Genomic DNA, 121,896 nt, shown 5'->3' with positions numbered 1-121,896 from the left:
TTCATTGAGGCAACAGACAACAGACACACTCCCGCCCCGTTCCACATTTGCATACAGTCAGAGTCAGGGAAGGGTGGAGGTAGATTTGCCCTGTGGCGACCTTTTGCTGGGAGTATTCTCACCTTTTAGCAAACTATTAATTATGTCTCCATTAGATGGACACAATACTATAGTTGGAAATGTCGCAAAAGTTTTGCTGTTCGAGCAGTTTGTTGCCCGCCCATAAATCTGCATAAAGGGAATCCCCTAGCTCAGGCCGGGGATTGTTTGTTTCGGGCTTAATTAACATGAAGTGTGTGGCTATAATTCACCGTAGCATGTTGCATGTTTTATCTGTGTACATTTCGGGCAGGGGGCATTCCCATCTTTAAGCTGCGTCCTTCCGAAATGCACTCGTGTAAGCCGATTAATGTCAGCGCCAATGCGATTAGCTTCGAGCGTCGACTTTTAGCACTTAAAGTGCATTTGCCATCAACTTGCACTGACCGCTCCTTCACCTCCTTACACTCCCCTTTGTCTGTCTCTCTGGTCAGCCGGCTTAGTCTGTGCTGCTGTATCTGCTGTATGTGTCGCAGTATTTTATAGTTAAACTTCGCCCCACCGACAGGCCACGCCCTGTCGTAGCTCCTTTTGACATTCTCGTGCATCGTTCATTTTGTTTTCCCTGCAATTTTCTTCGTTGTTCTACACAATTAACAGCCATTGCAGTCACCCGTACCCGCACAATCATCCGTACTGTGGCGTCTACCAGCTTTCCCCTTTGGCCTGTTTGTTTGTTTGTTTGTTTGTTTGTGGGCTGTGCCGAACTCTCGCTCTACCGTTGGCGCTCGGTTGTTAGCCTTGTTAGTTGCTTGCGGGCGTGGCTCAATGTAATATGCGTTTTAGATTGTAGACTTGTGTAGGTTTGCTCTTGTGTTGTCCCTGTGCCTGTGCCTGTCGCTGTCGCTGTCGCTCTCGCTGTCCTTGTCCCTGTGCTTGGGCCTGGTCCTTGTGCTGCCTCATCGCTGTGTATTCCCTTGAATCCTGTGACTGACTTGCATAATGAGTAACATGTTTGTTGAAGGCCATAGAGGCTTGGCTTGTGGCAGGCTTCAACCGCAACGTTGTTCCCCAGAAGTGAGCAATGAAGGGAGAATGGGGATGATTCATGTCTAATATCAACAATTGAAAGCGTTTCGAGCAGGCAAAAAGGCAGTAAACAAAGCAAGAAGGAGGAACTTTAAAATATATACCAAGAGAATTTGGAGAGCAGCCTTCAAAGAGATATTTTATGACAATTTATCAAGTACAATTTGCACTCTCTAGCTGCTGCCTGGCTGATGCTCTGTTCAAACCAATCATGATTCAATTGAATAATGACTAGAACCGGATATAAAACAAAACAGGGGCTGGCTATCAACAGCAGTTTGTGTTTTTTGGGTGGGAGCAGCAACAAATGATTTAGAAAATGATTTATGGCACATTCATCTAATTACCAGGCACCCGCAGAGTGGGCACAGGACACAGCAGCAGCCGGAGCAGCAGCAAGAGCAGCCAACAAAAAACCTAAAGCCCGAATGCTGATGACAATTGTGTCCCATTTGTAGCTGTTGTTGTGGGTGTGGCCGGATGTGTGGCATGTGTGTATCATGTGTGTGCTTGTCAGCAACATCATTGCTGACATTAATGACGCACGCCATCAGTCAGAGCAGAGCAGCAGCCCGGGCAACCCAGCCATAAGGAGCCCTGCCTCATGGGTGGGTGTTCTGCCTAAGCCTTTTCCGCGACTGCAGCGCATCAATCGTCATCAGATTGGGAATGTTTGTGGCTGTAAAATGGCTTTCGTATTAATATCGCATCAATTATAATTTCCAGTTGACAAGCGAAATGCGTTTTAGCTTCCCGATTTGTTGCAGTGTTTTTGTTTTTTGTTTTCTCCTCACTTCCCGCCGCCTGTTGCCGTATGCCACTTCCATCCGTTTATTGTGCATACGCCTGGGTGTCTGCTGCAGGAGACAGGACAGTCCTTGTCTCTGATTGACGTTGTATCCTGCTGTGGTGTGTGTCTGTAACCATTTTCCATCGACATTGTAGTCCTCGATTCGAATTTAATTTACGTTTGCCTGCACGTGGGCAAAAGCCAACCAGAAATCTACGCTACAATGTAGCATTTGTTTTTGTACTTCTTTATTGATTTATCATTATGCTCGTGTATTGGAAATTGGATATTGGCTTGTCGATGCCAGCACACAGGGTGTGGTCAGCGCACAGCTTGGACTAATGATTGTTTCGGCATAAAAGGCAAGTGATTAAAGGGGCAGGGGGCTGCTCTTATGTGCCGCAGTTTATCTTTAAATCTGATACAAATCAATTAGCTGTTGGTGGCAAACGGTAATGATTCGACAAATTAAAGAAATCTCATAACAGCAGCTTTAAATATCGCTTCGCAGACGGAAACAAATCAAAAACTAATTCCGACTCGCACACACAAAAAAAGAGACATCCTTGAACAAACCAAAAACAAAATTTCAAAAAGCTTTCCCCCCCTCCCCCCAGACGATTGTCGGAAAAATAAACAAAACTGCAAATTTTATCGTCGTGAACGTTTATGCACAAATTGCTTCCAGGTTTTAGCGCTGTGTCGCGTCTGTCGCCTTATCGAATTTCAGTACAAGGACCACCGCAGACTCCAGGAGCGACTCCGACTCCGACTCCGACTCCGATTGGTGTAGAGATGTCGCTGACAATGGCGCAGATTTTGCGTGAAGTGCTACGCGGCAGAGTAAAGTTTTCATGCTCAAGGCGTGAAATGAAATCGACAGTAATTTGTGTTTATCTGCCATTCTCCAGGATGGAAACTCCCAACTCCACTCCCAGCACCACCCACCCCCTGTGTATGTCTGTGAAATAACAATTGTAACAACTTTGCCACGAGTAGGACGAGTATGTGGCAACAAAAGTTGCACAACAGGAAATTACTTTAATTCGAAAAGTTGACTTTATCAAACTATAACATCTAAACGACCCACCAGTCGACTACTGGTGTTAATGTCGGCGACAAATATTGTATCTGCAACTTAGAACCAATAAGCCAGCTCTCCATCATATTGTCATATCGCCGGGCGAGGGAAAGCGGCTGTGGCAGCCATCCCTAAGTCACTTTGATGGCGCATAAGTAAGTGCCAATGAATAATTCATGTGCTATTTATACAAAATCGAAATGATAATCGTTCACTTTAGCATTTAAATCAGTTCATGGCCCTGTCCCTGTCCCAGCCAGAGTCGAAGGAGCACATAAATTTACATTTCATGGAGTGAGGCCCAAAAATCGTAGGTTTCTACAGGAGATTTCCGCAGCACCTTTTAGAGGCAATCGTGTGCCATAGAAGAAGATTTTCTAACCCAAAGATGAAACATTTCAATGCCGCTTTTTCCAAATCAAATTGCTCAAATGGTTCCCCTTCCAGCTGGTTTTTATTGCCACCTCAATGGGTATTTCTTTAAGTGGATAAGGACGGACAATCTGCTCATCGTTTAAGTGAAGCGATATCCATCCATAATTATGACACCAGATGTGTGCCGTGCTCGGGTTGAAGGGGCTCTTCCGTTTGCCATACCAATTGACATTTATGGCTTGTGCAGGCATGCAAATGCAGCGATAGCACGGCCCCCACCACACCACACGCCAAAGTGTGGACAAAGAGGGGCCTAGAAGGCAGTGGCAGTGTGGCCACTGTGTGGGTGTTGCTGCCACTTATGCGGCAAAACCTGAAAGCGTTCAAAGTGCAAAGAGGAAGCATCAAGCTCCTATCTGTATTTATTCATAACTGCAATTGCGTTGCTCTCCATTCCCGTTTCCATTCGAGTTCCTTCCGAGCGTGAGCCGCACACGCATTGGCAAGCTGTCGAGCATGAATTTTTCTGTTAAATTGTCTTGTTGAAAGAAAATCGCACACACTTAATGCCTTGACAGTAAGAAAACCCGATTTGCATGTCACTTCCACTGTCAGGGACTGCCTGGGGCATTGTTGAAATGCATTTTCACTGACAGTTGATAAACGATGTGCACTCACAGTACGAGTACTTAGAGTGTCGAGCTCGCTTAGCACATGTAGAAATGCGGCACACGGATGCCGTAGTGTAAGACACTCGACGTATTATTTCAATTCGCGATGTGTCTCAAGCTCTGCTCGGTGAGTGATGATTGTCAGACAAGACCCATGCCTCAAGTTCCAGCTCTAACTCCGACTCCAACTCCAACTCGTTGTTCACTTTACAGCCTGCCCCTGTTCCTGGGGCTTATCGCACACTTGTTGCCGGGCTTTGCATAATTTATGATCTTTGCTGTAATTGCTCTATTTTATGTCCGCACCCAACAAAGATTTAAGGCGCTTGGCGCTGCCGTCGCAGGCATCTTCTTATCGTGCGGCAGTGGGCCACTGATTCGGGGACTTCGGCACTTAAGCCCCTCTAAAATTTATGTCAAATGCATTTGTAAAATATGCCAAACGTACGAGCACTAAAACCGATTTCTGTACCATGCACAGTGGGTGCCAAAAGTTGGGTTGACATTAAAATAGTTCCCTAAAATGATGAGGTCTCAAAGCTGTCATAATTTTATGTAAAGTAAATTTAAATGTAATTTTTTATAAATATAAAATTATTACCTTTATTTCTCAGCATTATGTGGCTTTGTGGCCCACTGTGCCTTGTCGATGCTGAAAAGAAACCGGTGCAAATAGTCTACCAACGCCTGCACGCCATTCCATTCCATTCCTGTTCGAGGAAAAACAGAACGTTGTAAGAAAAAAATCTTGTCGCATTTTCGTGCAGTCGTTTGTGGGGGACTATTCGTGCAAGGAAAATGTAATTTCAGCGCACGTTGGTCTTGGTGTTGGTGTTGGTGTAGGTCCTCGCCTTTGGTTTGTTCGTTTTCTTCTGCTGTTCGACCACATATGCATATAAGTTGCAAATGCTACAAAATGGCGATAGCGGCCACGTTCCCTCGTTGCCCTTACTCCCTCCCGTTCCCTTTTCCAGTATGTGTTGTCTTTATCAGCATCGCCATCGCCATCGTCGCTCGTTCGCCCTCTCGCTGTGGGGGGGTCGGCGTCGGTTGGTGTGTTTTTGCTTGGCTTTTATAGGAAATACATTTCGGACATTTTTGCTGCTAAGAACTGAGAGCGAAGCCGCTTGCTTGAGCTGGGTGCTGGCTGTGTTCCCTCATCTTTTTATCATATGCAAATAATGCAGGCCGCATGCGAAAACTCCCAACGAGTGTCAGTTAAGCCTCGCTCCCCCCACACACATCTTGTTTGGCAGGTGTGTGCACTATTTACATGCGAGATAGTGCAGCCCGAAATTTGGTCACGAAATGCTGCAAAATATTTGCCAGCATTAAGCAAAGTGGGCAAACGAAGGCACGAAGGCAAGACACAGGCCAAAACGAACATTTTAAATTCACATTTCTGTATGCCTGAATCAAAGTGAGTGGAAAAAACATTTCCCAATGCTGCTGCATATGCTACAAATCAATACGCACTTCCACTTTTGTGCAAATATGCTCCACACTCTTCCCTTCCCTGCCCTGTCCATACACACACACACACAGACACACACACACACACACACGTTCATGTGTTCTGCAAATAAAATGGCGCCAACGAGCACGCAGCATATTGTATTTATGTAAATTTATTTCCGTTACATTTCCGCCGCTCAATTGAAAATCGTCATGTGATTTTTCCACAATATTCTTTCCTTCTTCCTTCTCTTAAACGAATATTTGTTCTGCCAGAAAATACAAAACAAAAACAACAAAAAGAAACTGCATGGGCTTTCGAAGACTTTGAGGTTTTTCTTGCTGGCGTTTTAAATGTTGCTGAATAACAGATTTATATTTTGCAACAAGAAAGTCAATCGGGCAGGCCAGTTATTGAATGTTTTTCCATAATTCTTTGAAATAGAATTTCACGCTAAACACTTCTACTGCTCCAATTTGAAGTGCTATAGGCAGACTATAAATAAAAGTGTAATAATTATGCCCCAACACATATGATGATAGTTTAATTGAATTCCGACCAGCCTTCTTCTTGGCCAGATAAATTGTGTAAGCTGAAGCAGCCAATTTAATTTCCTTTTGGCTTTATTGTCCTATCTAAATTGTTTGGCTCTTTCGGCTTTTGTTGCTGCTAAAAGCCAAACAATGGCCGTCTATTGTTTTGTTGAATAAACGCAGACAAAGCTCAGGGCAGGGCAGGGCTGGGCAGAGTTCTGTGCCCAACTCTGGATGCAGACACATGTTTCAGATGAATAGGAAATTAATAGGAAAACTCTCACTGCACACTGCAATGATCCAATGAATTCACACCAAAGCTCATTATGATTGGGTTTCCCCCGTCGAGCCCTGATCCTTCGTTCGTTTGCACAATGGAAAATTCATATCGAAATGCATCGTGTGAGTGACGTGGAGCTGCTGCCTCATGCAGCATGGATTTAATTTCCTGCAGGCCACAAACTATTTGCGGCTTAATGTGTGCCGCCTGACAAACTCATTTAACATTTAGCACCGCTCTACACTACAACAAACTCTTCGACTCTGCCGCACACGGAGCTGTTGCCAGTTTCGACTGTATGGCCGCATGTTGCACCAAATGCTGTCTAAAAATTGAAAATGGTCACAAAACTTGAGTGCCGCAAAACTTTTGCCTGGCCAAGAACTTTGGCAGAGTGTAGCCGGCACAGGCCCCGAGGATGTGGCAACAGCCCCAGTCACACCCCGAGATCCCGAGAACCCAGGAAACATTGGCACATTCATCATTTTCGTAGCTGCTGTGGCACAGTCCAAAAGGAGGAGGCAGCAGCAGCAGCAGCAGCAGCTGTTGCAGCAATGCTGCCGCGGCAACTTCTTGTCACATGTCACGTCGCCTGCACCATTGTAGCGGCGAGGCAGGCACCGAGTCAAAGAATGTGAAGCAGGCCTGACGTTTCCTTCTCCTTCTGTTCCTTCTTCCGTTTTTGGCAGTTGTTCGGGAACGTCTTTAAAGAAATTTTTGGGTAACGTTGCGCCTTAAGTGGTTCGGGGAACTTTAGTTAAATATTTATAGTTTATTCTTCGTCATAATTGGCATGTTATTTAATGGAAATTCCAAAGTCCAGATGGTGTCGGAGTGTGTGTGCTTAACCGCGGTTGGTCTTGCCGGAGCGCCTCTTCACGGAGCGGCGACGAGCACCGGCACGAGCACCACGACGACCACCGCGCCTGCGTCCAACGCGTTTGCCAGAGCGACGTCCGGCACGCCTGCGTCCACCACGACGACGACCTCCGCGACGACCACCGCCCCTGCGACCACCGCGACGTCCGCGACGAGTAGTGCGGCGGGCACGGGCATCATCCTTGTTGGGGCGCACAATGGTGTCCTTTTCCTGGTCGGTCTCCAGCTTGTTCTCAGCTTGGGCGACATCGTCCTCGCTGCGGCCAGCCAGCTCGCTGCCCTCCTCCTCCTCTGGCTGCTGCTGCTCCTGCACCTCCTGCTGCTGTGCAGCCACCTCGGTTTCCTCCTTGTCGGACTGCCGCTCGACCAGCTCGGAGCCGCGACGAGTGCTGAGCACGCGGCTGCGTTGTGCCGCCGCCTCTGTGGTGGCCACGAGGCAGCAGAGTGCCGCAAGGGCAAAGATCAGGGCGTACTTGGCTGCCATGCTGAGAGTCTACAAATTACAGTTGCTTGTGGAACTCCGGAAGTGGTTGTGATGCTTTCGTTGGGCCACCCGTTGGGTTTTATACTCACTCTCTCGCCCTCCCCCCATCGTCATCGGTGAAATGCAGAACATTTCCTATGCATCTGTTCAAATGTTTGCTCATTTCAAGACGCTTGGAGCCAACACCTTTCCCTTTGCCCCCTCATTAGCCTCACCACTCAACCCACTCCAACCCACTCCTCCCCCTGGCTGCAGCTGTGTTTGCGATGTCTCGATGCTGTGATGCCATTAATTTGATCTTTTGTTTGCCGCTACGGCTTTGCCTTTCAGCTGCAGCGTATTTTTTCTGCATTTGCCCTCTGCTTACGCTTCATTTCCTTACAAATTGCTTGCCCTGCGGCTGTCCTGCTCCTGCTGCTCATGTTCCGGTTTTATCCTCCAATAATTGGTTTCTCCTGCCAACCCGTTGGCCAGACGGAGAGAGGAAATATCATTTAAAAGGAATAAACGTAAATAATCGAATTGTGCACAAAAGCGTTTTAGTTGCGCTTTCGTTTGATTTACTCGAACAATGTCCGAGTGCCGTGGCCGTGGCTTCAACCCGCTGGCTGTGTGGATAATTCTGCTAGAATCCGGATACCATCCATGGAGCTTTACGAACAGAATCACTGAGCAAAAAAATGCATTGGTAAATAAATTGGAACCATTCTTTCTTAGAGAATTTTGTTCAATGATTTCCAAAAGAATTAATTTGCTCTTGAAGTGGATTCTTCTTCGATAGATCCAGTTTATCTCTTCTCAGTCATACTTTTAGCTCAGTGTATTGTACGTACAATCAGCGACTATTAAAAATTGCAGAGCAAACAGCTCGCAGCGATTTAGTTGCGAGCTTTTAAATGAATTACAAATTCTCTCGCTCGCTCGCTGGCTGCCAGGATTCGCAGAAGGCTCTTTAAGGCAACGTTCTCTGCAAATGTATTTATCATTTTATACATCGTTTGGGCAACTTGCCAGCCAGCAATCAAACATATTTATTGCGCTTAAACGCTTTGCCAATAATTTCTGCTTCGGCAGATGTTGCCGTCCTCCAGTAGGCGGAGAAAGTGCAGCACGTGCGGGCGGAAATCACGTGGCCAGCATTTGTTGAAATGATTTGCAAGGGCACACAGCTGCTCGTCTCCAACTGAAAAAGCAGCAAAGCAAATGCTTTAAATTAAAGCCTTCGAGATTCGAGATTTTCTAGTGTTCAGGCCGAGCAATGTTCCGGAATTTATTGGTAGATCCTTGCCTCTGATTTTGCAGCACTCCGACTGACTGTACTTGGGAAAACTAATTAAAAAGCGCTTAGTGTGTGTGTAAAAAAAAGACTTGCCAGCAGGAGACTCGCATATCCCACTGGTTGGCATTGGCTTAGACATGCTCTCCTCTTCCCCAGAGGAGCTCCATTGTCCTCAGCCACCTCATCCAGACAATTCGCTTGCAGTTTCATGGTCACCGTAGGTTTTCTTCTATTCTGTTCCAATTTACAGAGAACATGAGGAATGTGCAGTGAGGGGCAAGCAGCTGGCTTTGGTTTGACAACAGAGAATCTAGTTTAATTTTGCTTTAAATTGCATTCAACATCACAAAACCCGAGCGAACATTTCTGTGTCCATGATCGAGCGGGGAATCCACGTCCATCTGCTGATAGCCAACATAAAGCCGTAATGATTTCTGAATAAAGTAAGTGAGTAAAGGCCAGTACGGGTTCCACTCTCAGTCCCATTCCCAGATGTCAGCTTGCAACGTGGGATGACACTTGCCTGGGGCCATGCTCTCCGACAGTTGGCCCGACCGGGACCGCCACACTGCTTGGGCCTTTTGCACATTTGCTTAAGTTATTTGACTTTCTCCCGGTGCCTTTCTCAAATGCCCCAAGCAGCAAAAGGGCAAACGAGGACTTGCCAAGAGAGAAAGGGGGAATGGAGACATGCTCCTTTTTTGTGTGTTGTCTTGTTGCCAAAACAATGGATTCTGGCTGGGCGGGCCATTGTCTTACACGGTGATTTCTCGTTTTATAAGCAGCCGTGTGGTGCAGCTGTGAGGGAGGAGAGTGGGGTAGACGGCTGTTCTGAGAGCGTGTCAGGGTTTGCATTAGAGCCTGACATGCCTGCAGGGACAATGGCGCAGGCAAACAGGACGACAGGAGGAGCACTCGGGTATGTAAAGGCCATTGATGTGTGCTGTTCTGTGCTGGCTGTTGTCTCGACTTGATTGAGTTTTATGCACAGTTTACCCGCTCTCTCAATCTTAAACCCACTCGACGCCCCTGCCTCAGTCTCGCTCTCTCGTTTTCTCTCTGGAGTGTCGCTTAATAGCCAGCGGGCTCAGCACACGTGCCATACATCCTTAATTTTAGCTCCTTCTGCCTCTCTGCATGTCTCTGTGTTTTCTTATATTTTTAGCCAGTTTTAAAGCAAACAATTCTCGGCTCTCGTCTCTCGTCTGCAGCTTAAACTTGGCCAAGGGCTCGGAAATGGAGTTCCTGGCACTGGGAGGTCTCCACTTATGCGTGTACTTCTGCATCATCATTGCTCATTGTTGTCTGTTTGCCGTTCTCCGTTCACCTTTTGCTTTATTTGCTTTGCGATTTATTTTGAATGTATTCAAAAGCACAACAATTTTCCAAACCTTCTATTTGGGATTCGCATTCGTACTGGCAATGTGTGTTTATTTATTTATCTGGCTTTTAGCTAAACTTCAGGTCTAGCCTTTTGTGCCAAGTTCTATTTCAATGGCCCCCCAGATTCAGTCGCTCTTTCGGGCCATTCATGCACTGTCTGGCATAATTCGTTTCCCTGCACTTCCCTGCTTGGTCTTTCACTCTTGACTTGTTTTTCTGCTGCGGGACTGGCGACTGCAAGTCATTGCTTCCATTTGACGTCATTCTAATTCGGTAAATAAACACATAACGGCATTCACGTACATACTCATGGAATATCTAATTGGGAAAGCATTTTTGTAGCTTAAGTCTCGCAGAGTAATGCCAAATTTGATTGAAAACATGGCCGAAAGAAAGGAGAAAAGAAATGCATATTTTATTCAGGCAAAGGCTTATCGCTAGTCAGAAAATCGATATTTTAGCCTCTGCCCCTGCTCTGGCTTAGGCAACACTTTCAAGTCAGCTTCAATTACATAGCCTTGACAGTCTCCCTTTGCTTTTGCTTTTGCTTCTACTTCTAGGCCACGTTGCCTGCATCTCCCACTGCCACTTCAGCATTTGCTGCTAAAACGAAAAAGTGCTTTTCTATTTGCCCTCTTCTTTTGTGCAAATTTTCAGCGCTTATGCAAAAGAAGACGTCGCCCATTATGCAAGGTAATCGAAGCGCAAAGACCCTGCTTCAGACTCAGCCTTAGCCTCAGTCTCATCCTTGGTGCCAGTTACCCTCCTCTGCATCTGCTGTCAGTGTCGAGTCTATCGATTCGAATAGACATTCGCGTAATTCTTGGGCCAAGGCCAGATATCAACTGGAGCCGTCCGTTTCCCCATTTAATGCATTTGTGAATAAAGAGCGACGTTAACTAAATTATGCATCACATTTCGCCAGTCACTCATTTGCCCTCCCGGAATTAGCCTACAAGAATTATGATTATGATGTGTTCATTGTTTTTGTGCGGCCCGCTTTTCGGCTGTCGGCAATTTCCCCACTCCCCTCTCCCAAGTACAACAATAAATACTTACATACACTCACAAAAGTATACACACACACACCCCTCGTACGCACGTGTTTTTGGTTGCTTGGGGAAGTACTTACAAATCGTCTTTTTGCTTTTATTCTTAGCATCCGCCACTTGTGAAACATGTAGGGTATAACTGATGATTGTGTGGAGTGTGTTGAGACATAATAATATGTAGAAATATAATAAAAGAGAAGCCAATTTTATAAATTATATAAACTGAGATGGATGTTATCTCAGCTTGGCGGCGCTTACGACAAAGAAGTAGTCAACGGAGGTGAATGCATTATCGAATGCACTGTCTCGGCTGTGACAGAGCGGGGGTGGAAACAAGACTTAAAATCCGAGCTTCACTTTCGTCTAGCTTTAAAGCTTAGGCAGCGCTCACGAGACGATACGATCGTGACAGAAAGCGCGAGCCCACTCTCAGAGCGCTGTCGGAGAGCGCCAACGGCACTTTAGACAGGAGCGCTTCAGACTGTTAGCGGGAAGCGGAAGCATGCTGTTAAACTGAACTGTTTACAGAGCTGCCGTCCCGCCAGCGCTGCTTATCTGTACAATGGAATGTAAAAATCACTGCCATTTAAATATAAAATATTCGTTTAAAATCTTTGAAGAATTTTCTTGAGTATAACGAAATTTCTCCCAATAACCTATTCACGGAAAATCATTTGTATAATGAAGTGGTATCAATCGAGTCGATTTCCCCCCTACGTCTGTAAGTCCTGCCATGCTATTGCCTCACTTGTTGTTTTTGTCTTTTGGCACAAGACTTTTGCTTACATTTGGGGCTGCTAATCACATGCAAATCCCTTTAAGTCGCAATGACTTTGTGACTTGAGCGTATAATAAGCTCATTTGTAATGGAAATAAGTACGCACACAGACGCACAGATACACAAGGACATTCAGCTGTGTGCGTGTGCTCTTTGTATTTGTGTTTGTCATAGCTGCAGGTTATTTGGCATAACCTTTTTTTTTCCAAGCGTCTCTGGCGTTGGCATTCTCCGAGAGAGAATGGAGTGAAGTGGAGTTTCAGTGTGGAATTCCTTGCTTTTATTTATGTTCTCTTATGCGAGTGCGAATGAGTGTGTTTGTGTGTGTGTGTGTGTGTGAGTGTGTCGCGCCACATATTAAAATATGAATCTAATGTTCATTTTATACGCGTAATTTACGCTGCGAGCCATTTGCGGGTGAAGCTTTCTCCATGCCGGATGCGATGCTGAGGAGCACACAAATGATGCTCTCCCCTTGTCTGTGGGTAAGTGTGTCTGTGTGTCTATACTGTGCTCTGTTGTGTTCTTTTTTATGTGATGGTTACCCTCCTAATTGCTTGCAAAATACTTGAATTTCAACATATTCTCAGAGTAATTTAAAGGGAAAGCATCTGCCAGCAACAGCTGGCTCTGTGCTTTAATCAGAACTGAGGAGTGTTAATGGATGGATACTAGTCAATTAACTGTTGAGGCTTAAAACGGAGTAAAATATTTACTTGATTATTTAAGACACATTTGAGGTGGAAACCAAACTAAAATGGTTGCCATCAAAGCCGCAATCGGTTACAATTATTAAATATTTCAATTTATCAAGAACATCTTCCTTTATGAGTATTTTATCAAATAAATCTTCGATGCCATGGCAGGCTTCTCCTAATTCCTGTGGCTACTAGAACATTTAATTAAAATTGAATTCCCACCTACAGCTACTTGGGTTTTGCGGTGCAGCACATTTAATGAATGTCAAAAGCAATGCCACATTATTTGTGAGATATATGATTTATTTGGCATCCTTTGAGACACCCCACATATGCTCTGCCAATGCCAATTTGCGCTGCGCTTCAAATGGGAGCTAATTTATTAGCGAGCTCCACCCTGCACCTGCCAGGCAGCACCTTAAAAATGCTGTAATAAATGTCACACATGCCACTGCAGAAAGTTATGGCCACGCATTTGTCACACGCTACGCGTTTCGCAGCGGCAAACAAACCAACAAAAAAGCAATCTGACAGAGGGAGAATCGAGGTGGAAAAATACAAATAAATACGATAAATAAAAGTATTTTTAATTAAAATTTCAAATGAAGAAAACGCACGCTTGAATACAGAAAAAGGAATGACTGAAATATGATTATCATTCTGGAAAACAGAAAATCAGGAAATTCCATTCATTTTCGCCCAAGAAAAGTCAATCGAAGGGTCACGTAATTTAGTTTAAATAAAGAATCAATCAGAGTAGTCAAAAATAATAGTCTTTCGTTGAAATTCTCAAGTAAACATTTTCAAATTTGGGAACTTGGTAAAACGTAGTTTTATTTTTAAAAGAGAAATCAAAATGAAATGAATCCTCCGGCAGGAGGAATGCCGGAATGATGCTGCCAATTATCCGAAGAAGAATTGTACTGTTGGAATTATTTATTTCCTTTTTGTTGGAAAATTGAAGTGAGCAGAAAAAAGTCCCGTACAGTTGGGATAAAAAGCAAACAAATGGCAGGGCGTTTTTCTTGGATTCTGATTGCGATTGGGGATTGTTGCAGCAGCTGTTGCATGCATTTGAGGCGCTGATTATATAGTTTTCGTTCCACGGCACGCTTCGATCTCGGACCGTTGTAGTCGTAAAAGTCAATCTCATTTCGACATGACTTGACCCTTTTTTCTGTCGGTTTTTGTTGCTGCTTTGCCAGCTTTGCTCTGATTCTTTCTCACATATGTGCCGGCCGCTAGGCTATGGGTACGAATACAACTTAATCGCAGCACTTTCATAAAATTTTATTGAATTTAAAAGCAAAGCCCGCCCTGCTACTTGGGCAAATATCATTTATTTTATTGTTCAATTCCGGCGCAAAAGTATTCCACTGCTACCACATGTCTTGCAGGACGCCGGTGTGTGTGTGTGTGGCCTGCTTTGATTTCCTGGCTGTCTTCTTGCCAGTGGCAGCTGTGCCATAAAAACTAAGGCCAGCCCAGCAACTTCTAGTATTCCGGGGGGTCGCCGCTTGTCCGTATCCTTCTCTGTTTGTGGCACTTTGGACCATTCGTAATGAATGTTTATTGCACCGGACATGTACATATTTTTGCTCTTTGTCTGGCACAGTCTCCCATCTTCCATCTCACCCAATAGAATCCCCAATTCATCCTGGTTCGGCTGCTTCTCTGTTTTTCTAGTCAACAAGACTGTGTAATTGCTTTTGGTTTCTCCGGCATGCTCTGGCATTGTTGCCTTAACGATGCTTCACTGTAAACAGCTTTCGGCAGTTTCGGCAGAGAATATCTTCTTGGCGTTTATGTTTCTGCCTGGAGCGTTGTTCCGCTCCAGCTCAAGAATATATTTAACAGACGTGTTGAAAACTAAAGGCACCACCTAACTGTGGTTATAATTGTGAATTTTGTGACCCATAAATCAGTAGGTCCCTATGCTGGCTATCAGCAGCCGGACGTAGATTCCCCGCTCGATCAGCAGCTTCTTGCAGTGTGGCATTGTGTGGCGATAGACGAGAGCTGGCGGTCCCAGCAACTGGTTGGGGGAGAACTCGAAGCGTTCGCAAAGGTTCGGCAAAAAGAGCACCTCGGAGTGAGTGCCGTGAACCAGAGTGTAGGAAGTCACCAGCTTGGAATTCCAATTCTCCTGCGGATCGAGTTTCAGGCGGAGATGGAGCGAGCCCATGGGCTGCGGATTGGCATCGTTGTCGGCGGGAGTCTGCCAGTTGAGGAGCAGAGACCATCGCTGGAAGTGTGATCGGAACTTGCACACTTCGACGAATTCGTTGTGTGGAAACTGGCGAATGGCTCCCTGGGGCAGGACATGCAGGAGGCGCACGGACAGGTTGGGCAGCTGCAGCATATCCCGGATCTGCTCGAGGAGACGTGTCCTCGCCTCCCGTTCGGCTTGTAGGGGGCTGAGGAACTCCACCAGCTCTGCGCCCGTCTTGTTTGGCCACTCACATGATTCATCGTGGCCAGTGGTCTCGGAGGCTGGACCGTACCAGGGGCATCCAATAAGTCTGTACTTGCAGTACACCAAGCGCTCCGGACACTCGGCACGAAAGTGCGATCGCAGGAGGGAACGCAGCATCTTGGTGCCGCAGTGCTCGCAGGTCACTTTCATCTCGGATAGGATGCGCTCAGCGGCGATGTTCCGGTTGGGCTGGTGACGGTACATCCGGACACTGCACTGGGGACAGGTGCCGAGCGCCTCGCACAGCATCTTGTCCAGCACCTGCACCTGGTAGCAGCCCTCGCAGATGAGGTGCCCATTCTGGCACTGAAAGATCCGTTCCACGGGGATCGTGGCACAGCGAATGCAGTGGAATTCCTTTGGAAGTCCTGTCGGCTTGGCACCGGGGAGGGGCACATTTGCTAGGTCGTCGTCGCTGCCATTGTCAAAGAGGCGACAGAAGCAGCAACGTTCATCCTTGCATTCGCAGGGATTGTCCCAATGATCTCCAGATAGTGATGTGGATGACGATGATGATGATGATCCTGCTGGTGTAACCGCATCAGAATCGCCAGAAAACATGCCGAGTATACAAATAAATGCGACTGTGAACGAGAGGCTACAGAATATGACTGATACTCGAATACTGATAGACGAGGCTTACTTTTCACTATTTTTCGATGCTGAAAATCAATTCAAACTGACAAAAATATAGCTCTGCAAAGGAGGAGACCCGGCCAGAGCATATGTAACATTTTAATAATCATAAAAGCAAACAGCGACACCCACAGCACAAGCTCTAGTTAAATAATAAAAATGAGCGCAGGCAGGGCAGGCAGGAGCAGGACCTCGGTTGCCTGCCTTGGAAGAGTAAGTCATTGTTATGCATGACGCCAACTGCCAGAGCGCCAAAGCCGAGCTGAGGGTTCTGATTTCCATAAACAGCAACAACAAGTGCCAGCGGGGGGTGGCAGAGATGGCAAAAATATTAAAGATTCTGAAAACCATAATCTTATTGACGTGATAGGATTACACTTTGCTAAGTGAATTAATAAAGTATGCGAGTTTGTGTGGCCAGAAGTGTGGCCAACTACTTAGGGCTTCGGTCGGACCCACTCAATATGATATGCACACAATATTATGGTCGAAAAGTGGTTCAAACAAGTGAGGCAGAGTGGAAGTCTCCGGGACGTGGCCTGATTCTTGACAAGGGATGAGCCGTGAGCCCGCGCTTGCTGTATAAAAGTTTTGTAGCTTTCAACTTTCAGGCAAGTTGCCTACTCAACATTATTAACATAATTTATCACGACAGCGACACCGACTCCGACAGCGCAGTCCAGAGCAGTCCTCAATAAGGTAACACTTCTGTTCTGGCTGGTTCGCTCCTCAAAGTTTGTCGCTGCAAACTTTTTTGGCCAGCATATTCGTTACACAATCATTATGGATGGCTGTGAGAAAATTTCTTTTCTGTCAACGATTTAATTGGGACCAGTCCAGTGGCTGCTTCAACTTGATTGCTGGCGAAATAATGATCAATCATTGTTCGATTTGCTGGCCAAAACTTGATTCGAGTTTCCTCCAAACAAAAAAATAGAGCAAAAATAATAAATTGGCATTTATTGTGATGACTTGCCACAGGGAGCCCCAGGGGAGCATTCAATGGCTGTTTCTTTTTGGCTGATTGTTGATGGATACTTTTGAGCCTTAGATTTACATTAACTGGAATGTAGTCTTCAAATGCAATTGGCTTTACTTATGGCAATCTCTAAGCGCCATTTAAAGTGCTGGCTAACCCTTTACATCGTGCCAAGATTGAAAAGTTTTCCGATTAAGAGCGCTGTGCCCAAGCAATTGATGTCATCCAGCTTGTCCAGTGCAATGCCCATAAAAAAGTGCTTAGCCATTCATTCATAATTCGAAAAGTTTTTCGGCCTGGCTAACTCTGGAACCCGAACGGGGAACGTCTTGTGCAAGTTCCTCGAGCCGTTGGCCATTAAAAAGTTGTGCGCTCTCATTTCAATTGCTCTGGTCCTGGACCAGACCCTGCCCCAAGTTGCTAAGCAAATTATAAACTATGTGCAAATTTGCACTTGCACAAGACGAACGACATTCCATGCAACATGGAAAGTGTTGCAAGTGTTGCACAAACATTTCAGCAAAGTCTTTGCGGACAGCAAAGTTTTGCCCTTATTTTATTTTGCATTCTTTTTCCTTTTGGGTCTTGCCAATAAATGCAAATTGCTGGCCAATTAAATGGCTGGCAATAAACTGTGCTCCTAGAGAGTTTCGGATGGATTATTAATTGGCCGAGAATGCGGCTTAAAGCCGTTTGACATTTGACAGAAAAACCCCAAAAATAAATCAAAGTAACTCAAATAATTCGTTCGTCATTTATTGTTGTGCTGTCGCGAGCTCGCGAGCTCGTAATTAATGCAAATTAGATATGGACCTCCGACGAAATGAGTTTTTCATCAGGTCTAACAACTTAATTAGCTCATAAAAATGACGCCCCAAAAAGCTGTTAGCCCCACACCTAGCCCAGACTTTTCATGTTGCTGCGTGTTGCGGCCACTTAAGCGCGGCACAGATTGCCAATGGCCCCGCTCTCCCTGCTTGCCACAGGATGCGGCACTGTAGCCGGAAATGCCAACCGCTCGCTGGGGCAGGTCGTAGGTCACGGCGTAGGCGCAAAGCTAATTAGTATTAAGTGCTCTTGCGCCACTTGAGGCCTTCCCCTCGTCAACTGGTGCGTTCCTGTTCCAGCCATCCCAGCCATCCTTGTGGGTTTTTGTTGTCGCCTCGGGTGTGGCAAAAATATTTTTGTGTGTGCGGTCAGTTGTTAAATTCCAGCAAAACGTTCGCCACACCACAAACAAAAAACCTGAGCAAGATCTAAGCGAATATTTAATACTCTAGGAGAATGTTTCGCAGCTTTGCCATATGGCAAGTGCCATCACATTGCTGACTACACCCAAATGCCATGAGGGAAATGCTTCGAATGCTTCACAAAGGCCATTGCCATTGGCATACTCGTACCAGCGATTTAGTGTCGCTTGAGCGGACAATAAAGCCAGTCGCCAAGTCACAGCAGAATTTTGGATTTTCTGCCTAATTTGTGTGTGGCTCTGGGGGGGGCCCAGCCACAAATGGCTGCGATGATGATGGGGCGCTGGAGATGGTGATGGCAAGTGCCTGAGGTTAGCCGGGTCAGCAGGTCACTTCAAAAAATATAAAAACATTTGCTGGAATCTTCACCTGAAAGCTCAAATTATTGTTCAATTTTTGATGGTCAATCCCCACCGACCTTTACCAGCAGCTTTAAATTCATCAATTTGTAAACAAGCCAATTATCTTATTAAAATCCTCAACTGAGTGTCACGTAGACTCTTTCCCGTTAGTTCAACTCATTTCCGGCGCTCACATGACTTTATGCAATAACATCCAAATAAAATTAGCTTATCAGCAACTGAAGCATCCTGCGTGTCCTGCCTGAGTGCGTGTGTGTGTGTGTGTGTGTGTGTGTATGTGAGAGTGGGCTAATTTTATTGCATACAACTTGTGCTTATTGCTAGCCTTCCCTTGCCCCATGTGCCACAGAAAAATTGCACGTTCCGGTCATACAGTGCGAACGTGACCGCTTGGCCAGAGATCGGACCAAACTCCTGAACACACGTCCTGTTCTGTCCTGTCCCGGCCTGGTCCGGCTCTCTCCCTGTGACGATGTCCAGTGACATGTCCCATTTCCATGTAATGACCATGGCTTAGGTCCAGGCATTCCAGTCGCAGTCGCAAGTGGAATTACAGTAATTCATGGTAATTTTTTTTTTGTTGTATCTTTTTTGCGGGTGGCACGGAGCACGCAGCACGGACGACAATTTGCTTGTTGCTCTAGGAAATGGCAACGTTATGTCTGTACAACCAGTTGACACAAAGATAAAAGAGCCATTCCCGTACATTGTATTATTTCCAGCAAAGAAATTAAACCCAAGTTCATGTATTACAACATATGTAGAAGAAATCGAAACAAAGCATGGACAATGTTCAGGCAGAAATTTTGTAGTTAAAGCAAACAAAATAAATAAATAATTAATAAATAAAAATATAATAACTCAGAGTGTAATTTATTATACTCTATAATATTTTGTGTACTTAGTAGTCCCATCTAACAGATCCTCATGCCTCCTTTTCATACCCTCAAAGATCCAGCGCTGAAATGTTTTTCCAGTTACTTTATTGATTATTTTTAAAGCAAACAAAATAAATAAATAATTAATCAATAAAAATATAATAACTCAGAGTGTAATTTATTATACTCTATAATATTTTGTGTACTTAGTAGTCCCATCTAACAGATCCTCATGCCTCCTTTTCATACCCTCAAAGATCCAGCGCTGAAATGTTTTTCCAGTTACTTTATTGATTATTTTTAATTGGATTACTTTACATTTTATTTGCAACAACTAGAGCAAGAAAAGGTGAATTGAAATACTCAACTACGAGACTTTCGACAAGCCAAAAACAGTTGTCAAGCGCATACTTGGGTGGACAATCCGTGTAGCCCTGGCTCTGGCTCTAGCAACTTGAGGCGAATGTGGCACGTACGATTTCTGCTACGTTGAGAAATATATGTAAATGCGTGTATAAATATGTATTTGCGTACATGCTGTGGTGAGCATTTGTAGCTCGTTATGTAATATGATGATGCTACGGTTATTAGGTGAGTGTGTGGGTGTTTATCTGCGCTCAGCAAAGCGGAAGTGTTGATTTTCATTAAATATTCGTTAGTTCAATTGGAAAAATATTGTTGTTGTTGTTGTTGTTGTTGTTGAAAAGGCGAGAATATTTTGTGCTGTCTCTGGTTAACTTATTAAATTAGGCTGCTTCAGTGGCTATATGGAAATCCAGTCAAATGAAAATTGTTGATAAATTTCTCACTCATGGGTGGAATGGTTAGGAATTATTATTGATATTTCTTTGTGGTCTCATAAACGAAACTCAGATATTTTTTGGCTGTTGTGAAGGTGATGAAAATTAATTGGTAGCCCGATAAGACACAAATGTTGATTTATGCGACACAGCGTCAACTTGTGCAATATATTTATGACATTCTGCACAGTCCTGAAATATTTACCAAAGTTCAAATAACTTTCTTATATTTTGTGTTGGGCCATTTCGTTCCGACTCTGACAGCTGCATTTGGCGATAAGCAGTCGGCAGTAGTACTCGATGTACACAGCTAAAATTGCAATTCAAAGAAGACAGAATTTGACAGAAATAAGAGGAGGAGAGTTAGAGTTAGAGAGAGAGATCTAGAGCCAGTTGTCACACAAGTGCAAAATGAATGCAGACAATAGGAAGATGCCAGTGCAAAGAAAAACATGAAATTTAATATACAAAACGGAAGCACAGAAGCCATATGAAATTTAAAACCGAATTTCCAGTCACCCCATTGCCTGCCACTGCCACAGCGGCCTGCCCCTTTCTATCTACATATTTATATAAAGGCTACACATACACGATAGTAGTTGATATAATGTAAATATTTTGACATGGCAATATGTTGTCACAATCATGCCTGTTGGTGTGTGCAGTGTGTCCAGTGTTTGCTCGGAATCTGCTGTGCTAAAGATGGAGAGTTTATTTGTTTGACCATGTCTCTGCATTTGCAGTTAATTTGTTAAGGTTTCACTCTATAAATAAAATTGTACTTGGCACTCGTTTCTGGGCTGTTGTGCCATAAGTTTTCCAATTTGCATACTTCCGCAGCAGTTACAACTGCACCGTAAATATGCAAAAGCAACTCAAGAAACTCTCCCCCAAACTTTAGTTATGGAAATGAATGGATAGCCCTTCTGTTTACTGTTTGTTTTTGCAGGGCAGGGAAAATGTAAACAGATCTTTAGCTCAAAGTAAATCGAAGTTCAAGTCAAACGACTTGACTCATTCGCAAAGCAACCCTTTGGAGAGTTTGTTGTTCTCTTTTTAAAAAACGCACAACAAAATATTAGTGTTGACTTTTTGGGTAACGTAAAAATTACAGTTTGGAAACCTCGATGAATTATTTATTTTTTGTACCTCATATTCTTCAAGTCGACTAACAAAAATACTCAAATATGGGCTTTGATATTAACTACATTATCGGCAATGTCGACGAGGAGCTCATCTGTCCGATTTGTACGGATGTGCTGGAGGAGCCTTTGCAGTCGCTGCACTGTGAGCACGCCTTCTGCAAGGACTGCATTGAGCAGTGGATGAAGCAGAAGACGCTGTGCCCCGTGGACCGTTCGGAGCTGTTGCCGAGCCACCTGGCGCCGGCTTCGCGCCTCATGCGGAACATGCTAGGGCGCCTGAAGATCAAGTGCCCCTACTCGGTGCACGAATGTCCGTCGGAGATGTCGCTGGCCGAGTATCGCGCCCACGTGGACACCTGCCAGTACAATCCCAAGGTCATAGTCGAGTGCAAGAGCTGCTTGATGAAGGTGCCCAAGGACGAGCTGGCCGATCACAGCTGCATCCAAGAGCTGCGGAATCTGGTGCAGAGCCAGGCGAAGGAGCTAGCCGTGCTCAAGGACACCCAGTTGAGTCACGAGCAGCGCATCGGAGCCCAGTGCCGCGAGCTGGAGCTGCTGCAGTTCTACATAGCAGCAATGCGCTCCACCAGTCCCGTGATGGGCAGCGTCGGGGACCAACTCGACCACTATGCGCTGTCCCACTGGAGCGCCAGACTGCCGCAGGCGCGGGTAAGCAACTGGGGCAGTGTCGTCTCCACGCCAGACAACCACATGCACCTGATGGTCAGGGACAGTCTGCGGGCCAGCGGCTGTCCCATGCACTTGCTCAATGTGATGGTGGAGCAGTGCCACGAGCAGCGCTGGCCCGCCGCCATGGCCACCTTGGAGAGTCGCAACGGCAATCATAATCAAATGTCACAATTTGTGATCAGACTGATCAAGCCCCTAGCCACGGGAAGGCCCTGCCTGTGCATCTTCGGCGTCGACAACTACCACATGCCGGACAACCTGCGCCCCATGCTGGCCATTACCATGATATTCGTTGAAAGCGTGGAGGAGACCTCAGAGGATATGTTCTCTCCGTTTGAAGTGCTGCTCAATTGACACTCGTTCTTCCCGACAATTACGCGGCAATTAGACGAGCACTCACTGAACACTGAACACTCTGGCGTATGCGTAATGTTCAAGCGAAATTAAATAAACGCATAAGCCTGGATTGAGGTCGCATTGGCGGGTGGGTATCCGTGTTACGCTGTGGCTGTCTGTGCCTGGCACCATGGTGCACCATCGAATCAAGCAAAACTTGTAATGGAAATTCTAAAAGTTTTCGGTTTGGCTCTCGCGCTCAGTTCGCGGCAGTTGGCGACACCATTTGGGGGAAAGTTTTACAAATTGTACAAAATTTAATTTGCCAACTGAGATAAATTTTAGTGGCAGTGCAATTTCAGGATACAATTGAAAAAGATATCAGATCAGATGGGAATTTATGGCTACTTTTAGTTGGCTTCAGCTGCCATTCAACAGCTCCACAGAATATACAGCAATTTAGTGTCAAATCGAGTTGGAGTCGGAGTTCTTTGTGAGCTAATTAAGTGCCCAGGGTGAGCCACAGGAGCATGTGCTGCCAAGTTGATTAGGCAAAGACATCGAAACAAAGGACGCCGAGTGTTCGACTAACTAACCAACTAATTCTGCAGCTAATACAATGATAAATGCAGGCACCTGGGAGCCAGCAGCCCAGGAGCCAGGTGCTGGCCAGGGCCATGTGCTGGCCGCAAGGTTTGCTGCAAAAACCAAAGTCGCATGCAACAAAAGCCAAAACTTAATTAATATTTACATGAGCCAGCCCAGGTCCAAGCTGCTGGCACTGCTGTTTGTTGGTCTTATCTTCTTGGGCTGTCATGTTTGCATATGTGCAGGCGCCGGTCTCTTCCTGCAGGAGCAGAATCAGGAGCAGGGAGCATGGAGCAGGGAGCAGGAGTGGGGTTGACTGGCTGACTGGTTGGCGCCTCGCTTGCATGGCTGCTAGAAATCAATTCGCATTGTTAACCCCTGATTGGATATTATTGATTCAATTTGCTGCCAACCGACCAAAACATGTTTTATGCATGCCCACGCCCACTCCCCCCTGCCATGCCATGTCCTGCCTCCCCGGTGCATGTGTGCTGATAATGTCTTTGGGTATCGATAATGGAGCACATGCACGCTCGCACACCCGCACACCCTCACACCCAGATACGCACTCCCCACTCCCACTGCCGTGCTGGAGCCAAACTTGACTCTCAACATTGTAGTTTAATTTATGCATTTGTTGCACTTGAACGTACAGACGAGCTGCCTACAGTGGGCTCAAATGATTAGCTATGGGAGTAATTTATGGTTTTTAGTTTATAATTTATAATTTTAATGCAGCATCTACACAATGTTCCTACTGAAAGGGTTTTGCATTGTGCATACACAACTCTGTGGCTGTTCCACTGTATCTGTACGGCCTCGAGTAAACAATGGCCCTGATCATGGAAGGACTTGCAGCACAGACATTGCCGTTGCCTCACAAAATGTTGGCGTGCCTACAAAGTTTTGATATTATTTGTAGTGGCAGTTCTGCAACTGTTATTGTTGCTGTTGTTGCTATTATCATTGACAATGGCAGTGATAACACAGTACTCAACACAGCACACAGAGCCACTCAATATCGCATGTGCATGTGGCATGTTGCATCCGCCTTGGAGTAGACTGGTTTTTGCCGTCGGCCAAGTGTTTGGCATTTCCTGTTATGCCTCTCGTATGCAGTACGAGTATTTGCTACAGATTATCATCTGAGATGTGGGAGCGTAGTGGATATCTGAGCCGATAACCCAACACTAATCAAGCGCTACGTAAATCACGGGCAGCCGCCAGAGCGGAGGTCAGCGCAATGGAAAATGCTCCAAGAATCCTGCTGCGGCATGGCAACAAAAAAGTGCAAAGGATAGCCGCAAAAGGAATCTAAAACCATGGCAAAAAAAAAAAAACAAAGCGGCAGTAAATTGGTAGCGATAAAATTGAAACACACTGGAGGCTGTGCCAGCATCGAAATGGCTCCCAGATCCCACGGTGGTGGGCGGATGTCGGCGCGTTGAGTTGTGAAAACCAAACGGAAATGGCGGCCATAACTCGACCAGACTGGACCAGTGTCTGGTCATGGCAAAGCCATTGAGTCTGTTTGCCTATTAGGTAGTTGTTTTCCTGCAGTTGCGAATTGAGTGGACGTTGAGCTTTGATTAGCAGAGGGTGTCAGGGCATAGTTTTTGAAGTTATTTCAATTAAAATTATAAACAACCGATGGCAGCTCTGAAGCTCTACTCCAACGATGAATCTCCTACTTGCCAGTTTTACTCAGAAACAATTTATTCGACTTGGGTGTCGAACAAATTAGGCGAGACCGAATCGTTTATCCACTCGTTGGACCACCAGCTGACTCGTATATCACTCGAACTGAACTCTCTGAAAGCGCCTAAACGATTTAACCAATTTATGTACCTGCGCCTGTGGCACAGCAATTCCAATTTCGATTCTGGTTTTGCGGTTGAGAATGTAATAAAAATTTAATGGCATTTATTAAGTACACATTAATTTGATTAACGTTCACACACGAGGAATTTATTCGAGTTGGACAGTTCTGCTGCAAAAGAACATCAATTCGGGAGAACAAATATTTCTTTTGGCCCTGCATTGGTCTATGGTAGCTAAAGCCACTTAAAGGGGGGAAATCTGCTTAATTGGGCCGTAAGAAATGAACAAAGGGCTAAGGGTAAGGACTACAACCGATGGGTAAAGCAATGGGAATGGGCGACCAGGCACTATTGTTCTGATTGGGCTTCCACTGGCTTTCTGGCAATGCATCGACTTTGAATGCAGTACGAAATGCATGTTGGCCATGTAGAGCCACTGGCCGTAAAGAGCCACAGAGCATTCGGGATAAATACGGTAATGGGTCTCAGGGATTCCTTGGAGTTGGGGATTTCACTTTGGCAGAAATATGAGAGCATTGTTCGTGGCCACACAGAATGATGATTTTGCCCTAACAAACGCCAACAACAATCTCTGAATTCGTTTTTGTCTTTTGTGCATATATTTGCAGAACACTTCAATTTTTGGCAGCAATTTAGGCAGCTCTCTTCCAGCTATCCTCTACACTCTCCACACTCTCTGCTCTCAGTGCAATCAGTTTTGCTGTTGTTTTTGTGTGTGTGTTGCCTCCGGCTGCTTGTTGCTAATGCGATTTAAGTAGGGGCATATGCCACGCCCAAGCCGTTGCCCGGAGGAATCAATTGCCACTGAGATGGTCTGGTCCCAAAAAGGCAGTCACTGAGCCAGTGATGCTTTTTTCGTCTGCTTTTTATGCTCTTGCAATTTACACCAATTGCAACGGGTGGAAAGAATGGAAAATGGAGAAAACTTTCATTTAATGCCCGCACTTCTGGGTGTCGTTTCCAGCATGACATCAGCAGAGAGCAGCAGCAGCAAGTGCTCTTCGGATTTCGACTAAATGCTGATCCCCAAGGAGGTGTCAATGGCTGTAGGAGGAGCAGCAGCACCAGGCAAAAGGATTGCAATCCAAAGCGATTTGCTTACACTCGGAGCTAAGTCTCGAGCTGTCCAAAGCAAGCTTAATATTTTGCCTTAGTATTTGCTCATTACAGATTAAAGATAAAGCATTCAACTTGGGATTATTTCAAAGATTATTAAAGCTCCCAAAATGTTACCGAACTGATTTGCATTCTCTGAATTATTTCTTTATTTTTACAATGAATCTTTATTCCTTTTTTTCCACGTTTTTCTCTGTTGGCTGCTGTCCAAAAGAGGCTCACAGCTCAAAGAGTTTGTTTGCATTTAAGGAATGCTCGAACATGGAGATAAACTTATGAATGACCCACTTTGAGTTAAAAGTTTTTAAATTCGCTTTAATGCGCTTTGAAAAGGATCTGAAAGAGACACACACACACTCACATATGTAAACGGAACACACACAGGAGTATATGTCGTTCCGGAAACAGTTGGCGATGCCGTTGAGTGATGCGCCGTTTGTCAACTTTGCAGGTCAGCACAGTCCTCGTCCTCGTCCACGTCCTCGTGCTCGGCCACCCTTTTTTTTTGTTTGCCATCATATTCCCCACACGACCCACTTCAGTCTTGGTCCCTGTTCTGGTGAATAATGATGCCGGGCAGCGAGCAGCCCCGAATTGTTGCCAGTTTCAGATTAAACTGTTGGTCAAGCTTCAGCAGCAGCCAGCGAGGAGCTGGCTTTAACTCAATTCCCGCCCAACCACTTGAAGATTTTGCACAGCTCGTGAACAATGCCATATTAGTTTATTTTATTTTGTTTGCCTTATTCTTTTTTGCTGTTGTTGGCGAAAACTGCTTGCCTGGGACTCTTTGTGTTGCTGCTGCTGCCGCTGCTGCTGTGTGGTTCGGTGTGGTTCGGTTTCTCTGGTCAGACGGTCCGATGGCTTGGTTATAAGTTTCCGAGTTATATTTATCTAAATGATGCCAGCAGGCAACGGCAAACGGCAACGGCAACGGCAACTCTGCGTATGTGGAATATTTTTATATTTTTATTTTTATTGTGGTAAGCAGTCGGTTGTTGCCAGTTTTCAGTTGCTGGTTAGCTGCTTTTGACATTCGCTTAGAGCAGGGGCAGGAGCAGCAGGGGCACACAGCTTTACTGTCTGTGTTTAGCAGATAAGCCAATTTATGCAGTTGTTCTTTTTGGAATATGCGTGTTAATTTGCTTGTGGACTGCTCATTCACACAGCTAAGAGTTGAGTAGAAGTATAGTTTGGGTTTGTGGGACCATGGATGTTGGACTGGTGTTCCACTGCTCGGTAGTTGTTGTGGCTGTTTCTTGTGTGGAAAATTGTGCCAAATTTATTGTTTCTTGATTTCCCATATTTTTAATTACTCATTTACCATATCCGAAATTATAATATTGGCAAATTCAAAGCTACATCTCAACCAAGTACTTGCTAGTTCAATTCTTTTGATTTTCCTCACAGAACATCAAAGCATAAACTCCACAAAGAGAGACGCACAGCAGAGTGAACCTTTCCCCTGCTGGCCTTCCAGTGGGTGGCCTGGAATTCATTCTCTCTGCCAGCGAACGAAAAGGTTTCGAATTTCGAAAAACCGAATGCCAAAACGAGCGTCGAAACGAAGGGAAGGAGCCGCTCGGGCCGTGTGAAATACTTTTCCACCAATGAAGTCGGCCGCCAGTTCACTCGTGCATCGGGTTTCCAAGTGAACGGACGCACTACGAGAGCCGGAATAACGCGGAACAAAACTATTTGCCGTGCTATTTGCGTTTTAGCGACTTGCGATCCGCGCGAATTTCACCCACGCTTACTCCCTCCCACACGAAATGTGGTTCGGTGCGCTGCCACTGCCGGTGCCGCTGTCGTTCTCGTCCTTGTCGTTGTCGTTTGTCGTCCTACCCGTCGCTGTCATTTGCCGGCTTCTGGCAGCCAAAGTTCTGAGCGAGTGAAAGTTTTCTGTGTGCATCTGTCGTGTGGCAACTTCGGTTCCGCCGTTACTTTTGCATTTGCGTGCTTAATTTGATGTAATTACCAAATTGCTTGTTATGTTGCAACACACAATCTCACCCTGGCTGCAAACATTTAGTTCACCTCTCTCTGACCGCATACATATGTGACATTTGTTGGTGCTTTGTTGAGGAGTTCGCCGTGATTTAAAGTTGGCTTGGGAAACAGTTTTAGCAGAAGAAGATCGCCAAAGAGGGTCGGTATGTCTTGTAATCGTGAAACATATTTAGTTGGCGCATTTTTCATTGTCTACTGAATAGATGTGGGCATGCCTAAAGGGTTTCCACATTCAGCAAGTGCAAAGGGTAGTCCCCCAAGTAGGTCTCTTAAACTTTCCAATTTTTACGATCACTTCAATTAAGCGGATAAATATTTTGTGATATCCCAAGTTCGAATGTGCCATTAAGTCTGCAATGCATTTTTATGAGAGAGATCTTGATACAGAAGAGATATTTCCAAGGCATATTAATTCGAATTTGAATATAGGATGAATAAAATAAATCTTTGAGAAGGGTATAGAATAGCCTGGAAAATTAAGCGGACATTTTGAGGGTCACTAAATCCTTGCAAAAAATATATTCCCCACATTGAAATATCCCTGAATAATTGAAGATAAGATAATACGATATTTAGATACAAAGTTTGTACTTCAAAATGTAACATTTTCAAACGAATTATTAAATCAAAATTGTTTGCTAAACTGAAAAGACTTGAACTGCAATTGCAGTTGCTGAAGTTCTGAAACTGTAATGATCCTCAGACAATAAAAACTACACATTTTGTTTTGGCATTTGAAAATTCGCTGCACTTGCCACAACAAAGCAATTCGACCATAATTTATAGGTTTTTACGCTTGAAATAAATTGTATACAGCTGTAATACCCTAATTTGTCTGCAATTGTGCAAAAAAACCGCAAAAATCTCAACACCAAATCCTTTCACTGGAATAAAACAAACTAAATGGCCATAAAAACCGCTTTCGAGCAGCAGCAACAGCAGGAGCAGGATCAAAGGGGGGAGCAGAGCAGGGCAACGGCAGGGAATGCTGAGACACAAACGAAGTGCCCTGGCTCTGTGGCTCTCTGGCCGCGGTGTAACCAGCAAAATAATTTGTTGCAATAAATATTTGAAAATCCAGTTAAGCGAAACATTTTCGTCACGAAGAGGCCAACTGGCCACAGAGTCTAAGAACTGCACAAAAAATGCACTACCGTCGAGGTCGGGTCTAGGGCAGGATAAATGGCAGGGTAGATGGGCTTGGGGTAGAGACGCTCAGGTCCTGGCCGCGAGGTGCTCGGTTGGTTGATTTGCCTTCTATAGAAATCTGGCCACTGTATAGAGGGTATCGTTGGTTGCTTGGTTTGCTCGGGAACTCACGCCCTTTGGTGCAATAAATATGACACCAACCATATTAAAATAATTGCCAAATTGGTTATCAATTTAATTGGTTTAACATTTAATAGCTTCAAATGGCCTTGAGTTGGTCTGGCATAACATTTTCAATTCATTCTTTATGAAAACAAATGCATTATTTAATAAGAGTTTTTAGTTTTATTAAATTTAAAAACCAATTTATTGTTTTCATTTTCGCTCTCCAAATTATTTGTTTGTACGTATATTTCAGTCGCTAAAATTTGCTTTAAATTATGTCAGTACAGGGTATAGGCAAGTCCTCTTTTGGCATATTTCAGACTTCATTCTTCGTTCCTTAGCACTTTTTTGAGTGTGGCATTTTCATGCAGTCGCCTCTTTTTTGCATTCCCCGCATGCCAACGGCAATGTTATGCCTTGCTGTTGCTCGAGCTGCTGCTGGTGGTGCTGGTGCCGATGTTTTTGTTGCACGCCTTGTTGCATATTGCTGGTTTGCCGTTAGGGGCTCTACCAGTGCCAGTGCCAGTACCAGCCTTTTATGTCTCTATACCGGACGCTTTAATATTAAAAGCGTTTAAAATTTTTGTACGTTTCGTCGCCATTGTTCCACCTAGCCCACAGGCAGGTCCGCCCACTCTGTGGATATCCACAGATATCCCTTTTGGGCAAGGGTTTGGGGTACAAGTTTGGAGGCACCGCTGTTGCTGCTCTTGCTGCGCGCTATGGGGTGCAACACTAACAAGCTTTGTTATGTTTCGATGCCATCCTGTCGTCCTGCTGTTGCTTTTGCTTTTGAGTTTGCTCAACGTTTTGCCAACTGTGCGAGAAAGTCGCCCGCAGCGTCGGAAGCGGAAACGGAAGTGTTGCCATTGCCATTTTGCTGGCATCGCCATTGCATTTTTGGTGCGCCCTGCGCCCTGCGCCGCTCGGGGTTCGTCTGTTTTGTTTGTCTTACCAGCAGTACTCGCAGTTGTTGTTCTTGCTGCTGTCAATAATATTCCTTTCTGGCTTTCCGCTTGTAAAATGCTGTCATGTTCTGTGCACTGTCCGTCAGTCCCCCCCAGCTTTCAACGCTGGGTGATGGGAGAACATGGCAAGGGATGGGTTGGCGGTGAGTTTGCCTTTTGCACAAAACTTTCTGACAGGTGGTTTGTGTGTTACCTGTTTGCTGTTTACTTTGTGTAATCATTTCATTTGTCAGACTTGATTTGCCGGCAAGCACAGCGTTGACAGCTCGACATTGCAAATTGAGGCCGAAACGAGAATCAAGCTTTGCCTCAAGGCAGTCACCAAAATGGCATGGGATGGAGAGACCCTGAAAATAGTTGTAGAAGTTTGTAAAATATTTGCACAAATGTTCGTTGAGTTTTTTTAATTCAAATTTAAGGCAATAAAACTAAATTTCTATCTCTTCTAACTCATTATTTAATTTCAAAGAATTTCCTGTTCCGGAAGTAAAATTTCAACTATTCCTTTTTCTTGTGTCATTTGAACTCTTAGTTTTAATTGAAATCCCACAGAATATCCCTTCAACTACAAACCCAAATGGTCCAAAACTTTGCCAATCTCCCCCAACCATCGGACAGAACAACTTAAAGGCTTTTGTTAAATTAATGTTAAGATTTTAGTCCTCACTTCCGTCGACAAATCAAATTACCGTCTGATGGCTGTCTGACAACATTCCATCTGACGTTCCCCACTCAACAAATTTGAGTCTCAAACGCTTCAAATTAAGGCCCTCAAAAATTAACTTCCACGCGCGTGTCGGTGCGGGGGGGGCGGCCCACGAGCCAAGCGGAAAAATTCACAGCATCGTGCAAACAAATGCCGGCATAGAGTTAGAAAATCAGAAGTCAAAAGTCAGAAGAGCTAAAGTCAATGCCAAACTATGAACGAGAAGAGTGAGGCTCCTCTAAACAGGAAGTACAACAACAACAAATGGAACAGCAAAAACAACAACTTTGAGTCTTGCCACGCATCCGCATCCGGATTGGGGCTCTGCTCCTGGGGCCGAGGGGTTAGACTGCCATGTTAAGTGCTGGCAAACCCGCACGTCATCATCGTAGCCAACCCCTGGCATCAGCCTTACACTTATCCTCATCATCATCATCGTTACTGTAGCGTAATTCCCTGCTGTACGAAAGTACTCCAATTGATACCCTAGCACGATATTCTCTCTTAGCCGATACTCGTTCACAATAGTTCGATGCGATAAGTGCTGCTATCGATATTGTAGTGCGATAACCACATGTGGTTAGCGATCAGGCGGTGATCGTAAACAAAAAAAAAAGAGGGACAACATTTATGGAAAAACCCAAGGACTGCTCCACATTACACTTATACACCATCCTCGTCCTAGTCATGACGCTCCATTTCAAACCTGTCGACGATGTCGGTGTTGATTGCAACCTGTTTGGTTTTTGTTGCTGCCATTGCCGTTGTTGTTGTTGTTGTTGATGTTGATTACGCGCCGTTTAAGTGATTAAAGGTGAAAATGTTACCAGCCAGTGTGCGCCGTGCCGTTGCCTGCCCCTTGCCGCCTAATCCACACCCACACTTCCACCCGAGTGGTGCGGTGGCGGTGCTCGTACATTTTGGCAACTCAACGTGAGTGTTGAACATTTTTGCCCTTGCCCATTGCAGAAGGAAAACCAAGGTAAAGGATATCGAGAGCCAAGCCATGCCAGAGCCACACAGGCCACCACGCCCCCGCAAACGCCTCCGCCAATGCCTACGCCCACAGGTCAGTGCCGATGCCAGTGCCAGTGCCAGTGCCGGAGTCCGTGTCCGGCACCTGGCCACCCTGCTGATTATAAATGCCGCTGTTACCATGCTGATGACAGCCACGCCCACTCTCGCCGAGATTCCCTCAAAGGGTAAGTGCTTTGATAATTTAATGAGCCGCTTTTAATGGGCTTCCCAATTGATTGATTGATTTGTGGTTTGGGCGGTGCAAAGTATTATGTCAAACGAAATCCTTTCTTTTGTGGGGGAAAACCAACAAAGGCACAAAAGTCGCAAAGTTATTTGGTATAATTTAGCCTTTAAATTTAATCGAATTAGTATTGTTTTGAGATTTATTTTTGAAAAACTAATGAGAAGTAAAACCAAAATGTGTGCCTGTAATTGTTCAAGAAACTATCAAAGCAGTTCAAATATTTTCTTGTTTTTATTAGCACTCAAATTCGTACAACTTGCACCTCAATAATTTATAGGCAGAATTTTGTAGGAAACGAATATTTAAATGCCTCAATTTCTCTATTTCCTGACACGTGGAGTGCACTTAAGACTTTGAAATCTATTTCCATTATTTCTCGTATACGCCAACCAATTTCATTCAATAAATATCAAGATATATTCCTGCTCCATTCCGAAAAATGTGTGTTTACTTTTGCCATTAAAAGCAATTTCGAACGAGAAAATGATTGACTTTGTTGTTTCCTGAGCCTATTTCTGTGCCGTACGTTCATGGCCCACTTCCACGAGTACTTTCGACATTGAGCAGGAATTGAGGGGAATTTGTGCATATTAGAAAAATTTATGAAAAACAATTTCCCATTTTGCTGTGTATACAAGACAGAAAAGAAAGGTGGTGCAAGGAAGGGCTTGTCCTATTTGCATATTTGTTAAATTTATCTTTGGCTAAGCAAACACAGAGAAGGAGCAGAGCAGAGCAGACAAGAGCGTAGTACCCTTGAGGATATTTTGTGACATAATCAAATATGCTTTAAGCAAAAGCCAACAACTCAACCCTTTTGAAGTCGCTGCCAACAAAAATGAATGCACTGCAGATAAAAGATGGTTGGCCCCTGCCTTGTCATGGTTGTTCAGTTATTTCTTATGTTTATATATATCTTACAGTAAATTTGCCTTGCTCTCTCTCTCTCGTGCTGCTCGCCAGAAGCACAATTTTCTTATTTCTTTCGTCTATTTTATGGGCAAGGAAATGCAATGCTTACAAGACGTTTAACATGTCACCTGCGGGCAAAAGATGCTCTCTCTGCAAAATGCTCTCCACACTTATCTGACAGTTGTGCATCTCTGGCCCCGGCCCGGCCCGGCCCCACGCTCCTTTCCCCGGCATATGTATAAAATATACATTTGTTTGCCTTACCATGTTTGTCACTTATCGTTTGGTCCAATGTTTTGCGGCTGAGTGCCATTCCCACAGCGACTGCCATGCGCTTTCCCCTTGAATCAGGGCTGCCGCTGATGCTGAGGCTATGTGTTGCTGTAGATAAATGTTTTTGTATGTCTGCTTGGATATATTATGATTTTATGCATGGTATGGCAAGAAATTACTACTGCAAATATGAAAACTGTATATAGTTTGCGTTTTGCCATATAATGTTTTATGGTTGGACCATTCCTATGTGCAAGCATCAATACCCTTGACTGCATTGAACAAACAAACATACAACTCAATGCTAAATGTATGTCAAAGGTTTTAGTAACAAATACAATTATGTGAGAAAATGTGTTTAATATTTATTGAATTTAATTACTATACTCTTGTTTCTCTGCCATTTCTGAACAAAAAACTTTGGCATTGCATATGCGTATCTTTCATTCCTTCATTCCTTTAGTGGGTTTCCGCGTACAGTCCCAAAAGCAGTAAAACATATTTTATGGCATACTATTTTCCTCTTATTTCCGTTTGTCGCTTTCCACTATTTGCACCATTTTATGGCAAGGCTTCCGTCGCAGATTTTTTGCTGTTGCGGAATTTTCTTCATTTTCTAGCGGTTTTTAAAGTGTTATAATTTGGTTTAAAGTGTCCTTGACTGCTCTAGGAAAAAGGAGTCCGCAGTCCTCTCGCCAGTCCCACTTCCTTCCTGCCCGGAATTCTTATTATTATGAGCTCGCGTGTGCGCCACATGCATTTTTCCATATTAGCTCCTCAGACTGCTGGCCGAAAACTTATTAAAATAGTTGAACGTCGCTGCTGTTGCAACACTGGCATGCCCAAGGGCTGGGCTCGTGCATTGCGATTTATGTTTCAAGTTTGAAATTGCCGAAATACTTTCGCGTGCTGCAAATTGTTAACGAAACTAATCAGCATAAAAATGTGCAGCCCAAGTGAAAGTGTTCTTCTGCGTTAGACTCGTTTAAAGCGACTATTTATGGTGGAAGGGAAATTCCGCGCGTGACTCGGTGAAAGTTCTTTTCAACCAGAAGGCAAATGAGGAAGAGGCTGATGTGAATTCTATGCTGAATGCTGGCTGACTGAAGCTTTGCCTCAGATGTCTTAATGGAAGATTAAAATATAATTATTGTATTGTTTTATTGTTAGCTCAAAATTGTGTATGTAAAAAAGGCAAAAAAAAAATGTTTGTTAAATTGTATTGTGGTTTATCTCGTAGTAACTGTGTGAGCGGTTCCTGCAACTGTTCCCGTAGCCATAGCCAAGGCCAGGCGGATCTGCGCCTCCCTCCCCGAACAGAACAGCTGAAGGCACTCAGCGACAACATCTTCGATGTGCTGGTGATTGGCGGTGGTGCCACGGGTTGTGGCTGTGCCCTGGATGCCGCCTCGCGTGGCCTGAAGACCGCCCTCTTGGAGGTCTCGGACTTTGGCAGCGGCTCCAGCTCAAAGTCCAGCAAGCTCCTCCACGGCGGCCTCCGCAGCCTGCAGTCGGCACTCAGAGCTCGCGACACCAAGCAGCTGCTCCGCATGTACGACGACTTCCAGGAGAGGGCGCTGTTCCTGAAAACAGCTCCGCATCTGGTGAAGCCAGTGGCGATGGTAATGCCAATCGAGGAATATGGGGACCTGCCCAGGCACTGGCTCCTGCTGAAGCTTTACGATCTTCTCGCTGGTGGCTCAAAGCTAAAGGCCTCGCACTTTCTCAGCGCCAAGCAAACACATTTCGCCTGTCCCATGCTCAGGATGGACAATCTGAAGGGTTCGCTGGTCAGCTACGAGCTGCAGATGGACGATGCCAGACTCTGCCTCGCGCTGGCACTGACAGCAGCTCGACAGGGTGCCAGTGTGGCCAACTATGTCCAGGTGCAGCAGCTCTCACCTCCGGATCTGACTGGCATTCGGCTGGTCATCGCCAAGGATTTACTCAGCCAACAGCAGCTGGCCGTAAGGGCGACTTGTGTGATCAATGCAGCGGGGGCCTTCGCGGATTATGTGCGGCTGATGGACTCGAAGCAGTCCGTGGCGATAGCTCGGCCAACAGCTGGGACACACATTGTGCTGCCCGGCTACTTTGCCCGGAATTGCGCCGTGCACGGACTTCGGCCGGGGGAGGTGTTCGCCATGCCCTGGCAGGGTCACACGTTGGTGGGCAGCAGCGATGGTGCCTTGGGACTGGAGCCCATGCAAACGGAAGTGGATGAGCTGCTGGACAAGTTCAGGCAGAAGATCAGGCAGGATGTGCTGCTGAGCAAGAAACATGTTCTGAGTGCATGGAAGGGCTTGTGGCCCAGTGTGGCAGGACCAGGGTCCAGGCGTCCGTTGCTGCTGGGCAGCGAGCGGAGATTGCTCACCATTGCCAGCGGGGATTGGACCAATTACCGTGCCATGGCCGAAGACACACTCGATGGGGCCATCAAGATGCTGCGACTCCATCCGCAGTCCGAATGCTGCACCCACAGGCTGCCCCTTGAGGGTGCACGCCACTGGACCAAGGAGCTGCCCCTCGAGCTCATGCGAAGCTTCGACCTGCCCGCCAATGTGGCCCACCATCTGTCCGAATCCTACGGCACCAATGCCTTCACCCTGCTCAGCGCCTTTGACGGCTGCCACGGGCGATTGCACGATCAACTGCCCCACATCGAGGCCGAAGTGCATTATGCGGTGCTCTTCGAGTACGCCCTGACCGCGGTCGATGTGCTGGCGCGCAGGATGCGTGTGGCCTTTGTGGATGTGGCCGCAGCCATGCAGATGCTGCCACGAGTGGTGCAGATCATGGGCTGGCGTCTAAACTGGACGACAGCTGTGCAGGAAGACCAAATGCTGCGCACGGTCAGGTTCCTGCAGGCAGAGATGGGCATGGGAACAGTCGCGCTCAGCGATTCCATGACTATTGCGCAGTCGGAAATGGACAAGAGAATCGTGACTAAAAAATACCCAGAAATTTATTAGAAATCTACACAAAATTCAGCTTTAATTTGAAAGTCATTTATCGAACACACTTTAAAAATTCGATGACATAAAAAGCTCATTTGCGCTGCTAACGAGCGGCCGTTAGCCAGAATATGGCGCACACATTGCCCACACTCTCGATAAGAAATCGAAGGCAGCAGCCCACCCCCAATCAGCCAATAAATAAAGTAATGTATGAACGATAAGCATATTCAAAACAGAGGCACAGCAAACGAGAAATGATTCTGCACAGCTGCCATAACAATAATTCAAAATATGGGCCGGCATCTCCCTCCTCATTTATTAAGAACAAAACGGCTGAGGCTGGAGGCCATAAATTGTCAAAGTAACGCCAGCAAAAAACAAGCGAAAAATCGAACACAGAAAAATTCCCCACGCTTCAATTGCAAACCCAAAGTGTTTGTATTTTACAATTTGTTTAAGCAAATTACATGGCTGGAGCTATAATGGAATGGGATTGCGCTTGCTCTGATTTTTGTGTGTCATAAGTGCAGCTGCAGAAATATTTATGTGAGTGTAAGAACTACAATTGATTGTTCTGTGTGAATGTTGAGTGCTGCCGGTCCCTCTGCTTAATAATGATAGCCACGTGGTTGGTGGGCACGATATTGGCCACGGAACTGGCTGCGAGAGCGATCGCGGAAACGGGATTCAAAATTGTTGCGGTTGTGAGAACGGGAACGGGAACGTTGGCGTATGCCACTTTGGACGGGGGAGTATCGGCGGCGCCAGGCGGCACGCACCTTGTTCGGGCGAAAGGCGGACACGACGATTCTTCTGCTATCGATCTGGCCCCCGTCCATGTTCTTGATGGCACGTGCACAGTCCTGGGGATTGGCATACTCCACGAAGGCAAATCCGCGACCCGTGCCGTCATTCGCTTCGAGCTCAACGGGAAAGTCGACTGCTGTCAGCGGGCCAAAGCTGCCAAAGATCTCGGTCACATGCTCCTTGGTCACCTGGCGGCTCAGCCCCTTGATGTGCAGCCTCACGTGGGAGATGGGCGGAGCCCCTGTCCGGAAGTTGCCCATTGCACGGTCGATTGCCGAATTCGGGGATGTCACACGTCGGCGATTGTTCCTGGGACTGCGAGACTTGGAGCGCGAACGGGAGCGTAAACGGGAATGGGAATGGGAACGCGAACGAGAACGGGAGCCAGAACGGGAGCGTGAACGGGAACGGGTACGAGAGCGGGAGCTGGAGCGAGATCGAGTGCGAATGCTGCGCTGCATTATCTCAGATTTAGGTGGCAGCTGACTGGCGCCTGCGTTGGCAGTGACTTTGTCATTGGAATTAGCCGCTGGAAGCTTCGGAATAGCTGGCGGCGCAGCTGGAATCGTATGAGTCTTGGAGCCAGAAGTATCGGCGAGCTTGGCAGTTGAACTGGATACAACAATCGGCTGCTTCGGAATGTGGCCAGAGTCGTTTGGCTTGGAGTACTTCGTTTCTTCTTCGACAGTCTTGGTGGAGTCCCTCTTGAGCTTCACCGGATCGATTGGCTTTGAGCTCACAGAAAAAACAATTGATTTTACATTGGAGCTGGAGCTCTTTGCCTTTGAGTTGGCACTGGAACCACCAGTGGAACCAGTCGGGTCTTGCTTGTGTTCAACTTTGGAACTGGAACCAGAAGCTTCTATATTGGAAGCATGACTTGCTGTCTTAACAGTGGCACCTGAACCGGAACCGGAGCTGGAGCTGGTACCTGCGGTGGTTGGCTTCGATGTCTTCTTCAGCGGACTCGTTTGGCAGGCCACATCCTTGAACTCCTTGCGATTGCCGCGCTTCTTGCGGCGTGGTTTGTCTTCAGAGTCAGACTTATCAAAGTTCTCAATTTCTGTTTCCGGAGGCGGCACGGGCTGTGGGTGACGACGCTTGCTGTATGTGGAATGTTCTGAGCGGCGTCGATGATGGCTCGACGGCTTCCCGTAGCGTGCACGACGATGCAAGCGGCGATGGCAGCAGCGATGGTCAAACGATTTTTCGTTGCTTCTCGACGAGTCGCCGGAGTCGGAGCTGCTCGAGAGATCAGACTCGTTGTAGCCCATGCTTATCGAGGACATCGAAGACTCTGACTGCGAGCGCAATGGCGACGATGTTTTGAACTTTTTTGCCTTGCTGCTCGACTTGTGACCATCCCGTGACTTGTGCAACTTGCCCGACTTGTCCCGCTTGCTCGGCTTCAATGAGTCATCCTTCATGTCACTCTCGTTGGAGGCTTTCGAGGGCACGGAGGGCGCCTTACCAGTGATGGGCACATTGCCACCGCTATTGGTTGTGGCTTCCATTTGCTCGACCATTTCCCTTTTTCAATAAATCACAAAATTTTAATGAAGAACAACTTTTTTCGGTTTTGGAAAATAATTAAATTTGATTAGAGCTCCGAAAATTGTTTCTTACACTTCGACTTTTGCGATGGAATGAAGTGAAAGTGTTTCGGTGAAAATCAAGCTGTCAAACACGCAAAGTCAAGGGCTGCTACGTGAAAGTACAGGAAATACCAATAAAAGAGTGTTGGTTAAGATTTTTTCGCAAGAATTTAAATGCTCGATAGAAAATGAATTGTAAATATATTTTTTAATTGATTTATAACAAATGGGATTAGACTAGCGGCACATATTCCTTCTGTAACCGTGGCAAGAAGGGATCTTTGATCATTATTTTATGCAGCCTTTATTGAAACCTTTTGGTTTGGTTAGTGCTATTTGGTTAGTGCTTGTAGTCCACACGTGGATTCCACACGAATTGGCATTCTACTCTGCAAAGAAAGTATTTTCAGGCCAAAGTTTATACAAAAACTCATATAACAAGTCAGAAGAGCATGTCGAGAGTTGCTTTCTTAGGCTTTTCCCTAGGAAAAGGTATTAATATGCCTCGCATTCTTATTAGAAATAATAGAACAAACCAGTTGAATATCTTTGAGCTGCATCTGTTTAATTCACTGCAAAATAATCACTAAAGGCACGTAAGCATTTTTCCCGATAGCGATATGAACGACCTTTAGAACTGGGGGATATGTCATCTCTTGATGGAGAGTGGGCCTGCTCAGCACATAAATTTATTGCGCCACACAGAAGAGGCCAAATCGCGTTTGCCCATGGTCCAGGTCATAGGCAGCAGTCCCGCTTTGGGCTTGGCTCTAGAGTTGGCTGCTCCTGTGGTAATGCCGCTTGTCACGGGCAGCGGCAGGAACCCAAACGATGGCTCTGAAATCGGAACTTTGATCGTGGCAGTGCTCTGCTTCTTGGCCAGTGACTTGCACTTGTAGTTGAAGTTCACTGCGAACTGATACTTTTCCGATTTGTTTGGCTTTGGACCCTGATAAAACACCATTTTGGGAGCAAGTCCCTTGCAGAGAACTGTACTCTCAAGCTTCGGCTGTTGTCCATCACAGTCGGTGCTCGCTGAATCCCTTGTCTTGGTGTTTGTGTTCGTCTTTTGCTTGGACCGCACAACCGATCCCAGACCCATCTGACGCACCAGAAAGTGCTGTGCCCTCACCAGTTGCTTCCTTTGTTCCTTCTTCTCCCATTTGTGGTGCTCGGACATGATGGCCAGGATGCGTGGCAGCATCTGGAGCGCAGCCAGCGCATCAACAAAGGCCACGCGCAGCCGTCTCGATATGATGTCCACCAGGGTGCAGGCGTACTCGTGCTTCGCTGCATAATGGACCTCCGCCTCGATGTAGGGAAAGTGGCAGTGCAGGCGCCGCTTGGACTCCCGCGTGGCCTCCGAGAGGAGAGTACGGCCATTGGAGCCATAGGAGTCGGAAATGTGCTGTGCCACGTCCATGGGCACATTGTAGGCCTGACAAAAGTTGAGGGGCAACATGCTGCACCAGTCCTCGGCTCCATCCAGCAGCAGATCCTTGGTGCTGCTGGGCGGCAGTTCGCGGTTCAGATCGCACACCTCGATGGCGGTGTCCACCGCTTCCTCGGCCATCACGCGGTACGTGCTCCAACGTCCCCCGCCCAAGGTGATCAGACGGCACTCGCTGACCTCCAGCAGATAGTTGCGTACCAGCGGCCTTGCCTCTGTAGGGCAGACCACAGCTGGCCGCATGCCTGTCCAGGCGCTGAGCACATGTCCCGGTCCCAGCTGAACGCATTCATCCATGTGATCGCGAGCCGTGTCCAGCAGCAGCTCCACATCGTACTCCTGCGGCATGGGACTCTCCTTGATGTCATCGACAATGCCATCCGAAGTGCCCAGCAATACGTGGTTCTCGAAGGGCACCATCACCAGCGTGGGATCATGCTTCGAGGCCGCGGGACTGAGCAGGCCGTACTGCAGCGAACCAAAGTAGCTGGGCAGGGCCACCGTCGTGCCGAGTGTGGGCACGGAAATGGGCATTGTTTGGCTATCATCCAGCTGGCGAATTGTGTCCGTTTGGGCGCCTGTGGCATTGATCACTGCTTTCGCTTCAATGTAGAACTTCTCGTCGGTGAGCACATCGCGAACGCCGGCGCATCGGCAGCAGCCATCCTTGCGTATCAGCTCGACCAGCTCCATGTGATTGGCCACATTCGCGCCCAGATTGACGGCTGACAGGACGAGGGCGAGACACATGCGGGCATCGTCCACCTGGCCATCGTAGTACACAATTCCACCACGCAGACCCTTGGCCCGCAGCAGGGGGAACTCATCGAGGGTTTCCTCCTTCGAGAGAAAGTGAGAGCTGCGCACATTCGATGCTCCAGCCAGCCAGTCATATGCCTAAGGGTAGTCGAAACAATTATAGATTATGACTTAAATACGTTTCCATCTCTTACCTTGAAGCCCAACCAATAGAAGGGCAAGCGCAGGACACTGTAGATGGGCATCAGCATCGGCTGCACACGGTTAAGATGCGGCGCAATCTTCAGCATGGTGGCACGTTCGCTCAGCACCTGCTTCATGATGTGCAGCTGCTCAAAGTTCTTGTCCCGCATGGCATCATTGATATACGAGCCGCTGCCGTCAATTAGTTTGCTCGACTTTGAGCTGGCTCCACTGGCAAAGTCATCGGCGTCTATCAGCGCTGTCTTGAGGCCGCGAGAAGCGGCATCCAGCGCACAGCCACAACCGACAGAGCCGCCGCCAATCACCAGCACATCATACTCCTCCCGCTTCATGGCACACAGGTGCTCCTGCCGCGTGGGCGTTTTCTTCTGAGTGCATGCCTGCCGCGACTTTGGCAGCGTCACGCCACAACAGCTCGACTTTCGCAGCAGCGTCGTCGAGGAGACGCTCCTCACCAGGCTCGTACACAGTTCGGAGAGCATAATGAAGTTCCAGCTAAAACACTTAAAAATTTCGAATTTCTACGCGTTTCGAGTGCAACAGGAACACAACCAAGCAGTAGAAAAATTATTGCCAAAAACATGGCACTTCAAGTGCCAAAAACCAAAACTGATGTGAGTTTCCATCGGAGTTAGACAGCTGCTGGGAAGACTACTCTGTCGGGAAATTATTAAAGCAATTATCCTTTTGGTACACTCTCTAGTTCATAGTTCAACAACTGCCCATCGATGCTCACTGTTTGAAATTCAATAAAAAACTTGAATAATTTATGGGGACTCACTCGCTGGCTCGCTCGCTTAATGAACACCTCTGTTCTCGCCCACACCCAAAGCCAATTAAAATTAATGAAAATTATAGATATGCGGGCTGCGTGGGTCCCACCTTTCGACCCTGCCCCACGCGGAAAGGTGTCTACCTGTCACAGTTTCTGACAATTTAAACTCGTGACTGGCAGGCAGACTGCCAAACAGACAGACGGAGGGACACCCCCCGTGGCGGCGCTGTGTGGGAATGTGAAACTAAATTACTATGCTTAGCACATTAGGGTTGGGAAATTTAATTACATGCAAACCGAGACGAGTGGGCCAAATACTCCCAACCATTCAATGGACTATTTCCTGGGAGGGCAGGGGCGTTGTCCAGTGGGTAAGCACAAAAATTATTATCCACCACTGTTTATATCTGCTGGAATATGAATGCTTGTCCGCAGATCCCCCATGGGGGCATCACTCCGATGACATGGAGAAGGAGCTGGAACAATTGGTGTCAACAGTGTCTAGCGACTGCCGCAGGACTACAATATGACCGACAGGCCTTTGACTTTCACACGCTAATGAGTTTGTTTAAGTAATTTCAATTCATTTGTTCATTTTCAACTATTGTCTCCTCTCTATTGACTTTATTAATGTGCCCGTCTGTCATTCTGTCAGTCTGGTCTGGCTTTTGGTGTCTGTTTATTTGTTTGCTTGCTTACCTGTCCATTGGGATTGTGCCCCGTTTTACTTTGACTTTGCGTGCCCCTTGTCCTTTTGCCCTGGCTCTGGGTCTGGTCATTAATATCGCCTCTCCGCATAGATAAATATTAAATGTTGCTGATTGTTGGCATTATTGTTAGTTAATGTGAGCCAATGAATGGGTAATAACTCCGATTAAAAGTCATCGATCAAATATACTTTTGTTGCTCAGCACTCAAAGCATACAGAGGGAAATAATGTACAGCCTGAAGGAAGAGTCTCCTTTAAACTTTGACTTCAAACCAACTTTCAAGACCTTTTCTAATAGTAAATAAAATCTTTAAAAAGATAGCAACAGCTTCAGGTTTAACCCGCTTTAATAACTAACTTTAATGACATTAAATATAATCAAAAATGTTTGTGTTGTTCGTTGTACAATCGTCTGAGCTTGTGCAAAACAAAAAAGAACGAAAAGAAAAGAGCAGCAAGAACAATATCAGCGGCCTTCTAAACACAAATTTCCGGTATAGTCCACATAACAAACCTAACCCGATGCGATAGTCATAGTCCTTACCGACACCACAACTTTCCTCTCCACTCCCTCACCCTCACCCGCCACGCCCCGGCACTTTGTTACATTTCGTTACCTCGCCAAAGTGCCTCAACACATTTGGCGCGGTATGGCGTGGCCTTGTTGCTTCCTGGCTGCTTCCTCCTGCCACATAGCTACATAGCTACATAGCTACTTGCCCCCTGTCGCTCTTGGCTGCAACTGGCTTTGTTTTGTGTGCTGATGTTGTTGGCGTGTGGCTCACCTTTTTCGCCCCAATCCCCCGCCGCTAGCTGGTGGGGTCCACCGGTCCTCTTTGGGCATTATTGCAGCTATAAAGTCAGTGCCTTGAACTTTTTGCCGTTGCTGCTGCTGTTTTTGTTTCTGCCCCGACGTTCCTTTGGTCCGGCGATTTTTTTGGTTTTTTGTTTTTTTGTTTTTGCTCTTTTCTGGTCTCTTTTTGTCGCCTTATTGCTATTGAAGTTTGTTTTTTATGGCCTGGCCGAGCTTGACAATAAGCACGGCGGCGGCGAAACTTTTCCACTTCTCATTTATTATTACGTATACGCGCCGTTGCTTTTTCTGTTGCTGTTGTTGTTGTTGTTGTTGTTGTTGTCCTGACAACCGAGCGACACAAATTGTCGTCTGTCGCTCGGGAAAAAGGAAGGAAAAAAGTAATTTATACATACAGAAAATAAAACAAATCACAGCTGGAGCAAATGCAAACAAGCGCACGAAATTTGTCTAATATTTTTGTTCAAAGGCCAGAAGCAAAAGAACAAAACAAAAAAAACAAAAAATGCTTAAATTAAAATAATTCAAAATAAACGATTTGCTGCGCTTCGACTGGCAGCCAGCGAGGTGTTAAGTGGCACAAATTGTGTGGCAACGGATAAGGGAGGCAGACCCCACGAATAGCTACAACAATTTGTTGCAGCTTTCAATTTTGTTTATTGGCAAAAGTTTTGATTTATGTGGACAAGCCGCAAATCTATAATTTTCGAAGCAGCTGCAGCAAGTATTCTGCAATGAAAGAAATGATTCATTGGATTCATTAGAGTCAAAAGAATTAAATTAAATTATATTAAATATGCACAGCAGAAAGGCTTAAATTTATATTTAATATTTTATTCCCCAGCTTAAACCTCATTCGACTGTCATTTGGCGACCAGCTGATGATTCATTGTAGTCAGCGGGCAGTACATTTGGTATATTGCCGCAGGGCTTACCGAATTGTCAACGATTGAGCCAAATTTAGCCGCCATATTAATGTGGATTGTGGCATAATTGAGTTGTACACGCAAAGGGATGGGACGCAAAGGGATGGAGGACTGCTGTCCAAGTGCCCAGCTGGGGACTTGGCAGATCCATGCGCAGTTGGCCCGGGCATAAAGGCGTTAATTTGTAGCAATTAGTTTGGCACTCGGCCATGGCAGTGGCCGAGTGGCCAAGTTGTATGTAGAATTGCGAATGGCGAATGGGTTCGGTTCATGCACACAGGACACACGGCATGTCGCATCGTGGACAAAAAGGAAGGACATTTGATAACAATTAAATAAACGCTGGCGGGTCAGCCACGCGTTTGAAGCGACTGAACTTGCCACATTTTTTTTTTTTACGACCTGACATCAATTAAATTTTTACCTCTGCAACACACGCTGCCCCGCCCCCGCAAAACACTCGACCAGCGACAGAAACACACAGACAATCGTGTAGCTGCCCATGGACAGAACAATTTTATTTTTTAAAACTTTTGCCACTCCAGCTACTCAGCGTATGGATGAGGGCATGCTCGGACTCTTAGAGGACACGCACCACTATTTTTTCTGATAGATTTGTTTGATAAATTATGTATTATCTTACATGTGGTTGTAATGAACTTTGCCATTCTAAAAAGCTTACAAATGCATCTATAAAGTGCACCCAAACACTTTGTGTTTTTAGCTTACCGTCTGGGAAATATTAAGCTTTCAAATGCAAAATTGATGAATTGTTTGCGATATTTTTAGCAATATTTTGACTTTAAAAGCTCAGGAAAAGTCTCAAAAAATATATATCCAGGGTTCCTTATTTGTTTGTGTGTTTAGGTGCATTAATTCAGCGTCGTTTAGGGTAATGCTTAGGTACATTTTGAAGCATTTTCTGTATTAATCCATAGGGTATCCCGCAGGTTGAAACATTGTTTCCACATTGCATTCACACTAGCCTGTAACTTGTCCCTGTCTAGGCTGGTGTAGCTGTTGTAGTTGTTGTCGTTGTCGTTGTCGTTTATCGTTGTTGTAGGCAACACTATTTGTGTCATGCAACAATGTAATTGCCACTGTCGTTGTCATTTCCGCTGGACACACGTTGCCCAGCGGCAGAAGCGGGGGGGAAAAGAGTAAAAACAGCAACGACAAACAGAAAAACCTTAAAGATATTACAAGGCAGGGTAAGGACAGTTGAATAGTGGAAGGAAAGTGGCAACAAAGTGTAGGAATGTGAGGGGGGAATGACAAGACGGGGCGTGGCCCCATACAGCGGAAGGAAGTGAGTTGTAGGTCGGCCATTGTGCAGCTTTTGCGGTGAGCAAGTCGCATTGTGTCGCCCTCTCTGGGTGTGGGTTGGGTTGGGTGATTGGCAGCGGGACAGCGGGACAGCGGGATAGCGGGGCGGGGGGGCAAATGTCCTGGGCAATTGTCAGAGGCGCGCGCCATGTTAAGTTGAAAATAATAGACGTGGACATGGCTGTCAGGCTGTCAGAAGGCAGAGACGATGTGCGCCGGACACTAATCGATGGGGACAAATTGCAAAGGTTGCAAGGTGGTTGCTCCCCCCCCCAGTCCATTGCCACCCATGGCACTTGTCAGTGGCATATCTTACCTTTGGCTTTCCTGAAAATTAATGACTCAATGAGGCAGCGCATTAGCTGCTGCCGTGTTTACCCAACAGGGCTTTTTAATTGCTGCCTCGATGGCCATTCTGTGGCCTGGCCATTTATTTGTGCCACAGCTACCCAGCAGCTCAGCTTGTGGTTGTCCCCCCTGCTCGTTGGTGTTTGCCAGCTTAATCGATACCCCCCAGTCCACCCCGATTGCCCATTTGCTCTTTGGCTATGCCAGAGTAAACTTGCGGTTACCCACAGCACTGCATTCGCATTCTCCACCTGCTCCTCCCTGCTGCCTTATCCGCACTCTTCATCCGCATCCACATGCATGCTAAGTAGCCCCGGGTTGGAGTTTATTTAAATACGTAAGCACTGAATGAAATCAAGCGTTGTACCATAAAGGATTGAGTTGAGTTGAGTTGAGTGCAGTTGGAGCTGTAGTTGGAGTTTATTGTTGTCTGTGGATTGCCAGTGGGAAAGAGTGGAAACAGCTGGGATATAAAACCACAGGCACAGGCATGACTTGACTAAACTTTGACTAAACCCAATTCTATTCACTGTCTACTTTCAGGTAAGTCACAGAGAAGCAATTTTGGCTGCCCGTCAGTAAGTTTTTCAATATTTCCACTAACCAAAAGTTTAACTTCTTGGCCTTTTGCTGGAGTTCCTACTTTTATTTTCATGCTTTAACAACAATCCGAACAGGGTCAGCTCTTCAGACTTTTCTATTTCTATTTCACTTTCTTCTTGCTGAAATCCTTAAAGGCACTTAATGCAGTGTGGATTCAACAGCTGGCCAACACACCAAGCAGCCAAGCTGCAGCTCAGTGCTCTCCTCTCTCGCTTCTCTCCGTTTGCTGGCCAGGACAAGCCACATTCGACACTTTATCACCTGGTTGGACTTTGGCAGCCGGCATTTGCTCATGTTTTTCCACACGACCATAACATTTAATGGCGCTCCGCTTAACGCTTGTAAACACGTTGGGGGCAATCAGAGTGCGGACCACGCCCCCGCAATATATAAACAGCCGGATGTTAGTTGGCACGAGCATTCATTCGACTCTGTGTCCCTGTTGCACCTGAGCACTTTTGGGCACTTTTCTTGGGCGCAAATTATGCCCATCGGGCATGCTAATTTCACTTTGCCGTTTGCTTCTGCTTAAAAGTCTACAATTACGGCTAATAGCCAGCTGGAATGAATGCCAAAATCCAATGCCACAACCCATTCATTATCGTTAATTGCGGCAACCAGTTGGTGTCCGTATTATTACAAATTAACAAATCACTTAGTCTCTCGACGAAAGGAGGCGGGCACGCATCCAGCCCCAAGCTCGATTCCCTCTAAACGGCAAAATTAATTAACTAACTTTATAAAGTTTTACAATTTGAGAAAAGAATCTGGAGCGCACTTAATTTGAATTTATGCCTGAACATTGTTAAGGCGAGTGGAAAAAGGGTGTTGGGTGGTGGGTCGACGAGGTGATTCCCACTAATCGCTGGGCACTTGCCGGCACAATATTATTCAATATAATTCATTCATTAAACGGATTATATCATTTGTTATTATATTTAAAATAGAATAACAGTTCTGTTGATATTTTATTATCATCTCTTATGTGCTTCCATTATCGTAAATATTTATTAAAAATATTTATTGCCAGCAAGCTCAACCACGCAATAATCATAGCAACCTTTTTCGGCCTTGGTTAGCTGGTTGTAAAAATTCGCCAAAAATTGCCATTAGGCCTTAACGCTTCGCTTAACTCGTTATTGGAGCTGAAGTTGATTTCGACGAAAAGTTTTTAGCCTGGCGGCGGTTCTCTCTCGTTCCGAAAGCAATTATCCTCAAGGAAGTGTATTCGACTTAATTGATTTTCCAGCCGGCAGTCGTTACAGTTTTAAAAGGATTTTAATAAGCGCATTCAGGCTGTGTCCTGTGTGTGTGTGTGTGTGTGTGTGTGTGTGGGTGTATATCCTTTTGTCCAAAGGCTCTGTCGGTTCGCCTTTTGTGTTCCATTCTCTATCCTTTCGCTTGAAAAGTTCAACGCGCATTTAGATAACAGAATTTCGTCGGCTTTTTCACACTTTGCCTCTCTGCCTTTAGGGCTAAGTAAATTTCGCAAGTCGGACGTGCCAAGGCAAGGCCCTAGGGCACTAGGTTCCCAGGCCGGGTTGAAGGTTGCCAATTTCATAGGTTGAAGTTCAAGTGGGTGTCTGTGGGTGTCTGTGTGTGTATTTGACCGGAAGTTAAGCGTCCTTTTTCTGGACGAATCGCTCTCTAAGCAGATCAGTCCAAGGGAGGCTGTGTGTGTGTTTCGGGCTGTACTTTAAATACAATTTGAAAATTGTGTTTATTTAATTGCCCGGAAAGCATTCAGTTACAGCTTTTCCCATGGTAAACACTTTAATTTTCCCACCTGATTGGTTTTCACTGCACAGCGCCACAAAAGTTTGATATTAAAATTTAAATGTTTGTTCCTAATTCGGTTATAAAATATAATTGTATGCCATATGAGGCATGGAAAACACTTAAAAGTACTTAGAGCTGCAAAATAATTAAAATGCCTCTTGAATTGTGCATAAACAATTTATTTCCTCTCCATTTCATGCACTCCCACAGAGACTTCCTTCAGGCTTAAGTCTGCAAAACCCAGAACTGGGTAGAAATTGTGGCCCTTCGTTTCATAATTTCTCCTAGAGCCGAAAACCGAAAACCGAAAACCGAGAACTTCTAATTTCTTGTTCCTCTTTTGCTGCACTCCTCGAATGAGCGGAGCGGAGGGAAGTGCAGTGCAATGGAGTTGAGTCCATGAATCCCTGGCAACGGGCAACTTCATCAGCATTTCGAGTAGCATTTCCATTCATATGCTCGAGCTGGAGCCGCCTACAAGGCACAAATTGTTCTGCCACGTCTCTGCCTTTCTCTCCCTCTCTCACTCTGTGTCTCTTTGTAGCTCTCTATCTCTGTCTCTCTTTTGCACTCTCCATCTATGTTAATTTTACAGAGATCTCTGGCCTGGGCGCTCCTCATGTTTTTTGATGATGAAGAGGTTTTTGGCAGCCAGCCAAAAACAACGCCAAAAAAAGAAGAAAAACCGAAATTACGAGGGTTTTTTCTTTGGACTCCAAATAGACGCATGCTGCAGCGCCAGGACCCTGCAGGGTGTGCTGGCAATGAAGATGGCCAAAAAGCAATAACAATAGCGCGCACATGTACACATCCACACACAAACAAACACACACACAGGAACAGCTCCCCGCCTTGGCTTTAGTTCCGTTTTTGCCGCTTGGTTTGATGAACTTCCTCCCATGGCGGTTGCCTCCGCTGCCTGCCTGCCTGCCTGCCTGCCTGATTCTGATTGTTTTTATAGATGCTGCGCTGCTTGTTGATTTCGATGATGATGATGATGATGAAGCTGGCAATGGGCTGGGGGCTGATTATAATGATGAGTAGAAGGATGCTCATGATGTGGATGATATTGATGATGGTTGTCGGCATGCATTGCTTTATTTTTGACGGGGGGAATTGTGTTTGCTTTTCCCCATTCTGTTGTTGTCGTCAACGCTTCGACCGCATTTGCCACAGTTGATTTCGTTAATAGAAAATTTAATTGCTTTTATTGATACTTGGATGGAGCCAGAGAGTTTGGCAGGGCTTTTGGCAGTGATTGTAAATGGGATTACACGAGTGCATCCCATCATTGATGGCTGCTAAATGGAGGAAAAACGAAAAGCAAACGCTCAATTCTCGTACTCTTAAATGTTGTGGAATTTCGTATAAAGTTTCAGCTTTATGACTGCCAGTCAGCTCTGTGACCCCGGCCATTAAAGCCAATTGAAGTTGATGAGTCTCAAAGGCAGACACACCTCTGGTCTGGGCTGGTAGGCGACAACGACTCCCGGTCAGGCGGTTAACCACAGCAGCCATGAATCCCACACACGTAGACAGTCGGCCACACTGACTGCAATTTGCATACGGCCACAAGGAGAGCCAATGAAGCGGGCTTTTCCTTTTTCTTGTGCATGTCAATCAGTTCATCGAGTGCCAGACGGTCCGCTTCCATGGCATTTTGATTGACTAGACACACCACCACCGAGTGTGGCACGGGAATGGAAATTGTAGACCAAATCGAAGCTAAAGTTAAAGCGACAGCAGGACACAACAAAAGGAAAACGCTTTAGCTTATTGTAGGGGCGGACTTTGTTGGACTAATTACGTTAATATATTTGAAAACAAAAGTCAAATCGAAGCTCATCAATAATTACCAAAGGCAACCGAGGGAAAATCCACTTTTAGAAAGTTGAAAATGAAAACGAACTCTGACTTCAGGTGCCCTCCAGCCAGACAGGCACAGACACAGACACAACAGAGAGACACACACAGACAGAAAGCAGACACGAATGTCAGTCAGGAAGGAAGGAAGCCCAACACATTCACTGCCAAATCCGAGCACATAAACACATCAATCTTAATTAGAGTTTCACGTCTCCGACGCTGAAGTGCCTCCAGCCCACAAGTCTGTTGGTGTCCGCCTGTGGGTATCCCCTCCTAATGCCAGCATCCTAGGCTGGCTTTGATGCCAGTCAATCGGTGGCAAATGTTGCCACAAAAGAACTTTGTTATTCTCAGCTTCGATTGCCCAACTAATTGCAGTTGATGTTTTATTTTGTTCCAGACTAAGTCTGGCCTCAGGCAAGGAGCCATTAGACAATTATAGAATCGAATATATAAAAGAAAACTTGTTGCGTCAGCTGTGTATCTATCTCTGTTAATTTGATTAAATTAGTTTAAATATAAACCAAAGACAAACAGGGACAGAGAGTGAGAGCAGCTGCCACTCACAGAAAATTAAGTGCAACCACAATTCACAGACACAGAGACAGAGACAGAGACAGATGCAGACACCGACACGGACATGGACTCAGATGCAGGCAATACCCGAATGCATCTGGTTTCTAGCAGCACAGAGAGAGAGAGAGAGTTGCATCAGCACGGGCTAGAACCTGGCCAGATGGCAAGACTTTTAGCACTACAGGGATAAAGTTTCATTAAGAGCAGCCTAACATGGAGCTCCCAAGTAAAATAAAGCCACAGACTGAAACAGAGACAGACAGACTGCACACCCCCGAACTATCATGCTTCAGATGTATGAGGCACTTCACTTCAAATTGCACTTGAGGCTTATGACACACCCAGCCTAACCCACGCCCAGCGCCCTATGCCCATTCCCTGCCTAGTCGAGAACTCCACTTCAAGTGCATGTGAGACCGCAGTTGAAAGGCATTTATTGTACTTGTCATTGTTGCTGGAGTCGCTCGCCATCGGAGTGGGAGTTGTAGTTGTAGTTGGAGCTGCAGCTCAGACTGTGGTTAGACAGGGCATAGAAAAAGGCCTGGCTCGGCTCTCATGAATGCCAATGCAGCCAAGGACTCATAAAAAAGGATGTAGGGACAAGCGCGTGAAGTGAGTAATCAGGCCTGTGGGCTAAGCTCTGGCTGGCTGCTCGTGATAGTCACGACAGCAAGTTCCCATCTCCAGCTCGCCAGTGCTGAATGCTGCGTCTTTTTGTGTGTCCCTGTGTGTGTTCTAGGCATTTGCTAAACGACCCTAGTTAACCTCCGGGCCAAATAATTTGCATCAAGCACTTGCACCAGCACCAGCGCCATTGCAGAAACTTTTGCCAAAGAAAGCCATGCTCGGAATCTGGTTGTGCCCTTTGGGATAATATGTTTTGCCTGCTTCCCTTTGCTTTACCTTCCCCTTCCTTGCCACCACACTCGTGTCTGTCTTGCTTATTTTAGTTATGGCATTTGAAGCATTTTTGCCAAGTTTACAAGATTATGCGCTTAGTGGCTGCTCGAGCATGTACGGATCGAGCAGCCACACTGAAACTTCCATCGTGGGTGTTGAAAACTTTTCAAAGAGAGAGGTTTGCTAGGTGCAAACTGAATATGGATTCGTGCCCTCTGCCCGGAGTGTAATTAAATTGCAGCCAAGCCAAGCCAAGCCAAGCCACCTTTTGAACGGAAAGGCGGGTGTGTGTGGAGTGTGTTTGTGCCAAAAATTAAAGCTAAACTTGTCTGCGAATTAGGAGTTTTTAATTGGTGAACATTTGTGAATCGGAACTGCCAATTGCTGGGATTAAAAGCTTAAAGAAGAGCCAACCAAACTGTGCTGCAGCGACATCATTTGCTTTGTTGCTCTCTTATGTCTGGCAAATGCATACAGAGTGCTCCTCTCCTCAAAAGTCAAACGCTGGCCGACATCTAAACAGTCAACAATGTCAGTCAACAGTCAACACACACAGATACTCGTACATCACTTGAAGCTAAACATAAACAATTTACGGAATTTATTAAATTGGCCAAGAGGCGGCCATTGTGCTAGCTACAAAGGCCCTTGGGCGCCGGCCAAACAACCAAAGGAAACAGAAGGGGCACAACAAACAACAAGCAGGGAAACATTTTACACACAGCCAAGAGAATGTTTGCCATTTTATACACACAGCACAAGAAGTACCCTTGAGCCTGCAGAAGGTATTCTGATTTTTGTACAAATTTCTGTAATCATTTTTAAACATTATCAAAGCAACTTTAGCTCACTCTACCCCTGGCAGGGTATTTATCGCTTCGATCCCGGAAGCCTTGGACTTGCTTTATTTTTTCTTATTTTTTTTGATAGGCCACAGAGCAAACACTTGGCGAAATTTATGACAATGAGCCAACAACTGTGAGTGGTCATAATATAAATAACAAGTGGGGCAGTGGGCATTTGGCCCGCTGGGCCGCTGGGCGTTCCCTTTGTACAAGAGGGAAGAACGGGGGCGTGGCGTGGCCAATGCGTAAACGTAACTGACCGTGCCAAAGTGTTGTTTCATGTGTCTGTGTGTTTGTGGCAGGAGTGTGCTTAAGAGATTCAACGGCTCATTGTGCTTGATTGAAGAGGGAATGGCTGCGAGGGGATTGCGTATTCTGTGGATCTGTAGATCTCTCTCTCTCTCTCTCTCTCTTTGTGTGTTTGTGCCACATGTGCCTGCAATTGGGAAATTATGCCCAGCGGACACAGGGCAGAGTAAAGTGAAAAGCTGGATGCTTGGCTTTTTGGCCTTTGGCTTGATACTCCCCCATCCTTTTAGTACCAGTATCGATGCTTGAGGGGGCCAGAAATGGGATTTCATCCACTTCCCTTCACAGATTGAAGGCAACTTTGGCCACACACATTTTTATGCCCGCTGTTGCTGTTGCTGTAGCTGCTGCTTCGCACCTCCTCGGCGACAGCCTGTTCAAATTTACGACAATTTAAGTTAAACGTTTTGCCAAGAACCTTTCTTGGACATGCCAGACTCTGCCTTACTTTGAGTTAATTTAATTTCCCCACGTTGCCTTTGATTGAACAAAATAATTGAATGAAACTTGAAGAATTTTAGCATTTACCACTTGATACTTTTGGTTGATCCCTCACTTAGCTTTGGATGTTGCGTATTAAATTTAATTTCTGTTTTCATATTTTAGTTTTGGCTTTGGGGAATTTCTGTTAGATACTTCAATTACCTTTTGGTCTTTGTGCAATGTTAATTTTGTTGTTGGGTGTTTGCTTAATGCTTTCATTTACATAAATGTATATCAATAAATATATGTATATATGTTGTACACAAAGCACCTGAATGAATGAAAGTATCTGGGCAATATTAATAAATGCTTTCTATGAGTATGCATAGAAAAATATCAAATATTAAACTGACCATAAAACAAACAATACAAAATTTGAAAGCAATATAAAATCCCGACACTAAAACTGCTTTTTGCATCATTCCCTCCAAAGAGGTTTTTTCATGTATTAAAATGTTTTCAATTATGTGAAGCGAGTTCTTCAATGTTTTATTTACACAAATATGAAAATACTATTCAGAGAAATTATTAAGATTTTAAAATACCTATTAATCTCTGCTGCTGGGAAAATCAGAGGCGGCAGGGTAGATCTCAGTAAATAACTTGACTTGAAAAGCATGAAAAGAAATCATTCTCCCCCCTACTGTGGGTGCTGGCGCTTGCTGTTGATTTTTAATTACTGAAACTCCACCTTCAGCAGCCCGCAAAATACACTGAAACAGATGTCCGGCGAGCGGGGGGGGGACGAAATAAAAATTTACATTTGCCTTCAACAAAAGCAACTGGCCGCAAAATAAAAAGCCAAAGAGTTGCTGGCCAGAAAGTTGCTGAATAATTCAACGAATGTCCTGCCAACATTTTAATTTAAGTTTGCGCTTCGTCGGCCGCCAAGATAAGAAATTGTTCAAGACACCGAACGGTGGAGTTGGTTGTATTTATTTACACTTTGCTGCCCGCCAAATGACAGCCACAAAAATTAATAGAAAACTTTCCCTAAAGACACTCGGCAAATAGAAAAGGAGGCGCCAAGGAGAAGGCGAAGGCGAAGGCGAAGCCGAAGGGGGAATATCGTAGGCGGAAAGGACAAATTATGCAGCAATTTCATTTTGATATTTTTGTCAACAGAGGATGAAAGGATGTTAATGTAAATGACCGCCCCCAAAAAGTAGCCAGCAAAAAAAGGGAAAAGAAAGGAGAAACTTTTAATAATGTCTCGAAAGATACATTCTTTTTTTTCTGCTCTCTTTCGAGGGGCCTTTGTTTCAGGGTGGCCCCGGAGAAGCCACAAACTCTGGTTCACACTTCATTTGCAATTCTAAGGAGTCCGTTCTGGGTCCTTTTGTTGTGGCCAAGGACGTGGGCTTGCCATTCGCCCGAGCCTAATTATTATTTTCTGCGAATTTAAGTCCTGGCTGGCTGCTCCTCAATGTAAATTATGTTTACGATTGCATACTCGGTACTTGCCGTCCTTGAATCGTCGACCACAATGCAATGCCATTACTTTTTATGTTTTGCCTCGCAGTTACATTTGGCCTACGACCCTGGGCCAGCTCTTCTTGCTTATGGTCTGGCTTTATGGTGCTGTAAAGACAAAAGTTTCGGCACGCTGATGTACCTCTGACACAGAGCCCTCAAGAGTGGGTTAGCCAGAGAGAGTTAGCTTTTGGCATGCCAAAAATGTGCAAATGATCAGTGGGAAAATATTTGTAAATACAAATAGTTTGCGGGCAAACAAACTCTTCTTATTTGCTGATTTGTGTAGAGCCACTAAGCGCTGTCATACGTAATTCTGGTTTGAATGCTAAACCAAACGAACCCTTTACGTGATCTAAATAAATATGAATATTTCCACAACATTTAATAAGCCCAATTCACACCTATTTCCAACACAATTCGCGCTACGCCCTAATGGCCGCCCGAAACCGTCTGCTTGTCCGTAAACGATTTCCCCGCATGGAATCCCTGGCATACGTACATATGTTAAATGTCTGTACGTGCCAAGCTGAAAACAAGGAAAAGCGACGCCACGCGACGGGCCCCACTGTCTACTCTCAGTCCCAGTGCCCATTCCGCATTTGGCTATCCGCTTTCCCGGCACTCTCTGTCTGCCTCTCTGTCTGTCTGTCTGTCTGTCTGTCGACATATCTTAATTCCCATAACCAGGCAAAAGTCTGCATGAATTTCAAATTCAATTTGGCGCATTTTACATAATTTATTAAACAAAAGGCTCAACATCAGCGGCAACAACTGGAACGGGAGCAGGGGAAACGGAACGTTTTATTGCATGAGCGACGGCTAACAAGTCACTTGTGTGTGTGTGTGTGTGTGTGTGTGTGTGTGTGTGTGAGCCAAGCTCGACTCTTGGCTTTTTACATAAATAATTTAGGTGTGAAGATTAAATCGTTGCGATATGACTGAAATTTGTTGACAACTTAATTTGTAAAGTGGTTTCTGTGGCCGGATGTGGCGCCCGGAAATGCACTCGCGCGCTGCGCCTAGGACTATGGATTGTGATTTATATTACGAATCGAAAATGGTCCAACAAAGGACGCCATCGCTTAAGTCACGCAATGCAAACAGGAAGACAACACCACGCATACTTAATCTGCCGCGCAGTCCAGCGAGAGAGAGCTCCTTCCAACGGCAATTGAATTATTGAACAATTAACCAGCTCGACGGGTGCTGAAGTGGGTTGTGGGGGGAAACATGAAATGCATTTCTCGGCGCGTGAGTGTGTGAAATATTGCATGAATAATGCAGCACACTCACGAGCACTCCACTTCACTCCGCTCCACTCCGCCGGCTGTCGATGGCAGCACTTGACACAGCTCAACGAATTTCTGCAGTGCCCCTTTCCCTTCGCTGTCTGCAGTTTAATTGCCTTCATCTGTTTGTTAATTGCTACATAATTGTTTGAAATAAATTTACTTACGATTCGTTTCGTTCCGTGTCGTTCAGCAACAGCCCCAGACCCCGCCTTCAGCCTGCCTTTGTCCTGCATTTCGTTTCTTGGCAAGGTGTTGCTGTATGGCGCCGTATAAGTAATGTGCTGCAGAGTGTCAGGCACTTTTGATTGTCATGCATGCAGTTCCATCGACAGGTTGACGAGCTGAGGATGGTCCGAGTACATTGAATTGTGAGCGAGTGGCATTTTGGGAGCTGTTCTTTCTGGATTTGTCAGCTCCTGCTGCTGCTCGAGCGATTTATCCGCAATTAAATGTGCACACTCTCAGTTTTGTGTTCTTCACATAATTTTTGCATCATTTATTTTAAGCGTTGAGCACAGCTTCTAAGTGTGGCCATCCTGTCATCCAGTCGGAGCTACCGCTAAGCTGGATCTGACGAGCAGGCAACAGGCCGCCTCCTCCTCCTCCATCCTCATTCATTCTTGCCATATTTTATGCTTTCGCTCACTTTCTGGCACATTTTCTTCCATATTTCCCTTTGTTTGTTTTTATTTGCTGCTGCACGCGCTGGCTTTGAGCTCTTGCAGCTGCCACTGCCAGTGGAGCTCCTGCAGCTGGACGCAGATTTTCAGTTTCTGTGCTTTCCGTGTCGTTATGAATAATGAGTTCTCTTGGTGCGATGCAATTTTCGCCTTAACCCTCGCCCGCTCATTGCCGGGACTCGATTTAATTAAACTCCGTAATGAGTTTTCTGTATCGCAGCTCAATCAATCGGGGCTGTAGCAAAATTGAACCATTTAAATGGCACGCCGGCATTGGCATTGTCTTGCAACCGATTACACATTGTCTACAACAAAGAACTTGTTACACCCACAGAGATTTTAGCCAAAAGACAAAAGTACAAGCATCTTCCAGCATCTTACATGTTCCAGTTCAGTTCAGTTGCGAGTTCATTTGCCTGCCCTGCCAAGTTGCCTGCGAAATGCATTTTTGCCGCATCCGCAATTCGTTTTGCGGTCTCCACACTTCCATGGAGTCTGCCAGTGCCCGCTCTGAAGACTATATAGAGGAGTAAATATATATGCATATATATATTCTCTCTATTTGTTTGGCATTCCTAGACACTCTCTCCATGGATGCCTCACTCTGGCTTGTGTGGACTCACGAGAGTGCTGCACGCTGTGAACAGAGTTGGAGTCCCTGTCTGCTCTATGCCAAAAAGTAAACAATTTGCACAAAGCATTTCACATGTTGGCAGACTCTTTTTTGTTTGAAAGTTTGATTAACAGTTTCTCCCAGCTGTCCGCCGCCTGCTGGCGATGACTTTCTCTTTGCTAGAATTATGAGCAAAGGTAAACTTGCTTAAAGTTTGAATCGACGCTTTAATGTAAATAAACGCTGTCTGACACGCACACACACATGCAGGCGAAGGCGAGGAGCACAGAGTCTGTTGCCATTTAATTGCATAATGACCGAGAGCTGGCATTTAATCAGCTCGTTTGTCAACAAAGTGCATATATCAGCAGAGACGGAGAGCAGAGAGCAGAGAGCGGGAGTTGGTGGAGTTTCCTCCGCCGTACGATGATTTGCTCGCCTTGTCAAACGCTAAACTAATTACGTATACGCAATGTGATTATGAGCTTGCAGCTGATTAGGCTACTGTTGTAGCAGATGGGTGACTGGGTGGCTGGGTGGCGGGGTGATGGTAATGCGCCGTAAGCTGTGGTGCAAGACCCAACCAGCCCATTTAACAGCTGTCGTAAGCCACCGTAATGACCCAAGCGAACCGCCTCGAGGGCGGGCAGTAAAAACGAGCCAAGTGCCCGTGAACGTTGTTCAAATATTTGTTGACATATTGCGGATTTAAAATGATTTGTGGCTGCCAATCCCCGGGAATTAAACAAATACATTTGAATAATGTCTGGCAATCAGCAAACAAAACGCAAGACTGATTGCCGGCAATAAAAATGGACCATAAAAAGCGATAACATCATATTTATAAGCGGCTCTCTTGGCGCCCAGCTCAGCGCGGTCCAAAATCAAGACATCCCTTCCTGTTCCCATCCCTCGTCAGCAGCCGCTACCCAAGAAGCTCCCAAGGCGGCGGAAAGCGTTGAAAGCGATTATATGCGTAAATATAAAAATGGCAAGAAGACAAATAAACGACAATAAACGGGGCAGCCGAAGTATTCCCAGCCCACCCACCAGTCTCCATTCCACCCATCAAAAATAAAACGCAAAAAATGGCCAACAAAAAAGATGGGGCCCATAAAAACGAAAACAGAAGAAAAGGCCAGCGCCAGCCTGGTCCAAATCATCTTACAGTGGAAGCGAAACGAATTTTGTTCACAAATATGTTGCTGATTTTGATGCTTGTTAAAATTGAAGATAAAATAAATTAATGATCAATTTCTTGCAATTTTAAAAGAAGTTATGTCTAAAATGTAGTGGCTGCTATCTAAATACTCCTTAGAACTATTTAAACACAAATATTGCCAAAGAGCAGTAGTAAAAGTTGATTTTTAACTATTGTTTTGCCTAAACAGCCCCACAGTGCGTACAGTTTATTTGCGGACAATGCCGAGCATCGAGTAGGCAGCACGTCTGGCCAAAAAGTTTTCTTTTGTGTGTGTCCGCTTTGTTTATGACAACCATTTGGTTTGTGGAGGAGACTGCCGAGATTAGGCTGGGGAAAATGGCAAGGTAAAAGCTGCTCTCGGCCAGGCCCCACCCTTCTGAGGCTCTCTCCTTCTCCATCTCTCTGGGGCATTCAGGACTCGTTGCTAATGCGGCCAAAGACGTGGCAAGTGTACGGCTCCAGATATTTTTGCATTTGCACTTTGAATGCGCTACATTGGCGGGCCTTTAAATGTTAAGCTGCAACCATAAAGCCTTAAAGGACCATCTGAGCAGCCAAAAGGTATACCAAAAACCTTCTCGTGGAGCAGCTCACACGCACGGCCAAAAAAAGTGACTGTCAAATTTGCTTTACGATGTGTTTTTTGATGTTGGTTTTGTGTCGTTATATTTGTCTTTTTTTGTGTCGTGAGTTTTAGAGGGTATTCTGAGTCGTACAAGAATTATTGAGGCTGCAGTCTGGGTAGTATATTTGATATGCAAATTGGAAGGTTTAAGCTCAGAATGAACTAGCAGATATTATGGCACATCCTTTGTCAAAGTTTTCATATCTTTATTACGTTTTCTTCAATGCGAGGTATCGAAAAGTTTAACCTCCGGCCACAGTTCCCCAGTGCTCGCTGCACGTCCCATAGAAAGTGGCTGCCACTTTTCAGTGCCGGCATTTCGCTGCCGCGTTTTGTTTGCACAAAGCGCAAAGCCAAAAGGCGGTTTAGGACTGCCAATGCTGGACGGTGGGTGGAGGGATGTAGGGGTGGGCGAAGTGGACGTGCCGCCGTCGAGCCTGATAAATTGAATGGTCAGCTGCGTTTGCATAAAGAGCAGGGCAGCAGCAGCAGCAGCAGCAGCAGCAGCAGCAGGTGAGCACCGGCCAGAGCCCTTTGCTTAGGCTGGCCAAACAGAATTTTCAACAGCACATCCTGAATGGAACTCTGACTGATTGCCAGGTGCCGAGCGAGTCCCAGTCAAAAGTCATGTGAGCCATGTTGACACAAGCGGCAGGCAAAAACGAATCTCGAAAAAAAGACACTCGACAGCAATATCAATAGAAAAATGGAAGAACAGTGTTAAATTGACCATATTTTATTGGGGGGCAGGAGGGATAAGTTGACAGGCCAGCTGGTGTGATCACAGAACAAATCTCAGCGAGGATGGAAAGCTGCTCATTAAATTGCAGAACATAAAAAGAATACAAACATTTAAATGGCAAAAAGCTGCAGAATGCAACCTGTCCGGCAAAATTGAAAAAGACCAAAGAACCCGCCCTGAAAAATGGTGAAAATGGAGAAAAAAGAACGTACAGACTAAACGAGACGAAAAACGTGCTAAAACGTAAATCAACAGCGAAAATCGTGTTGAGCATTTTTCGTAGCTGAAAAGGCATAAACAGCAGCTGCTACAGGACAGGGACAAGGATCAGGGTAGGGGAAAGTGAAGTGAAGTGAAGTAAAGTAGAAAACTGGCAGCAGAGAAGCATACAACAGAAGGAGGAAGAGCAGAGAGAATGGGAGCTGTGGCAAGCAACTTTTCCAGTTGTCCAGCTGCAAAAGGAAGAGCCACTGAGGGAATGCGAGCGGAGAGCGTAATTCAATATGCGGCGCCGTGTTAAAAGCTGTAAAAATGCTTAAGCGTTTTCCAATTTACCAGTTTTATTTTACGGACAGCGTTTCGAAGCGCTCTGCGAAAGCGAATGCGATTTGCTGCTAACTCAAATTTCTTAAATGCTTGTGGAACACTCATTTGTAAAGTGTCTGTCTGTCCTGCAGCTAGAGGATTTGTCTGCAACTAACGAATATTGGCACGGACTGTCTGTCCGACAAAGTCAAAGAGCAAAGTGACAGGGAGCAAAATTAACTTTCAGGGTAACAATTTTAATGCATTAGGAACGAGTTTACAATTATTTGATGGCTGAAAATACTCGAACCGAGCCACCATCGAGGCACCACTTAGGTGTCCGGAAAACTTTTTTATTGAAAATATTCGCACAGCGAGTATTTCTGCTGCCACTCCTCGCTGAGCAGCAGCGTTCACCTTTTCCGAATGCAACTTTTGTGCCAGGAAAAACAGGAAAAGTTTGGCGCTGCAGCTAGAGGGAAAAGTGCCAACGCAGCCGAAAAACAATTAAACTTGAACTTTTGTCATAAAATGAATGGAATAAATGCAACTAAAAACAACACACAAAAACCAAAACTGAAAGCACAGCGGGAATTTTGTGCAGTATCAGCAAAACATGACGACAACCAGCAGCCTGCAGACAGTCGGACAGTCGGACAGCCGGGCTGCTGGGATGCTACCAGGACCATGAACAGACATTCCTTGTGCCCGTCCAAGTTTCTGGCTTGGCTAATTAATTTTTATTTATTACCCATATGAAACTGGCGCCCCAAAAGTGTTGCTCCAATTAAATTATTTTGCCGGACAACTGCCGGCAGTGAAATTAAATTAATTAAATGCTCTAACTCGGTTCTTCCTTTCCTTTCCGTTTCTTTCCTTTCATTTCCATTGCAGGCAAACACACGCGCCTGGATACCCAGCAGACGGCACAGGAAGGTAATTAATATGGTGACTCGTTTCGTTTCCCCTCTGTCGCCGCTTCATTGGGGTCGTCGCACATGGGAAATGGGACACGGGACACGGGACGTATGCGCAATGTGCCGCAGTGCAGTGCAGTGCAATGCCTTGAGGCAGGGGAAGGGAGGGAAAGGAAAAGGAAAAGGGTTCTCAAGCGGAACCCAGTGAATGTCAAAGCATAAGCTGGCAAATATGTGTGCACTTTTTTCTTTGCCATTCGCCCTCGGGCTCAGTCCTCAGTAGCAGGAAACTTTTAAGCAAATTAAATGAATCCTGCATCGCTGCGCTTGTATCATCTCTGTGAGTGAATCTGAGTATCTTTTTGTATTGTTTTGCAGACGCGGACTTTCCGCGTTTCGCGGAGCCCATTGCCAATGTCACCGTCTCCATTGGCCGCGACGCCCTGCTGGCCTGTGTCGTGGAGAACCTCAAGGGCTACAAGGTGGCCTGGGTGCGTGTGGACACCCAGACGATCCTGTCCATACACCACAATGTCATATCGCAGAATAGTCGCATCAGCCTCACCTACAACGACCATCGATCGGTGAGTTTGGGCACCAATTACCCACCATTTTCCATCTCACCTCTCAAGCTGCTCCTTCCCTCAGTGGTATCTGCACATCAAGGAGGTGGAGGAGTCGGATCGTGGCTGGTACATGTGCCAGGTCAACACGGTAAGCAGCTCCAGATAAATTAATAAATTAAACAAGCTTACAAAATTCTCCTTTCGCCTTTCGCCTTTCGCCCGGCAGGATCCCATGCGTTCCAGAAAGGGCTACCTCCAGGTGGTTGGTGAGTATTGAACTACACATTCGACCCAGGGGTCAATGGCAAATGACCGATTGGCTGCCCTTTCTCTCCCCACAGTTCCCCCAATGATTGTCGAGGGCATGACCAGCAACGATATGGTCGTGCGCGAGGGTCAGAATGTCTCGCTGATGTGCAAGGCACGCGGCTATCCGGAGCCCTATGTCATGTGGCGCCGCGAGGATGGCGAGGAGATGCTAATTGGCGGGGAGCACGGTAAGCGCACGCATCCTGCCGCTTTCCACTCGGTCATGGCTTAATGCGGTTTCCTTTTTCCACCCCACCACCAACCCCACAGTGAACGTGGTCGATGGCGAGCTGCTGCACATCACCAAGGTGAGCCGCCTACACATGGCCGCGTATCTGTGCGTTGCATCAAACGGAGTGCCGCCCTCGATTAGCAAGCGAGTCCATCTGCGTGTGCAATGTGAGTAAATGTCCGTAGCCCTAGTAACTAGTAAACCAAGCGAGAGCTAGACACTTAAAGATCCACACAAGGGAGTGTCTAGAAACCAAGAAACATTTGATACATAAGTGGCCATAAAATATAATAAATTTACATGCAAAATTGTACAAGTTGTGGCATTATTTTGGATATTTTTATTCCTTATCTGATTGGGATTTCTAGTTGAAAATAAATACATTTGGAAGTGCAGGCTCAGCCGCTTTGGGCTACGATTCATTTGTTAACTCTGTGTTCTCCCTTTAATTTATCCCTCTATGATGAACAGCCTCTGGGGCTTTGCAATATTTAATGCCTCAGCATATGGTGACAATATGATAGCTCTTAACGAAACCAATTTAACACTTTGAACCAGTTCCATGCATCAACATTTCCATTGTTTCTGGTGTTGCTGGGGCAACGTTGGCAAACTCCGGAAACGCCAAAAATAACGAAAAATCCATTTTGGGCTCAACTCTTATGCAATATTTATGGTCCGTGCAGCAGGCGAGGGAGCGAGGAAGTAAGGGACCTGCTGGACGATGAGCTAAAAGGAAACATTCACCAACGTGGCTTGGGGATGGGGCAGTGAACGCTCTGTTTAATGCGTAAAATACACAAAACAAGGCTGAGGCTGGCAGTTCCTCTCTCTGTGTTGTGCCCCATTGCATGTTGCCACTGCAGTTTTTGGGGCAATAACCGCAGTTGTGTGTGTGTGTGTGGTGTGGATATGCTCTTGGTCGAAAATCGACCAAAAGCTTCTGTCACGTTAAATTAATTTACCTGTGAGCCTGTTTGGTCGTGCGTGCTAAAGATGGACAAGGGACGGGAGTCCATCAAGGCTTTCTTCAGGCGTCGCTAAGCTAATTGGAGGATAGCATTGGACCACTCATTACTCAAGGCCCGAAACGTATCCATAAATGTAACCCTTTATAAATTCAATAATCGTGAGTCACGCTCACGTTCCCCATCCCTAGCCACCTCCCAGCATCCCCTACTGCTGATGCTCTGTGCTCATTTCCGAGCTGTTTGCAGGCGTTTTGTTTGTCTGTTTGTCAGCCAGGTGTTATTTTGTGCCCTCGTGATGTGTGCGTGGCCAAAATGCGTTCACCATTCACGTAGCAGCTTTTGTTGTTACTACCACACACACACCCACACCCTCGCAGCCACGTAGCCACGTAGCCACGTAGCAACAAAAGCTATTTACGCACCCACACCCTTAGCCCACACCCACACGGGAGACTCTGTGTCCGAGCCGAGGCACAATCACTCGCTCTCAGGCGCGCTTTTAATGACTGAGTGCATTTTAATCCAAAAACAGTTTGTAAACTCACGTAAAATGCAATGCAAAATTTATCAGCAAAACCCAGAGAGGGGTAGGGCAGGGGAACGGGGAACGGGGAACGGAGAGTGGCTGAAGAGTTGATGAAAAGTCAGTGATGTGTGCTCTGGTTGCTGGGTGTGCTGCTAATGGCGATGCGAGTGATTCTGGATGGATATGTGTTTGGGCATGGTTTTGGTAAGGGCTTTGGGCTGTAACTGTGTGTGTGTGGATGTGGATGAAAAGAAAACAATATGGGTGTGGAGGACAACCGATAAAGGCACCCACGTGACAGGATATTGGATGCGAGGGATATTACAAGCCGCTTTCACAGTGAAAAATGTACCAAAAAATATTCCATTATAGATATTAAAGCATAAATTATTTTTGTATGCAAAATGTAACTGGATATTGCATTTCTTTTCACAGTTCCCCCCATGCTGTCGATTCCCAATCAGCTTGAGGGCGCCTATGTGGGCCAGGATGTGATACTCGAGTGCCACACGGAGGCCTATCCGGCATCGATCAACTACTGGACAACGGAGCGCGGCGACATGATCATATCGGGTGAGTTAAAGCCTCGACATATGCGAGCACACACGAGTAGAAGCATCAAGTGGAATGTGACGTGACAGATGGGGCTGTAATAAAATGCAATAAAGAAGTTGAACATGGAACTCCTGGCGGGGGGTCGACTGCCAGCCGTTTATTATCTGAAAAGCGTTTGTAAATGAGCTTACAATGTAATCAACATGCAGACCGACGCCTCTGAAACCCACTGGTCCCAGCTTGCCAAGCAGAAAATTGTCATGCGAAAACAGCAACAACAAAAAACCAACAAAATTAAAAGTCCCATCAGAAGGGGAATGTAAAAAACCAGAGTTGAGCTCCTGCAGTTGCTGCAGTTGCAGTTGCGTAGGAGTCCGCGGCTCGATGTTGGGAATGTTGACGTGGCATCCCCTCTTTTTTTATTGTTTTACACTCGAATTTTCTGTCATTTTTGCACTGTCTCTCGCTGCCGCTGCCGCTGCCGCTGCCAGCGGTTGTTCGCCGTTAAATGCGCTGTGTGACGACAGGCTTAAAGCGCACATTTATACTCATCCAGAGACATTGCGGAATTGTGCATCCTTTTGAGTGTTTCGCTCTTTTATTGTGTGAGGTTTTAACAGCTTTCGCTCATGTCGGTCGGTCACTTCATAAGGTTGAAAGCAATCCGAAAAGCTGACTCAAGTCAGGGAATGTCAATGTCATTGTCATTGTCAACGAGTAACCAGAGATCAAAATTTCACTGGGGATTGCCATCTGAAAATGATTTAAATTAAGAATTTGTTAATGCAATTTTTGATTGGTTTAATTTTAATGTTCACTCGATCCGTTCCAAGCTGGTTGCAATTACATTTCTATAGTTTTTCACTTTACAAATGCCAAACGTTTGCTCTTTTCTGGATGTTGTGTTTATGAAACCAAGAACTCTGTTGCGCTGAATTCGAATAATTTGGATTTGATTGAATTAGTAGATGCTGCAGGCATGCAGAAACAAATGGTTTTAATTAACCTCAGAGCTCAGAGAACACAGAACGGGCAGAGCGAAATGCAAAATTAAATATTATCAACGTTGAAATAATCAAAACTAATAAACAACATTTTTGCGCTGATGCGCAGCATTGACAAAGCGAAAATGAAATAAACAAAAATGAATTCACCCACAAACGGAGCCCGAGGACCAGCAGCAAATCGAATAAAACGGAATGGAATGGAGCGAAATGTCAGAAAATATTATTTTGTAGCGGAAATTATTTTAGCATAATCATCCAGACACACAGAGAGAGAGAGAGTGGACAGCGGTAATGGCACAGGCGGGGGGAAATGTGCGTACACGCGTAAAGCGCCTAAAAGCATGCAACACCATGCATTCGCTGCCGCAGCTCATAATTCCCATGCAACGCAGTCAAATTGAAATGGAAAATAATTACCATTGTGCGGGTTCACCTCCTCACCCCGCCCTTTAGCTCTGTGATTGTGTAAATTGTCAGCATTGTATTGGCTCTGAGCTACCCCCAACACACTTTTTGTGTCCCAGACACATTTACAAATCACTCTTTAATCCCAGTCCTCGAATAGATTGATATTTGCGGGTGGCACTCCATCCCCAAACAACTGGGGGAATACATTCTCCACTCCCCTACTCGCACTTGAAACTTGCCGCTGTAATAAGCCCCAAAATCCAATCCAATCCCCAATATAAGCCCACCTGAATGACTCATCGAAAGCAGCTCATACGATGTGTGCATAAAAATTGTGCTAAATATAGATGCGCCTTTGATGGACTGCCATTCGGTTCCCCCTTTTATGCTTAAATGTCACTTTGTTTGTTCGATAAGAGAGCGGAGAGAGGAGACAGGAGACAAGAGACAGGAGGCTTTGGCACATACACAACTCAAATGCCAAATTATGACCAGGCCTTGGATTTCATACCTGGGAAAAACCGAGCCAAGAATATGACATTTCTCATATGCACGCACGCACAGGGCAAAGGCGACAGGACCAAGGCGAGGCGCAGCGAAACGAGTCGAACTGCGCGCTGAGATATGAGAGCTCCGTGGCGGCCATGATGTATGGCTAACAGACACCAAAAGTTTGGGTAATAAATTGTAAGCGCTTTCGCATGGAGTTCTATACGACTAGAAGAGGAGCAGAATAGAGTCAGAGAGCAGCTACAGAAGTAGAGCAACGTCTAGAGATTGCCAAAGACAAAAGGATGCATGAGACTGGAAAATGTTTGCTTCTTCTCTTCCGAATGTGTACTACAGAATCCACAGCTTATACATGAAACATTCATTAATTTTATTGCTTAATGCAAGTTGCAGTCAGGACATGTTTTTCCCAAATAATTGTTGGCATTCTTCCGTTTCTAACTTGACAAACTTCCCTCGCCGGCTGGTTGTCTCCAGCACATGCCATGCATCACTGGTATATGTGTCAGTCGGCAGGACAGCAATTGTACAAGCTGTTCAAGAAACCAAAACTTTCCTTTAATGCGGCTAGGTATTAAAAGTATACAGTTTTTTTGGAAGACAGAACAGGCAGAGCAGAGCAGCGCAGCACAGGAAGAAAGAATTGCTGCCGCCGATGATTATGAGTAAAATTATATATTTGCGTGTCGGATGGACTTCCTTCTACGAAGTATGGTATGCCATGTGGGTCTGGCCTAGGGTAGGGCGTGGAAAAAGTATCACAAAAGGTGACTGGGGCTATAAAAAGAAGTCGCGAGTGCGGTTCACATGCATGTGGAACGCTATATCGAAAATTGTTTTCCCCTTATTGTTTAAGGCTCCGAAAAAGAATGCCAACAGGGAAAAAGAAAGCATGAAAAACTAAAGACATTTGTCACAACACACACACACATGCGACACAGACAAAGGACAACATGACGTATGAGTAACATGCGATATCGCCTTACAATGCGCCAAACAATCAAAGTGAAATTAAGTTTATATATTTAATGCTACTTACAGGCAGCCATTTGATATCATAGTCGTAGTCATAGTCGTAGTCGTAGTCACAGTCCCAGAAAGCAGGCAACACAATACGGAATGAAACGAAACGAAACGAAATTAAAGCCGCAGCCGACAGAGAACAAAAGTTTTCTTTTAGATTTTCACTGATTAATGAGAAAAGTTTTAGTTGGCGATGGCGATGGCAATGGAAATGCTTGAAGAACTGCGCCAGTTTTAATTACACATACACCCAGTTCCCAGAACCCAATGCCCTGTAAAGGGAGGTGGAACACACAGTGGGAAGAAGGCGTAATTAGTTGGGAGTCTCTATTGAGAAGGCGACTTGCTTCACTGCACATAAGCAACCCCAGTCCATGTAGATGACATTAATTAATTGATTTTTTTCTTGCCAAAGAGATTTTTGCAGCTCCTCCAAAGAATACTGAAAAATGTTCACTTTAATTTGTGGCCCGAAGCTAGCTTGAATTTTTCTGCATTTTCCATATTTTCCAGACACATCGCGCGCTGGCGATAAATATGAGACCACATCCACAGTCAGTGGTTACACGAAATATATGAAGTTAAAAATCCGCGCCGTGGGACCCAATGATTTTGGCACCTATCGCTGTGTGGCGAAAAACTCCCTGGGCGAGACCGATGGAAACATCAAGCTGGATGGTGAGAACTATTTTCAACCATTTTACACACATGTACAATGGCAAACTACACTTTGAAATTATATTTTGTCTCTAATTAAGCGACAGAATAATAAGAAATTGTTTTATTGTTTATACAGAGATGCCAACACCAACAACGGCCATTATATCCGAGATGGCAATGCTCAATCGCAGCTATGGTGAGTTGTTCAATAAACATTTAGTTGAATCAACATATTTGGAGTTATTTTCAACTCTCATGCACCAACATATCATGTCGCCTATGACCAGTTCAGAACCGTTTTCTCAACTCCACTTCGTAATTGATTGAATATATCAGCCATAAACATTTACTGCTTGGTCATGAATACATATTTATGATTATAATGCATATTCTCGTAATGAGTTTTTAATTTTATGCACCGCAAAGCACCAACATCATAGTCAGCACTGGTATAATATTCCACACAAGCATAGAGCATTCATATCGATCATTTGACACGAGGTACCCGAGAGACTTCGCTTCTGATTCCTGAATTTAATTCGAGTTTTCACTTAAGAAATGTTTTGAGTACTTTGAAAGCGATAGCAGGCCCATTTGGCACAATGACTGTAATCAACACAAACAGCCGAAAAATGGATGAGAACACCCTCGAACCGCACACAAACAGGACCACACTCCACACACCTCATCCTTGTTATCCACTCCATCAAGTCAAAGTTGCATGCAATTTCTGTGTCCATTTTTTTCCTAGCTTTTGTTGGTTCCGTTTGTTGTGACCCCCCTTTGGGTTTTTGTTGTTGCCTCTTCAGTGTGCTATTAAATGCAAATAAATGCAAAAATTAAATAAAAATACCTTGGCATACAATTACCTTTTGCATCTGTGTGTGTTTACGTATATATAAATTCATTTTTATATGGTTTCTCTTTCTCGGTTCTTTATTTCTGAAAACTTCCCTCCATTTGAATATTTCTTTCATGTTATGCACTACTCCAAACAACCAACAAACCAGCAACCAAACAACCAACAACAACAGTCATTATTCATGTACCGTGTTATCCCAAACTCTCCCTGAACTCTCTCTCTCTCTCTCTTTCTCTCTTTCTCTGTCTCTCCCTGTCTGTCTGTATCTCTCGGTCTCTGTATATCCCTCCTTGACTGACGCTTGCTGCATAAAATTAAAAATATATACAAAATATAAAGATGGCAAGAGACGTCATAGAAATAAATTTGACTCGGCTAACGCTTTGCCTGATTATGGGGTTGAGGAGTGGCGTGACGGTGCACAAGGTAAGTACAAGCTCTAGCTAACTCCTTACCCCTCCACAACCCAAAACATCATCATCTTCCTTCCCCCACCCGTAGCTATCCATCCCAGTCTTAGTGGCATTTATGGTCCGTGCTGCACTTTTTTCTGTTTTTCCTCCCCCACAATTTGCACATTGCCAGGGCCAGGGCAAAGTTTGAGTCCGCTTTGAGTCAGCGTGTTGTACTGTTATCCTTTCATGGATTTCATACTTCAAGTACGTCGCCGTGTGATCTCATAATTTCAATGTTCCTTGGCACCCTTCCCGCCATCACAGTGGCCAAAAAAACTTTTACGGCGAGAATTATATTTCCGCTTCCCTGTTTTGGCCAAGTGTTTAGCCCCAAACGTTGGGAATTAATTAAAAATTTCAGCATTCAGTTTCATTTCGCGCCAAATACCAAATACAAAACGCATTTCATAGCAGGATTCGCTGGACTTATGAAGTGCCATTAGCACGAACGGAAAAGGCAATAAATGCGAATTATAGCAAAAGAACTTTACTTTGGTTAAGCAATAACACAACGTTTGCAAACGGATAAACGGTTATCAATGATATTCTTATAGACTTATAAACTTATCACTCTTGGATCCCATTCTTTTTCCACTAAATAAATTCCCCTACTATAGTGCGCCTTGCACATGCCACAACACATTCTGTGAGTCGTTTAAAATAATTTTTCAACTAGAAATAAATTTAATAAATCCAACATGGCAAATTCCTAAAAGCCACAACAAATTCCGCCAACCACACGGTCGGAGCAAAGCAAAAGAGTAGAGAGAATAAAAAGCGAAACAACATTGGTAAAAACATACAAATAAGGAAAAAGGAAATTTATTTGTATTTTATTCCATTTCCAATTCGAAATGGATGTTAGACATTTTGGGGCATTGCATTTGTCATGTTCTGTGGCTGTTCCCGGTCTGTGTGTTGATCTGTTGATCCCTTTTGTTGGCAGTCTGATAAATATTGCAGCAATAAAAATGCCATCGGGTGGCAAGTGCTCCACGGCAGGAGCAGCACCAGCACCAGCAACAGCAACAATATCAACTCGAGTACAGCAATAGCAACTAGCGACAATGTTGACTGACACTGACATTCTGTCGATGTCAATGACCAACTCGGTCCATGTCCATGTGGCAGCATTTGGGTGGGACACGTGTCCTGTTGCATGCACTTTATGGTTTGTCAAATGTGGCGGCTAAACTCTCTGTCCGGATACGGATACGTCCCCATATTAGTCGGTGGCAAATCCCGGCCACAGGCACCAAATTAACCATGAACATTGGCTTTTCAAATTTTCAGCTGCATGCTCTTGGGGCTGAATTAATCCTCATTGAATCGGCAACCAGAAATATTTTGGTTTCCTTTTTGCTGGCTATGGCTCTGATTCTGGTTCTGGGTTTGTTTTTGTCTGTGTTTATTGCATTTAAAATGCAATTATTTAAGGCACGCGTCCGTAAAATGCCGTTCAACCGACTGCACTAATGAACTGAAGCCAAAATGCTCCAGCGGGGGCGGACTGATGGCTGGGCTTTCGCCAGTCTCCACTGCTCTCCTCTGCTGGCCGGAGCCAGAGCTGGTGCTCTGTCCCTGGCACTGCCTCTGGAGGCATTCGTGCATTGCAAGTGCCCGAAAAAAGGAGAAAAAAAAACAAGGAAGAATGCGGAAAAAACAGATAAAATGCCTGCTCATGGGGGGAGAAGCTAGTAGGGGAGTGAATATGGGTGGAAGTGGAATATGGAACAGTGTGGCAGTGTGGGGGGTCGAGTGGAAAAGGCTTTTCTTATAGTTGTGGGCCGTTGACTTTATTGATTCAACATTGGAGTTTGGTGCCCCAAGCTTCCATGTTTGCCTCTAGGGAAGACGGGGCAGTTTAATGAAGAGACTTGGGCGGAGATGCAGAAGTAGAAGAGAATGCAATTAGGGGATGGAAAATGCTGTTCATTAAGGTTCTGGTTGAAGTGGTTTTCCGTCTAACGGTTAGAGGATGTCACGGCTTCAAAAAGATACTTAAATAATGTTCAATCTGCAAATGATGACCACAAAATGTTAGGAAAATATTTAAGAATAAAAGCAAATGAAGGGGAAACTTCAAACTCTTTCAGTTCCACTCTGGGTCTGTTTACCCATTTCAATTCCGCCAACCAGAATGTGGAAATATTCACACAATAAATATTGATTTCAGCGAGTCGCCGGCTTTTGGGACTAAAAAGGGAACGAGAGCAAATCAAACAGCTTTTGGCATTCAATATTTTATATGAACGCATTCAAAACAAAGGCCCTGCAAAATGTACCCACAAAATCCCCGATGGGAAATGCTTTTTTGATTGATTGTCGATTGGCAGCTCTGACGTTGATTTCTCAACGAATCGTCGCGGCTGATAAATAAAATATCAAAAAGGTACGAAAGACAAAAATAAAAGGAGGGGAGGAATGCCCAAAAGGGAAATATTTATTGCTTGACATCAAATGAAATATGCCATCAAAATTGTCTGTCTGTCTGTGCTCTGACACCTCTTGCAATGTGTCCTCAATCAAGCGTAAATGCGGGCATTGACTTTGGTCTCTGCCTCTCACCTCTAACCGAATCTATCTGTCTTTGTTTTTCCGTTGACAATCAATTGCGTACAGGGTATAGGCATGGGGGAAGCTTTGATAAAACAATCAGAGGGAGCGCTTGATCACACACATGTGGGTCGAAGCTTTGGGGACCTCCGATGGCCCCGGGACATCTGAAGTGTTTAACTTTAGATACTTAATATAATGATTATAGAACAGGCAGTTTCAACTTACCTCTCGCTACGTTCATCCTTGAACAACTACCATTTACGAACTACCATCCTCATTTATGAACAATTCAATTTCAATTTTGGCCCACAGCCAGCAATGGCTCCTCCCCAGCTGACCCACAATGTGCGCATCTATCACTTTATATTTATGACTCTGACTGTTGTGTGAAAAGAACAACAGCAACAACAACAACAGCCAGAGTCAACCGCCCCATAACCGCTACACAACAATCGATTCAGGAGTACCCACGGAATGTGGCTCTTAAAGACCACTTTGTTGTTATTTATGGGGCCAGCTGATGAAAAGCCAAATGCCAAAAGATTAAAAGCAGATAAAATACTACGAGTATATACATATAATAGCTGCTGCACACCCCGCCACAAACCCGTCACAGTGGGACGCCCTCGGGATTCAACTGTGGCAAAAGGGTGAAAAATGGGAACTAGAAACGCAAAAGGATAATGATGGATGGTTGCAATTAGGGAATGATTTTTTAATTTGTAGTTATTATTGCATTCAATATTGTCACCCCCATTCGGGGCCCACTGTAACTCATTCATCAGGCATTGACATGCGGTCAACAAAGTGCGTTCAATGACGTGCATAAAAACCAGCAGAGCCACAGCACTCAATCAGTCGGACAAAGTGGGGTAATGGGAACGGGGACTGGGACCTGAAGATGTCAAAATACGGGCGGTGAAATATTGTCTAGTAATCGCTGTCCAAATGCCCCGAGCAATGCCTTGACGCTATAAAGACGCACAATGACGCTGTAAAACGTAGCAAATATACACAAGGAAAACTCGCTGGGAAGGAGAGAACTGAGGGATGTCAGCACGCAGGATGAAGTCGTCTACTCAGACAAGGGCAGCAGGCGCTAAGTGAAGTCCATAAATATAGCCGTGAAGGATTGAGAATGGCGCTACATGGCTGTACGGTGTGTCCCGCCAGTCGTTGCACCTGTCAAGTGATTGTAAAAGTGAAATATTAAAGTTTCAGACGTGGAGTGTGAGCAAAGAGGGAATAAACAGAGCACAAGGGAACCTATCTTCAGAGAAACACAAAGTAAAATATGGAGAATTGAGTCCTTCTATATACTTCTAGATTTATTCTCCCTCTCATTAAGTTAACCCAACAGACATCTGAAATCGAATGAATCTTTTTAATCCGGGTCATTTCTCTCCTTCTAATCATCAAATGTCAATGGACCAAGTGCCCAAAAGCATATTCAATAAATTAACCAGCAAAGTAACCCCAAAACCAAAGCAAACCAAAGCACACACGATGAACTATCAAGTGCACAGCATACTTTCCGACAGTCAAGAGCAATTTTCTTTAATGCCAGTTACCGTAACCCCAACCAACACCCCAACAACCCATAGCAATCCCCATCTGACCCCAGTCCCCTCGATGATAATGTATCCAATGGCAGTTTGGTGTTCGCCAAACGCACAAAATAAATGAAAATATAAACCCGACTAACCTAAAAACTGATTACTACATGGTCCTGCTTCTGCTTGTGCTTTCGCTTCTCTTTCTCTTTCTGTTTCTGTTTCTCCTCGACAGGCAACCATGCTGGGAACAATGGCGATAACAATCAAACGCCCGTGCGTAATCCGCCTGGAGCATTTCACAATTCTGCAGGCTCACTGGCGCAGCATAATCTACTTGGTAAAATAATGCGCGGCATTAAAACGCAATCATTGGGGATTTTCAAACGTTTATCGAGTTCCATGCCAGCGGCGCTCTGGCTGTCGACGTTATCGCCATCATCGCCGAGTCGCTGGCGTATGAGTAATATGAAAAAAAACCAGCCGCCCACCACACAGGAGACTGTTGTCAACGTTGTCGAGCCAGCTGGATGCTGGGAGATCAGCAAAAGCAACACGACTAAGGGCAGCCGTAGCAGTAGCAGCAGGAGTAGGAGCAGGACAACCACCACCATCAACAGCCTACCATTTTGGGCGTGGCAATTGCGCATATTTCACATTGCTCATACGCCGTGTGTAGCGTCAACAACGCAACATTCGAAATGCCAACGGCAATGGCAGTGGCAGTGGCAATGGCCAATGCTCATTTGCATAGTTATATTGGCTGGCAGCTTTGTTGTGCTCCGCCCGATGCTGCTGCATTTTATCGGCCGCCACATCGGCACATTTTCTATTAGCACGACGCATAGGCAACATTTAATGCTTACATTTGGGGCACTCGCTGGTAATAAGGTTGTCGCCATATACACCGCAGCGACAAGAGCAGCAGCAGCAACAACAATTCCAACAACAGCCACATCCGCAGCCAGGCCAAATACATTTGCACTGCCCTGCCTTCGAAAGTTTTCAAGATGAAATCAAATAATTGCAAAAGCAAAAAGAAACTCATTTGGGGGACAAGAGCAGCTTGAAAAATAAAATCAAACCAGCAGAACGTGGACGTCCCAGCGTAGAGCAGGACGAGAGGAACGATTGAGGCACCACAGATATCTGCAGTTTGTGGTACTCTCAAACAGATCCACATACAGATACAAATATGTTTATGTTAGAGCGTAAAATGAAAATCATGTTAGATGTCAAACGGGCTTCGAGTTGATTGACAGTTGACTGAGGAAGAACTGCAACTCGATTTCCAGTGTCGAGTGTCGATAATGCGGATAAGTAATTATCGAAAAGCGCAGCCAACAGCTCACTTAACTGTCTGAAAGACAGAATAGCATATGTATATGTATATCTGTGTATCCATATTATTAAGGTCAAGCCGTATCTGATTAGTTGATAACATCAAGCTCAATTTATATTCTTCAATTTATGTGATTTTAGTTATATATATTTACATTACTTTAAAGAAAATATCTCTCCGAATATATTTAAAGTTGCAATTTTATTTCATTAGTTCCCATTTTGATTTAATTAATGCTGTTACAAATTTATGCTATGCTGACCATTTTATTTTAAAGTCATTTACATATTTAAGGAATCAGAATGTAATACATGAAAAAGCCAAGCAGATGCGGCAGAGCTGAATGACTACGAAAAATGTTGCGTATTGTAAAAACCATAAATAGATCCAAATAAAAGGAAATAAATTAATTATAGTCAAAAGAAATAATAAAAATAAAACAAACAAAATGTGTGAAAAACGGTTAATCAAATTTGCATTTAGATGAAAGTATTTATGCATAAAAAAAGTACATAGCGAATTTACCTAGTAAATTTAGCCAACGTATAACAAAGGGAAAACCAAAACATGTAAGCCACAAAATAGCAAAGCAAGAAAGTAAAACGAGAAAATATGTAAGTGTTGAATTAAGTCGTTTATTAGATATACGGTTGATGCTACAAATATAAATAAATAAATATATGTAATAGTTTTTCCCATTGATTGTCCTGGAAAAAGGCAGCTGCTAATGATTCGTTTTTATATTGCATTCGATTTGTTTCAATTGCCATTTTTGGAAACAACATAAAAAGCCCATTTAAAATAATATATTGGAAATTTTAGTTTTTTTCCGCATTCATTTCCGTGTTGCTCATGTTAATGGGAGTTTAATTAGTGCACTTTTTGTGCTCCTCTGAATGTAAATATTTCAATAAAAAATAACATTAATGGATATTAAACGAATTTCATGACACTGTACATACATGCAATAAGAGCAAACGTTTCTGTATAAATTCAGACTCCATTTAATTATGCCTAAGACCCTCGACAAGCTCTCTTTAAATTTAAGCCGAAATTGCCACACAATTTGTGCGCTTTAACATTTGTAAATAAATCCAAACACACATTAAAGTATGCAAGTTGAAATGAATGTTAAAATGTTGACAAAATTAAATAAATTTATAAATGTAGAAGCCCCTGAAGCGAACAGCATTGAAAATCCAAAGAAAACTTAAGTGTACGTAAGAAGCTCAGCAGAAACTAAAGAAGGGCAAATCTTTAGTTAGTTATATCATATATAATATAGCATATATGTATATCTATAGATCTATCTATGTGGATAAGTGAGTGCATATCTATGTGACATATTTGTATGTAAATGTATGCAAAAGTTTACAGCAGAAATAAACTAAACAACAAAAAAACAAACCGAAATCAAACCAGATGAATATTAAGGGCAGAGAGGAAGTCCGTAAGTACTAGGGGCAACCTCTGATGTGAGAGTTGGGACTTCTTTTATTCATTTTATACATTCAAAAAAATGATTCTTTAAATGGACATATGCCAGCAGCATTTTTGCGATTCTACGCTCGACCGAACACACAATGCCCCCTCCCTTAGTTGTTCAGCCAACAATTTACCCAAACAACTACGAGAAAAAAAAGGAAGAAGAAAAAGGAGAAAACAAGCAGGCAGCACAATGAGGGAAAACGAGAGTGAAATGCGTAACACATGCACAGCATTTTCTGGGAGAAAAAAAACCAGGCCAAACAGATTTCCCTCTCTTTTTGTTGCGGCACGCTTATAGAAATGGTTGCAGTTTTTACTGCCTCAGCTGTGTCTGTGTGTGTGTGGAAATTGTTGCGGCTGCCATTGAAAAGCTGTCTAGGGGAAATGAGCGAAGTTTCCACGCAATTAGTGCCGGAACGAGCAGCATATTAAATGTAAGACAAGTTGGATTGTTCTACATATATTTATTGTTACATATTTTAGGGATCAACTAATCACTGACTGTACTTACTCTGTGCAATCGGAAACGGTTATATCTGTGTGTCATAGAGTACCTGGTATAAAAAAAACAAGGAATATATGCCTCAAAAAAAGGCACAGATAAAACAGGTGTCGGAAACAAACGGGGGAATCCTACAGCTTTACTCTCGCCTTGCTTTGCTTTGTTTTCGCGCACGGCCTCTGTATATACGTGTGTGTGTGTGGAACGATTCTGGGGACGTATGCAAGTGGAAAATTCAATTTGTAGAAGTGCATAAAAGTAGCAACCGACGAGGCCAGACCCAGACCCTGCAGCGGTGCAGAGGGCCATATGTGGTAGGGTCTGCTCTGAGTATTTGTTGTTAAACAAAAGCATCAGCTACTATTCCACGCCAAGAGGCAGCAGCCAGCCCCCAAGCAGACCCAAGCATCATCTCCATGTCAGTCAGGCCTGGAAGGTGGGGGGGGGGGGGGGGAACAGGAGCTGTTTGCACATGCAACAATAACAACGGCGGCTCGTGAGGATGCCGAGTGGCAAGTGGCATAAACGTGAATGCAGGCGCCAACATTGTAATTAAATCTACGTCAACAGAAAGAGAGGGCAGAAAGGAGTGCGAGAAGAGGGCCAACAAATGCAGACGACACTTTTCTATGCGCTTGTCTCTGGTTGGGATTGTGTTTGTCTTTCTGGCTGTTCACTTGCTGGCCGCAGCAGAGTGCGAGTACGGGGACCAGGCCTCGCGCCTAGCCTCAAGGTGAGTAAAAGTAAAGGCAATGAAACTTCCACCTTGCCACATTCGTGGCTGCATATCTTCAGCTTTACGAGGTAATCGCATATCTCAATGAACTCTGGAATCGGCGGCAATCCTACTCGGTTGACAAACGAAAGTAGTCACTGCCAAATGTAATTTAGCTTTGCACTCGCTCTTATCACAAGCAATTAAAAAGTGTCAAGCGCAGGAGAACACATGAGAGAAGAGACAGAAGATGAACGGAAGTGGAACTTTGCCCTACTTTTTATATGTATTTTGTCAAGTGTAATTGAAAGCTAAATCAGTCACAGCAGAGTCCCCTTTCGATTGTATCGAAGTTTGGGTAGCTCCTCTGCTCTCCTATTTGTGTCTCCCCCTATTCCCAGTGCAAGAAATATGTGTTCTCCCTTGGTAGTTGCCTTTTCACATTCATCTCCCTTGAGTGATGTCAATTTGTATTGGGCGTGCACGCATATTTGAGGCAATTACGACAGATCTGAAGCACATAAATCACGCCTATACGCCCCCCATTGAGCTCGTTCTCCCTGCCTTCCTGACCTGATTTGCCTCGATTAGACAAACGATAAATATTAAATGTTCGCTCTCAAGTGTTTGTTATCCTAAAAGGGTTAAACAACAGCAGCTCAGCGCAGTCCCTCGCAAGCTTATTAAGAGGCAAAATATTTTGACAACGGTCAGGAAGGAGGAGGAGGCTGGTGGTAATTGCCACCGTCATCGTAGACCACAGTTATATGAGTGGAAAACCAACACGAGAACTGAGCACTGAGGACTCGGTCGAGCGTAATGGCCGGATGGAAGGCATAACTTAGCGTTCGCCAGTGTTGACGCTTATATCCTTTGGCGGCCACTTATCATAACGCTTAAGCGTCGTCCATTCGTCTTTTACGCCGACACGCACATGCGCCAGCAATTATGCTAAAAGCGTTAAATTTATAGTTTCCCACACTCGGTTCTGTCGCTCGAGCCTTTGAGAATTTTTAACATGGCTGTCCGTCTGTCCTGTCTGCATTGGCCACTAAATAAATGGCTTTTAGAGCACGCGTTAATGATGTTGATTGTGGCCAAGGGAACTAACACCCGACCACCCCTCCCTCCCTGGCAAACACCCGTGTACCATGACTCTGCGCCAGTCCCAGTCCTGGTCCTCCGCGCCTCCCAGCCGCGTTTCTGCTACGATTCCATGTTTAATGTTTTATAGCAGCTCGAGAGGGGCAGACGGCACGTTCCTGTTCCTGTTCCTGTTGGTCTCTGTCCGGTTTATTTTTATGATGATAGATGGTCTGTGGTCCCGTATTTGCTGTCTCTCTCCCTGCTGCCTGTTGTTAAAAAGGATTTAATGCCATATTTATTAGAGGTGTAAGTGCATACGTGTGTGTGTGCCTGTGTGTGTCTGTGGCATAAAGGTGTTGCAAATGCGGTGGCAGTGCGGCACTCGCTAATGGTTTGCATACTGGTTGCCCCTTAAGTATCTGATAACAAATGGACATTCAAGATCGTTTCGCTGGCAATAAAATAAAGATTAATAGGGAATTTTCTAAATGTAAATTTGAGCATAAGAGCGAGGCAAGAAAGAGAGCAGTTGGTGTGAGCATCAAGCGAGCTGCACCAAAACTAAAACGTTTATCCAATCATACCCAAATTGAATATTAAATAAAAGTTAGCACAACAAAATTTGTACCCTGGGGCCACACATGTATAAGTAAAATTATTATTGCATTTTTCCTCCACTTTAAATACGAATTTTTTGCCTCCAGCTTTATAGGTGCACCTCTTTATGGTTTACATGTAAATTATTTACTAGGCAGCCAATTGATAGGACAAAATAGGGAGAATAATAGGTATAAAGCAACCCATTGTCCTGCAGTAGGTATATTTTTATATATGGCGATCATTTATTCTCCCAACACTGCAAGGGGGGACTGCGAGAGCCGTGGAAAAAACAAAAAATGGTGCACTTAAAATGCAAAGCGAGCATAAAACTGAAACTAAAAATAATAAACTAAAAACAAACAAAAAACACAAAATGGCGAAAGAAAAAAATTAAAGTGTAGGCAGCGAGAGAGCATCGAAAGCTTCACAGATGCCAACACAGAGGCTGAAAGGAACAGCAACGAAACACACAAAATAACAAGAAAAACATTTGCTGCAAAACTCATCACTCAAAGGCTTGGGACCAGGGCCAGGACCAGAACCAGAACCAGAACGGGCCAGTCCAGGCCATTGGCTACCTTCAAGCACCAAACTCCATTCCCGGCCAGGCGGTGCTCTGGAAAAAAAATACCACATAAACAATCCGGATGGGGATGGGTTGAAGGCGGGACTGGAGGCCAACCAGGAAAATGGTTTAAAACTCAATTAAAGTTTTAGCCGCAAAATAAATGCAAAAACGACGACGGCAGCGTCGACAGGAGCAACAAAAAAATAAAATAAAACAAATAACAACGATTTTGGGAATGCACAGAAAACAGATCGCTGATTATTTGGATACACTTTCGCGCTGTACATATGGGCTGAAAAGAACTCATTAACAATTGCTGGCGTTTCTGTCCGAAATATGTGGACAGTCATGATTTTAATAACAGCCTGCAGTTATTATTAATTTTGTGTACTCCCTGTAACGTCTTACAGACATTTAATTAAGTTAAAATGGACACACATTTTGTTGCTTCACACTTTACTTTATACTTTCAATAAAAATATTAATATATATTGTGCTCACAATTATAGCTAATTATATTAATTTCCTCAAGTAAATTTGTAAATCTAACAGTATAACTATATAAAATGTTACAGTTAAAAGTTGTTGTTGCGCATCAGCTAATGGAAGGGAAGGAATTTCCCTATTTGCAATACAATTGCTCAATTTCCTCTGGTTAGGGCAACCAGTGCTCGCATTTTTCCGTTGCAATGAAATGCACAAAGTGCGGGCCATCAGCGCTTGCCACGCCCACAGGCATGCCAGCCTCCCCTCTCGCACTCTTCCTAACCCTGGCACTTTTGATGGCTGTAATTCAAATGAAAATTACACAAATGAATTGAATTTCCGAAAAATGCAGCAGCAGCAACAGCAGCAGCAGTAGAGAAGGAAAAACTTTGATGAGCCTCGAATTTGGTTTGGCTTGGGAATGAGTGTAATGATTGTATGTGGTGGAGGGGGGGTGTACGCTTTGGCATGGGTGATTGTGTGTGTGTGTGTGTTTGTTTGTTTGCGATTAGTTTACGCGCCTCTGGTGGGGCAGGGGCAGTGCCTTTGGCAATGGTTTGGTTGCACCTCGTTTGACTCGTTGTCGATTGGAGTGCAGTTGGACTAACGAGTTGCTCGACGAGTTCGACGAAGTTTGCTGAAAATTTAATGGCGCATTCTTGCCACACGCTGACTGCCCGCCTGCCTGGCCCAAGAGTTTGAATTTGTTTTATTGGAGCGTGAAATCGTGTTTTGTTTTTAATTCTGTTGTGTGTTTTTGCTCGGTCTCGGGTTTGGAAGCAGCAGCAGCAGCAGCAGCGGGCATGCTCAATGGAATGGGAAATCAAATCAAAGTGCCAGAATACGTTTATACCTACCCACAAAACAAGATAGCTGCAGCTCTCCATCAGAAAAATGTGCATATAATATCTGCATCGGCCATCAGCATAGATACAAACGACTGCCAGCTAATTTGAATGCAGAAATGATATTAAATTTAAGGCATTTAAGGTGTTTCACATGCATTCAAATGGAATGAATGGTGTGGAATTGCCCGAAAATGCTGCACCGTATTAATGACTCATTACACATGCCACACAAAATGGGCCACACCAAAACTTTTCGCCACTGCCACAATTTGTGTGGAACGTGAATGTGGCTAAAATGCGGCAAAACATTAAGTTGAATTATGCAATAAAAAGTAATGCAATAATAGTTAAACATGGGCACATGGCCCACAAAAGCTAGCACCAAAAAAATGGAGAATCCGGAAGGGGTTCCTCTGAAACTCATGTGGCACATACACATAAATACAGTGCGTTTCATTGCTGACAGGTATTTAGACCATCAAAAAATGAAAGCATCTTTTGTGTCTTGAATTTGAATGCTCGCTGTCTTATATTTTCGACACGCACTGTACCTATGCATAGTTTTATGTTGTCCAAACACGGCAACAGTTTCTACTTGTTCGCCCAATTTAATTTTGGATTTTATTTTGCTGGCAAAGTCGACTCTCTCGAGCGAAGTCTCTCCAATGTTATGTTAAAGTAAATTTTAAAATGCTGAAGAATGTGTTTTTATTTATTGAGTATACATGAAATAATAATATAGGTATGTAAATTGTAAAATTCGAACACAAACAAGTCCCAATTGGAGGGGTTAAGTATTAAAATAAAATGAGGCACAACAGATCTAGTAACGATACTGAAAACTTGGATCCGAACCATAGACAATGCACCCACATGGATAACCTGTAAGAGGCGTTCAATGAAAGGAGACATGTGGAATCAGTAATACGCATACGTACGGTTGGGTTAATCAATAAAAGACTAATCATCAGTACATATATTTGACATTTATTCATGACACCAACAAAATATATATTAAGTAAGTATAAATGGAATATTTTCACAGTGCTTATGTTAATAAGAAATTCATTCGATTGCAATCAGTAAACACATTAAGTATAATTTTGTTAAAATAATATCGAAACGGCTTAGACTGTGCTTGTGTGTGTGTGGGTGTTCTGGGTCAAGGGCAAGGTATTTGTGGTATCTGTGCCAACACCCGCTCAACCACTAGCCACCAAACAAGGGGAATCGTGTCCAAACTACTTGACCAATGCTGTTTATGGCGACTGTTTGCGTGTCAAATTTGGCGGGCATCAAAGAAAAACATGGTTGAACAACAAATTTAGAAAACATTCGAGTTAATTTTGTACACATATAAAGTTGGGTGGGAGTTAAGGGGGGGGGGGGGGGGGGGGCCTCGCCACGATAAATTCCTTTAGTTACAATGCACAATGGCAAACAAATGTACAGCAATGGACAGACAGCAAAACAACATTCACAAATACAACAAATATTTTAGCTATCGTAGCGCTCAGAAGCCAACACCCAATGGACGAAATTGCAACACTTGAACTTGCCTCGCGGTTTGCACTGCAAGTGCTCTTTGATGTACTGGCAGGGGCACTGAAACTGCCCACAGTGGCGGCCCGGCTCCAGGGGTGTGACGTCCACCAGGCCCCTCAGCGCCTCCATGCCCCAGCGGGAAGCGTAGCGCAGGAACAGCTGCAGACCGCGCTCCTACAGAGAGATCAGGGGTAGATCGGGTAATCAGAAAAACAAGAAGAGTTAACAGATATTGAGATGACAAGTCTGGGGTGAAGGTCGAGTTGGTTAGCAACTTTTGAGTGGAGTGGTAATCGTCATGAATGGTGGGTGGAAGTGGTCATGGTAGTGCGGATTAGTGAAATGCAATAACATAAATGTGCTGCATATTTTCGGGCTGCACTTTTAATTAAACAAAAAAACATAAAACGAAACTGAAACGAAATCAAATCAAATCATAATAAATGAATTACTTAAAAATACAATGAAAATGACAAACTTCATGTTTCATTTGTTTTGCAATTCTGCAATTTAATTCGTTCAAGCTAATCAAAACACGGAAAATTACAATTCTTGTGTGTAAAAATGGGAGATTCCGCTGGCGGCATTCAGAGCCAGCAGCCCATGCAGTTGATGCCACAGCAGTGGCGGTGCTGCAGGCTGATTTTGATTTTATTACGCAACAATTCCTCCTCGTACTGACAGGGGCAGATGGACGACTGCAGGTGCCTGGGCGTTTCGTGGACTCCCGCCTCCTGGACCGTCCAGTCGAGGCGACGACGCAGAAAGTCCTTGCCCCATCGCTGCAGATAGCTAAGGAAGAGCTCCTGGGCAAAGGCCTAGAGAGAGCAGTTAATAATACGGTGAGGTGCATGAGTGACAGCGCGAGAAAGATAGACAGAGGTGGGATCGAGAGAGATTCGGGGAACGATGATGATGAAAGAAGCAACAACTACCTGAATATGCATTTACAAAATTTTCCATCGACTGATTTGCTCACCTGTTTGCGCGGCATCCTCACTGGCTGACTGCCCTGGATGACAATATCGTCCAGATCAATGTCCAGCTTGGCCTCCCAGCCCGCCTTGATGGCCTCGCCGCCGTTCTGCTCCGTGTGCTCCAGGAACTCGTTGAGGAAACTCACGCACTGCGTGGCATCGAAGTACATGAAGCAGAGGTTGACCTTGTGGCACGAGATGCGGCCTCGGTCATCCAGCACCAGGAGTATCTTGTGCCGCATCAGCTGCTTGTTCACCCGGGCCAGACACTTCTCCAGGCCGCGCGACAGCCGCAGTTTCACCCACATGCACAGGAATATGGCCGCCGCATTCAAGAACAGCCAGCCCACGCCCAGTGCGAACAGGGCCACGCCCTGCAGGCCCGAGAACAGCAGTGCCAGCAGCACGGTGAAGGCGAACAGGATCCAGCAGACGAGGATGCGCTTGTAGCAAATATTGTACACCGTGAAGCGGTAATCATTCACCAGCGTCTCCATTGCATTTACATAGTCCTCCACGGTGAGCTGTGGACGAAGATCGAGAGAGATATTAGATGATTGATCGTTCTGCAATTGACTTTGCTCACCGTCAGACCCTGGGCCATCAACTCCTCTGGCACCAGCTCCGGGCGAAATATTGCTGGCGTAATCCATGGCCATTTGGTGTTGGCCGGCAGCAGAGTGACAATCACATCGCCATTCGCTGTGGGATAAAATTGGGGTATCAAAGAAATAGATGTTGGCCCACAGGTACACAGGTCTGCGCCAGGTACTTACCAAATCCCTCACGGATACGACCCGTTGACAGTTCAATTGTGCGCATGCCGGAGCCCTGATCCATGGGTATGCTGGTGCTCCCATGGGACCCGTTGCCGTTGTGGTGGCTGGAGGAAGAGGCTGGTGCCGGGATGGAGGATGCTGAGGCTACAGTTGCTTTTTGGTTTATTAGCTTCTGGGGGTGCCGGGCCGGACTGGAGCCGCTCGCCCCGCTGGCAACGTTGCCACTGACAATGCCACTGCCGGATGCACTCAGATTAACGTGCGTACTCTCAGTTGTCAAAACAGCGGGCGCCACATCCGGCAACGAGGCTGTGGCTGATGCCGGGACTGGAACTGGTACTGGTACTGGAGCTGCAGCTGTTGTCGAGGAAACGGCTGAGCGCTGGGAAAATGGTCAGCAACAATGCGTTAATAGTGGTCTTGGCCTTTGAACATCGTTGGGTCAGCAAGTGGCCGGCCATCCCTCAAAGAGAATTATGCAAATGAGCAAAACGAAAATCAATTTTATTGATTTTTGATTTTACTTTTTAAGCACTGCAGGGCCAAAAGATAATCGGTCATAAAAGGAATCTATAAATCTGGGCACAAAGGCGAGCTGCAAACATCAATTGCAATGAAAATAATTTGTCAATTTGCACGTACGCATTTGAGAGCTCCACGGCCCCTAAATAGATTTGCGAAGGCAATCCAATCCGCTGGCTGCAAAAGGGAGACAGCGCTGCACAGCTGCACAGCTGAATCGTTCAGTGTTTGCTTTTATTCTACAATACTCGCAATATAAAGCTCTCATTAAGACTTTTGCAATAGCAAAAACTTCCAAGCTCTCGGAATCGTTAGAAATTTATCTCTATTGCAAATTTTTTATTTTCAAAAATCTGTAGTTTTTATCTTTTCCGATAAGAAAGATGTTTTAGGGTACATATTTTTAAACATTAATATTTATGCGGACACAAAAAACAAACTACGAAAAGCTGATAAGCTAAGGTAAACAAACTGAAGCCCTGCGAACTACCCAAGAGTCTGCAGCATCTAGTGGATCCACAAACATTGATATAAGTTTAGATAATAAACCGGACTAATTGCAATGTGTCGTGCCCTGAGCATATAGAATCAATTTCATGCCAGAATCTACTCTAAAATATGGCTCAAACTGGGGGGAGATATTGGTTCAGTGGAGAACTTCAAGGCCGGCAACAGACAATGAACACAATTCAAATTAAATCTGGTAGTTTAGTTACCTACACTTTTAATAAAATATATGTATTTGATATGCCAATTTTCACAGTAACACGAAAGTCAACCTTTAGGCTTAACCGGCTGTTAAGGGACTCCAATTGCAAATTGCGAAAAAAATAAATTATACAAATAGTAATATTAAATATTTACTTCAGAGAAACAGCAAAGTAAACAAACGAAAAGGCAACGGTGAAGGTGAAATGTTTTAAGAATCGCTCGTGGAAATGGAATACGAATTGAGTTTATCTTTCGTTATTTTTCTGGGTATGGTATGTGGGACATTCTCGTAGATAAAAAGTTCAGAACTTTCGAGAGAGTTTATTTGTTATTGAAGTGTAATCGGAGCTGAATGAAACGTGGCATTGATTTATAGCTAAAACTCAGTCGTAAGTCTGGCTAAATTTACAGAACAATTCTTCGGAAGTATACATGTAAGCAGCTACTGTGACGTGTCCACCTAACTACCGAAACCCAATACAATCATGAGTACATCGAGCCAGAGTTTATCCGCGGATGAAGCTCAGCTCCCCTCAGCCTGGGCCTGCTACACTCGGCAGAACCTCATTTGTCATGCGAGAAACGTTCCCGAAGTAAACTCAAAAGAGAGTTTGAAAATACAAAAAACAACTTTTCATAACAACTCCATTAAGCGGGGACAGTTAAAGCACAGTAGTTACTGGGGGGCAGGGAACCGTTACGCTCATCATTATTTTCAATTATTTTCAACTATTTCTAGTTAGATTTGTCTAATAAATTTATTTTGAGTGAAAATGCAAAACACTTATAAGAACACCTAAGTTCTGTCTTACAGAGAGTTCACTGTACCAACCCTGTTTGAATCTGTTTGTGCGTGAAGGAGGAGGGGCAGTAGGGCCAAATGTGCATTGGAATGCGTTCCGTTGCGTTTGGGTCACCCGCACGCGAATGGAACAGGGAGAGACACAGAGAGCAAGAGAGCCAGAGTTAAGTGGGAGAGAGACTGTGGAGAGAGCTACCTACCTGGACAGGTGTTGTTGTTGTTGGTGTTGTCGATTGCTCATTCGGACTGCGCGAGCGCGCCCGCCTGTTGTTGTTGCTGCTCACAACCGACGGTGGCGGCGGCAGAGCTAACTTGTTTTGCCGCTGCTGCGGCTGTGGCGGCTGCTGCTGCTGTTCTTGTTGTTGTGTGGCATCGCTGCCGTTACTGTTATTATTTTTTTCACCGCCATCTCCCTCATCATCGAATTTAACCCAATTTTTGGGCGTCTGTTTGTCGTCATCATTCTCATTTAGGGAAACATCTTCCAAAGGATGGGTTTGCTGCTGCTGCGGCTGCGACTGCGCCTTGGAGTCGTCCATTTGGAATACAAATATCTCCAGGTGGTTGGGTGGTGCGGGGGACAAAGCGCGTGCCTTGAATTATTGACAAACGTGTGTGTGGCCTGGCCTGGGCAATGCAGCAGTGTTTTGTTTTCGCGTTTTTATGGCCTGACGCTTACATAACCTCAATATCAATTCACACCTGAGTTGCTGCTGTTGCTGCTGCTGCTTATTGTCGTCTGTTTCTCTTACACTTTCGTTCACACTGCACAACGCGCCGCTTACGTGTTGGCCGCTCGCCCGTTCACGTCGCACTGCGGCGGCACACCCAGCAACAAAAAACACTCACACTAAAATTATTCAGAGCCAAAAGCTTGACTCGGCTCAAGCTGGCTTAAAGGCGCGCTCTGGCTTGTGTTGGTGGTGGGGCTCTGACGTGTTTCGTTCTCAAGCGTTCCCGCTTCGCGTACTGTAAGCTCTGGCCACAACAGCAAAACTGCGCGCTCACCTGTTGCGGTCCCCCAAGCTTTCTCTCAAAATCTTTATCTAGCTCGTTCGCTCTCCCACTCTTCATAGATTCATTCATTAGAGTATATGTTGGTATACCCTTGGAACGAGAAGGTTGTATGTCTTTAGCCGCATATTTGCAAAGAATGGAAGCAAATATTTGCTAAAATAAAGTAGAAACTTCTACAGTTAAGTGTTTGCCAATCCGACCCCTACTTAATAGCTGAGCTACATTTATTATAAAACATCAAATATTACCCTAAAAATGCAGGGTATATAATACTTCGTCAAACAAAACTCACAATTTTCCCCTTCTTTAAGTTTCTGTTTATTTTCTTTTCTTTTTGTTTTGCTCACATGACAAGTTTTTTTGTCTTTCGATTATTTGTATCTTCCTCCTCTCCCACTTGCATCTCCCACTCTATTTCTGTGACTCACAATTTGTTTTGCTGTCTGCTGTTCGTTTTTCCCCTGTTTAACGATCACGTTTTTTATCTTTGCATTCATTCGTTTGCTTGTTTGAAGATCTCCCGCAATACAGAATATTTCGCAAAAGAGAGCAGCGTGCATCGTGCATGTTTACAAACACCTCCATCCGCAATAAACTCCAACAGCTACGCCGTCTCCAATTGCAAAACCAATAAGCACTTCTTATCAGCAGCGCCAATGGCAGCCTGAACCTGAGGTATCAGTCAGATATTATTTGTGCAACATTTCAGCTAATGCGAGAGTTAGTAAATCATCCAGTTAAATTGTAGAATAAATTTGCAGGGCTTGTGCATTATTTATGGCATTTTTATTTAAATACACTGGCTGTAATCATATGAAAAATAATTTTAAATTTAGTTAATTTGAGAATAATATACGAAACCTTTCTCTGGTTACTTTAACTGTGAAATTCCTTTGGTAAAAATCATTGCTGGTTCGCTCTTTAGCTAGAAAACATTTGCAAAGCTATAAAAATATGTGCTACATTTGTATCGGGGGAAATTCCAAAACGAAGAATGCAATTTAAAATCAATTTGACGTTTGTTATGCCATTCACTGGGGTGTGGTTGGTCGGTCCGATCGGCTGCTGTTTTCCATGTTCCCCTTTCGATAAGCGGAAAGGAGGAAATTTATGGCCACGGCGGATGGTAGAGGCGGATGGCTACGGCTGGACCGCATAGTTTACGCCTGGACGGAGCAACCGACATTTTTTGGCTTGAATAAAATGTAAAATGCAGGGGCCCACAACATTATAGTGGCAATTGTTCGACTGGGCAGCCACAGAAAACTTTTCTGCCCATAAATTATGCTGCGAAATTATTATATAAGCGGCCAGTGTCGATGCCAAAGAAATTGGCCCCAGGCCAACACATACCCAAGAGATATAGGCACATTGGACAGAGGGGAAAGCAGCAAGAGAAGGAGAGCAGTGTGCCAACTATCGGGAAAAGTTGTTAAGCAAATAACGGCCAGGCACCAAGGAGGCATTTGAAACTGTTACGCTCAAGTTGTGGGCTGGTTGTGGGGAGTCCAGGAATGGAAATAATGCTGCAAGTTGGTGCTTCAGATGGTCATCGCTGAAGGAAAACAATCTTCTGTTGTTAAGCCCTTCATCGATCATGGTCAATACTTCAATAATACATTAGGCAAAGACCGAGAATTACAATTATTCATAGCATTGTCTACTAGGATTTGCAAACCCAAGTACATTCAAGAATAACGCCAGGAGTTGTATGGATTTAATTATATTATTTCCCTTTACACAGACTGCGTTAACTCGGTTTGATCAAAGCTCATTCACCTCCTATTTTGATTCCCCACAACTTTTATGTACAATAAGTCATTTCCATTAAGCCATAAATCGCTCAACAGCCCGAAAATCCTTTGTGCCACGACAAACTTTGCTTCAAGTCTAAGGCAAGCCACAAAAATTGCAACCTCAGCCGATGGACGGAGAGGCTGAATGGGTGGGTGGAGAGTCAGTCCGTCAGGCAGGCAGCCAAGAGTCTAATTAGGCCAAATTAATTGCCTGCGCTTTTGACACTTGCAAAGACTGAGCCGGCCCATCCCAACGTAGAGTCAACAAGACAGCTGCCGGGACCGCAACCAAGTACAACACTCAAAAGTCTATTTGCAAGCAACCGCCAACCGGCTCTCTTAGATCCCCCACACCACTCGGGGAAAGAGTAATGTTGGCAATTTGTTGGTCGTCGTCTTATTAACCCGCAACAGGAGACAGAAGACAGAAGACAGGAGACTGGAGACGGAGACCAAGAAGTTGGCGGCAACTTTTTGGCCAGCGCGAAGAGTGTCCAACGGGCATATAAATTAGCTGATACAGAAGTTTCTTGCCTCCACTGCCACTTGCCTCTCTGAGAAGGCGGGCAAAGTTTTGGCATCAAAAAATGTTTTCAAATTAAGCTAATTTATATTATATAAACACGCTTAATGAGTGCCCTGTGAAGGAGGATGGTCCATGGCTAGCCCCGGCCCCATAAGTTGTATGAAAAGCAAAGACAAAACAAACATATTTCTCCTGGCATGCTGAACATTTTGATTTGCCTCGTCCACCTTTCAAGTCCCTTTGAAAATGGCAAAAGTTTTGCCAACACCCCATTCGCGTTGCTGTTGTTGCTGTTGTTTTTGCTGTTGCTTTTCCTTCACAGTTGGCTGGTGAAATTAACGTGACTTGCATAACGCCCCAAGGCATGCAACGCGGCTGTAAAGTGTCGCCATCATGCCCACCATTGGCATTTTGGGGCAGAGCTGTGCAGAGCTGTGTACAGAGCAGTCCTTTTTGCTCCTTAGCGCTTCTTTGGCACCAGAACTTCTCCGGCTGCTGGCCTGGCCTGGCTGTGAAAATAAAAACAAAATGCAACTGGGGAAACGTGTCACAAACTTTATGCCCCTGCCACGCGTCACGCACGCGATTTTCGCTTAGTTGTTTGTCACTTTGTCGCCGCCTTTCTCCGTACCTCTATCTGCCGCCCTCCCACTGCTGGGAGTCCTAAGAAAAATCGCACTGGAAAGTAAGTGAGTTGCCGTTCCCGAAGCGAAGCAGCAGCAGCATAAATTAGTGTGCCGAGATTTGAACCGAATCGGAGCGGGAGTACCAAGCGGGAGTAATGCAGCTGCAATTTCAGCTCCAAGTAAAGTTTTCATAGGAAAAGGAAGTGCAGAAACGTGGCTAATATTACGAACAAAATCCCATGCAATGCATCGAGTAACAGCTCTTTGAAATAGGATAAGTTTGTAATTTAAATGGAGAGACTTGCTGGCTGGCTGATTACCACAGTCAAAGTCAGAAATGTACCTTCATTGAATGTTTAATTAAAGCGGAATACTTAGAAAGGTAGCCACAGGTAGCAATAATCATGGCAAAGCCCCTCAAGGCGACCAATCTATTCCGCAATCCCACATTTGCTCGTCCACCGGAGCAAATGGAAATGATAACAGATTTTGCTATTTATTTGCCGTCTTATTACGTCAAGAATATTGCATATGAAATATAATTGGAAATATATAATGTCTATTCGAGCGGTGATTCCCCTCTGGAGTCGCATTTAAATGAAAATTATTGCTTCATTTGGTGAACTATGGCATTTCCATCTGTCCACTGCAAACTGTTGCCGCACTCGAAAACCACTCGAGTTCATAATAATTTACAACATGTTGCAACAGCAACCACAGGTACACGCAGGTGGGGAGTCCTCAGAGCCTCAGCCACATGCCTGGCTCTGGGTAACAATGGAACTGACACCACAACGAGCCAGTCCAGGTCGGTCGACCAGGCATGTGGCTAGAGTCCGGGCTCTTGCTCCCTGCCCTAACTGTTGTTGGCACATGTCACCTTTCATAAAACATAAAATCACTTTGGGGCTTGCGCCAGTGCTTGTGCTTGTGTGTGCCACTTCACACTGTGAGCACAACTGGCCAAGACGAATGCGGCCAACACAAGGCTCTGAATTGTCTTGGAAGAGACATCAAGAGTCCCGAAGTGGGCCAATACCCGCACTCGAAAATTGAAACCTTTAAATGCGAGAGCGGCTCGTAGATGTCCTGGCCATGTAACTGACCGCCAAGTGGCTATAATTTGACAGAGGTGCTACTAGTAGATGACACCTTGAATGGGAGAATTAGAAAATAACAGAAAATAAAAAGAAACATTTCAACAGGGGAAATATCTATGAAAGATATTCTGCAAATGTTACAACAGCCACTTCAGTGTAAATCATTAAAATAATTTAACTAAAGAAGGGAATGAGACTGGTTGTGGGACTGGAAGGTTCTTAGGCCACACAGCTGGACCTCTTTAGACGAGCCACGAGCCAGCACCAAATGCATTTAAGTAGAAAATCTTGCCAAAAAAGAAGAAAATATGAGGATGAAGCAAGCCAGACAAGGACATTGCCATGATTTAGGGGTGCTTAAACGGTTCTGTTCTGCAGACTCTCCTCCACTCTCTCTCCACGCACTTTAAGTCGCTGCGTTGGAACTTTTTCTTTGGTGTCTCACAAGAGACAAGAAGGAAGGAAAAATGTAGTTTACTTTATTTAAAAAAAAACCCGTTGCAACAACTTTGCCTTGCCGCAGACCAAATCAGCTGCAAGCTGACCAAATAAAAACCCCCGCAACTCGCAGCACAAATAAAATCATATTTAAAACTTTCGCACGATGGTGCAAAAAAAAAGGAAACGAAAAGAAACGAGCAGAAATATGGAAAAGTAGCAAAAACTTGCCGCATTTCCATAACAAAACTTTCGCGTTAAAAAACAGAAAAGTGTTTTGTGCTGCTCCTCGACACAACAAGAACAGAAGAGCTGCAAAAAATGTATGCAGAGTGGCCTGAACTAAACTTTTATTAAATTGGAAATATTTATCAACATTCATAAGCCAAAGCGCACCACAAGAAAAACAGCTTTAGATGCTTGAATGCGCATAATGGAATTTCGTAATAAATTTAAAACTCTCAATTAACCCAAGATCTTTAGTTAGTCATCCTTTGTCAGCAATGAAGAAATATCAGATGAGGTATTTTATAGTAAACATTTAAATTCTAGTATAACGCTAGGAACATGATAAATATAGCTGAAACCAGGATGATACATCACAATCAAGTCTGCTGTTAACCTAATAACCTAATCATGGCTGGAAAATAAAACAATCATATCACAACAATGTTGAAGCCATCTTCCCTCCAATCTCCTTTTACTCGCCGATTATAATGGCTGCATTTTCGCAACGTTTACCACATACAATGGGCATTCATGTTGTCCTTCTCCACGCTCATTTAGCATTCGGCATCCATGTAGCCGTAGTCAGCTGAAGTGGAAATATTTTCTTTCGCAAAAATGTCCCCGTACATTCCCACGCGCAACCCAGTTTTGAAGCATTTGCCGGAACTCTTCACAAAAAAACAAAGAGGCGAATTTGCATTTGCATTAAATTAAAGCCAGGGACAGCAAATGTTTAACATATGTAATTTTGACAAACAGAAGGACAGGCGAAAGGCGGAAAAGAGCGCGAAAAGAATGCAGAGCAGGGCTTATATTAATGCAATTTAACAGAGCGTATGCATAATATTTAGCTAAGCCAAAGCCAAAAAGAGAAACATCTCCGCGACGGCCCGAAGCTGCGGCCAGGCTCAGTGCAAAACTTAATTAAAAATGTGCGCGCATAATTATAACTATATTTAGCCAGAAACAACCCACACTCGCACGCATGTAAATGTGTATTAATTTCGTATGCAAAAAACCCACACACGACGAACCCACCCAAATGCAGCAATAGCAGCAGCAGCTGCAAACAAAAGCTCCGCGCAAAAAAATATGCTACACTTTTTCTGGCCGCGTCTAAGCGGCATTTCGGCCGTACGCTCCGCTCCGCTCCGATGATGCTGATGATGATGATGATCCTGTGCCGGGTTTTGTCAACACACCGCCAACATCATCCTCGTCATAGTCCCGTCCTTTCCTGGCCTGGCCCGGCCCGGCCTGATGAGCGTCAGCAGTTACCGTAAATTATTTTATTTATACCACTAGTCGGGCATCTGGCTGGCTGAGTCTCGGGCAAGATGGGACAGAATACCATCATCATACCATGGCTGTCTGTGTGCTTGACTTAATAAAATAAATTTAGAAGCTGCCTGGCTTCTGCATGCACCGTTCCCCCCTGTCTCTCTCTCTCTCTCTCTTTCTCTCTCTCTGTCTATCTGTGGCAGTTTGCATCACGCCTCAGTTGGGCGCGTTCGCAAAACGGCAAAATGTGCATAATGCCAGTGTGTTTGTGAGTGCACGAGGAAGTATGTATGTCCCGTTTATTATTTATGCATGCTGTGCAACATTTTCACCCAGCAGCTGCACAACAAACGCGAAACCGTTGCACGGCTTCCTGGCTATCAGATTTTTTTTTCGCCTTTTTGGTTTTGTTGTGTTTTAAGTAGAACAACCTCATGTAGCGCACAGTGGGACAAGAGCTCTACGTAATGTAATTAAATTGGTAACCCAAGCCCCACCATTGCCTTTCGCTAATTAAGTAAATTCATTCGTCATACCTCTTGCCTTTCTTTTTCGTCTCGTTTGAGACTGTTCTACGAAGTGAAACTCAGTTTGGCATCGCCATTTATTGTGGAATGTTTCTTCAATTGACACTCCTGCTCTTCGGCTTCCTGCAGGTTCGGTGTCCAGCTTCAGGTTAGTTCACACGTATAAATCCATCAGACTTTATTCTTCTGTTGTTGCAGCCTCTAATCAGTTTGGCTTTGCCGGCCATGCTGATGCGAGAGTACAGTCACAGCGGGAGAAGGTGAAAGAGATGATGAAGTTCGCCTGGAATGGATACGCGCAGCATGCGTGGGAGCACAACGAGTTGAACTCGGTGCTGGGAGCACCCCACAACGGCAGCATCATGGGCCAGCACAAGATTGGACTCAGCATAGTGGACAGCCTGGACACATTGTACATAATGGGCCTGCAGGAGGAGTACAATCGAGGCTATCAATGGGTGCGGCAGAACTTCAGCTTGGACCGTGTGGACGAGTATCTGTCCGTGTCCGGGTTGAACATTCACTTCGTTGGCGGTCTCCTCTCGATGTACGCCTTCACTGGCGATGCGCTTTTCCAGTCGAAGGCTGAATATGTGGTGAAGAAGCTGCTGCCAGCGATTACTTCAATGGACTCTGGAATACCCCAAGCCATGGTCAATCCCAAAAGAGGAGTGGCTGGACCGCGTCCAGGGGCTTACGAGGCGATCCTCTCAGAGATTGGTTCACTGCATCTCGAGTTCAGCTACATAACAGAGATCACTGGCCATCTGCAGTATCGAAACTACGTGCATCAGCTTCGGGATAAGCTGGAGAACATGCTGAAGCCGCGCAGTTTGTATCCCGTTTACCTGAATCCAAGAACTGCCGCCTGGGGACCATACAAAATGACCATGGGCACCATGGGTGACATTTTCTACGAGTATCTGCTGAAGAACTGGCTACGGTCGGGCAAAGCAAACAAACAGTCCCGCGACCTGTACCAGACGGCTGTTGGCCGCATTCTCGTCTATCAATTGGGACTGAGCTCCGCCGGCTTGACGTATCTGGGGGAGCTGGCCAACTTCCATGTGATCCGACGGATGGAGCATCGCACCTGCTTTGCCGGTGGACTCTTCGCGCTGGGAGCATCGGCGTACTTCAACGATTCTGTGCTGGCTGCCAGGCACCTGCAAGTGGGCAAAGAACTGGCCCACACCTGCCATGAGAGCTACAGGCGCACGCCCACAGGCCTAGGACCCAAGTCCTTTCAGTTTGACTCTACGCCAGAGGAAGATGCCACCGCCACCGGCCAGGCCAGCGACCAGAAGGCCTTCCGCCTGCGCCCCGAGGTAGTGGAGACCTACTTTATACTCTGGCGTCTCACGCAAGACCAAAAGTACAGGGACTGGGGCTGGGAAGTGGTCGAGGCCCTGGAGCGACATTGCCGCACCAAATTCGGCTACTCGGGCCTGGAAAATGTTTACCTGCAGGATGGAGCCATGGATGGGGTGCAACCGAGTTACTTTTTGGCTGAGACCCTCAAGTATTTGTACCTTCTGTTCTCCAATGACACGCTGCTGCCGCTGGACAAGTGGGTCTTCAACACCGGAGGACACCCGCTGCCCATTCAGTATGTGAACAAAATGTTTCGTTCCAAGCAAAATGTGCCAGAATATCATTTAGAGTTTCCCTGATATATGAGCTGCCCGAGCTGCCGAGCGTAATGAAAATAAAGAATTATTGTTTATTAAATTGATTTTGTCCAAAAAATTACCAATTTACACGCAGACCGACCACAGAACCTTTTCCGATTGGATCATTTTTGAGCAGCATTTAGAGAGCGATTTATTTACTTTGATTTATTTGCCCGAATCATTTGCATCAGCATTTATCGTTTTGTGGGTTTTTCTGTGTGTGTTTGTGTTTTTCTGACCCACAATTGTGGCCTATTTAATAATCACAATGTATCAAAATATTTTCCATTTTAATTGGGTATATACAAAAGGGAACAAAACAAATTCACAAATAACACATTGGAACGGAGGGGAGAGGAGAGAGCGCAACAAAAAGAGGCTCACTCAGAAATGTATTGCGAATTTGTTGAAGCATTTGTGGGGATTCTGTAGCCGGATTCTGCACTGTTTCTTTGCCAAGAAAGGGAGCACCAAAAAAATCGAGCGTGCACGAGTATGAAATATGTGGCAAACACTTTAAGGCCAAATGTTTCGAGTAAGGCCCAACAATGAGTTTTAATTTCTATAATTGCAATGTAATTTATAGGCACGCATTAATGGGCATATAATATGAGTGTTCAATCGATTAAAGCCAAACGAAATGATGGATATAAATTAAATTCGCCAACGAATAAAAATGCGGCAGAAAATGTAGAAAATGCCAAGCGGAAAATACGACAATGAATGCAGTCGGGACGAGATAAAATCCCAAAGAAAAGCAATTTTTGCTCCGCTGTTTATTTTAGCTGTGTATTTTTATTTATTATTTTCTTTGCTGAAAAGCCTGCTCTATAATGCGTTCCTTTGTACGGCTGTGGCTGCATCATTAAAAGCATGAAGCAGTCGATTTAATAAATGTGGCGAGCCAAAGCAAACAGTAGACTGTGCAAAGAATACCCATGGAAAACCCAGCACATACATATGTATATATATCCTCCGGCCGTTGGCCATTGTGAGAGTTGCCAGAAATTAAAGCTACTGCGCCTTGGCCAGCCGTTTCTTTGCTGTGTGAGTTTGAGTTTGTGTGGCTCGAAAGCAATTTACAAAAGTTTCTCCATCAAAAATCCGCTGTCAGTATAAATATCCTTAAAATAGCCAACACGGCTGCTAAGCACACACACACACATACACACACACACAAAGAGAGAGAGAGAGAAACATATACCGGAGGATGATGGAGGATCCTGGCCGCTTCCTGGTTGCCTGCACTTTTGCTCCTGCCTGCCTGCAGGAATATGATTTATGAATGCATGTGCTGATATATGCCATGTGCCCCCTGTCTGTCCCACTCCCGTCCACATTCACGTCCATGTCCTCGTCCAGTGTCCCTACTCCTGCCTTAGCAACTGCTTTCCCGCTGCACGTACGAGTATTGTTAGCGCCGAAAATTATGCTACAATATTTTTCCTCTCTCTATAAAGCTACAAACACACACACACACACACACACACATTTATGCAGGCTGCACTTGTATGGCCTCATCTATTTGTAGTCCAAACAAAGAGAGATGTGTCCTACACACACACACACACATACACACACACACACACAGAGGCTTACTGTGATTTCCACTGGTAAATCAGAGGCACTTTAAATTGAGCATGTTACGTAACATGTGGCAGCTGCAGCAGCCCCTCGACCCTCTCTAAACGACTGGCTTACGAGCAAAGTGATGGGCTCATCCTCCTCCTTACCTCTCTCCATGCACTGCACTTGTGTGCAGTTCTTTTTGCGAGTAAATCTGTTTAAATGTTTGATATGCGATTATATCTGCCTCCATTGTGGTCCCCTCGCAGATAGTCCTGAATCCCATTCTCGAGTCCTTAAGCCTGACAAGCAATGTTTCGTTTTCTCCCTGATTTTTGATTTCTTCCTACCTCGAGTTCTGGGCTTGCTTCTGCGGTCAAATTCAAGTCTCAAAGCAGAATTCTGTTGGGGATTTTGCAGGTTCAAAGGCTGTTTTTATCCCCATAATCTGTGGATGATTTTGGGAAGCTGTTTACATTTTTGTTATACTTACAAAATGCTTGTCTCCAAGCTGACATAAATTGGTTCCATATTTGAAGTAAATTATCTGATTTAAATGCAACACAAAACTTTCTCTGTGGAAATTAAAATTGATTTTCAATATAAATCGCAGGCATTGGGCGCTCTCTTCCGTCTGCCACAGTCAGGCGGAGTTTTTCTCATATTTTTATGCATGCAAAACACAAGTCGAAACGGGAGGGGGGGGGGGAAGGTAAAATGTCGAAAATAAATCCCAAAATCCTTGTACTTGTTCACGTTGATTGCCCAGACCGAGTCCTTCCTCTAGCAGTGCTCCCCTTGTTTTGGTCCATCAATCGATCGACTTGCATTTACAATTCCTTTCGATTTTGCTACAACCACTTTATCAATTTCGCCAATAAAATTCAAGCAGTTCTCCTGGCTTATCGTATAGTTTTTGTATTCTTTTCCCTTTTCGGTCTGCAGCCATTACAAAAAATAAAACAAAATGAAAGGAGAGGAAAACTCAAAGGGAAATGCATCATTCATCATCATCGAGCGACTGAGAGGATTGGATTGCTTTCGTGGTTTTCTATTGTCTGCACTGCTCTGCTCTAACCACCTGCCCGACGGACTCCCTTTGTGCTGTGTTAATTGGATTGATTGTTGTAATTGCTCGGAAATTAGTTGAATTCCTTTTGCAGTGTTTATTAATTGTGCCACAATTTGGCATCGCTTTGTCGTTTTGCTGTCAAAACTTTTACTGGCCTCGACAATTATTAAGTGCGAACATATATCCAACATGTAGTAGCCGTCAAAAGTGCTTGTCAAATCAACAAATTCCCTACCTATGTAACTTCCCATCATCCTGTCTCTGTCAGCTTCCTTTTTGCCCAACTCTCCCTCTCTTTCCCTGGGTCTTTCTGTGCTGAAAAAGTCAGACAACAGGTAACCGTAGTCATTGTCCCCATTTGAAAACTTTTTTACGGTCTGCCTTTCGTTGCCATCGCAGCATCCTTTGCATGAAAAAGTGACCAGAATCAGCCGTCAGATAGCTGTTCACTCTCGCCTTCGCCCTCTCCACAGACACATAATTTATCAATACTTTGATTTCGACAGGGGAATACTTTTGTTTTTGGGTGTCAGACAACCAAGAGTTGCGACTGAATTGTAATGTTAATGTCCATGTAGATGGCTCCACATGATTTGGCAGACACTAATGCAATTGAACAGGTAGTTAAGATGTAGTTAAGATGTAGTTAACATGTAAACATGCACGATCTTTCCTGTCAATTCTCTGCTGGCTCGGCAACAGTTGATGCTAAATAGATTACGCGGTGATATTCAATAGCTTGAGGCTGGTCAGTGTAGAGGGGGAACCAAGTGCATTGATGAGGCAGCAGCCTGTCAGGGACTCCAACTCAATCTCTGTCCTCTCCGTGGACGCTCTAACGAGTTCTAAAACATTTCGCCCGGCTAAACGAAGTTCAACGTACTGAATAACAAGTAGTTTTCCCCAGCACCCACAATTTTCTTATTTTCCGTGTGCGTTTTAGCGTCTTTGCTCCTTTCTTTTTCCCCTTGCTGACACACGTTGCGGAACACTGAAGCTGGAGTTAACTTGAGACGAGTCGAATCGAGACGAGACAGTGGGACACAAACTGAATTCTAATGAGGGGGCAGGTGGTGCTGGTAATATGCAGCGTATACGTTATGCCGCTCGGGCTTGAGGAAAGCCAGCCTAATGGGTAGTTAAATATTTGTTGACAGTCCAAAACGAACAGCCGAACGCTAATTAATCGCTTTGTAAGCTACAGTCCGCAGATTTATGCTAAAAGCCTTTGTTCAGCTAATAAATTCATAATTGTCAACAAATTAATGTGCAATTTTATTTATTTACACATTTACCATGTGCATAATTATGAATAATGCATTTTACAGAACATCCACAATTTAAATCCGTTTATCTAACTTTACCCCCTCGTCTCAGTCCTTTTGCTAATAATTATTCACGTTTGGTTTCGCTTTCCATTTTACTCACCTTTTATTTGCATTGCCTTTTTTTTGCCGATTGCATAATCCCTCTTGGCGGTGGCCTTCTGGACTGACCGCCATCACTTTGAAAATTAAATTGTATTTACTTTAATTAAAATGGATTAGTTTTGCCTTATTTTGCGTCTGCCAATTAAATTCATTTATTTCATTTTTGTTTGAGTTTTATATTCAGTATCATTAATGCATAAATATTTCATAAGTAATCGTGGTCGCGATTATGAATGATTCGATTGCTTTAAACGTTATGTTAAACACCTGAGAGACTGCAGAAAACTGCCTACAACATGATAGTATTACTTCCTCTACAGATATTCTATCCGCTGTCGAGAGTACACAATATTGACCAACTAAAAACGGACATAAATCTAGGGAAGAGGCAAAATCTGCACAAATTGGAGGAAGCAGAGCAGAAGATTTCCTTAACAAAACCGAAAGAAAATCAAAAAAACGCGTTGATGTATGATGTTGCCAATTGTTTGAAGTAAATCAAACGGCACTGAGCCAAAGGGTGGCAAGGGAGATGGCAGAGAGCTGGATAAGTAAGTGCAAGACAGCCATAGGCACACCACATCCTGTGGTCGAGGACTGAATGGGAAGCTTCAAAGCAGCCATTGCCAATGATTGCCATGGCCTGGTGCCGAGGGTCCTGGGTGTCTGATGCCTGCCGGCTGACGGCGGCTGTCCCAGTGCCTTGGGTCTGGGCCCAAGGAAAGCCCATTGAAAAATAGCCTGAAATAAAGTAAGCGTCCAAGTGCCGGACAGAAGGATGCGCCCACGTCCATGTGTTGACAGCTGCGAGAGGCGTGCAGTCATTTATATTTCTGCTACCAGGCTGTGCCCGGGTGCTCGAGACCGGCTTTGAGCTATTCAATCAGTCCAAAGGGCCGACAACTCTTTCTGCCTGTGGTCGAGGCAGCAAAACGGACACAAATTAGTGAGGACAATGCCCCAATGTCGTGCTGTAAGCGCCATTAATTAACTTCAATTCGTATCGTTTATTTCCAGCCATACACACTCGGACATTACCATATCGATGGCCCTATCGTTGCGCCAGCTAATGCAAATTATTTTACAACTTAATGCGAATTTATTGTCCTAAATGAACATTGGCATTTCATTGTCCCGGAGCTGAATAATTTATGCTACAAAACGTCAATCCAAGTGGCTGAGGAAAATTACACTCGACTTAAGTCCAAATGAATTATGGAGACAGGAGGAAAGAAAAATCGAAAACCAGCAACTTCGATTAGGAAATTGTCCCACAGCGCTTTCTCGCTGTGGAATAGATCATTATCCTCGCAGCGATTCCCGGTCGCAATTTCCAGGCATGAAAAATGTATATGAGGACATTGCATTGCACGCCATTTCAAAATTAGCACAATTTGCACAGCGCTGCAAAACTTTGGCAACAAAACAACAAACAAAAAAGTTAATTAAAACAAAAAGTACGGACAGTGGTCGCTGGTTGGTGGTCGCCGGTCACTGGATGGTGGTGGATGCCCAGTGCCCGCTGTTGTTGCCACAACATTAGCAGGACGGCCGAAAATGCAGCCGAAAAATCTGCGCGCCATCTGAAACAAAAATTAATTTTTGGGCCAGAGCAGAGAAAGTTTATATTTCGTTGTTGCACTGCTGCCCAGGCGAGAGTTTTTGCATTGTTTTGCATATTTTATATGGCGGAAATGTGTGTGGGGCAGAGCAACAAATGCCGCCTCCAACCTCCGACTATGGCTCCGCCCGGCCAATCCATCTCCCAAAAAGAAACCAAACAAAAAAGTGCAGAGCAACACGCAAATTATGCAGAGGAAGGCACACAAGACAAACTTTCTGTTCAGCAGATTCGACAACGGGTGAAATGAAAACTAATACCAAAGCCAAAATGCGAGGCGCCAAGCCCACGCGAATGCAATACTCGTACATGAGGATACTGCAATGCTGCTTACTGAGTAATTAAAAATGCAGAAAATAGACCAGAACGATATCAGTGTATGGATGGTGCATGAGATAATATTAGATGTGTTCTAAGCTCGAAATTGTAGTAGATTCCCTCGCAATGCCATGCAGAGTGCCAAGAAGAAGGGAAAACATTTGGAACTGCATTGTATGCATTTTATTGTAGACAACAGAGTTGAGCATAAAAATCATTCGAAATAGGCCGGATCTAGGCCCTCAATTCTCTTAAATTGAACTCTCGCCTTGACACAGCAAACTGAAGGCATTTGGCATTCTGGAACTTGATACTTATGACCACTGCATTTTCCGTGAATATTTTTACACCTTCCCTTGCGTGATGCTTGGCAAGGACCTGTTCGATTTAATCATTTATAATTCATCTGTAAAGATGAGCCATTTGCAACTTACCCGATAACGTTGCAGAGGCCACTTTTTGCTCATAAATACGTTTATTCTTTTCATCATCACCATATACAAAGGCAAAGGTCAGTACTAAATACACCAAATATTTCACCAACATTTTATAGTCATCCACTGCGCTTTCTCTTCTCATATACAATTAGAACCTTACTTTTAAATGTACTACAAATATTGTACTAAGTCGCGATTCCAATCAATTCCACAGGCTATACAAACAAATTGAGGGTGGCCGAATGCTATAATGAAGCTTCACTCAATCGAATTATTCTCGCTTGAATTTCTTAAGTAGTGTCAAACCTTCCAAATCTTATATTCTGCACATTGTGTAATAATGACTAATTAATTTTATAGAGCGTTTATTTTATTCATACATTTTTAATGATTACTAAAACGAATAAATTGGCTTTGCTTTTGGTACAAATTTACGTAGGCAGCAACGTGATGATTTTCCGCATGTTTTATCTTCCACCTTGCGTCCATAGCAATAGACTTCTTCGCTAAGACAGTGTCCTATCACATGGCAAACTACAATTGAAAAAAAGTAATTCCCACTTGCAATGATAATTCGGCAAATTCTTTAGTTATTACTTGTAACGGGCGCATCCCACTTAATGCAGTCGCAATTTAGAGTAACTAAAGTCAGCATCAGAGTGGCAATAAGGACACATTTGAGAACCATTGCATTGGAGTCTTTGGGTTTCACTGAAAAATCTTTCATGGCCAGCCATTAAGCATTTCCAATCCATGTCAGTGGTGTGAATAAAATGGTTGAAAGCCGTGAAATAGTTTAATCTATTCTCCATGGTTGCATACAAAAGAGTTTGTAAAAGGTGAATAGATGTTGCTGTTTCCCTTAAGGGAAATGAAATTCTCAGCAACATTATTACTATCGATGCCGTCCGTCGATGAGCTCTCCATTTCGTGGTCCTATTCCCAAATGAAAACTTTCGATATACCTTTGATCGATATCAGCGTTTCATGGCGACGAGCGTTTGTCATAAATAAAAAATGGCCGTTTCATAGCAGCCAGCTTTTGACATAGTAAAAAAACCAGCAACCTTGTGCTGATTTCTGTTCGCCTGATACTCGGTCTGAAATTGTCTAGGCCATTTTCGGCCATTTGAGTGATCAAATGAGCCACGCCTTCTCGTGAACGGGGTACCATCCCGGATCGTTTGAGATCACGGGTGCAAGGACATCAAGGACAATGGCATTTAAATGTTATTTCTAAGATTAGTTCCTAAAACGCTATAACTCTGCTGTTTCCGGTAAGATCAGGACATGATATGCTCAATCGCCATCGGGAGAGTGTCCGCATCGATTAAGTCCATCAAGGACTTCAGCAATTGTAAGGATTTTCATGTGACAGTCTGAAAGTATGCCATAATTCACTAACTTCTTAATATTACCGATGCTCGCTCTCAGTTTCCGATTGAAAACTGATCGTAGAAGACGCTTATCTAAGTATGTATGTATAAAGTATGTACATAAATATGTACCGCAAGGTCATGATTAAGCCGACTGGGGGCCACAAGGTCTAGCTTGACCTTGGTCTGCTATTGGATGGGCGCTTGATGGATAACAGGGAATTGGTCTAGGGATCACCAGCAACGACTCATCCTCGATCTTCTCACCTCAAAACTTATATATATGCATGTCTCAATAACTCTTCGAGGTGCCGGGTATAAAAATCGACGGTCTCATCTCAAACAGGTTTCCATCGCAGTGATCTTCCCACGGATATATGTATACATTTTATAAAATACAAAATAAACAAAAGCAAACATCAAGCATATCAAGTTTTGTGCCGGCAGAGGCTTTCGCTTTGCTGCTTTTGTTTTTATCGACAGTTGCGACAATCCGAAAAGGCAAAACCAGCCCCCATGCCAGAGCAGAGAGCCAGCCGACCAGTCACATCCATCCATCCATCTGTACCACATTCCCAGCATATCCACATTCACATCGATCGATCTCGTTGACGCTGTGGGAGATTTCGAGTCTTTAGTTACCCGAGAGATCGCACGCCGCGACGTACAAACTCATTCTGCATCTTGGCTATTTTTGTGTTTAGATTTTTAGAACGCCACGCTACGAAATACATTAGAATAAAGCCATTCTGCCCCAATTTGTAGTGCGGAAAGTCATATAATCAAACAAATCGAAGTTGATACAGGTGAAAAACTATATGTTTTTGAGTGAAACTACATTTTTTCGTCATAAACTAGGTCAAGTGCATTATTTGTATATCAAGGTGATGGAAAACTGCTGAAAAACAGCTCGCGGAAAAACATATGCATGCGAAAATTGCAGTTAACACAGTTGGAGGAGCACTTGCACATACACAGTTGGAAAGCCATTGGGTATGTGAACATTCTTCGAATTATAATACTAACCTAAGTTAATGAACTGACATTAACTGTCTACAATGGACCACACTGAATTGTATAAATTCATAGCTAGATTTTGTAATTGATGTCTTCAAAAAATGCATTTTCAAATAAATTAATATAATAAATAACGCGATTCTATCTTTTTCCAACCGTCTGGCATTGCATGTTTTTTAAATGTCCCTCGAGGGACATTTCTATCTTTTCCGTAGGGAATTTTCTCTCCCTTATGAGGGGTATTTCTCTCCCATTATTTCGTACAAACTTTCGTTGAATTCAAAACCCACTTATGTACGTATTTTACCGTTGCCAAACTGCCTCAAACAAATTATCTATTTTTGGATTGAAAGCTTACATTTTACCAGATACCAAGATGAATATGGAATGTGTTCAAAATTACTTCATAGCTGTAATGTTATGTTAACATAAAGATGCGCTTCCTCTTTTAGTTTCAATTTTGTTGAGTAGTGTCACTTATCTATCTTTTTCCAACAGTCTGGCATCTTTTCGAAAACATAGAACCAAAGCAGCAGCAATAACAAAATGAGTCAATGTCTGCCTGTGAACGCGAAGATGTCGAAAGCAAAGAAAGTACTGGATGAAGCCAGGGAAACCCAAAACCGGGAACTGGACCTGGTGGAGAAGGGTCTCACCTCCTTCGAGGAGCTTCCCGGACTGTGTAAGTACCACATTTACCCGTTTAAATAGTGTTTTAAACAGGCATTCACAAGACCCAAGAAGAAACGCCCACGCAAAATTCGGCCTCGCCCCAGCTGTAGGAATAGAGCAGGAATACATGAGGAATACATAATCCATTTGCTTCCTTCTATCACTACAAATGTCTACATTGATGAGGGAATCGCACTTAAGGAAATACAGAAAACAGAATATTCCTTTAAGTAGTTTTCCCAGCATTTATTTTCTGCGATGACGTACGTATTTATGTACACACAACCCTCATGTATGTACATACAAATGTACATACATATAAACATATGTAGATTTTGTGTACATATGCACAGCATTGGCAAAGGAAAAACAGTTGTTCAGACAAAATAGTTATGGAATGTAAAAATAATCAATTCTAACCATTATTTTGCATATCTCTTAAGTCATATTTATTTGTTTAAATGAAAACAACTCTAGCAGCAACACAAATGTCGCATGCGTCTATAGCTGTCTGGCTCTAGCACATCGCACCATTGCCTGTTGCGTGCGAACAGCTGTTCGCTGTCATATGCAGTTAAACCCAGTAGGAAATTTGCTGCAAAGCCTCAAATTCAAATGAATATTATTTTATTTCCTATTTTCTACTTTCAGTCAACATGTCCAACATCACCCGACTGACGCTGTCGCACAATAAAATCAGTGTGATCAGTCCGGGAATTGCGAATCTGCTGAACTTGGAGATTCTCAATCTGTCGAACAACCAACTGGCCGAGCTCCCAGTGTCGCTGTCGTCCATGCCAAAGCTGCGCATCCTGAATGTGTCCATTAATCGACTGGTGAACCTGCCGCGAGGCTTTGGCGCTTTTCCCGTCCTAGAGGTACTCGATCTGTCGTACAATAATCTGAGCGAGCAAGTGCTGCCCGGCAACTTCTTTGGCATGGAGACGCTGCGCGCCCTGTATCTGGGCGACAACGACTTCGAATATATACCGCGGGAGCTGGGCCAGCTGAAGAATCTGCAGATACTTGGACTGCGCGACAACGACCTTTTGGAGCTGCCGCGGGAGATTGGAGAGTTGGCGCGTCTGCGGGAGCTGCACATCCAAAACAACAGGCTGCAGGTACTTCCGCCCGAGGTGGCTCAGCTGGATCTGTTGAGCAACAAGTCGGTGATGAAAATGGAGGAGAATCCCTGGGTGAATCCCATTGCCGAACAATACCTGTTGGGCATCAGTCACGTAATTGATTACCTCAAAACGGAGACCTACAAAATGTGAGTACAACGCACGAACCAGCCACTAGTTAAACATCTCTTATAATCTGACCTTCTCCACAGCATCTACAATCGGCACATGCAGGCCGGACGCAGTGGACCACCTCCACCCAAGGCCGACAAGAGCAAGAAGGCCTCTCGAATACGCGCATAGTTGGTGGAGCCTTCTTTCCTCTACTCAAATGTGTTCGCCTCGTTCGTTGTTAACCAACACCGTTTTTGTATACTAATTTTTAAGTATTTGTAACTTATTGTCCCACAGTGCCTTCAACATTTTGCTAACTAATATTAAAAATGATCTAAAATGTGTACATTTAAATGCGTTCCCTTGAAACATGCACAAGGGGCAGTGGACTTCTTTGCAGTGGGAGGAAGATCGAGGATGCACATTGAAAATGTACCAAAAATGTTTTGGAATCAACTCCAAAAATGCATAAATTTATACACAATGCTTTTTATTTTATAAAATAGTAGTTTTTTCTTGTGTGTTTTATTATCATTCTCATATTCATTCATTCTTTTGTTTTGTAGAAGTTTCCTTTGCCTTTTTTTCATAATCATAATTAATTAGTTTACTTAAAGTCAATTAATTAATTCTTTATATTTATTTTAATTAAATTAATAGTTAAATGTTTTTTGTTTTTGTTCTTTGTCTGCTATGTTGTTTGAGAAAAAACCCAAAAGCATTTTCTTGCTTTGAGTTTCTTTTGTTTGTTTGCATTTGAAATTTTAAATTTGATCGAATACATATCCATATATCAATTTATTTAATTGAATTAATTTGTGAACTTACTTAGCGGTTTATGTATATGCAATTCATTTTTAATTTATTCGCTTACTTATCTTTTATTTACTATATATTTATATATATATTTCATAGATATATTTACAAGAGTTTGAAGTTGGTGTTTGTGTAAGGAATCGAAGATGAGGCTAACACGGAGCACGCGTTTTGTTTACACAAAACTCAAGTATATGAACAGCTCTAAAATATTTTAAAAAGTTCTGAGATGAATTACTAAACTGACGAAGTTAAATCAAATACTTTAACAACTGATAGGTGGAATTTTCACGAGCGAAATGATGATTAAAATAAACATCTTTGATCCATCGGCTTGGAGAAGTAGCACAGGCACGTTGGATAACGTATCCGCACGAGACTTCTGGCAGTTGCATTGTTAGCACATTGAGCATGCAAATCGAAACTCAGACAAAAACAAAAAACATAAACTAGTAACCTAAGATAAGAGTACTACAACAAGTCACATACGAGTACGTGTACATGACTCTCGAAATACATTTAGATTTAGGGAGATACACATACATATAGTACATATCATATACATGTCAGATATAACATTAAACATAATCAGTGGCGGGCTCGCTACCAGCTTGCTAAAACATAAAGCTTTTAACCTAATACTAAACAAAACTGACAATAGAAAATTGTACCTAAGTTAATCAAAATATATGAAATATAAAAATTATTTTTTTAAGCGACAATGAAAGGAATTCACATTTCATACTGAACAACAAATTAAAAACAAATCTCCCTTGGAATCCCCATGCGTTAGTATTTCTTTTGTGGTTTCAGATTTTCGTGGTTCTTTGCTAGTTTACAAATGCAATTTTGACGGCTTTAATTAAACTGTTAGCCTTCGTTACAGTTAAATACAATTTAAATGCTTTGCTGTTTCCGCTTTTCTTGTGGATGTCGCTTAATTAATTCAAACAGTTTTTCCATGTTTATTTTCTTTGATTTTGTATCCCTTTTTTTTGTTTGTACAAACACACATTTTTGTGATTTTTAAATGTTTAATTAATTTTGACTTGTCTTTAGAGGTTTGTCCGACATTTTTGTAGAACGTTTTTTTTTCTTCGCACATTTAAATATTGTTTTTTATTTTCTATATGTTTTGTTTGTGGCGGCTGCTGCTTTGTAAATACATATTTATGTACGCACAGTAAATATGTACATAGGCATAATTTGTATATGTATATTATGTTTGCATTTAAATTATGCCTGTTGCCATTCTCAATTTTTAATCATAATTCTCATGCTGCTTTTACGCATTTCATTTCATTTCATATTCATTTAATTTAATTTAATTTAATTTCATAAAAAATATCGTTCATTTTTAGCTTTTCTCTGTTGTCGTATGAAATTTGTCTTTATGGGTTTTTTTGTTTGTTTGTTCTTGCTGCCCAGTAACTTTCGTTTAAATAAAAATAATTAGCATAAAAATTACATTTACATTTAATTTGAGTTCATTTGATTTCTGTTGTATTTGCTTTTGTTGCTGTTGTGGCTGTGTTGGTTGCATTTGCTGTCGCTGCTGCTGCTGCTGCTTTAGCCGCTTGGCCTTTGGCTTTTTGTGCCGCTCCATTGCCGCAGCCTTTGGCTGTCAAACTTTGCTGTTGTTGGGTGCCCGTGTCGTCGATTCGTACTGACCACGCCCTAAGGCCGCATATGCATCGGCATACGCCTGCTGCTGCTGCTGCTGCTGCTGCTGTTGCTGTGGCTCCAGTTGCTGCTGCTCCTGCTGCTGCTGTAGCTGCTGATGCTGCTGCTGCTGCTGTTCGTGCAGCGAAGTCGGCCGACTAAAGCTTACTTGTAGCAGCGGCGGCGCGACGGCTATGGGATAAAAAGGGATCACCAATTAATTAGCTTTCAGCTGATATTTCGGATAGCATTTATTAGTGGTTTTAGTGAGAAGGAGTTATATTTTTATTGTTAGAAAATGCGTAATAAAAAGGCCTTGGAAATTAAATTATTTTTCCCTCACTTAAATGAAAAAAATATTAACCAACCACCTTATGAATATGTTTAGTAGGAGATGCTTAAGTAAATATTAGTTTATTTCAATTTTGACATGCAATAACAAAACAACAACAATACAATAAACAAATCAAACACACTACAAAAATCAGCGACAATCCACGAAAAAGGGAAACATGCGAGGAGATTGGGCGACAGAAGTTCAAACAACAAAACAATTAGTTGGGCAGGAATGTGTGGGGCAAACGTAATCAATTTGGGGGAAAGAAAATAACACAAATGTCATACCAATTGCTTCTGTCAAAATGTTTGTATCATTTATGGTCTTTATCGTGTATTTTTTTGTGGTGTTGGGGAAGCAACATCGCTGACGAGGGGGAAGCAGTTTGAGTAAGCGCGCGGGCGGACATTCGTTGGGTTCGGGATTTGTCTTTCTAGGTTTTTTCAATGTATGTCTTCAGGGTATGGCCATGTGTGTGATCGTGTGCTCCGCTCAGCTCTTTCCGCGCTAATAAACTATATTTCTGCGCACTGGCTTGGCGGCCTTCTCTTTGCTGCTGCTGCGACTGCCGCTGTGTTGCTTTGTGTCTTTGGCTTTGGCACTCTTGCTGCCCTTACTGCTCTTGCCACTACTGGCCGCCCCCGCCCCCGCACCCGCCACTGCTGCTGCCGAGGTGGATGTGGTTGTGGTGGTGGTGGTGGTGTTGTTGGTACGTGATGATCGGGACTTATTGCGTGGTGGTAATTCTGCGTAATTTCAGCGTTTCGCAAACGAAAAGAAAAATGACAAATTAAATTTGGTGGAAGAAGAACGGGATGAAGAGCAACAGAGAGAGAGATACAGTGGGGAGGGGACTCGAAATCTCTACAGGAAATCTAAGATCTCTGGGCTCTCTGTCGGGTGGGGGGACACGCACCTTTCGGCGCATAGAACGCTGGCTGTGCCTGTTGCGGTGAGAGTGCTTGCTGTTGTTGTTGTTGCTGCTGCTGCAGTGCATTGACCGGCGGCAATGGCAGCGGCAGCTGGGCCCGCGCCACCACACCGCCGCTGCTAATGGCCGCCTGGACACCACCACCAATGGAACCCGGTATCGCCTGCTCAGCTCCATACCCGCCATGTGCTCGGCTTCCTCCGGCTCCAGCTCCTGCCACGGCTGCTGCTGCGACGACGGGCCTACCGCTGCTAGTGGAGCGCGTGCCGCGTCCATCGCTGCGTCTCGCCTGATTCGCGGCGGAGCTGCGACTGGCATGACCGCCGCCAGTGGGCAGTGGGACAATGGAATGGCCGCCCTGATGGCGATCCCAGTCATGCGGATGCGCCTGGTGATGCGATCGAGCGCCTCCGTGGCGACCTCCGCCGCGCCCATCACCTCCTCTGGGATAGTGCTGGGCCTCGTGGGCAGGCGGTGGGATGCTGCGTGGCCCGGCACCTCGCTGATGCGGATGCCGCTGCTAAAGGTTGAACGATAAACACGATGAATAAGTGAGAAAAATACAAGAAATGCCAGCAGACGACTCACCATTCTTCGCAGCGTGTTCATGGGTGCCCGCAGCGTTTCGCTGATGCGACGAGCACGACGCTTCTTAGGATTGGAGCTGGGCGTGTGCACGGCACAGCACTTGATGAACGCACCCATGACCACAATGAAGCCCACGCCCATTAGCACCACCAAGTACCAGTTCTCGGTGACCCATTCGGCCACCGTCAGCAGGGTCTCGCGATTCAGCAGGAGATTCTTCAGCCGCACCAGCGGACCATCCGCATCGACGGCGCGACACTTGAGAAAGACGTCGCAGTAGCCCTGGAAATTATCGCAGGGCGAACCGGGCTGTAGGCTGATGCCGCCCTTCTGGATGTTGTACTTCTCGGCAAACTCGCTGGTGCTGCGGCAGGTGGAGGTGTCGTTGCCGTCCTGGCAGGCCAGGTCGCACAGCTTACGCTTGTCCGCGTGCGGCAGCGTGAACGAGGTGAGGAAGCACTTGGTCATGTTCCAGAGCAGGCAGGGCGAGCCACTGCACTCTCCACGGATGCACAGGGCGGTGCCATTGTTGCACATGGTCTTGTCATCCCGATGCCGCGGCTCGGGGCACTCCGCCGTGGTGCCGTTGCAGGTGCTCGACCAGCTGCACTCGGTCTCCTCCTTGCACTTCTGGTGGTAACGCGTCGGCACAAAGGTGCACGAGTTGGCCAGGCAGCAGGGACCCTGCGAGGGCGAGCACTCCGTCTTGGCACGGCGCGTGCAGCCCTTGGCACTGGAGTTGAGCGACTGATCGTACTCGCTGATCAGCCGCGGATAGCAGCACTTGTCCTTGCACTCCTCCTCATTGAAGCCGCAGTCGCACTCCTCGCCCGACTCCACAATCTTGTTGCCACAGAAGGCGCCCTCCGACGCCTTGAAGCAGTCCCGCTTCGTGTTGCCCACCAGCACATCCAGCACGTTGGATATGTTCCGTATGGAGCAGGGTGAGAACTTGGAGTTGTTCGGCCGATCCCCAGATGTGGCGCTGGCGAACATAATAAAGTTGCCATTGAGTCCACCCGGACGGCATTCCTGCGGGTAGTCGTGCTGCGGAAGGGAGGAGATAAATGTATTTTTTAATGTATTTAGAAGCTTCTTTTGCTGCACTTACAGGTGATCCAAAATTATGTCCAATCTCGTGGGCCAGCGTCAACTGTGACACTTTGGGCGGCACGCGACTGTTGTAGTTGACGAATGTGATGATGCCCGTGTTCAGGGAACGCTTTGTGCTCTGATACTGTCCGCCCACAGTTTCCGTGTAGGTCTTGTACTTCTCACAGATGCCGCCCGAGGCGCCCGAAGCGCTGGCCACCCAGGCCAGGCCCAAAGTGCCGCCAGTGAAGTCTCTGCAGATAGAAGGGGAATAAAGTAAGCAGATTCTAGTTGTAGTTTATTTTACTCACCTGTAGGTAAAGACATAAGCCAGACAGAAGTCCGAGTGATCCTCCAGCGAATGTAGATTCAAAAAATTGGACACGTCCATGTGCTCATTGCAGAAGGCATTGTGGGGACCATTGTACGAGTTGCGGCAGGCCGAATCATCATCGATTTTGATGCGTTGAACCTGAGTGAAGTAAATCAATTGAATTTGTAATTAAATTCCGTGTATTAGTGCCTGATCTTTGGTATGTGGAATATCAATCTTTGCTTTAAATTATGCACGCCAGGTAAAGAGCTGTCCGCCCATCATTTAAACAGTGGCCAGAGTCCGGTTGCGGTTCGGAGTAGTTTGTGGCAGGACCCGGACCTGCTTTGTTCTTATCTCATTGTTTGCCTGCCGCTGTGTGTCGTGTCGTCACTGTCACTGTGTCCTGTGTCCTGTGCGCGGCTGTGTGCTGTGTGGGACGATGGACTCACCTCAAAGCGTATGTTCCTATGCTCCGTACGTCCATCGAACTTTGTGTTGCGGTAAATGTAATTAACGGCCGTCACATGGTGTGCAATCAGCGATGTGATTTCCTCGCGCGTTTTCACATCCACCTCATACTTTCGGCTGCGATCATGCTGTTGACAGTGACAGAAAGAGAGAGCGAATCAATGAGAGAGGGAATCAGTGTGGGCAAAAGGTAGACAGATTTAATTAACGTAAAACGGACACAACTCTCGGCATTGAGCGTAATAAAAATCTCAAAACCGAAATGCGATGGATAGCGGAAATGCGCTTGACATTTGCGTAAACAAAAACCCCCACCCATGACCCCTCACAGCGGGATAGACAAACAAACGGCCTTAACTCCGGTCCAATCCACTCCACGCCCCTTTCGACGAGAGGCTCATCCAATCCGCAGGCATCCTGCAGCCTCAATTCATCCTTCGCCAAACAAACACTCTTCAAATATATTTGTATAAAAATGCAAATTCAGCTAAACTCGTCGAATATTTGTGCTGAAGTTTATACGGTTTTATGCACGCTACAGCTCTAAAAACCGAAACCAAAGTGGTGGAAAGGCAGCTCCCCAGCTAACGGCAATTTCTGGCTCAAAAATCAAAACGCCGTGGGGAGCAAAAGACAAAAACAAAAGCGAAAGAACGGGAACGATGGAGAGCGACAGAGCGACATAGAGAGTGAGAAAGAGCGCGAAACAAATGCGCGAATTATGCAAAACTCATTGCAAATAAACACACACACAAGAGAGACAGAGAGTAAGCGAGATAGAAAGAAAGAGCTGCTCGGCTAAGGCTAAGGCTAAGGGAAGCGGGGCATGGGCAAACGGCACTCTGGTGACGAGGATGTTGACGTCGACATCCTAAAAGCCGCAGCGAACAATGCGAAAAAATGAGCGTAAACATAAAAGTGCGGCGAAAGAATTGCCCGAGATGGATGGCAGAGAGAAAGAGAGAAGGGACAGAGAGCGGGCTACAGCGGGCTATAACGGTTGATTGCATACGCTTCACTCGTATAACTCGTACGTATAAGCAGGTCAGCCAGCTGATTGGATGATTGCTCTGCGGATGCCGCAAAAGTAGGCAAAGCGCTCCAAGGAAATACTTGAACCTAACAACGAATGCCAAGGAAACGGAGACGCGACAGAAAGGATTTACGGGAATTTATAGAGCATAAAAAAACGTTGGGTAAATAGGTGAGAAATGTGCCTCACATTTATTGACCAAAAATCTGATGAATAAGGTAAAAGGGTTTTTCTTTGATTGGCTTAAACTATTTTTGCAGCCACAGATTTTACCTTAATTTAAGGACTACGAAAATAAAGTGGTAATTATTGGCACCATAGGATTTATAGGAATTTATATTCCAGATAATTCTCTCTAATTTCCATTTGAATAAACTAACAAAATATCAATAGACAAAAAAATTAATAAACAATTTATTACTGGCCTTTGAATTCATCGTTTCGTTAGTCAGCTATTTCATAATTTAATAAAAACATTTCCTAATTGGACTTTTCTAGCTTTTATTTTTAGAATAATTATAATTAATTCTACGAATTAAGGCGCAACAAACATGCCCCAAACATTTATTGATTTTTCATTATGATCTGGGGGTACATTCCCAAATTTCTACGAACCACTGAACCGAGAGAGAAAAGAGAAAAAACGTTCAAGCTGCCTGCATCTTGGAGTGGAGAAGGGCATCCGTCAATTTCTGTTTATTCATATCTCTAGCAAATTGGCAAAATATTCAACGAAAAAAGAGAGAAAGAAAGAGCAGAGCAACTACGCTGTCTGGCGGTACGTGCCCCGTGCCCGTGTCTGTACCCATTACCCAAGGGCCGCTTTTGTTTTATGTGCACTTCACTTTTTCGGGGGAGGCTCGTAAAAAATTGCAAAATACATGGATTTTGTTTGAATTACATTTCTTTTTTAATTTGGCGCACGAGCTCCCGCTTTCCGCTTTGCCAGTCTCGGACGCCTCGCAGCAACGATATATGTATAAATAATTGAAAGGACTTACGTCGGCAATTCCCTCGCGTATGTGGCGCCAAATCAATGGATCCGTTTGTATGTAGAGCGAACAGGTATTCTTGTTGTCCTCTCGACCTCGTGCCGGTCCCGAGCCGCCGGAAGAGCCGCTGCCGCCATCGCTGGCCCGACGCACCCGCTCATGGACAAACTCATGCCAATCGCCCACATTGGCGGATGAGCCCAATCGACGTCCCGTGGACGGATCGTAGAATGCACCGTCAGCAAAGTTGGCCTCCTTCGAGTACTTCTGATGGGGAAATTTGAAATCATCATCGCCGCTCATGTATTTCTTCGGTGGATGCTGTTGCTGTGGCTGCTGCTGTGGAGCTGCATTTTTGTGCAGCTGCTTCCGGTGGAGCTTTTGGTAGTCCTTTGACATGGGCTCCGGCAGCTCTTCGACAGCTGAATTTTGTATATTCTCCATCCATTGTGAGACCTCATCCGTGATGCCGCAGCCGCCCACGTGACCTGTACGAATAGAACAAAAGAAAGTTGTGGATGAAAGCGAGTGAAAAGGAGTAAAAAGAAATCTCTTTTAAGGGAAGGGCTAAAGAAGGGGAGAATGTTAATTTTTCTGATGCAGTCCGGCACTCCCCTGCATTCTGGCAAAATTTATTTATGACTCGCAACGAAAGAAAAAACCACTGAAATGTAATTAAAGCGAACAGACAGAGCAGAGCCGAGCCGAGCAGCAGTTGAAATGCGAGAAATGTTAATGCAAACGCCAAAGTAAAATGTTTGAATTAATGGCAAAAAAACCGCTAAAGTCCAAAGGAAACTCTGCAAAAGTGTTGCATACCCCGTGTTGTGGCTGCTGCTGCACTTTAAATGTGTATCAACAAATTTATTTACTGCTTTGCTGTATCCACCCACACCCAACCTGCGGAAAGGCATTGTCTTGGAGAGCGGAAACTGTTAATAGCCCCGAGCCGGTAATGAAAATTTATTGTTTTATTGTTTAAGCAGAGTCGCCAACGCGGTGCCACATCGCTTACTTGTGTTCCACGGCTGCACTTGGTCCACAATCGGATGACGCGTTTTGCACGCGATTCCCTCGCGTTTTATCCCCCTTGGAGTACCGGGCAAGGGATGGGAAGTGGTTGCGGACCACCACAGAGTGGTTCACGTTTTTAAAAGCGAGAGAGTTTTATGGTCGCGACAATTTACATTCATTTCCAGCATTATATTCAGAGTTACGACAGTTGCCCAACGATTCTGGGGCAGTGAAACGAATTTTCAAGCAAAGCGAGCAAAATGAATTAAACGCTACACGATATATGAGAGCACTTTCCAAGCATTTTGCTTGCAGAATATCCTTTTCGGTTAATAGATTTATGCTGGCAGCAGAGAGAGAGAGAGAGAGAGAGAGAGATTTCGGGGACTTCTGAAATGGGATTTAAATACGATTAAACTGGAGCTTGTTCAACGCTTCAATTATCCTCATTAAACTTGAATTTAAACCTCTCCTGATTAAGCGTTTGTTCATTAATATAATTACATATTATTCTTATGGTTATCAATGAAGAAGTCTTTAATAAAGATCTGCAGAGACTTTTTGACATTGGGTTTTAAATTCGCATGGAGCAAAGACCATTGAAAATGCTGTGCACTTTTCATTAAACATTATTCACGCTACTCATTTGGCTGCTACTTAAACACCTCCCACAGCAAACACCCACTCAGACAGCCAAGGAGCCAAGGAGCCTCGGAGTGCCTCGGAGTGCCAGGGAGCCAGCGAGTCAGTGAGCCAGAACCGAATCGTTAAGAGTCATAACAAGGCAACAGGGTTTTCCTTCTCCGAGAATATTCTTGCTGGCGCCAGACCACACGAACAGGACAGGACAGGACAGGACAAGAGGAACCAGCCAAGAGCCAGGACCGCGACAAGAGAATCGTCCAGTCAGCTCCCTCCCAGTGGCTACGTTCAGCAGCTTTCAGTGGAGCTATAAATTTTTATTTGGCTGATGCCACTATTGTGTGTCAAGCAAGGGGAGAGTGCGCAGAAGTTGTGGAAATTTCAAAGGAGTGTTGCTTTTGCTGTTTGCCTTTGCCATTATGCATTTTACTTATTTTTCTTCGCATTTCCTAACTGTTTGTCTTGATTACAAGCATTTGGCGGCGTTGCCATGGTTCAGGCGGCGGCACACGACCTATGCCAAAATTCTGTGCAGCTTGCAGGTGCACTGGCTCCTGAAGGAGTCGGAGTCGGAGCCACTAAATACATAACACTCGAGAAGCCAAGAAAGCCGCAACGTGGCACAGCTTCCGTGAATGTTCAGGCAGCCCCAACCCAAAGTTCAGCCCACAGGATCCCACTGTGGCTTGCAATTTGCATTTCAAAGGCATCCCCTTGAGAGTACCCCCAGCCCTCGCACTCCCCCCGTGCCACTCCCATTCGCTCTTCATTTCTTTCTGCTGCATGCCCCGCTTCTTACTCCAATGACCCGTTTTTATTTCATTTTGTTGCATCGCCTTTTACTTTACTTTACTTTACTTTACTTTTATTTTCCCTTTTCTTTTTTCTTCTTTGCAAGCAGCTTTATTGTTGTGCCCTCTGCTGATGTGTGTGTGTGTGTGTGTGTGAGAGGGGTTGCTGCATACAATCGTTATCTGATGTTGCCTACCCCAAGATGTTGTCTGATTTTCGGTCTTTATGCTGTGTGCCTCCTTTGACAGACACTCGCTTCTGCTGCTTTCTGTATTTGAAGTTATCTCCGTGTACACTTCATCCCCATTCCCATACCCATTCCCATTCCCATTGCCTTCCCCATTTCAATCAACAGCTGTTGAGTCGCCATTGCCATCGCCATCGCTATGGAGCGCGCGTCTCTCTCTCTCTTTTTTACACATTTCATTTTTCCAATTTCTCTGGCTACAAACCATGCCACTCAACCGGCTGCTTTTTGCTTTGTGCCCACTTCCACATCCACTTGTGCCTTCCCGTCCTCGACAATTTCGCCTGACAAGTCTCCTTGCTCCACGACACTGGCTTCATTTGCTGTCACACATTTCTTTCGCCCATCCATGCCCCCCGAACATCATCCTGAGTCCAGAGTCCAGAGTCCGCCCCCATCGTGACGACACTTCAATCATATTTCGCTTTAGCTTTGACTGCATCGCCCAGCGCTTCGTCGAGATTTCCACACAAAGATTAAAGTGCACTTTGGTGTTATCTTTACTGGAGTTCAGTTCAAGATTTTCCCTCTACGCTTTTTGTATTTTTTATTTTCACTTTTCCCCTCTTCTGTCTTCTGGCTGCTCCAATTGCACAAAAGCCACGCGCGTTCGCTCGACTTATGAATTTTACAACTTCCGTTGCCAGGCCAGGCCAGGCTCAGGGCAGCTTAGGGTTTGTCCCTGTCGCTCCAGAAGGAGTGGAGGAAGCGGACCAAGACCAGGACCATCATATACACAGCCAAAAACCAAGACCGGTACAAGGCCCCCGAACTCCGAGTTCAGTCTGAGTCGGAGACAAACGACGTTCAGACATGCAAGCTGTAGCTGTAGCTGTAAAATGTTCTCCCCAGCTTTCTCTGCCTCTCTCTTGTCCCCCCCCCCCTCATACGCTCCCAATTACGGACACAGACCTATTCAGGCCACTTGTGGCCTTTGTGGGGCAGGGGCAGAGGGAGAGCACGCAGGGAGATGCGCAAGCAAAAATGAAAAATAATCCCAAATTCAATTGCAAATGAAATTGAGGGCGAAAGACGCCATAAATATACACACACACACACACACACACACACACACACACACACAGAGAGAAAAAGAAAAATTCAACCCCCTCCAGCAGCAACCTCAAAACTGAATCAGAGCCCCAAAGGCCATAACAGACGCTTTGCACAATTTCGGCGCTTTAAAAAGGCAAAGAAAAGGAAGGAGAGCAAGGAAATATAACTGAATGGGGGAACATCAAATATTTGAGGCAACAACAGTTACCACACACACCCAGGAGTTGCACCCAAATGGGGAATACTCTTTTTCACAACTCTGAACATGGATACAACTGGGATTAGGCTTAGGATTATGATTGTTTGGTGCGGTTTATTGAAAGGTTAGCCTTGGAATATACGGAATATAAATCAATCGAAAATAATTCCAATTGAGGATTAAGTCCGCTGCAGCAGACACTAAAACAAGTTCGGACATTTGGAACAGATTCAATTTGCAGATTAAAAATTGTGTATTAAAAGTATTTATGGACAAGAAATTGAAGAATTGTGTAATTTGTTTGTTTCTGAAGAGTTGAAAGCACTTAAAACAATTGTTTTATAAGCCATTTTAAGTTTTGTTTTCAGCTTAAAGCTCAGTCTTTCTATGGCATATTCGTTTCATTTGTAAATAATTATTCAATAAATCATTTATCAAGTTCCTTAAATATCTTATTACATCAAAAATTATTCTTATTCTTTTGTGTACATTTTTTGAGGACAACCGTGCAATTTGCACATCCTTCCTTTGCAAATTCCCTGTATAAATTCGTGTTTTCCCCGACATTCACAGCCGCCCAACAATTATGTAGCATACAATTGGGCGCAGTAAATGCTGTGGGTGGGGCGGGGGCCAAAGTTGAGGGCGTACATTAAATGGGCGTGGCATGTGCGTGTTTTTATGTTGGTCTCCTGCCGCCCCCCTGTTCCTGCCTCTGCATTAACCAGTGAAAATCATTGCAAAACGCTCGCTTTTAGCGTGGAACGGGTGTGCGAGTGCCGAGCACAATTCCTGCAATTTTCCCTAATTTGCTTTTATTTAATAAATGATTTGATTATCACGTTGTCGCTGTTGCTTTTTGTGTGTGTTCTCATCATCATCATCCACATCCACATCCACAGCCTCATTTTGCTCGGGTTTTTAGTCTTAATTTTTGTGTACACGACAATTGTTATTTCTTTATATTTGCTTTAATTAAAAATGTTTTAATTTGCCGCTGATGCTGTATGCTGATTACCCACCATTACCAACAACCGGAGGCGGCTCTCTCATTTTTCTCTCTCTTCTTTTCTTGTTTAAGAATTAAATTTGCATCACATTTTCGTTATGATTAATGGCCCCCTGCCTGACGTACGTTTGATTAAAACCTTTTTTGCACACACGCCAGACCTGCCTCTGCTGCAAGCGGACACAACATTTCCTTCAGTTGTTGTCACACTTTTTGCCAGTAAAACTGTCGCCGTCGAGTCGTCACCTGCGCCTCGACACTTCCACACAAAGCAGCCAAACACCCGTCTGAAGAGAACTAACACTGGGCAAAAAGCCAGATTACGCATTTCAGCCGCGTTCGTTTCGTACAACAACCAGAAACCAAAACAAAACAAAACGTCCCACGGAGAACAACTCCAATGTCCGTCCGTAGCTGTCAGGGCCGTCCTCTCTCTCTCTCTGCGGCGAGGACATCCGCCACCTTCCGCATACAAATTAGTTTTTGTGTGGCGCGTTGCGCTACCCCAGGCCATGGCTTCCGACTTGGCAAAAACACATTAATATTAAATACATTGATCAAAATAGCAGTGATACATATGCATAGGGCTCCCATCTGTGTGCACATATGAATGCTATCGAGACTTACTTAGGTCTTTGGCTGGTCTATTACATATGCTGCGGGAATACAAATGTGACGGAATGGAAGCCTAATAAGTGGACAAAAGACCCCCCTTTTGGGGGTCTCCAGCACTCAAGAGCGTTTATGGGCGAACATTGATCCACTTAGAATGAATGGAAGGCACATTCATGGGCAGGAAAATACTTTTACTAGCAAATAATGCACGAAAATTACATTTTGCACAAGAACTTTGAAGTTTAAATTAAACGCAAATTGCAGTAACTATTTAAATTACTTGGGGGAATAATCGATTTCAAAATTTAATGCAAAATGTAATCCGAATTCTGCAAAAGGTAAAACTCAAATAGTAGGCGGAGAGACAACTTTTCTCTGCAGATAACAAAACTCTCAATTGACTTGTATTGAAATCGAACAAACACTGGCACACAGGCAAGCTCAAATCGAGTTGAAAGTTTGATGCCCACAAAGTACAAAACGGACAGGAGCTACTCGTAGCAGTCTAATTGTCAGAGCTGTTAAGTCTCCGCTTCTCTCCAGTACCTGGACCTGCCTGCTCTTTAACTTTGCACTCAGCTCAAGTGCCGGCAAAAGATAAACAAAATTTGTGCCTGTGTATTTGTGTGTAAATGCGAAGGGTGGAGTGGGTGGTCGAACGACAAAAGCTTAGTTAGGAGGCAAAAGCAAACGGTAGCCAAGCAATTTGTGGTCAAGTACAAACTAAAGGCAAACGATGAGAACGACAACGATGAAGATGATGATCATCATCATGGGGCACTGTGGGAGGTACAGGAGGTAAAGCAACAAAAAAAAAATAATACTTCCCAAATGACAGAGAACTTCATCGGACGAGCAGAGTCGAGTCGAGTAAGCCAAATCTATGGTCCTGTCTATCTATCGGCCACTAATTAACGACAGAATAATTTCCAATGCCAATGCAAATGGCAAAGGGGCTACAGCCTGGGTTACACTATATAACGAGAGGGACAGGACAGACCTGTCCTACTCTTGGATATAGAAAAGTTCATTTGGCACTGCAACTGTTTTGGCTTTTGACCTGCCTGCCAGTCTGGCTCCTTGCAGGCCGATTTTGCATTCAAGGCAAAGTGCAATATCAACAAGCACAGTTCTGGATGCAAAACCCAGGGAAATATGTCCACTTGTCACACACACACACACACACACACACACACACACACAGGGCACAAACATCCACTGGGGACTGCTCCCAGCTCCTAGCGGTCGGGACACTTGCATACGGGCAGGAATTTAAAACTAAAGTATGTACAGGCTGTGGGGGCTGATAAGACGGCCGAGAATTTTCGCATGTGGATGTGCAGGGGAAATTGCTTTTCCTTTGGGTGGAACGTAGCCAAAATTAAATGGGGAAACACATGCAGGGGGATACTGGGCCAGCATGTTGGTTGGTGGAATTTGCATTGCAT

At 44.7% G+C, this 121,896-nt stretch overlaps 10 protein-coding genes across 21 annotated transcripts in view; 4 read left to right on the top strand and 6 right to left on the bottom strand.

The window, feature by feature from the left end:
* Positions 1 to 7,066: 7,066 nt before the first annotated feature.
* LOC117584635 (protein nemuri) lies at positions 7,067 to 7,732 on the bottom strand. Its single transcript, XM_034273660.1, has one exon. It carries the CDS (start codon positions 7,675 to 7,677, stop codon positions 7,159 to 7,161), a length of 519 nt encoding a protein of 172 aa, XP_034129551.1. The 5' UTR covers positions 7,678 to 7,732; the 3' UTR covers positions 7,067 to 7,158.
* A 7,056-nt stretch (positions 7,733 to 14,788) lies between these two features.
* On the bottom strand, positions 14,789 to 15,904 carry LOC117583972 (cysteine and histidine-rich protein 1-like). The gene has a single exon (XM_034272679.1). It carries the CDS (start codon positions 15,902 to 15,904, stop codon positions 14,789 to 14,791), a length of 1,116 nt encoding a protein of 371 aa, XP_034128570.1.
* A 5,459-nt stretch (positions 15,905 to 21,363) lies between these two features.
* Positions 21,364 to 22,508, top strand: LOC117584098 (E3 ubiquitin-protein ligase NRDP1). Its single transcript, XM_034272847.1, has one exon. The coding sequence runs from the start codon at positions 21,436 to 21,438 to the stop codon at positions 22,435 to 22,437; it is 1,002 nt and encodes a 333-aa protein (XP_034128738.1). The 5' UTR covers positions 21,364 to 21,435; the 3' UTR covers positions 22,438 to 22,508.
* A 5,082-nt stretch (positions 22,509 to 27,590) lies between these two features.
* LOC117584160 (neural cell adhesion molecule 2) lies at positions 27,591 to 75,959 on the top strand. Of its 3 annotated transcripts, none has more exons than XM_034272921.1 (13): positions 27,591 to 27,931; positions 31,929 to 32,161; positions 61,491 to 61,532; positions 61,892 to 62,097; positions 62,162 to 62,227; positions 62,306 to 62,345; positions 62,421 to 62,576; positions 62,659 to 62,787; positions 64,553 to 64,690; positions 68,134 to 68,298; positions 68,417 to 68,476; positions 69,482 to 69,568; positions 73,945 to 75,959. In XM_034272921.1, exons 2-13 carry the CDS (start codon positions 31,966 to 31,968, stop codon positions 74,721 to 74,723), a joined length of 2,064 nt encoding a protein of 687 aa, XP_034128812.1. In that variant the 5' UTR covers positions 27,591 to 27,931; positions 31,929 to 31,965; the 3' UTR covers positions 74,724 to 75,959. The 3 variants fall into 3 exon arrangements, with proteins under 3 accessions (XP_034128812.1, XP_034128814.1, XP_034128813.1); XM_034272922.1 differs by lacking the exon at positions 27,591 to 27,931 and adding an exon at positions 31,565 to 31,773; XM_034272923.1 differs by lacking the exon at positions 69,482 to 69,568.
* On the bottom strand, positions 36,838 to 38,793 carry LOC117584161 (serine/arginine-rich splicing factor 4-like). Its single transcript, XM_034272924.1, has one exon. It carries the CDS (start codon positions 38,696 to 38,698, stop codon positions 36,974 to 36,976), a length of 1,725 nt encoding a protein of 574 aa, XP_034128815.1. The 5' UTR covers positions 38,699 to 38,793; the 3' UTR covers positions 36,838 to 36,973.
* Positions 39,312 to 41,706, bottom strand: LOC117584158 (glycerol-3-phosphate dehydrogenase, mitochondrial). The gene is made up of 2 exons (XM_034272920.1): positions 41,171 to 41,706; positions 39,312 to 41,114 (listed from the first exon to the last, which is right to left on the bottom strand). The coding sequence occupies exons 1-2, from the start codon at positions 41,660 to 41,662 to the stop codon at positions 39,444 to 39,446; spliced, it is 2,163 nt and encodes a 720-aa protein (XP_034128811.1). The 5' UTR covers positions 41,663 to 41,706; the 3' UTR covers positions 39,312 to 39,443.
* Positions 75,960 to 80,587: 4,628 nt separating the features above from the next.
* On the bottom strand, positions 80,588 to 87,703 carry LOC117584214. 5 transcript variants are annotated; one of them, XR_004573832.1, is made up of 7 exons: positions 86,881 to 87,702; positions 84,643 to 85,027; positions 84,453 to 84,568; positions 83,869 to 84,390; positions 82,904 to 83,063; positions 81,354 to 81,443; positions 80,588 to 80,796 (listed from the first exon to the last, which is right to left on the bottom strand). XR_004573832.1 is itself a non-coding variant. In XM_034272985.1 (6 exons), the coding sequence occupies exons 1-6, from the start codon at positions 87,217 to 87,219 to the stop codon at positions 82,168 to 82,170; spliced, it is 1,581 nt and encodes a 526-aa protein (XP_034128876.1). In that variant the 5' UTR covers positions 87,220 to 87,702; the 3' UTR covers positions 82,060 to 82,167. The 5 variants fall into 5 exon arrangements, 4 of the variants coding, with proteins under 4 accessions (XP_034128876.1, XP_034128877.1, XP_034128875.1 ...); XM_034272985.1 differs by lacking the exons at positions 80,588 to 80,796; positions 81,354 to 81,443 and adding an exon at positions 82,060 to 82,226; XM_034272986.1 differs by lacking the exons at positions 80,588 to 80,796; positions 81,354 to 81,443 and adding an exon at positions 82,383 to 82,612 and having other exon boundaries at positions 86,881 to 87,703.
* A 6,593-nt stretch (positions 87,704 to 94,296) lies between these two features.
* On the top strand, positions 94,297 to 95,947 carry LOC117584215 (mannosyl-oligosaccharide alpha-1,2-mannosidase IA-like). Its single transcript, XM_034272987.1, has 2 exons — positions 94,297 to 94,367; positions 94,418 to 95,947. The coding sequence occupies exons 1-2, from the start codon at positions 94,307 to 94,309 to the stop codon at positions 95,890 to 95,892; spliced, it is 1,536 nt and encodes a 511-aa protein (XP_034128878.1). The 5' UTR covers positions 94,297 to 94,306; the 3' UTR covers positions 95,893 to 95,947.
* A 9,280-nt stretch (positions 95,948 to 105,227) lies between these two features.
* On the top strand, positions 105,228 to 106,985 carry LOC117584824 (ras suppressor protein 1). The gene is made up of 3 exons (XM_034273950.1): positions 105,228 to 105,411; positions 106,053 to 106,674; positions 106,738 to 106,985. Exons 1-3 carry the CDS (start codon positions 105,276 to 105,278, stop codon positions 106,826 to 106,828), a joined length of 849 nt encoding a protein of 282 aa, XP_034129841.1. The 5' UTR covers positions 105,228 to 105,275; the 3' UTR covers positions 106,829 to 106,985.
* Positions 106,986 to 108,989: 2,004 nt separating this feature from the next.
* The window catches only part of LOC117584822 (disintegrin and metalloproteinase domain-containing protein 10), a 93,479-nt gene continuing 80,572 nt past the window's right edge, over positions 108,990 to 121,896 (bottom strand). Inside the window, exons 5-12 of one of the 6 annotated variants that reach the window (XM_034273947.1) lie at positions 114,884 to 115,362; positions 112,831 to 112,977; positions 112,377 to 112,537; positions 112,085 to 112,319; positions 110,974 to 112,020; positions 110,371 to 110,905; positions 109,230 to 109,309; positions 108,990 to 109,187 (exon numbers count right to left, since the gene is read on the bottom strand). In XM_034273947.1, coding sequence (XP_034129838.1) covers positions 109,080 to 109,187; positions 109,230 to 109,309; positions 110,371 to 110,905; positions 110,974 to 112,020; positions 112,085 to 112,319; positions 112,377 to 112,537; positions 112,831 to 112,977; positions 114,884 to 115,362 — 2,792 coding nt within the window. In that variant the 3' untranslated portion in view covers positions 108,990 to 109,079. Of the gene's footprint in view, positions 109,310 to 109,741; positions 110,201 to 110,370; positions 110,906 to 110,973; positions 112,021 to 112,084; positions 112,320 to 112,376; positions 112,538 to 112,830; positions 112,978 to 114,883; positions 115,363 to 121,896 lie in introns of all 6 variants that reach the window. The other 5 variants (XM_034273949.1, XR_004573875.1, XR_004573874.1 and 2 more) reach the window with 5 other exon arrangements.

The sequence above is a fragment of the Drosophila guanche genome, unplaced genomic scaffold, assembly GCF_900245975.1.
Source record: "Drosophila guanche unplaced genomic scaffold, DGUA_6, whole genome shotgun sequence".
In the NCBI taxonomy this organism is placed as follows: domain Eukaryota; kingdom Metazoa; phylum Arthropoda; class Insecta; order Diptera; family Drosophilidae; genus Drosophila; species Drosophila guanche.
The sequence above is the reverse complement of the archived record's forward strand: the minus strand, read 5'-3'. Positions and strand labels throughout refer to the sequence as shown.

Bases quoted from the DNA above. Each gene is read 5' to 3' on its own strand.
- LOC117584214 (XM_034272983.1), bottom strand. From the start codon at position 87,219: ATGGACGACTCCAAGGCGCAGTCGCAGCCGCAGCAGCAGCAAACCCAT. The intron at 85,028-86,880 runs GTAGGTAGCTCT...CCATTTTCCCAG, and splicing joins CAACAACAACACCTGTCCAG to CGCTCAGCCGTTTCCTCGAC. The intron at 84,569-84,642 runs GTAAGTACCTGG...TTTATCCCACAG, and splicing joins TCGTATCCGTGAGGGATTTG to CGAATGGCGATGTGATTGTC.
- LOC117584158 (XM_034272920.1), bottom strand. From the start codon at position 41,662: ATGCTCTCCGAACTGTGTACGAGCCTGGTGAGGAGCGTCTCCTCGACG. The intron at 41,115-41,170 runs GTAAGAGATGGA...GACTACCCTTAG, and splicing joins TCTATTGGTTGGGCTTCAAG to GCATATGACTGGCTGGCTGG.
- LOC117584160 (XM_034272921.1), top strand. From the start codon at position 31,966: ATGCCAGAGCCACACAGGCCACCACGCCCCCGCAAACGCCTCCGCCAA. The intron at 64,691-68,133 runs GTGAGTTAAAGC...CATATTTTCCAG, and splicing joins CGGCGACATGATCATATCGG to ACACATCGCGCGCTGGCGAT. The intron at 68,477-69,481 runs GTGAGTTGTTCA...CAAAATATAAAG, and splicing joins AATGCTCAATCGCAGCTATG to ATGGCAAGAGACGTCATAGA.
- LOC117584161 (XM_034272924.1), bottom strand. From the start codon at position 38,698: ATGGTCGAGCAAATGGAAGCCACAACCAATAGCGGTGGCAATGTGCCC.
- LOC117583972 (XM_034272679.1), bottom strand. From the start codon at position 15,904: ATGTTTTCTGGCGATTCTGATGCGGTTACACCAGCAGGATCATCATCA.
- LOC117584824 (XM_034273950.1), top strand. From the start codon at position 105,276: ATGAGTCAATGTCTGCCTGTGAACGCGAAGATGTCGAAAGCAAAGAAA. The intron at 105,412-106,052 runs GTAAGTACCACA...TTCTACTTTCAG, and splicing joins CGAGGAGCTTCCCGGACTGT to TCAACATGTCCAACATCACC. The intron at 106,675-106,737 runs GTGAGTACAACG...CCTTCTCCACAG, and splicing joins AAAACGGAGACCTACAAAAT to CATCTACAATCGGCACATGC.
- LOC117584635 (XM_034273660.1), bottom strand. From the start codon at position 7,677: ATGGCAGCCAAGTACGCCCTGATCTTTGCCCTTGCGGCACTCTGCTGC.
- LOC117584215 (XM_034272987.1), top strand. From the start codon at position 94,307: ATGTTTCTTCAATTGACACTCCTGCTCTTCGGCTTCCTGCAGGTTCGG. The intron at 94,368-94,417 runs GTTAGTTCACAC...CTGTTGTTGCAG, and splicing joins GGTTCGGTGTCCAGCTTCAG to CCTCTAATCAGTTTGGCTTT.
- LOC117584098 (XM_034272847.1), top strand. From the start codon at position 21,436: ATGGGCTTTGATATTAACTACATTATCGGCAATGTCGACGAGGAGCTC.